This window comes from Pogoniulus pusillus, chromosome 37 (assembly GCF_015220805.1).
Source record: "Pogoniulus pusillus isolate bPogPus1 chromosome 37, bPogPus1.pri, whole genome shotgun sequence".
Taxonomy (NCBI): domain Eukaryota; kingdom Metazoa; phylum Chordata; class Aves; order Piciformes; family Lybiidae; genus Pogoniulus; species Pogoniulus pusillus.
In genome coordinates, this window is record NC_087300.1 from 6,270,961 (window position 1) to 6,411,976 (window position 141,016).

The window sequence follows — 141,016 nt, forward strand, 5'->3', positions numbered from 1 at the left end:
AACCAACCAGGCCTTGAACACCTCCAAAGAGTGGTGATCTACAGCCTCCCTGGTCAACCTCTTGTTCTCAAAGGTTAGGTCATTGCTGTTATTTATCATTCTGGGTATTGCTAATATTAGCAGTATCTATTCTGGGACATGATTTATGCCTTGAGTTTCTTTGCTAGTGGTAAGCAGAGTCTTCAGGATGGCAGGGATGAGTGACAGCCAAAGAAATCACTTTATAGAGGCTTCCTGACACAATATTTTGACAATCTCATTTTAAGTAAGGCACTGTGATTGTCAGTTCAGTTACAATATGGTTGTGGCTCCCTAGTGGAATAAAAAACCTCTATCTATATATCAGGAAATTGAAGGAAATCAAATTCCTTGCTAAGTGCTTTCTTACAGTAAAACAGTCAGGTCTTGCCCTTGCTTCTTGTTGCCTGTGTACAACATTGCCTGCTGCCTGGAATGCAGGAGGAGGCAGCAGGCAGCTAGCAAACGTTTGAGGAGCCAGAAGCACTTTGAATAAGCATCCAGGACATGTCAGGGAGTCATAGAATGGTTTAGGTTGGAAGGGAATGCAAGGCAGAACTTTGTTATGGTGGCAACCCCACTCAGGATCTTCCCAGACATGGCAGCACACAGGAACCAGAGAATGGGTTAGGTTGGAAGGGAGCTCAAAGCTCAGCCAGTTCCAACCCCATTGCCATAGGCAGGGACACCTCCCACTAGAGCAGGTTGCTCAAGGCTTCATCCAAACTGGTCCTGAGCACCTCCAGGGAGGTTGTGGAGCACAGAAGCACCCAATGGGATCAAAGATCCCATTGGGTGCTTCTGTGCTCCACAACCTCCCTGGGCAACCTGTGCCAGTGTCTCACCACCCTCAACATGTGCCAGGGTCTCAGCACCCTCAACCTGTGCCAGTCTCTCACCACCCTCACTGCAAACAACTTCTTCCTAACAGCCACTTTCAGTCTCCCCTCTCACACTTCAAACCCATTCCTCCTCCTCCTGGCATGACCAGACCTTGTCAAAACTCCCTTCTCAGCCCTCCTGGAGCCCCTTTCAGATCCTGCAAGGCCACTCCAAGCTCTCCTGGAAGCCTTCTCCTCTGCATGCTGCAGAGCCCCAACTCTCTCAGCCTGTCCTCAGAGCAGAGCTGCTGCAGTCATCACTCTCTGCAGGCTCTCAGCACTGCTTGGCCATTCCTGCCTCTGTTCTGCCTAATGCAATGCCCAGGATGAAACACAACAGTGCTGATTGAAATGCTTTTGGAGTGCAAGTGATGAGGATGGGGTAGGAGCAGGGGGAGATTTAGGTTGGACATCAGGAGGAAGTTCTGGACCATGAGAGTGGGGAATCATATAATGATAGAATGGTTTAGGTTGGAAGGGACTTCAAGGATCATCCAGTTGCAACCCCCTGCCATAGGCAGGGACACCTCCCACTAGAACAGGCTGCCCAAAGCCTCATCCAACCTGGCCTTGAACACCACAAGGGAGGTTGTGGAGCACAGAAGCACCCAATGGGATCAAAGATCATTCTCACTGAGTGGCAAGGGGAAAAGCAGGGCAGTGCCTACACAGAGCTCACTTGGATGCCATGGGTGTAGGGCAGGAAGAGTGCCAGGAAGAAATGATGTGGCACTGGTGGGGAATTGTTGGGCAGCTTGTGACTGGGTGAGGTTTAGGTTGGATGTTAGAAGGCACTGCCTCAGGTTCAGGTCAGATGTTAGGAAGAACTCCCTCAGGTCCAGGTTGGATGCTGGGAAGCATTTCCTCAGATCCAGGTTGGATGCTAGGAAGCACATCCTCAGGTTCAGACTGGATGTTGGAAGCACTTCCTCAGGTTCAGACTGGATGTTAGGAAGCACTTCCTCAGGGTTAGGCTGAATGTTGGGAAGCACTTCCTCAGGTTCAGACTGGTTGTTAGGTGGCACTTCCTCAGGGCTAGGTTGGATGCTAGGAAGCACTTCCTCAGACCCAGACTGGATGTTGGAAGCACTTCCTCAGGGTTAGGTTGAATGTTGGGAAGCACTTCCTCAGGGTTAGATTGGATGCTAGGAAGTACTTCCTCAGATCCAGACTGGATGTTAGGCATCACTTCCTCAGGGTTAGGTTGGATGTTGGAAGCACTTCCTCAGGGTTAGATTGGATGCTAGGAAGTACTTCCTCAGATCCAGACTGGATGTTAGGCAGCACTTCCTCAAGGTTAGGTTGGATGTTGGGAAGCACTTCCTCAGGGTTAGGTTGAATGTTGGAAGCACTTCCACAGATCTAGGTTGGATTCTAGGAAGCACTTCCTCCAGATCAGACCGGATGTTAGGAAGCACTTCCTCCAGTTCAGACTGGATGTTAGGAAGCACTTCCTCATGGGAAGGGCAATTAGAGGCTGGAATGGGCTGCCCAGGGAGGTGGTGGAGTCACCATCCCTGGAGGTGCTGGAGGCAAGCTTGGGTGTGGCACTCAGTGCCATGGTCTGGGCGATGCAGTGGGGTTGGGTCAGAGGCTGGACTGGATGAGCTCAGAGCTCTGGTCCAGCCTCAATGCTTCTGTGACCCAGGGAGTCTGTGGAATCTTTCCTTCTATGGCAGAAAGAGAAAGGCTTAGAGTGGAAACACTACAGGCCACGTTTTGATAGTTCTGCTGACCTCACAACAAGCACTTGGAGCAAACCCAAAGTGCTTTTGGCCTCCCCAGGTCTTAGGAGCAAAGGGAAGAGGTAAAGCTGGCTCTGGGGCCAGCAGTCTTAGATGGAGACTGGGGGAGAAAGCCCAAATCTTGAGTGTTCAGTGCAGGTCTGAGAGCTGAGCCCTGCTCAGCAACTCTCCCTGCCTCAGTTCCTCCATCCTCTGTTCAGAAGCTTTCCCTCCTGTCCAAACACATCACGAAAATGCATTTTAAAGCTGTAATTATATCTCTGAATGGAATTTGTGCTCTCTGGACAACTCTAAATTGCATGCCAGAAACCCAAAGGAGGGCTAGGATTAACTGGGGCAGGTCACTGGAGCATTTGGGAGAGTTATGGGATTGAATTAAGGCAAAATTCAGGCTGAATATCAGGAAAATCTTGTTGGCAATGAGCTTATTGTTGCTGTGATTTATAGAGCCATTACTGCCCAGGAGCTTACATCAGGGCCTCTCTCCAGATCTATAAATTAAAGAGTGGGGCCTCACTCTTAGCAGCACCCAATGGCTGAGAAGATCCAGAAGCTGCTGCTGGACAAATGTATCCTTAAAGGCAGAGCTAAGAACAAACAATTGGCACAGCAAACACACTGAGGCAGAAATGTTGGAGGAGGAGGAGGAAGAGCCCAAGGGAAAGGCCAGTGGTGATGCAGCACCTGATGGAGAGGCTGGGCTGGAATTCAGCCCTCTGCTGAGCAGCCTGCCCTGGAGCTACTGCATCTCAGTGCCTCCTCTTGTCCTCCTTTCTGGTGATGAGACTGAGAGCAGCCCTGCAGAAGGGGACTTGGGGTTGCTGGTGAGGGAGAATCATGGAATCAGAGAATGGGTTAGGTTGGAAGGGAGCTCAAAGCTCAGCCAGCTTCAACCCCCCTGCCACAGGCAGGGACACCTCCCACTAGAACAGGTCACTTAAGGCCTCATCCAACCTGGTCCTGAACACTTCCAGGGAGGTTGATTCTATAATCATAGAATGGTTTGAGTTGGAAAGGACCTCAAATCTCAGCCAGCTCCAACCCCCTGCCATAGGCAGGGACACCTCCCACTAGAACAGGTTGCTCAGGGTCTTACCCAACCTGGCCTTGAACACCTCCAGGGAGGGAGCAGCCACAGCCTCCCTGGGCAACCTGTGCCAGTGTCTCACCAGAAGAAGAAGCTGGGCATGAGCCAGCAATGGGCACTGGCAGCACAGAAGGCCAATGTCAGCCTGGGCTGCATCCAAAGCAGCATGGCCAGAGATGGAGAGAGGGGATCCTGCCCCTCTGCTCTGCTCTGCTCTGGAGAGACCTCACCTGCAGTGCTGTGCCCAGCTCTGGGCTCCCTAGCACAAGAAGGACCTGGACAAGCTGCAGCAGGTAAAGAAACTGTTCCTAATATCCAACCTAACCCTGCCCTGGCACAACTTCAGGCCATTCCCTCTTGTCCTATCATCTGATACTAAAGAGAAGAGCCCAACCTGGTTCAAATCTCCTTTCAGGGAGTTGTAGGCAGCAAGGAGGTCTCCTCTCAGCCTCCTCCAAAGCCCAGCTCCCTCAGCTGCTCCATCCCAGCCCTGTTCTCCAGACCCTTCCTCAGCTTTGCTGCCCTTCTCTGGACACACTCCAGCACCTCCATGTCCCTCCTGGAGTGAGGGAGAGATCTCCACTGGGGAGGGACTTTTGAGGCTGTGAGGGAGTGTCAGAAGTGGGGGGAATGGAGCAAAGGTGGAGGTGGGGAGAGTGAGGCTGGAGGTGAGGAGGAAGTTGTTGAGCAGGAGAGTGGTGAGAGGCTGGAATGGGTTGCCCAGGGAGGGGGTTGAGGCCCCATGGCTGGAGGTGTTTGAGGCCAGGCTGGCTGAGGCTGTGTGCAGCCTGCTCTAGGGTAGGGTGTCCCTGGGCATGGCAGGGGGGTTGGAACTGGCTGCTCCTTGTGGTCCCTTCCAACCCTGACTGATTCTATGGTTCTGTCTGCTCTCCTGAAGCCCCAGGGGATGATCTCCATGGCCTCCCCATGGCACACCTGGATGCATCCAACTGAGGCACCTCAGCCCCTCTGCTGCCAGGGCTGTGATTTCCACTTTTCTCCCCTCACCACTAACTCATTTGGGTCAATCCTGAGGATTCATTTCACTCATCAGCATGGGGCTGCTGGAGCTGGCTGATGAACTGCCTGGGATTACCACTCTGCAGTGGCAGCCCATTTGATTTGATACAAAGCAAGGTGGCTCCTCATCCTTCAGGCTCTCCAGGCTTAGGAGACTGAAGCCATTTGAACCCAGATGATATTTCTTCATGTGATAATGGCTGGCAAATGGAAGTGGAAGAATGGCTCCCTGATATTAGTGCACAGGAGGTGCTCTTTAATAATTAGAGTCAGGAGGAGGCTGGCTGTAGTTTAATCCCAAGATAAATCAGGTCCCAAATGGCCAGCAAAGCTCACAACTTGATGTGATTAGGAGACTTAGAGCCGTGGCAGGGCAAGTTAAAGCTCTCACTAATGATTTTCACTGGATTACAGAGGGATACAGAAGCCTTTCCATACCCTGGCAGCCCTTCCATACACCTGGTTGCTACATGCTGCAGGTGAGGCAGCCTGGATTCTTCCTTGGTGTTTCACAGGAAAGGTAAATCACACAACCCCAGCATGGAGGGGGCTTGGGAAGGGACCTCTGGAGAGCATCCAGTCCAACCCTCCTGCTAAAGCAGGGCACCCACAGCAGCTTGCCCAGGATCACAATGGCTGGGAGGGGTTGGAAGCTCTTCAGAGGAGACTGCACAAACTCTCTGGGCAGCCTGCTCCAGGTCTCCAGCATCCTCACATCAAAGTTTCTCCTCCTGGTCAGGTGGAACCTCCTGGCTGCCAGCTTGTGCCCATTGCTCCTCATCCTGTCTCTGGGCACCACTGACTAGAGCCTGGTCCCAGCCTCTTACCCCCACCCTAAGCATTGCTCAGACCCCCCCTGGGGCTGCTCTTCTCCAGGCTCACCACTCCCAGGGCTCTCAGCCTTTGTTCCTCACAGAGCTGCTCCAGGCCCCTCAGCAGCTTTGTTGCCTCTAATAGTCTCTCTCCAGCAGTTCCCTGTCTCTCTGGGGGAGCCCAGAGCTGGACTCAGTTCTACAGATGTGGCCTCACCAGGGCAGAGCAAAGGTGGAGGAGAACCTCCCTTGACCTGACTGCCACACTTTTCTGAATGCACCACAGGAGACCATGGGCCAGTTTGGCCATGAGGACACACTGCTGCCTCATGGGCAACTTCTCCCAGGCCCACAGGAGCAGCTCCTCTGATTTTCATCTTCCTTCAAAGTTGCAGGGTCGTTTAATCCTCCTCCAAAGACTTGAAGCATGGAAGACACCAGCAGGAGAAAACATACTGGAGTGGTTCAAAGAATCCTAAGTTAGGATCTCTCTCTCCTACCCTGTGTATGTGAAGAATCAGAATCACAGAACCAGGCAGGTTGGAAGAGAGCTCCAAGCTCAGCCAGCCCAACCTAGCACCCAGCCCTGCCCAACCAACCACACCATGGCACTAAGTGCCCCAGCCAGGCTTGGCTGCAACACCTCCAGCCACACAGACTCCACCACCTCCCTGGGCAGCCCATTCCAATGCCAATCACTCTCTCTGCAACAGCTTCCTAACAACATCCACCCTAGACCTGCCCTGGCACAGCTTGAGGCTGTGTCCCCTTGTTCTGCCTGGCAGCAGAGCCCAACCCCACCTGGCTACAGCCTCCCTGCAGGCAGCTGCAGGCAGCAATGAGCTCTGCCCTGAGCCTCCTCTGCTGCAGGCTGCACACCCCCAGCTCCCTCAGCCTCTCCTCACAGAGCTGTGCTCCAGGCCCCTCCCCAGCCTTGCTGCCCTTCTCCAAACACCTTCCAGCACCTCAACATCTCTCTGCAATTCAGGAGCTCAGAACTGGACACAGCACTCCAGGGGTGGCCTGAGCAGTGCTGAGCACAGGGACAGAAGAACCTCCCTTGTCCTGCTGCCCACACTGCTCCTGAGCCAGCCCAGGATGCCATTGGCTCTGCTGCCCACCTGGGCACTGCTGCCTCCTCTGCAGCTCCTCTCTCCCAGCACCCCCAGCTCCCTCTCTGCCTGGCTGCTCTCAGCCACTCTGGCCCCAGCCTGTAGCACTGCTGGGGGCAGCTGTGCACAGAGCAGCTCCTTAACCAAAGGGAGAAGTCAAGCACAAAGCTGTAGCTTGGGGTCAAATCTCTGCCATTTTCTCCATAGAGCAGTTTGGTTCTTTGCAGATCCTTTTCATTTACTTGGTTTTTTTTCACATCCTCCTCTCTGGTCAGCTTTAATCCAGGTGGAAAAGGAGGCAGAGTTTGGGTGGGGAGAAAGGGTTTTGGTGAGTGGGTTTGAGAGGCAGGTTTTTGGGTGGGTTTGGGAGGCAGGTTTTGGGTGGGTGATGTTTGGGAGGCAGGTTTTGGGTGGGGTTTGAGGTTGGGAGGCAGGTTTTGGGTGGGTGATGTTTGAGAGGCAGGGTTTTGGGTGGATGATGTTTGGGAGGGCAGGTTTTTGGGTGGATGATGTTTGGGAGGCAGGTTTTTGAGTGGGGTTTGGAGGCAGGTTTTTAGGTGGGTGTGGGAGGCAGGTTTTTAGGTGGATGATGTTTGGGAGGCAGGTTTTTAGGTGGATGATGTTTGGGAGGCAGGTTTTTAGGTGGATGATGTTTGGGAGGTAGGTTTTTAGGTGGGTTTGGGAGGCAGGTTTTTGGGTGGATGATGTTTGGGAGGTAGGTTTTAGGTGGGCTTGGGAGGCAGGTTTTTGGGTGGTTGGATTTTAGGTTTGTTGGGTTTTTTCTCCACTTATTTTTCATTTGAGAGGGGGGAAAGGGAAAAAAATAATCCCCAAAGCTGTCCATGTATTGGAGCTGTTTTGGAGCTAGAACCCACTTGTGCTCAAAGAGCTGCAAGCCAGCAGCTGCTCCTGTCTCTCTCTGCTCATCTGAATTTTTTCCTCCCCTTCTCCCCTCGTTAAATTCCCCCTTTCAACTGGGCCAGGTTCATTGTTGAGTGATGAACTTGCTGCTGCTGGAGCCATGACCTATTTAGCTACGTTCACAGGAGGAGGAGAATGGGCTTCTGTGCTGGCTGTCTCCTGGCCCAGACCACAGGCAGTGCCACAAGCTCTGCATTCATTTTCCACCTTTATTCCAACAAAAGTCCCATTGCTGGAGCCTCAGGACCCGTGTTCAGTGTGCTGTAAAACCAGGGGCTGCCCTTTGTTCTCCCCTCGGCGTTGTGCTGTTTTGAGAGCTTTTGGATGGGCCTCTCTGATGAATGAAGGTTGTCAGCAAATGCCTGCTCTTCCTTTTGGAGATGCTCACTGTGACAAAAGGGTTCATTGTTTGGAGGAAAAACGCAATCTTCCTTCCCTTCCCTCCTCCCTTTCCCTAAAGAATCCCAAGTGCAGAAGGGCTGAGCCCCTCCCCTACCTAAAAGTGTGGATTTGGAATGAGTTTGGGGTTGATTTGCTTTGTCTAAATAGGCTTCTGGAGAGGGAGGAAACAAATCTCATCTCTTTGTCCATCCCATACAAACCAAACAAAAGCAGACTGAAATTCATGGCAGAGCAACTCGTGAGCAGCAGGGACTGGAACAGGCATCTGGGCAAAGGGAGATTTGGGTCAGCACTGGGCTTTCCAGGCAGGTTAAGCAACCCTTGCTTGCAAGTGGGGGAGTACTGGCACTGCTGGCTGCAGCTGCCTGCAAGGAGGCTGTAGCCAGGTGGGGTTGGGCTCTGCTGCCAGGCAGCCAGCACCAGAAAAAGGGACACAGCCTGAAGCTGTGCCAGGGCAGGTTGAGGCTGGATGTTGTTAGGAAGTTGTTGTCAGAGAGAGTGATTGGCACTGGAATGGGCTGCCCAGGGAGGTGGTGGAGTTGCCATCACTGGAGCTCTTGAAGCCAAGCCTGGCTGGGGCACTTAGTGCCATGGTCTGGTTGGTTGGGCAGGGCTGGGTGCTAGGTTGGGCTGGCTGAGCTTGGAGCTCTCTTCCAACCTGCCTGATTCTGTGATTTCTAGAGAATCATGGAGTTGTTTGGGTTGGAAAGGGCCTCTAAGATCATCCAGTCCAACCAGCAACTCAGCACCACCATGGCCACTAAAACATGGCCCCAGGTGCCATGGCCACAGGCATCTTGAACCCCTCCAGGGGTGGGGACTCCACTACCTCCCTGAGTAGCCTGTTTCAATGCATGGCCACTCCTGCAGCAAAGGAATTGTTTCTGATATCCAATCTAATCCTCCCCTAGCACAATTATCTACCTATCTACTTATCCATCCATCCATCTATCTATCTATCCATATATCTATTCATCTACTTATCTATTTATCCATCATCTATCTACTTATCCATTCATCCATCCATCTATCTATCTGTATATCTATCCATCTACTTATCTATTTATCCACCTATCCATCTATCTACTTATCCATCCATCTATTTATCTATCTATCTATCTATCTATCTATCTATCTATCTATCTATCTATCTATCCATCCATCCATCCATCCATCTATCTATCCATCCATCCATATATCTATCCATCTGCTTATCTATTTATCCACCTATCCATCTGTTAATATCATCCAGTCTAAATCTGCTCTGTTCCTGCTTTGGCAGGAATGATCTCTAGAGGTCCCTTCCAGCCCCTACCATCCTATGATTCTGTGTAGACCAAGTCTGAAGCAGCTTTTTTTTCCCAGATATTAAGGTTGGGAAAAGGCCATCCAAAAAAATGCAGAACATCAACTGAAAACTCCTGCTGAACAAAAGGAATGTTGTGTTTTCAGCTCTACTTTTGTCCCTCTCTCTCTTGTTAGATCAAAGCACAGATAATTCTCTGGTGCCCAGGGTAGTACCAACCCTTAGATGTACTGGGGGAGTAGTGGTGTCCTGTTAGCCTGGTTTTGGACAGGTGGATGAGAAGCTCAACAGGAGCCAGCAGTGTGCACTTGCAGCCCAGAAAGCCAAGCAGAGCCTGGGCTGCAGCAGCAGAAGTGTGGCCAGCAGGGCCAGGGAGGGGATTCTCCCCCTCTGCTCTGCTCTGCTGAGACCCCACCTGGAGTCCTGCATCCAGCTCTGGAGCCCCTGGGACAAGAGGGCTGTGGAGATGCTGGAGAGTGTCCAGAGCAGGGCCAGGAGGATGCTCAGAGGCTGCAGCAGCTCTGCTGTGAGCACAGCCTGAAAGAGTTGGGGCTGTGCAGGCTGGAGCAGAGGAGGCTCCCAGGGGACCTTCTTGTGGCCTGCCAGGATCTGCAGGGGGCTACAGAAAAGCTGGGGAGGGACTTTTGAGGCTGTGAGGGAGTGTCAGGAGTGGGGGGGATGGAGCAAAGGTGGAGGTGGGGAGAGTGAGGCTGGAGGGGAGGAGGAAGTTGTTGAGCAGGAGAGTGGTGAGAGGCTGGAATGGGTTGCCCAGGGAGGGGGTTGAGGCCCCATGGCTGGAGGTGTTTGAGGCCAGGCTGGCTGAGGCTGTGTGCAGCCTGCTCTAGGGTAGGGTGTCCCTGGGCATGGCAGGGGGGTTGGAACTGGCTGCTCCTTGTGCTCCCTTCCAACCCTAAGTCATTCTATGATCCTACAGGTGGAAACCTCTTCAAACTGGGTCTTAAACTGGGCAGTGCTGCCTCTACCTCACCAAAGGCAGACTTATTTCTGCTTACACCAGTTGAGAATACAATCCCTGAACCTCTCCATTAACATAATCCTCTGCAACAGTGCTGGAAAAAGCTTCTTTTGCCTACTAAGAGAGCAAAAAAGGAGAGAGAGAGCTACAGAGGCAGCAACAGGCAGCTTATGCAAGCTGAGGATGCCTCTGTGGGTTAGAGCGGTGCAGGAAAAGGGCAGGAGGGGGTGGGGGTGGGAATTATCATCACAGTATCTGTTATCTTTTGAGAGCATTTGTAACCAAGCCCTGTCTGTGTGCTGAAGGTAGGGCTTTGTCCCAGAGGCTGCTTGGACTCTTCTAGCTTTGCCTTATTGAAGTCGGTTGTGTGCACAGCAGGGAGGCAGATAGGGCTGGGTGCGTGGCGAGGGAAGGCTTTCAGCAGCAGCTTGTCATTTCAGCTGTCAGCTGAGTTGCTTACACAGTTAAATAAACGAACCCCAGGCTCACTGCCTCTTATCTCTGCTACACACACAGCCAGTGGGAACAGGGTAGAGAGGCCTCTCCAAAAAACAGTGTTGTTTGCTGACTGCTGGGCGCTGGGTCAGGAGCGCAGGCTTGGTCCTAGCCTCTCTTGTCTCTTCTGGGTGCAGCTCTTCCTCTGCCTAGGAGCAGGCACAGGCTGAGGTGTTGGCTGGGTGGGTTTTCATGAAGTCACAGGGTGGGTTGGGTTTGGAAGGGACCTGAAAGATGATTCAGTTCCAAGCTCTCTGCCATGGGTTTGGAAGGGACCTGAAAGATCATTCAGTTCCAACCTCTCTGCCATGGGTTTGGAAGGGACCTGAATGATCATTCAGTTCCAAGCTCTCTGCCATGGGTTTGGAAGGGACCTGAATGATCATTCAGTTCCAAGCTCTCTGCCATGGGTTTGGAAGGGACCTGAAAGATCATTCAGTTCCAACCTCTCTGCCATGGCCAAGGACACCTCCTGACAGCCCAGGCTGGGCATCCAACCTGGTCCTGAAGACCTCCAGGGAGGTTGATTCTATAATCATAGAATCATAGAATGGTTTGAGTTGGAAAGGACCTCAAAGTTCAGCCAGTTCCAACCCTCTGCCATAGGCAGGGACACCTCCCACTAGAACAGGATGCTCAAGGCCTCATCCAACCTGGTTCTGAGCACCTCCAGGGAGGTTGTGGAGCACATATTTGATCACATTGGGTGCTTCTGTGCTCCACAACCTCCCTGGAGGTGTTCAGAACCATGCTGGGTGAGTCCTTGAGTGACCTGTTCTAGTGGGAGGAGTCGCTGCCTGTGGCAGGGGTTTGGAACTGGCTGAGCTCTCTTCTAACCGAAACCATCCTATGATCCTATGATCTCTGAGGTCCCTTCTAACCTAAACCATTCCATGATCCTATGATCTCTGAGGTCCCTTCTAACCTAAACCATTCCATGATCCTATGATCTCTGAGGTCCCTTCTAACCTAAACCATTCCATGATCCTATGATCTCTGAGGTCCCTTCTAACCTAAACCATTCCATGATCCTATGATCTCTGAGGTCCCTTCTAACCTAAACCATTCCATGATCCTACGATCTCTGAGGTCCCTTCTAACCTAAACCATTCTATGGATCCTATGATCTCTGAGGTCCTTTCTAACCTAAACCATTCTATGATCCTATGATCTCTGAGGTCCCTTCCAACCCAAACCATTCTATGATTCTCAGATCATCCCAAGTGAGCCAACAAAGCAGCACTGAGCTATGATCCCACCCTGCAACACCACAGGGACCTTCCTAAATTCACCCTCTGCTCATGGGCTGAGACTAATCTGAGCAGTGAAAATCCAAAAGGAGGGAGGGGTTAAAAAACTGGGCTGGAATTTCTCCTCCCTGGTGGTGCTGAGGAAGGCAGGAGGCAGTGGGGGAGAGGAGGAGGCTTTGGCTGCAGAGCCAAGCAGGATGGCTCAGCGTGTGCCGGTGTGCAGCGGGGGTTTGAGTTACTGCCCTGATGAGAGGAAGCTTCCACCTGAAGGGAGGATGCTGGGTGAAAAACACAACCTGCCTGCAGCAGGGTCAGCGAGTTCATCCCATCAATATCTTGTCAGCACCTAGAGATGGTTTCCAAAGCTCATTATTTCAGGGAAGGGCTCCACATGTGTGTGAAACTCATTACCTGCGAGGCTCGTTAGATGTTTCCTGGCTGCTGACAAAATGTGGGCACTGCTTTGGCTCCCTTAATTAATGCATGATTACAAACTGAAATGTTTCAGTTGTATTTAGATCTGTGTTTAGTTGCTGGAGCTGAAACCCATCTTTCAGAGGAGCCATCAAAGGCCAAGCAGCTGCAACAGACAGGGCAATTAAAGATGTTTTTTTGTTCCCCTCTTGGAGCAGAGAACTTAACCTCGAGGCTCCAGCAAGGCTTCAAGATCAGCTTTGCAAGTGCTGCTCTGTGGCTGTGCTCCTCTGCTCTGTGAGGTCCCATTTTAGCAGGAAGATGAGAGCAGCCTGCCCCACCATTTGCAGACAGCCTCCTAAGACCTTCTCTGGGTGAATCTTAGAATCACAGAATCAGGCAGCACTGTAAGGCACCACAAGGAGCAGCCAGTCCCAACCCCCCTGCCATGCCCAGGGACACCCTACCCTAGAGCAGGCTGCACACAGCCTCAGCCAGCCTGGCCTCAAACACCTCCAGCCATGGGGCCTCAACCACCTCCCTGGGCAACCCATTCCAGCCTCTCACCACTCTCCTGCTCAACAACTTCCTCCTCACCTCCAGCCTCACTCTCCCCACCTCCACCTTTGCTCCATTCCCCCCACTCCTGACACTCCCTCACAGCCTCAAAAGTCCCTCCCCAGCTCTTTTGTAGCCCCCTTCAGATCCTGGCAGGCCACAAGAAGGTCCCCTGGGAGCTTCCTCTGCTCCAGCCTGCACAGCCCCAACTCTTTCAGTCTGTGCTCACAGCAGAGCTGCTGCAGCCTCTGAGCATCCTTCTGGCCCTGCTCTGGACACTCTCCAGCATCTCCACATCCCTCTTGTCCCAGGGGCTCCAGAGCTGGATGCAGGACTCCAGGTGGGGTCTCAGCAGAGCAGAGTAGAGGGGGAGAATCCCCTCCCTGGCCCTGCTGGCCACATTGCAACTTCTCTGCAGTAGATCCCATCCTGTCCATGGCAATAATCCAGCCTAAATATTTCACTGTAGGTATCAACAGCAACTCTTTAGAGTGCCCTTGGCAGGCATCTGGGTTTCCTGGAGGTGAAGCTGAATTTGCCTGGGGATTACCCAACACCTTCCTGCTGTTACCCATATAAAAGGCTGAGAGGTCTGGGACTGCTGAGCCTGCAGAAGAGCAGCCCCAGAGGGGATCTGAGCAATGCTCAGCAAGATATAAACAGTGGGGGGCAAGAGGCTGGGGCCAGGCTCTTGTCAGTGGTGCCCAGGGTGAGGACAAGAGGCAATGGGCACAAACTGGAAGCCAGGAGGTTCCATCTGAACACAGAAGAAACTTTGGTGTGAGGGTGCTGGAGGCCTGGAGCAGGCTGCCCAGAGAGGCTGTGGAGTCTCCTTCTCTGGAGAGCATCAAACTCCCCCTGGCCACTGTGATCCTGGGCAAGCTGCTGTGGGTGCCCTGCTTGAGCAGGAGGGTTGGACTGGCTGATCCTCAGAGGTCCCTTCCCACCCCCACCATGCTGGGGCTCTGTGATACCCTTGCACTCCTGAGCCCTAACCAGCAGCGAGTGGTGAGGATGAAAACATCTCAGCTGGCAGCTTGGGCTCTTTCTCACCTCTTTGCTCTAACTGTGGCTGCAGTGGAAGGGATCCAACACATTCCCCTTGACAACAAAGCCCCAGGGAAGCTGTACCAGGACAGATGAGCAGCAGAGGAGGGAAGAGCTTGGAAGAGGTGATGAATTTGCCTGAGGGCACCTCCCGACCTGGTGGCAAGGCTGAGTAGAACCGAAGTGAGTAAAGCAGGTGTGCCATCAGCCAGAGGGTTGAGTTAGCATCACTGAAGGTGAGATTTACTGCTCCTAATTTGGTTATCTAAACCCAAGTTGAGCTGGACTGTCTGCACAGGCACCAGAGAGAGCCAGGCAGCCCTGAGAGCAGTTCATCTTCTCTCAGGACAGGTACTTTGGCTAGGCCAGATGGTTCACTTGATGCTTCTGGGTAGAATAAAGCTGAAATTTCCTCCCAGCACCTTAAATCAGCAATGTAATCACAGCTGATCTTGACCTGCTGGAATAAACAAGGGCTGGGGTGTGAAAAATGGACCTGGTGTTGAAAGCACTGTTTTGACTGGGAGCAAATGGCACAGAGCTGAAACTGCCAGAGCTGGGCAGGAGCTTTGGGGAGGGAGAGCTGCAGGTTGGCAACAGCAGCCCCACGACTGGGGTTTGGGTCACAGCTTTAGAGTCATAGAATCAGTCAGGGTTAGAAGGGACCACAAGGAGCAGCCAGTTCCAACCCCACTGCCATGCCCAGGGACACCCTACCCTAGAGCAGGCTGCACACAGCCTCAGCCAGCCTGGCCTCAAACACCTCCAGCCATGGGGCCTCAACCACCTCCCTGGGCAACCCATTCCAGCCTCTCACCACTCTCCTGCTCAACAGCCTCCAGCCTCACTCTCCACACTTCCACCTTTGCTCCATTCCCCCCACTCCTGACACTCCCTCACAGCCTCAAAAGTCCCTCCCAGCTTTTTTGTAGCCCCCTTCAGATGCTGGAAGGCCACAAGAAGGTCTCTGAGCCTCTTCTTTCCAGACTGAATAACAACTTCTTCCTAACAGCCACTTTCATTCTCCCCTCTCACACTTCAAACCCATTCCTCCTCCTCCTGTCATTCCAAGACCTTGTCAGTAGTCTCTCCCCAGCCCTCCTGCAGCCCCCTGCACATCCTGCAAGGCCACTCCAAGCTCTCCTGGAAGCCTTCTCCTCTGCAGGCTGCAGAGCCCCAACTCTCTCAGCCTGTGCTCAGAGCAGAGCTGCTGCAGCCCTCTCAGCATCTTGGTGGCCTCCTCTGGACTGGCTCTAAGATCATTGCTTGGTTATCCCTGTTGGTGGGGGGAGGGAATAAATAGGAACTGTGTATTTTGAGAGGGAGGAGAAAAACTCTTCTATTTCTTGACCCTGTGCAGAAAAGGTTGAGATGAATCAATCTTGGCAGCTGTCCTGTAACCACAGGCTGTAGTTCAACCCCCTGGCTGTAAGGCTGCTCCTGGGCCTGACTGATCCAACAGCTTCCCAAGCAGATGTTCTTCCTCTTCACAGACCTCTCTCAGCAGTCCATTAAAGCTTCCTTTTCACTAACAGCTGGTTTGGAAACTACAGAGGGGAGGTGCAGGACAAAGTGGCTCTTCCTGTGACTGGCTAGGGCTGGGGGATAGGTTGGACTGGATGACCTTGGAGGTCTCTTCCAACCTGCTCGATTCTCTGATTCTCTGATTCCTCTTGTGCCCAGGTGGGAGGTCACCTTATTGCCAAGCCTGCTGGAACATGGCCTGTCAAAGCTGCTCCAGAGGAGATGACTTCCTCCAGGAGCACAAAGCCAGCATGCAAATGCTTCTGATTTAGCTCCTCGAGTGTGTGTGGGGTCCTGGAAGCCTCCCTGTCACTCTCTAATCCCTTGTGCCATGCTGCTGAAGGACAGGAGAGCCTTTCCTGCCAGTGGAGCTTGTGGGCATGAATAAACCATGAGCCACGTGGCTGCACCAGCAGCCTGCTGAGCCTGATAGTGGATGGACAGCACCTGCCAAGCAAGCCTGGAGCTGCCACAGCTCAGGCAGGACTCCCAGCTCCAACACAACTGGCTCTTGGGATGCCCCAGGAGGGTATTGCAGGGATTAGTCCACAGCTGTGGAACTGTCTGGATGGAATAGATTGGAAGATTCAGACTGGATGTTAGGAAGAGGTTCTTCAGCATGAGGCTGGTGAGAGCCTGGAATAAGTTGCCCAGGGAGGTGGTGGAAGCCTCATTCCTGGAGGCTGGATGAGGCTCTGGGCAACCTGACCTAGTGTGAGGTGTCCCTGCCCATGGCAGAGGGGTTGGAACAGGCTATGGGCAGCCTGACCTAGTGTGAGGTGTCCCTGCCCATGGCAGAGGGCTTGGAACAGGCTCTGGGCAGCCTGAGCTAATGTGAGGTGTCCCTGCTCATGGCAGAGGGCTTGGAACAGGCTATGGGCAGCCTGACCTAGTGTGAGGTGTCCCTGCCCATGGCAGAGGGCTTGGAACAGGCTATGGGCAGCCTGACCTAGTGTGAGGTGTCCCTGCCCATGGCAGAGGGCTTGGAACAGGCTCTGGGCAGCCTGACCTAGTGTGAGGTGTCCCTGCCCATGGCAGAGGGCTTGGAACAGGCTCTGGGCAGCCTGACCTAGTGTGAGGTGTCCCTGCCCATGGCAGAGGGGTTGGAACTGGCTGATCCTTCTGGTCCCTTCCAAACCTGACTGATTCCATGAATTATAGAGTTCCAGAAGAGTTCTGGTTGGAAGAGACCTTTAAGATCAAGTCCAACCACTAAGCCAGCACTGCCAGGTCACCACTGAACCATGGCCCTCAGCACCACAGCTACAGGGCTTTAAAACCTCTCCAGGGATGGGGACTGCACTACTGCCCTGGGCAGCCTGCTCCAGGCCATAGTGGCCCTTTCTGTAGGTCACTCTGGAGAAAACATCTTGCCCAGAGATGGAAGGATGGAAGCCTTCTCTTCCTTCCCAAAAGGAAGAAACCAAACCCCCAAAGAAGCCAAGGAAAGGCTCACAGGGTGCAGAAGGGTTAAGCTGATTCTTTTCTTTCCTGATTGACATTATTCAGTGTTAGCAGAGAGCCTTCAAACCAACCATTCAAACAGGTCTCTGCTCTGGTCCCTCCCAAGCCCTAACACCCTGTGAGCCTCTGAGCTGTTTTCCTCTTCGCACTGCGTTGCCTTCCCAGCTACTGCAAGAGGTGGAGAAGAGACAGGAGGTGATGTGGGAGAAACAGCTCCACTGCCTGCTGCCTCCCTCTGCAGAGCTCTGTCAGGGCTAACAACCCCCTCGTTAGGCTAATTTACAGTAACTGTGTTTTAATGGATGTTGTGGGATCCTTAGCCTTAGTATGAAAATCCTCTTATGAGTAGCAGCTCCTTTAATAACCTGGGCTGCAGAAAGTGCTCATCTATTTACATCTATTTGCATGCATTTGCATGCAAGTTGCTAATATAAACATCTAAAAAGCTCTGATGAGTTCACATGTTGAAGCCTGCCCATAATCTGGAGGATTAGGAGAGCAGGATTTGGGGGTAAGCATCGTCCCAGTGCTCAGGAGGTGACAGGTTCTAATGCATCAGAGCAGAGCTTCTTGTCTGCACTGGACAACACTCAAAGGGTTGGAGTCTGGAAGGATCCCTAAGTGGATCCTTTGGACCCCCAGCCTTGTCCAAACAGGCATAGATTGATGGTTTGGGTGGAAGGGAGCTCAAAGCTCAGCCAGTACCAAGCCTCCTGCCACAGGCAGGGACACCTCCCACTAGAACAGGTTGCTCAAGGCCTCATCCAGCCTGGCCTTGAACACCTCCAGGGAGGTTGTGGAGCACAGAAGCACCCAATGTGATCCAAGATCCCATTCTGTGCTTCTGTGCTCCACAACCTCCCTGGGAAACCTGTGCCAGTGTCTCACCACCCTCAACCTGTGCCAGTCTCTCAGCACCCTCACTGCAAACTTCTTCCTAACAGCCACTTTCAGTCTCCCCTCTCACACTTCAAACCCATTCCTCCTCCTCCTGCCATTCCCAGACCTTCTCAACAGTCCCTCCCCAGCCCTCCTGCAGCCCCCTGCACATCCTGCAAGGCCACTCCAAGCTCTCCTGGAAGCCTTCTCCTCTGCAGGCTGCAGAGCCCAAACTCTCTCAGCCTGTGCTCAGAGCAGAGCTGCTGCAGCCCTCTCAGCATCTTGGTGGCCTCCTCTGCACTGCCTCCAACACTTCCATGTGCTGCTTGTGCTGGGGGCTGCAGACCTGCCCCCAGGACTGCAGGTGGGGTGTGAGGAGAGCAGAGCCAAGGGGCAGAGTCCCCTCCCTTGCCCTGTGCCCACACTGCTCTTGCTGCACCCAGCACAGGGTTGTGTCTGGGCTGCACTCACACTGCAGGCTCCTGTGGAGTTTTTCACCAGCCCAGACCCCCAGGTCCTGTTCTTCAGGGCTGCTCTCAGCCATTCCCCACCCAGCCTGGAGCTGTGCTTGGGATTGCACCCACCCAGGTGCAGGACCTTGCACTTGGCCTTGCTGAAGTTCCTGAGGTTGGCCTGGGCACAGCTCTGCAGCCTGCCCAGCTCCCTCTGGGTGGATCCCTGCCCTCTCTCTTGCAAGTGTTACTGAAGACCAGGTTGGATGAAGCTTTGAGCAGCCTGGTCTGGAGGAATATGTCTCTGCCCATGGCAGAGGGGTTGGGACAAGATGATCTTTAAGGTCCCTTCCAACCCAAACCATCCTGTGAGGTCAGGCACTGGAAGAGGCTGCCCAGGGAGGTGATGGAGTCCCCATCCCTGGAGGGGTTGAGGAAACCTGTGGCCATGGCACTGGGGGACATGGTTTAGAGGGCATGGTGGGCTTGGGTTGCTGGTTGGACTGGATGACCTTAGAGTTCTCCTCCAACCTTTATGAGTCTGCTCTATGACCATGTGTGTTGCATGGGGTTTTTGTTCAACCTTAACTCCATGATTTCCACTGTCTGGGAGATGTTGCCACTTCCCACTGGAACTTCTAGTCCAGGGAAAAGAGGAAAAGCCTGGATGCTAATAATGAAGACCCCAGCAGGAAGCAAAGCATCCCAGAACCTCAGGGGCAGGAAGGGGCATCAAAAGAATGCTGAACCCCTCCAGATTGGCCCTTTGCATGGGGGTTGGCTTCAGCACAGCCACATCAGCTCAGCTTGGATTCAGTAACTCCCAAACTTCTCCTTCTGATGGAAGAAAAAAAAATGTGGTGTAGATGATCCTAACCACTGTGCTATTAAATCTGAAGCATGAGGCAGTGTGAATTATGACCTCATAAAAGTGATCAAGCATAACAATAACACAGGGGGGTAGGGGTGGGGAGGGGGGAAATGCAGATTTACCATCTTGAAACAACAGATTGAAGACACCACTGAAACGAAACGAGATCACTGGAATGAAACAATTTGCCTTCCCCAGGAACCTGATGGCTGAATTGGTGGATTTGCAGAGTCTTTCAAGCCTGCAGGAGAGAACTCCAAGCCTGGCATCAATAATCAGGACCAAAAGGCTGTGCCCAGGACCTCCTGCAAACTCAGCACCTTGCACCTAGAATGGGAGCTGCCTGAACAACGGCGACAAGCTGCAGACCTGGGGAGGTCTCATCTGCTGCTCTGAGATGAGAAATCCCTCTCCCAAAAGCCTGGCAGGACAAAAACACTTCCCTGAAAACACAGGAACATGGAATCATGCAAAGGTTTGGGTTGGGAAGGGACCTTAAAGGTCAGCTAGTTCCAAACCCCCTGCCATGGGGTCTCACTAGAACACATTCAACCTGGCCTGGAACACCTCCAGGGTGGAGCCATCCATTGATGGTTTGAGCTTAAAGATCATCCAGTTCCAACCCTCCTGCCATGGAGCCTCACTAGACCACATTCATCTTGGGCTGGAACACCTCCAGGGTGGAGCCATCCATTGATGGTTTGGGTTGGGAGCTTGAAGATCATCCAGTTCCAACCCTCCTGCCATGGGGTCTCACTAGACCACGTTCAACCTGGCCTGGAACACCTCCAGGGTGGAGCCATCCTTTGATGGTTTGAGCTTGAAGATCATCCAGTTCCAACCCTCCTGCCCTGGGGTCTCACTAGACCACATTCATCTTGGGCTGGAACACCTCCAGGGTGGAGCCATCCATTGATTGTTTGGGTTGGGAGCTTGAAGATCATCCAGTTCCAACCCTCCTGCCATGGGGGGACACACCTCTCACTAGAACAGGTCCCTTCAGATGCAGGTAGCAGTGGCAGGAGGAGGGACTGGGAGCAGCAAATTCGGAGGCATGCAACTGCCAGCAAAGCTTCTCCTGAGCTTGTGTGCTTCTGGGAGTGGCTCCTGCTCTGGGGACATGCAGGAGCAGCACAGCTGAGCAGTGCATGAGCCACAGCAGTGTCACTGAGTTCTGGATTCAAGGAATGGGCTGGGTTGGAAGGGACCTTCGAGATCATCCAGTTGCAAGCCCCTGCCACAGGCAGGGACACCTCCCACTAGAAGAGGTCACTCAAGACCTCATCCAACCTGGCCTTGAACAACTCCAGGGAGGGAGCAGCCACAACCTCCCTGGGCAACCTGTGCCAGTGTCTCACCACCCTCACTGGAAGAGTTTCTTCCTGACCTACAGCCTAAATTTGCACTCCTCAAGCTCCAGTCCATTCCCTCTCATCCTGCCACTCACAGTCCTTGTCAAAAGCCCCTTCCCAGCTCTCCTGTAGACCCTTCAGGCAGCCTGTTTCAGTGTCTCACTACCATTATACTGAAGAACTTCTTCCTCAGCTCCAGTCTAACCCTGCTCTGCCTCAGCTTCAAACCATTCCCCCTTGGCCTGTCTCTAGACACCCTCATGCAAAGTCCTCCTGCAGCCTTCAGGATCCCTTCAGGCACTGCAAGGCAGCTCTAAGGTCTCCCCAGAGCCTTCTCTTCTCCAGGCTGATTAATCCCAACTCTGCCAGCCCATCCCTATAGGGGAGGTTCTGCAGCCCTCTGGTCATCTTCATGGCCTCCTCTGAACCCACTCTAACACTTCAGTGTCCTTCTTGTGGTGGGGAAATCCTCTGACCACTCTCCCATTCATGGCTGCATACTGCCTAACCCTGCCCTGCTGCAGCTTGAGACTCTCCCCTTATTCCGACACTGGTTGTGTGGGAGAAGAGACCAACCCCACCTGGCTACAATCATAGAACCAAGCAGGTTGGAAGAGAGCTCCAAGCTCAGCCAGCCCAACCTAGCACCCAGCCCTGCCCAACCAACCACACCATGGCACTAAGTGACCCAGCCAGGCTTGGCTTCAGCACCTCCAGCCACACAGACTCCACCACCTCCCTGGGCAGCCCATTCCAATGCCAATCACTCTCTCTGACAACAACTTCCTAACAACATCCAGCCTGAACCTGCCCTGCCACAGCTTCAGGCTGTGTCCCCTTCTTCTGCTGCTGCTTGCCTGGCAGCAGAGCCCAACCCCACCTGGCTACAGCCTCCCTGCAGGCAGCTGTAGACAGCAATGAGCTCTGCCCTGAGCCTCCTACCCCAGACCTGCATGCTCTGAAGGCTAACTGGGAACATCCTGCAGCATGCAGCCAACCTCATTTCCCCCATCCTTTTTCTGCCCCTTCCATCTCAACCACTGCTAATTTAGTGCTGATCTCATCAGCAGCTGAATCCATCTGCAGGATGGATTGGGAAGATTAAGATCCCTATTGATGAGCTCCTGGCCCAGGCTTTGCGCCTTCTCTCTCACCTCTCATCTGGGATCAGAAGAAGCAGATGAAGTGCAGAGGTTCTCCTAAGAAGGGCTCTTTCCTCTGAGATTTCCAGTCCTGGTTTCCAGAGTCAGGGAGTCTGAACAGCTCAGGGAAGCAGAGAACTCAGCAAAGTTCAGAGAGCTGGGCTGGGATTATCAGTGATCCAACAACCTTCACCTGGCTCTCAGACAGATCCCCAGCAGAGTCACTCCCTGCACCTGGCTCCTGCTGCCTTTTCCTGCAGGTGGACACTTTGTGAGCTAAGCTCAGCCCCAGGGAAATAAAGCAAATGAAAGAAAGGTGGTGATGTAAGAGGCAATAAGCACAAACCCAGGCAACTTACAAAGTGAAGTGTTAAAGGGTAGCTCCCCCAGAGCCAGCCTCTCACGGGCACCAGCGCTGATTCCATGCACTCCAAACCTTCCTGGCTGCCTCCAGAGTCCTCAGAGCTGCTGAAATATCCAGGAGAGCTGCAGAGATAACCAACAGAAGACTCTATCAGCTCCCTCAGATGCTCAGCCCAGCTGTACAGCTGCCCACATTGCCAGGCTTCTCTTTACAAAGGCTGCAAAGGTCCAGGCTCTTTTGCAATGGGAGCTGGCATTGTGTGTGCTGGCAGAGCTTGGCAGGGGGCTGAGGCTGGAGAGCCTGCTGCTGCTGGAGGTGAGCACAGCAGCCAAGGGTCCTCCAGGTAACAGATACACTTCTCCAGCAGTTGGTGATAGCAGAAATTGCCATCAGAAGGACAACTGTGGAATGAAATAAAAGCCCAACCCTCTGGAGGCTCTACCTCCAGATTCCAACTGGGACAGTGCAGAGCTGCTGTGGTGCTGCTGAGGTCTCTGGGAAAAGCAAGGTGAAATCATCTGGATCAGTTTAGATCATGTGGAGCCACCATCCCTGGAGGTGTTCAAGAGAAGACTGGGTGAGGCAGTTAGTGCCATGGTCTAGCTCACTAGCAGGACTGGGTGCTAGGTTGGTGTATAGGGTTAACACTCCTGGGGGAGTGACCCTGAACCTGACCCTAGGGGTCTTGGCCCCTCCTCAGGGGTGGGCCACACTCCAGGTGATGGTTAGCCCACTCCCCCCCACTTCCTGCGGTATAAAAGAGGAGCACTTCCTGCTCCTCACTCTCTTGCTCTTTTCTCCTTTACCTGCGTTCATGATCACACACACACTGATACTGCATACCAGCCACGAGGCAGAGACACCATCACTCTACTCGGGTTGTATCCATCCCTGTTTTGTATTTTGCTGTTTTCCCTTCCTTATCCTTTGTAAACTCCCCTACCTCCAATCCCTTTTTCTAAGTTATTGTTAAACTTTTCCTTTTTAACTTCCAAATCGAGTGAGATTGATTTATTGGGGTGTCCCTACCTTTATCTCTCTCTCCCTGTCTTTTGGGGAAAGGAGGGGGAGGAGGGGAGGGCACTCAATAAACTCTATAAATTCTATAAATTGTCATTGGGTCTACCAAATTTATAAGAGTCTCTGGGAACCTGCATTTGAACCCAAGACAGTTGGACTGGATGATCTTGGAGGTCTCTTCCAACCTCACTGATTCTATGATTCTATCACTGAGAGCTGGCTTGAGGACTTGGATACCTTAGGGACACAAAGATGCTGAGGGGCCTGGAGCATCTCTGTGAGGAAGGAAAGCTGAGAGACCTGAGGCTGGAGAGCCTGCTGCTGCTGGAGGTGAGCACAGCAGCCAAGGGTCCTCCAGGTAACAGATACACTTCTCCAGCAGTTGGTGATGGCAGAAATTGCCATCAGAAGGACAACTGTGGAATGAAATAAAAGCCCAACCCTCTGCCTCCAGATTCAGTTTGGGACAGTGCAGAGCTTCTGCTCTGGTGCTGCTGAGGTCTCTGGTAAAAGCAAGGTGAAAGCATCTGGATGATCACTGAGAGCTGGCTTGAGGATACCTTAGGGATACAAAGATGTCTGGAGCATCTCTGTGAGGCAGGAAAGCTGAGAGCAGAGCCCTGGGGGTGTTGAGCCTGGAGAAGAGCAGCCTAAGAGGGGATCTGATCAATGCTCAGCAAGAGATAAAGAAGCTGTGGGGGGCAAGAGGCTGGGGACAGACTCTTGTCAGAGGTGGCCTGAGAAAGGACAAGGGGCAAGGGGCACAAACGTGAACAAAGAAGGTTCCATCTGGAGAGAAGGAGAAAATCCTCTGGTGTGAGGGTGCTGAGCTCTGGAGCAGGCTGCCCAGAGAGGTTGTGGAGTCTCCTTCTCTGGAGAGATTCCAACCCCTCCTGGCCATTCTGATCCTGGGCAAGCTGTTGTGGGTGCCCTGCTTTAGCAGGAGGGTTGGACTGGGTGGTCCCCAGAGGTCCCTTTTCCAACTCCCCACTTTGTTTGGCTTCTGAGATTCCTCTTATGCTTCTGATACCCAGGATTCAGCCTCTGCCCCCTGCCAACCTTGCTGAGCCACGAGGCAGTCCCTGGGGCACCTCTGCCTCACCTCACCCTGCTTCTCTTGAGCCATCCCCCTGGCACCATCTGGGAATCTGATAAAAGCTGCTATCACTTTTCCTCCTCAACCCTCCTGAGCCAGCCCATCACAGCTTTGCTTTTGAGCATCTCACAGCCACAATATTATGTCCCCATCAATTACCACTATTAGGTTAGTGCCAGCAATCTAGTCCTTGGGGTGGCATCTTTAGTGCTATTAAGAAGCAGCAGCAGCAGCAGCAAGAGGGGCTCTGCTCATCTCCCCCTCCCTGCAAGTGAAAGCCTTTATTGGAGACTCCTTCCACTATTTCATTACTTCTCAGACACATGCTCTGGGAATGTCAAAATGTTAGGATCTCCTGGAACAAAGTGATAAACACAGCTGACATGGAATTAAACACTGGAGCACCTAGAGAGCCAAAGCTCTTTATTTGGGTGCCTGTTACTATAGCTGCAAGCTTGGCAGATCTACCTCCACCTCCCTGCCTCTCCCCAACAAAACCCAACAACAGCACAAAAAAAAACCCTGCCTCAAGCCCCAACAACAAAATCAAACAGAAATAAAGCTGATATATAATAATCATGGAATGGGTTAGGTTGGAAGGGAGCTCAAAGCTCAGCCAGTTCCAACTCCCTGCCATAGGCAGGGACACCTCCCACTAGAACAGGTTGCTCAAGGCCTCATCCAGCCTGGTCCTGAGCACCTCCAGGGAGGTTGTGGAGCACAGAAGCACAGAATGGGATCAAAGATCACATTGGGTGCTTCTGTGCTCCACAACCTCCCTGGGCAACCTGTGCCAGTCTCTCACCACCCTCAACCTGTGCCAGTCTCTCACCACCCTCACTGCAAACAACTTCTTCCTAACAGCCACTTTCACTCTCCCCTCTCACACTTCAAACCCATTCCTCCTCCTCCTCTCATCACAAGACCTTCTCAATAGTCCCTCCCCAGCCCTCCTGCAGTTCCCTGCACATCCTGCAAGGCCACTCCAAGCTCTCCTGGAAGCCTTCTCCTCTGCAGGCTGCACAGCCCAAACTCTCTCAGCCTGTGCTCAGAGCAGAGCTGCTGCAGCCCTCTCAGCATCTTGGTGGCCTCCTCTGCACTGGCTCCAACACTTCCATGTCCTGCTTGTGCTGGGGGCTGCAGAACTGCCCCCAGGACTGCAGGTGGGGTGTGAGGAGAGCAGAGCCAAGGGGCAGGATCCCCTCCCTTGCCCTGTGCCCACACTGCTCTTGCTGCACCCAGCACAGGGTTGTGTCTGGGCTGCACTCCCACTGCAGGCTCCTGTTGAGCTTTGCATCAGCCCAGACCCCCAGGTCCTGTTCCTCAGGGCTGCTCTCAGCCATTCCCCACCCAGCCTGGAGTTGTGCTTGGAAATGTGTGTGTGTGCTCTGTCTCTGCTCTGGGATGGATGTGCTTGGTGTGGGTGGCCAGCTGACTTCAGCTAATTAATTTTGGTGTTGGTATTTATTGGCTCTGATTAGTTATGCAACAAAGAGGCTGGGAGAACAAACCATGTCAGTGCAGCTAATTGGAGATAACACAAGAGCCAGCCAAAGCAGGCATTGTTGTGTTTGCTGCCTGAAAAGGAGACCTGCTGCTTGTAAATCAGCAAAATGCTGTTGAGGTCTCCAACCTGAGGATATCAAGCAAAGGCTGGAAAACAGCAGAGCCTGTGAGCTGCTTCTGGTTTGCTACAGGTTTTAGTGGAGTAATGATGGAGCTGGTGTGAGAACTGTGGTGGATCATAGGATGCAGTGAGTCAGAAGGGAACCTCTTGGGTCCAGCCTTCTTCATTTGGAAGGTCTCTTTGTGTACTGCCTCCTGCAGTCAGCAGGAACATAGAATCACAGAATCAAGCAGGTTGGCAGAGAGCTCCAAGCTCAGCCAGCCCAACCTAGCACCCAGCCCTGCCCAACCAACCACACCATGGCACTAAGTGCCCCAGCCAGGCTTGGCTTCAACACCTCCAGCCACACAGACTCCACCACCTCCCTGGGCAGCCCATTCCAATGCCAATCACTCTCTCTGACAACAACTTCCTAACAACATCCAGCCTAGACCTCCCCTGCCACAGCTTCAGCCTCTGTCCCCTTCTGCTGCTGGCTGCCTGGCAGAAGAGCCCAACCCCACCTGGCTACAGCCTCCCTGCAGGCAGCTGCAGGCAGCAATGAGCTCTGCCCTGAGCCTCCTCTGCTGCAGGCTGCACACCCCCAGCTCCCTCAGCCTCTGCTCACAGGGCTGTGCTCCAGGCCCCTCCCCAGCCTTGCTGCCCTTCTCCAAACACCTTCCAGCACCTCAACATCTCTCTGCAATTCAGGAGCCCAGAACTGGGCACAGCACTCAAGGTGTAGGTCAGGTTGCTCGGAGCCACATCGAGTTTGACACTGAATGTCTCCAGGCATGGAGCCTCCACCACATCCCTGGGCAACTTCTTCCAGTGTTTTGCCACCCTCATTGTGCAGAACTTCTTCCTGATGCCTAGCTTAAATCTCCCCTGCTCCACTTTCAAACCATTGCCCCTTGCCATATCCCCACAGGTCCTTCTGAACAGCCCCACCCCAACCTTTCTGTAGATCCCCCTCAGATCCTGCAATGCTGCTCTAGAGCTCCCTGAAGCCAGGGTGGATAGCCTCAATTCTCTCAGTCTGTTTCCACCAGAGAGGTTTTCCAGCCCTCTTTTCTCTCCAAACCCTCCAAGGCTCTGCTGCTCAGACCCCCCCAGCAACCCCAGCTTAGGCAAATCACAGTGCATAAACTGATCCCAGCTGGGCAGCCACCTCCTGCCACAGCTCCTGCCTTGCTTCTTGTCCTTTTAGGAGCCTGGGCAAGCATTTGCACCTGCCCCTCACATCCCCAGTGGCTTCATGCTCAGTCTCCCCCACCACACCAGCTCATAGCAGCAGCCCAGCTCTAGTCTAGCCCTGGGATTGTGCTGCCAACACATTTCACAGCCTCTGGTGTGCTCACATCCTGCATGAAGAAGGGCAGTGCTACTCTCACCACTTCCCAGTGAGGATCCAGCCTCTCGGAGCAGCATCTGATAAGGTCTGTCAGGGTGCTGAGGCACCTACAGATGCAAACAGATGCCTGCTGCTGCATCCTGGATGTCTAACGTGGCCAGGATGTCTTCTTGCCTACAGCTGGAGCTCCAGGGTCTCAAACAGCCCTTCAAACCAGAGCCTCAGGCTGAGAGTCACCTGGCATGTGGCAGGTGAGATGGCACCTCCCAGAGGCACTTCCCTGTCATCCAGGTGTGACAAACCCAACCTCTGCTGACTCTCTTCATGCTGGCAGCTCAGGTGCACCACTCAATGCTCTCACACATCCTACAGACTGCTGAGGCACTGAAGAGCTTTGGAGGCACTTCTCTGGCTGGGTTCCCTATCCTCTCTTCTCCCCACAGACACCACCAGCATTGGAATCCTCCTGCTTCCAACCACCAGCATTGGAACCCTCCTGCTTCCAACCACCAGCATTGGAATCCTCCTGCTTCCAACCACCAGCATTGGAACCCTCCTGCTTTCAACCACCAGCATTGGAACCCTCCTGCTTTCAGTCACCAGCATTGGAACCCTCCTGCTTTCAGCCACCAGCATTGGAACCCTCCTGCTTTCAGCCACCAGCATTGGAACCCTCCTGCTTCCAACCACCAGCATTGGAACCCTCCTGCTTCCAACCACCAGCATTGGCACCCTCCTGCTTCCAACCACCAGCATTGGAACACTCCTGCTTCCAACCACCAGCATTGGAATCCTCCTGCTTCCAACCACCAGCATTGGAACCCTCCTGCTTCCAACCACCAGCATTGGAACCCTCCTGCTTCCAACCACCAGCATTGGAACTCTCCTGCTTTCAGCCACCAGCATTGGAACCTTCCTGCTTTCAGCCACCAGCATTGGAACCTTCCTGCTTTCAGCCACCAGCATTGGAACCTTCCTGCTTTCAGCCACCAGCATTCTGTAGCCTCCTGATTTAAACCATCAATATTCTGCACCCTCTTGCTTTCAACCATCAACATTCTGCCCCCTCCTGCTTCCAACCACCAACATTCTGCACCTTCCTCCTTTCAGCCACCAACATTCTGCCCCATCCTGTTTCCAACCACTGACATTCTGCCCTCTCCTGCTTCCAACCACCGACATTCTGCCCCCTCCTGTTTCCAACCACTGACATTCTGCCCCCTCCTGCTTCCAACCACCAACATTCTGCCAGCAGTGAGCACGAAGCAGCCTGGCCTGCTGCTGCCCTTCACTCCCCACACTGTTTGTTTCTTCCTGGAGAACAGACCCTGCTAATTCATGTTAATTGGACTGGCACAGGTATTTTTCTCCCCTGCCATGTGCCCCCCACCTCCTGCTGTGAAATCAACCTGCCTTTGTCATCTCCTAGGGCTGCCTGCAGCCTGTTGGAGCAACTGGAGCTGTGGCATGCTGAGGAGTTGCCTTTTCCCCCTCCTTCTTTCTTTTTTCCTCCCCCTTTCCTGCAGGAGAAGCTTGCCTATTTGAGTAGATCTGAAGGCTCACTGAGCCACGATTGCAATTCCCTTTTGTTTAGTGATTTAGCCAGAAACCTCCATTTATGAGGCTGGCTGCCCCTGGGGGCACCAGAGCAGGCTTCTTTCCCTCCCCTTTTTGATGCCTTCCATACACTGTTCTGGGGAATAAAAAGCAGGAAGAGGCATTTGAGGTCCTCCTGCCTGTGCTCTGTGCACCATCTGTCATTAGGTTTGGGGTGTGGGTCTTGGCTGCAAGGGCAAGGGGTGGGAAGCAGTGGAGCTTTGCCTTTAGCTCCTGGGGGAGCAGGCTCTGACTGCTGCACAAGTGCAAAAGCTTTGCATGTCCTGCTCTTCTTTCCAGAGCAGACTTCAAGACAAAACCTTCCCATTAGGGATGCCTGTGGAGGAGCAGGCTGTGAACTGGGACTCAGACACTCCTCTCCCAAGCAGCCCCCATGGAAGGTGACAGCACCTGGGGAAGGGAGGCCCTCTGAGCTCCAGGGACACTCAAACTTTATGCTGCTTTAAGCAGTGCAGGGAAGTGAAATCAGAGAACCATAGAATGGTTTAGGTTGGAAGGGACCTCAAAAATTACAGCATCACAGCTCACAGGATGTCAGGGGTTGGAAGGGATGCAAAGAGATCATCCAGTCCAACCCCCCTGCCAGAGCAGGACCATGCAGTCTAGCTCAGGGCACACAGGAACACATCCAGACAGGCCTGCAAAGGCTCCACACAAGGAGACTCCACAGCCTCTCTGGGCAGCCTGTGCCAGGGCTCTGGGATCCTTCCAGGCAAGAAGTTGCCCTTGTGCTGAGCTGGAACCTCCTGTGCTGCAGCTTCCATCCATTGCTGCTTGTCCTATCCCAGGGAGCAGTGAGCAGAGCCTGTCCCCCCCTCCTGGCAGCTCTCAGATAGTTCTAGACACTGATTCAATCCCCTCTCAGTCTTCTCTTCTGCAGACTAAACAGCCCCAGGTCCCTCAGCCTCTCCTCACCAGGCAGTGCTCCAGTTCCCTCCTCATCCTTGTAGCCCTCTGCTGGACCCTCTCCAGCAGATCCCTGTCCCTCTTCAACTGGGGAGTCCAAAACTCAACTCAATACTCAAGATGAGTTCATCCAGTTCCAACTCCCTGCCATAGGCAAGGACACCTCCCACTAGAACAGGTTGCTCAAAGCCTCATCCAGCCTGGTCCTGAACACCTCCAGGGAGGTTGTGGAGCACAGAAGCACCCAATGTGATCAAAGATCACATTGGGTGCTTCTGTGCTCCACAACCTCCCCTGGGCAACCTGTGCCAGTGTCTCACCACCCTCAACCTATGCCAGTGTCTCACTGCCTTCACTCTAAAGAACTTCTTCCTCACATCCAGTTTCAATCTCTCCTCTGGCAGTTTAAATCCCAAGAGTTTTGGGAGGGGAAGCTTGGATTGCTCAGAGAGGTTTTAAAAGCTACCTTGTATGATGAGAGGATCTGTTTTACCCTGCAGACAACACAAGGGGTTGCTTTTATCTCCTGCAAAGAACTAACACAGATGCATATCACTGCCTTGCAGATCACAACCTGACCCTCAAATAGCTCATCAGCTTGAGAAGTTTACCTCTTTCATTTCTGTCCAAAGGACAGATGGAGAAGGACTGGAGGTGAGGAGGAAGCTGTTGAGCAGGAGAGTGGTGAGAGGCTGGAATGGGTTGCCCAGGGAGGTGGTTGAGGCCCCATGGCTGGAGGTGTTTGAGGCCAGGCTGGCTGAGGCTGTGTGCAGCCTGCTCTAGGGTAGGGTGTCCCTGGGCATGGCAGGGGGGTTGGGACTGGCTGCTCCTTGTGGTCCCTTCCAACCCTGCCTGATTCTATGATTCTGTATTTTCACTTGGGTGCTGTAGCCAGGTGGGAAGTGGCCTCTTCTCCCAGGCAACCACCAATAGAACAAGGGGACACAGCCTCAAGCTGTGCCAGGGGCAGTACAGGCTGGATGTGAGGAGGAAGTTCTTCACAGAGAGATTGATTGGCATTGGAATGGGCTGCCCAGGGAGGTGGTGGAGTCTGTGTGGCTGGAGGTGTTGCAGCCAAGCCTGGCTGGGGCACTTAGTGCCATGGTGTGGTTGGTTGGGCAGGGCTGGGTGCTAGGTTGGGCTGGCTGAGCTTGGAGCTCTCTTCCAACCTGCTTGATTCTATGATTCGATGATTCTATGATTAAAAAAACCATAACAGAAATAAACCCAACCACACCAAACCACCAACCCAACCAAAAGCCCAAAGCAGTCACTTTCTAGCAACCCAAAGCCTTTATCTCAGGTGTGACTTTTGCTTGCTTTGAGGAGTGGGGAAATGCCACAAGCCTGTGGCATCTGCACAGGCAGGGGAGGAAACAAAGAGTCGTCTGCCTCGGGTTTGATCTGTGTGCATCTGTTTCCTGGGAGAGAGGGGAGGTGGGATATTTACTGGGGTGGGTTTTACAAGGCAGATGCACTCCACTGTGAAGTAAAGAAAAAAAATGATGTTCAAACCAACTTTGCAAAAGGAGCTGGAGCTGGAGGTGGAGATGAAGCTTTCCATCAGCAAGCGGAGGCTCCGTTAACTGGAGCAGGAATCGTCTCGGCTCCAAAGTTGCTAAATGAAATGTCAGGCCCAGCAGAGATAAAAAACAAAGCTGCTTGCTTTTAATGAGGTTGGGATGTCCCTCTGAGCCTGAAAGGGCTCTGCTGCTGATCTTGCTGTTGGCTGTGGGTTGGGAGAAGGCCAGACACGGGTGGGCAGCTCGCAGCCCGGGCACACACAGATCAGTGTCTCTGGTCCTTGACAGACAGACACTTGCTGGCTGAGCAAAGACTTCAGAGGCAGCTCCAGCACCTCTGTGTCATGGGAAAACAACACTCAGGCCCTGGATGTGCAACCCATAGAATCACAATGGTTGGAGAAGACCTCTAAGGTCATCTAATCCAACCAGCAACCCAGACATGGGCAGGCAGCTCTCAGTCTGGGCACACACAGAGATCAGTGTCTCTGATCCTTTCCTTGACAGACACTTGCTGGCTGAGCAAAGACTTCAGAGGCAGCTCCAGCACCTCTGTGTCATGGGAAAACAACACTCAGGCCCTGAATGTGCAACCCATAGAACCACAGTGGCTGGAGAAGACCTCTAAGGTCATCCAGTCCAACCAGCAACCCAACCCTGCCATGGCCACTAAACCATGGCCACTAAACCATGGCCACAGGTTTCTTGAACACCTCCAGGGATGGGGACTCCACCACCTCCCTGGGCAGCCTCTGCCAATCCCTGACCACTCTTACAGCAAAGATTTTTTTCCTCATCTCCAACCTAATCTCCAACCTAAACCTTCCCTTGGTGCAGCTTGAGGCCCTTTCCTCTCACCCCATCACTTGCTACTTGGGAACAGAGACCAACCCCACCTCACTCCAGCCTCCTTGCAGGGACTTGTAGAGAGCTGAATGAAGTCTCCAGTGAAGCCATGACTTCAGAATGGACTTGAGTGTTGCTCCCAAGAGTGCAGTGTGATTTGATCCCCATCCAAAACAAGCTGCAGGAGCAGAATGGCCTCTCCAAGATGTGTATCTGGTGCTTGGAGCTCCCCAACCCCAGAGACTCCTTTCAGTAGCTCAGAGATAGGAGAGTGGGAGAAGAAACCAACACCTACATTACTCCAACCTCCTTTCAGGCAGTTGCAGAGAGCTGCCCTGAGCACACCCTTTAGATCAGAAACAGCAATGGCAAAGGGTGAGGGTGCAAAGAGCTCTCCCTAAGGTTCTCTGTGGCTGAAGCTGGGCACTGAATGATGTTTTCCTTGCCCAGAGGCCTCTATTTTCACACTGGTTTCATTCATTACCAAACAGAAAAGAGCACCCAAAGTGCTCTGCCTTCATTCTGCCTGAATGAAGTCCTCAGCAAGCCATGATTTCAGAGAGTCCTTGCACACTGCTACTAAGAGCAAAGTGTGAATTGATCCCCATCCAAAACAAGCTGCAAGAGCAGAATGGCCTCTCTCAGATGTGTGTCAGGTGCTTGGAGCTCCCCAACCCAGCAGACTGCTGTTGGCAGGCTCAAAGATGGGCATAAGAAGAATTGGAGGAGGAAATAAACAGCCATGGGTTGAGCAGGGAGGTCACTTATCATTACTGGGGGGGGGATGCTCCTGTTCTGCCACCTGGTGTCTCAGAGTCAGGACAGGATGTCTTGCTGAAAGGTACATCCAGCTCTGAGCACCTGCTGCTGGGCTCAGCAAAGGAATCACTCTGCAACACTGCACAGCAGGAAACCAGGTTGGATGGCTGCAATTGTGCCTCTACTTGCCCCTAAAATCTATTGATCTGTGCAGATAATTGCCACAGTTTACTGATTTCCCCACAAGCCTGATGGTAGGTAAGAAACATTCCTGTCTCCTGTGGCCCAAGCTGCCCTGAGAGAATTTCCTCTGTGCCTTGAGGAGGAATTAGAAGGGGAAAAAAAAAGTCCCCAGATGGATTCAGCAGAACCAAAGGAAAGTGTGAAATGGCTTCTGCTGACTTCTTTGATACAGCTTTTTTTTCCTGCACTTGCTTGATGGAATCCCAGCATCATCCCAGGGGTGGGCTTGGGAATGCAGGGAAACCTGGGCTTGTTCCTGGGTGAGGCCAGAGTGGCTGAGAGCAGGCAGGCAGAGAGGGAGCTGGGGGTGCTGGGAGAGAGGAGCTACAGAGGAAGCAGCAGTGCCCAGGTGGGCAGCAGAGCCAATGGCATCCTGGGCTGGCTCAGGAGCAGTGTGGGCAGCAGGACAAGGGAGGTTCTTCTGCCCCTGAGCTCAGCACTGCTCAGGCCACACCTGCAGTGCTGTGTCCAGTTCTGGCTCCTGAATTGCAGAGAGATGTTGAGGTGCTGGAAGGTGTTTGGAGCAGGACAGCAAGGCTGGGGAGGGGCCTGGAGCACAGCCCTGTGAGGAGAGGCTGAGGGAGCTGGGGGGGTGCAGCCTGCAGCAGAGGAGGCTCAGGGCAGAGCTCATTGCTGTCTACAACTACCTGAAGCTCATCACTAGGGATCTCCCTGGGCAGCCCATTCCAATGCCAATCACTCTTTGTGTGAAGGACTTCCTGACATCCAGCTTAACCCTGCCCTGTTGCAGCTGGAGACTGTGCCCCCTCATTCTGCCACTGGCTGGGAGGGACATGGGAGTGACTGATTGCCACTGCATGGGAGAAGAGACCAATCCCACCTGGCTACAATCTGCCTTCAGGTAGTTGCAGAGAGCAGTAAGGTCTCCCCTGAGCCTCCTGCCCCAGACCTGCATGTTCTGTCCTCCCAGTTACCACTGTGCAAACTCACACATGATATTAGTTTAATTAGCCATCAGCTGCTTTTAGGGAATGCAAATGCCCTATCTGACTAAATCCCCCTTCTGAAACTGGCAGATGCAAATTAAATCCTGTGCACTGAAGTGTAATTTGCCTTTGAACACTGGTAAAGGCCCTCAGTGACTCAGTGGGTGGAGGGGAATTAGTCCTAAGCTGCATTTGTTGCTTCCTCCTCCCTTAATTTGTTTATGGGAATGCCACTGGAGCAATGCTGGCTGCAGACAAAGTGCCAAGTGACACAGATGAGCCCAAGCCAAGGTTGCACTGTTAGTTTGTGGAGCTGGAAACAACACAGGTCCAATCTACCTGAAATAATGGTAAGTGAAGAGCCATCTGCCACTCCATGGCCTGTCCTCTTCTCAGTGACCAGCAGGCGTGGTGCAGCCAAGAGACCTCTCCTGCAGGCACACAGAGGCAGCACTGCTGACCTAAAGTGGTTCTGAGCACTCCAAGAGTTCATCTTTCAGTGAGGTACTTTCCTCTAGCTGCTGCATCCATGACCTGATGGGTTTGGAATGCTCAACCCATTTGGAGCACCCTAACCATGAGCTAAGGTGGTCCCTGTAGACATACAACAGAATCAACCAGGTTGGAAGAGAGCTCCGAGCTCATCCCACCCAACCTAGCACCCAGCCCTAGACAAGCAACCAGAGCATGGGTTGAGATCTCAGCACCTGATTGGGTTTGGCCCTGGGTTGCTGGGCCTGTGTCAGGCTCAATTAAAGGCAGAGCTGCAAATTGCATCTGGTAGGTCCAGAACTGGCCATGACCACTGGATGCTTCTCTCTGCCCTTTGCTGTTCTATCTGAGACACTGAGGGATGAAATCACACAGGACATTGCTCTCTCTCTCTCCTGCCTTCCTGGATGCCTTAGAGCAGAGCTCTGCCTATCCTGGAGGACTTCTGGCCTCTGTGGTGTGCCTCAAGGGCACCACATCCAGAATCACAGAATCACAGAACATGGCTGCTTGGAAGAGACCTTCAAGCTCACCCAGGCCAACCTTCAGCCCAGCACTGAAGGGGCACCACTGAACCATGCCCCTCAGCACCAGCTCTGCAGCAGCTTGGACACCCCCAGCGATGGGCACTGCAGCACTGCCCTGGGCAGACCATGCCCATGCTGGAGAAGCCTTCCAGTGAAGAAACAGTTCCTGACATCCAGCCTCAGCCTGCCCTGGGGCAGCTTGGAACCATCTCCTCTGCTCCTCTTGCTTGGCACCAAGGAGCAGAAGCTGCCCCCTCCTCACTCCAACCTCCCTTGGGGGAGTTGCAGAGAGCAAAGAGGTCTCCCCTCAGCCTCCTCTTCTCCAGGCTGAACATCCTCAGCTCCCTCAGATGCTCCTCACTGCCCAGCTGCTCCAGGCCCTCCACGAGCCTTTCAGCCCTGCTCTGCACAAGCTCCAGCCCCTCAATGTCCCTCCTGTAGTGAGGGGCCCAGAGCTGAGCACAGCACCCAACCTGTGGCCTCCCCAGCCTCACTTCTTGCCACAACTCAACAGATACTGCACGGAATGACTCCAGGGTAAGAGAAGGCAAATGACCCAGCTCCAGACACCACTGCCTTCCAAAAGCTGGGCACAGCCATGGAATCTATTTTCCCCCTTCTCCTCCCTGTCTCTGATGATTTACTCTTGGCCCTGAATTCCAAGTTCATCTCCCCAGCCCTTGCCTTGCAGCAGCACCAAACCGCTCGTGGCCCTCGCTCACCACATGGCTTGGATCCAGCACCTCCATGGCTCAGCTCTTGGTTTGGTTTGTTTCTGTAAGGAGTCATATTCACAGAATCATAGAATCACAGAATCATAGAATCATAGAATCAGGCAGGTTGGAAGAGACCTCCAAGATCATTCAGTCCAACCTAGCACCCAGCCCTAGCCAGTCAACCAGACCATGGCACTAAGTGCCCCAGCCAGGCTTGGCTTCAACACCTCCAGCCACACAGACTCCACCACCTCCCTGGGCAGCCCATTCCAATGCCAATCACTCTCTCTGACAACAACTTCCTAACAACATCCAGCCTAGACCTGCCCTGGTACAGCTTGAGACTGTGTCCCCTTCTTCTGTTGCTGGCTGCCTGGCAGCAGAGCCCAACCCCACCTGGCTACAGCCTCCCTGCAGGCAGCTGCAGGCAGCAATGAGCTCTGCCCTGAGCCTCCTCTGCTGCAGGCTGCACCCCCCCAGCTCCCTCAGCCTCTCCTCACAGGGCTGTGCTCCAGGCCCCTCCCCAGCCTTGCTACCCTTCTCCAAACACCTTCCAGCACCTCAACATCTCTCTGCAATGGAGTAGCCCAGAACTGGACACAGCACTGCAGGGGTGGCCTGAGCAGTGCTGAGCACAGGGGCACAAGAACCTCCCTTGTCCTGCTGCCCACACTGCTCCTCAGCCAGCCCAGGATGCCATTGGCTCTGCTGCCCACCTGGGCACTGCTGCCTCCTCTGCAGCTCCTCTCTGCCAGCACCCCCAGCTCCCTCTCTGCCTGGCTGCTCTCAGCCACTCTGGCCCCAGCCTGTAGTGCTGCTTGGGGTTGTTGTGGCTGAAGTGCAGAACCCTGCCCTTGGCCTAGCCTTCCATGTCCTGTTTTGGGGAAATGAAGCTGTAGGTACCAGGCACTTCAAATTCCTGCTCCTGGTTCTCTGCTGAAGACTTCTAACAGCCGAGCCAAGTGAGAGCCTTTCAAATCCATGCTTGTGGCAGCCACTCCCTGCTCATGTTTTATAACAATGATTTTGGATCAAGAGGTTTGCAGCTAAAGGGATAAACATTTAGCCCAGATAAGCAGATTTGGAGAAATTATTGTTATCCAGAGCTGGTTTGACTCATTAGGAACCAGCAGTGGACAGCTTCTGAAATCCATCAGGGATAAATTTATTCCCTCCCCCCCTCCAAGTGAAATCTGCCAAGGGATGAGTCTGAATTGTGTTATATTCATAACTGCATTTCCTTCTGCTATTTAATGGAGCCAAAATAACCATGGGAGAGAAATTATTTTCTCCACCAGGCTCCCTGACCTCCACTAAAATCTTCACCATGCTTGCAGGGAGAATTCTGGAGCCTCCCAGCAGAAGAAAGAGGCAGCAAAGGTTCAGAACCGAAGCTTAATGGGATCCTGGGCATTTATGGTGTGGGCTGCAGGGATGAGTACCTGCACCTGAGCCTTATGAACTCAGAGGGGATGCTGATCCTAAAGCTCTCCTATTCCCACTGCACTCTGGTAGCAGATCATAGAATCATAGAGTTAAGCAGGTTGGAAGAGAGCTCCAAGCTCAGCCAGCCCAACCTAGCACCCAGCCCTGCCCAAGCAACCAGACCATGGCACTAAGTGCCCCAGCCAGGCTTGGCTGCAACACCTCCAGCCACACAGACTCCACCACCTCCCTGGGCAGCCCATTCCAATGCCAATCACTCTCTCTGACAACAACTTCCTCCTCACATCCACCCTAGACCTGCCCTGGCACAGCTTCAGGCTGTGTCCCCTTCTTCTAACCCTGGCTACCTGGCAGCAGAGCCCAACCCCACCTGGCTACAGCCTCCCTGCAGGCAGCTGCAGGCAGCAATGAGCTCTGCCCTGAGCCTCCTCTGCTGCAGGCTGCACCCCCCCAGCTCCCTCAGCCTCTCCTCACAGGGCTGTGCTCCAGGCCCCTCCCCAGCCTTGCTGCCCTGCTCCAAACACCTTCCAGCACCTCAACATCTCTCTGCAATTCAGGAGCCCAGACCTCAACACAGCACTCGAGGTGTGGCCTGAGCAGTGCTGAGCACAGGGGCAGAAGCAGCTCCCTTGTCCTGCTGCCCACACTGCTCCTGAGCCAGCCCAGGATGCCATTGGCTCTGCTGCCCACCTGGGCACTGCTGCCTCCTCTGCAGCTCCTCTCTCCCAGCACCCCCAGCTCCCTCTCTGCCTGGCTGCTCTCAGCCACTCTGGCCCCAGCCTGTAGTGCTGCTTGGGGTTGTTGTGGCCAAAGTGCAGAACCCTGCACTTGGCTGTGTTCAGTCTCATCCCCTTGGCCTCTGCCCACCCATGCAGCCTGGCCAGGTCCCTCTGCAGGGCTCTGCTACCCTCCAACAACTCCACTGCTGCTCCTAGCTTGGTGTCATCTGCAAACTTACTGATGCTGGACTCAATCCCCTGCTCCAGATGATCAATAAAGATATTGAACAGGACTGTGCCCAGCACTGATCCCTGGGGCACACCACTGGTGCCAGCTGCCAGCTGGCTGTGGCACCATTCCCCACCACTCTCTGGGCCCAGCCCTCCAGCCAGTTCTTGATGTAACATTCTGATGCAACAGAAGCATCTTTGACCCTAGAGATGGACTCACCAGAGCTCCTTTGAAGACCTCTACCTTTACTGTTCCCATCTAGCAACTTGTTTATCTGTTGCTCCCTCGCTGTTTCTCGTAGTCTTCCTCTCCCCTCTACCTCCTTCCTTCTCTTCTGACAAGCAGGGCTTTTATTTCCCTAGAATCTTTTAGATTGGAAAAGATCTTCATGGTCATCCAGCCCAGCCATTCTCTAACTCTGTGCTAGTTTGGGCCTAGCTGGGGTGTTTTGGTGAGAAGAATTAGATGCTAGGCTGTGCAAAGGAAACAATAGTGCTGGCTGCTGCACTCATAGGCTTGCTGAGATGGATAAGGACAAGAACACAAACATAGATAACAAAGTCTCTCTCTGGGCTCTGGGCTGCATGAACTTCTCTTTAACTTAACTTGCCATGCTCTAGTTGACTGGCTAGGGCTGGGTGCTAGGTTGGACTGGATGAGCTTGGAGGTCTCTTCCAACCTGCTTGATCCTAACTTGCTGCCAGACTAATCCTTCTGCTCCCTAACCCCCCTGGCTGACCCTCCAAACTCACCTGGAACATAAGGCAAAGTCTGGGGTAAGGTAGAGGGGTAGGAAGAAGGTAGAGGGGTGGGAAGAAGGTGGAAGGGTGGTTGAGAGCCCCTCCTGGGCACTCAGGTTTCTGGCAGGGCTGCTGTGCTTCTATATTGCTTTTAACTTGTCTATGTCTGTCTAGAGCTGCATAGATTGGAACTATCTGCTTGTATCTTGTGCTCAGCTGTAAACAGAAAGCTTCTTTCTTTCATTCCCAGCTTGGCTGAGTCTAGTCTGGGTGATTTTCTTAAGTGTAGGGGGGCAGGGAACACCCAAACCATCACAAACTCTAACTGCAAACCCATGGACTTCAGCACCACATCTCTGCAGCTTTGAAACAGCTCCAGGGGTGGGGATCCTACCAGCTCCCTGGGCAGCCTGTGCCAGTGTTTGAGAACCCTCTCAGGGAAAAAAGTTTCTTCTAATGTCCAACCTAAACCTCCTCTGCTGCAACCTGAGGCCACTTCTCTTATTCTGTCACTTGATACCAGGCAGAAAAGAGCAGCCCTGACCTGGCTCCAGCCTCCTCTCAGGGAGCTGTAGAAAGCAATGAGGTCTCCCCTCAGCCTCCTTTCCTCCAGGCTGAACACTCCCAGCTCCCTCAGCTGCTCCTCACCAGACCTCTTCTCCAGACCCTTCACCAGCTGCTCCAGCACCTCAAAGTCCTTTCTGGAGTAACAGCCCCAAAACTGAACCCAGTACCCAAGGTGTGGCCTCACCAGTGCTGAGCACAGAGGGACAATCACTTCCCACCTCCTGCTGGCCACACCATTGCTGACCCAGGCTAGGATGATGCCCATGCAGGCACACTCTGGCTCACTTTCAGCTGGCTGTTGATCAGCACTCCCCAGGGCTTTCTCTGCTTGGTGCTTTCCAGACACCCTGCCCCAAGCCTGGAGCACTGCATGGAGCTGTTCTGCATAAGGGAACAAAGCTGGAAATGGGGAGCTTCAGATTGGATGTTAGGAAGAAGTTGTCCAGCATGAGGATGGTGAGAGCCTGGCAGGGGTTGCCCAGGGATGATGAAGCCTCATCCCTGGAGGTGTTTAAGGCCAGGCTGGTTGAGGCTGTGGGCAGCCTGCTCTAGTGTGAGGTGTCCCTGCCTATGGCAGGAGGGTTGGAACTGGCTGCTCCTTGTGGTCCCTTCCAACTCTGACTGGTTCTGTGACTCTGGGAGAGGGATGAGTTATTTGCCTGTCCTTCAGGAGGGTACCCAGCTCCTCGGGCAGCAAGTCCTTTTACACTCTGCTGTCCCCATCTTTTAATGGGCCAGGGAAGAAGGTCACTGAAGTAAAGCACAGACAAGGATGGGCAGCAAAGCATGTTCTTGTCAGGGAATTAGTGCCAGAAATACAGGGGTGATCCATCAAAGTTATGGGATGTTCTCCTTCTGCTTAGCTGATATATAATACCCCCAATCGATACCTCAAGAGAGGGCAGAGAAGAAAGGGATTTGATTTAATATTTGCCTAGGCTTGGTAGAAAAGCAAGATTGATTGCAACATAAAAAGAACACCCCTCCTCCCCCCCCCAAATTTAGCCTCTAACTTAATGGCCAATTGGTCCCTGTGATAGTGCTGGGATCATATTTACTGTGCATCCTAATACAAAGACATTAATATCCCTGTACCTGCTCAGCCATGTCCTGCTGGGTATTAGCCAGTGGGAAGCATACATCTGCTCTTGGCTTGTGAAGAGCTTGCTTAAGGAAACATTTCCTCTAGTGCATTTAACATTCTGCAGCAGCAAGAGGCTTGCAAACTACCACTGATATTAACAAAGAGATCTCAGCACCTGATTGGGTTTGGCCCTGGATTGCTGAGCCTGTGTCAGGCTCAATTAAAGGCAGAGCTGCAAATTGTATCTGGTAGGTCCAGAACTGGCCATGACCACTGGATGCTTCTCTCTGCCCTTTGCTGTTCTATCTGAGACACTGAGGGATGAAATCACACAGGACATTGCTCTCTCTCTCTCCTGCCTTCCTGGATGCCTTACAGCAGAGCTCTGCCTATTCTGGAGGACTTCTGGCCTCTGTGGTGTGCCTCAAGGGCACCACATCCAGAATCACAGAATCACAGAACATGGCTGCTTGGAAGAGACCTTCAAGCTCACCCAGGCCAACCTTCACCCCAGCACTGAAGGGGCACCACTGAACCATGCCCCTCAGCACCAGCTCTGCAGCAGCTTGGACACCCCCAGCGATGGGCACTGCAGCACTGCCCTGGGCAGACCATGCCCATGCTGGAGAAGCCTTCCAGTGAAGAAACAGTTCCTGACATCCAGCCTCAGCCTCCCCTGGGGCAGCTTGGAACCATCTCCTCTGCTCCTCTTGCTTGGCACCAAGGAGCAGAAGCTGCCCCCTCCTCACTCCAACCTCCCTTTGGGGAGTTGCAGAGAGCAAAGAGGTCTCCCCTCAGCCTCCTCTTCTCCAGGCTGAACATCCTCAGCTCCCTCAGATGCTCCTCACTGCCCAGCTGCTCCAGGCCCTCCACGAGCCTTTCAGCCCTGCTCTGCACAAGCTCCAGCCCCTCAATGTCCCTCCTGTAGTGAGGGGCCCAGAGCTGAGCACAACACCCAACATGTGGCCTCCCCAGCCTCACTTCTTGCCACAACTCAACAGATACTGCACGGAATGACTCCAGGGTAAGAGAAGGCAAATGACCCAGCTCCAGACACCACTGCCTTCCAAAAGCTGGGCACAGACATGCAGAAGATTCTTTTATGCTGAGCCTTTTTATGCCCCATCAACTTAGGCAGGGGGAAAACAAGCACAGCCTTTAGCTTTAGCCACTAATCCCTGTTCTTGGCCAAAAGAAAAGCCATGAAGACCTGTGAAGGGTAGAGAATGCAGAGCTTAGCTACAGCAAATGCTGGCAGAGGGCACAGTAACAGGTGCCTGGATGCTGATTTCAGCAGTTACAGTGGCTGGCCAGAAGCATCACTGCTCTCACAGTCCTGTTGGCTCTCAGAGCAGTGGGAGGCTATTCCAACACTTGTCCAAACTCAGATGCAGATTAGCTGAATCTGCAGCACTGGACCAGGCTGCACAGTTGTGAGCTTTTTGGTGCTCTTAAGTCCCAGTCAGGTCGAAGAGGAGGAGAAAGTGACAAGAATGAGAGTACTGCAAAGATTCTTCTCCACATCATAGAATTACAGAATCAGAGAACTGTCAGGCTTGGAAGGGAGCACAAGGAGCAGCCAGTTCCAACCCCCTGCCATGCCCAGGGACACCCTACCCTAGAGCAGGCTGCACACAGCCTCAGCCAGCCTGGCCTCAAACACCTCCAGCCATGGGGCCTCAACCCCCTCCCTGGGCAACCCATTCCAGCCTCTCATCACTCTCCTGCTCAGCAACTTCCTCCTCACCTCCAGCCTCACTCTCCCCACCTCCACCTTTGCTCCATTCCCCCCACTCCTGCCACTCCCTCACAGCCTCAAAAGTCCCTCCCCAGCTTTGTTGTAGCCCCCTTCAGATGCTGGAAGGCCACAAGAACATCCTCTGGGAGCCTCCTCTGCTCCAGCCTGCACAGCCCCAAGTCTTTCAGGCTGTGCTCACAGCAGAGCTGCTGCAGCTCCATCTCTGTTGGCTCTTTAAAAAGCCCACACCAACTATGTAAATTGCTCTCTTTTACTGAACAAATGATTCCTGCCTCACCAACTCAGGAGTCCCTGCATGCATCCTGCCAGAGATGTGGTGCTGGGGGCTGTGGATCAGCTCTAGGCTTGGCAGAGTTAGAGAATGGCTGGAATAGATGATTTTAAAGGTGTTTTCTGACCAGAATGATTCCATGGTGCTTAAAAGCCTCAGAATTATGGCACCTGCACTCAGTTCCCTCCTGTAAGATCCAAACACATCCTCCCTCCCTGCTCAGGACCCCAGGGTGACATCTGAATTCTGCCTTGCCTAGATGGGAAGATGAATGTCCTCTAGCTCAGGAATTCCTCCCTGTGTGACCTGGGCTGTGGAGGAAATCAGCTAAATAATTCCTGTGATGTCTCCTGGCTTTCAGCTCCACCACCCACATTATTCAGAGGCCTGAAATTTATGTCATCAATTTGCAGGGAGGTGAGTGCAGCCCAGCAGGGCTCTCGTTCAGCAGCTTCAGATTTAGGGTTGGGTTTTGGTTAAATTACAGATAAAAATGTGAAAATTAAAAGGAAAAAGAAAAAAGAAAGGAGAAAAAAAAAGGGGGGGAAAGAAAAGAGAAAAGGAAAAGAAAAAAAGGGGAAAAATAAATAAGAAAAAAAGGAGAAGAAATAAAAAGGGGAAAAATGAAAAGAAAAAAGAAAAAGACAAAAGGGGAAAAATAAATAAGAAAAAAAGGAGAAGAAATAAAAAGGGGAAAAATAAAAAGAGAAAAGGAAAAGAAAAAAGGGGAAAAATAAATAAGAAAAAAAGGAGAAGAAATAAAAAGGGAAAAAAAGAAAAGAGAAAAGGAAAAGAAAAAAGGGAAAAATAAATAAGAAAAAAAGGAGAAGAAATTAAAAGGGGAAAAAAGAAAAGAGAAAAGGAAAAGAAAAAAGGGAAAAATAAATAAGAAAAAAAGGAGAAGAAATTAAAAGGGGAAAAAAGAAAAGAGAAAAGGAAAAGAAAAAAGGGGGAAATAAATAAGAAAAAAAGGAGAAGAAATAAAAAGGGGAAAAATAAAAGAAAAAAAAGGGGAAAATAAATTAGAAAAAAAAGGAGAAGAAATAAAAAGGGGAAAAAATGAAAAGAAAAAAGAAAAATAAAAAAGGGGGGAAATAAATTAAAAAAAAGGAGAAGAAATAAAAAGGGGGAAAATGAAAAGAAAAAAAAAGAAAAAAAGGGAAAAATAAATAAGAAAAAAAGGAGAAAAAAAGGAGAAAAGAAAAAAAAAGGGGAAAAATAAAAAAAAAAGAAAGGAGAAAAAAGGGGGGAAAAAGAAAACAAAAGAAAAAAGGGGGGGGAAAGAGGGAAAAAGGGGGAAAAGAAAAGAGAAAAGAAAAAATAAAAAAGGGGGAAAATAAATATGGGGGAAAAAAGGAGAAGAAATAAAAAGGGGGGGAAATGAAAAGAAAAAAGAGGAAAAATAAAAAAAGAGAAAAAAGGAGAGAAAAAGAAGAAAAAAAAAGAATGGTGCCAGGGATGGGCATCTCCTACCTCTCTGGGCAACCTGGGCCAGGCTCTCACCACCCTCAGTCCCAAACGTTTCTCCCTTCTCTCCAGCCTGAATCTCTCTCTTTCAGTTCAAAGCACCTCTTGTCCTGGCACAAGAGGCCCTGCACAAAAGGCTGTCCCCAGCTTTCTGATGGGTCCCATTAAGCACTGCAAAGCCACCAGAAGGTCTCCCTGGAGCCTCCTCTTCCCCAGGCTGACCAAGCCCAACTCTCCCAGCCTGGCCTCACAGCAAAGCCCTTCCAGCCCTGCCAGCATTGCTGTGGCCTCCTCTCTCCCTGCTCCAACAGGTCCCTGTCTGTGCTGAGCACTCCAGAGCTGGACACATACTCCCTGAGCCTGCTCTGGAGGTGCTCAGCCCTTGGTAGCAGCCCCAAGATGGTCCCAATGCTCCTGTGCCCTCCATTCACCTGGCTGAGCCCTTCCATCCCCTCAGGAGAAAATCATCCCTCTCCCAGGGCCAGCACCAAACCTAAACCCTTCCTGGTCCTCAGAGACAGGCTGAAATAAGATTCCACTTCTGCTGAGTGCCTGCCACCCTCCCTAGGTTACTTTTTCAGCACATCTGTTGTTTTTAAGAAGCCAGACACAGAATCTGCTAGCGAGGGGGATGGAGGTGAACAGACCTGAGGGAGAAAGAGAGATTCAGACCAGCACCTTCCTGCCTGGCTCTGTGAGCAGGGTTTGGAACATGATGCTTTTTCCCAGCCTTAAGAACAGGACAACTGGTAGGGGTCCTTCTGTTTTAGGTAAGCTGAGAGTGCCACCTGGTCACAGGAATGGTTGGAAGGCAGCTTGGAGGAGAAGCTCAGCTGCTGGGAGAACTGCAACAGAGCAGAAATGGATGAGAGCAGCTTCAGGGGCCAGCAGGAGCAGGGAGGTGATGGTGTCTCCGGTACTCAGCTCTGGAGAGGCCACATCTCCACATGGGTTCAGTTTTGGGCTCCTCACTCCAAGAAGGACATTGAGGTGATGGAGCAGATCCAGAGCAGGGGAACTGAAGCTGGTGGAGGGTCTGGAGAACAGGGCTGGGGAGGAGCAGCTGAGGGAGTTGGGAGTGTGTAGCCTGGAGAAGAGGAGGCTGAGGAGAGACCTCATTGCTCTCTACAACCCACAGGATCACAGGCTCAGAGGATGTCAGGGGTTGAAAAAGACCCAAAGAGATCATCCAGCCCAACTACTCTGCCAGAGCAGGGCCACACAATCTAGCACAGATCACACAGGAACACATCCAGACAGGCCTGGAAAGGTTCCAGAGAAGGAGGCTCCACAACCTCTCTGGGCAGCCTGTGCCAGGGCTGTGGGACCCTTCCAGGCAAGAAGTTCCCCTTGTGTTGAGCTGGAACCTCCTGTAAAAGGAAGGTGGAGTCAGGTGGAGGGTGGCCTCTTCTCCCTGGTACCAAGCAACAGAATCATAGAATCCAGCAGGTTGGAAGAGAGCTCCAAGCTCAGCCAGCCCAACCTAGCACCCAGCCCTGCCCAACCAACCACACCATGGCACTAAGTGCCCCAGCCAGGCTTGGCTGCAACACCTCCAGCCACACAGACTCCACCACCTCCCTGGGCAGCCCATTCCAATGCCAATCACTCTCTCTGACAACAACTTCCTCCTAACATCCGGCTTAGACCTGCCCTGCCACAACTTGAGGCTGTGTCCCCTTCTTCTGTTGCTGCTTGCCTGGCAGAAGAGCCCAGCCCTGACCCAGCCATAGCCTCCATTCAGGGAGCTGTAACGAGAGGAACTGGGCTCAAGTTGCCCCAAGGGAGGTTTAGGTTGAAGGTGAGGAAATATTTCTTTGCTGCCAGAGTGGTCAGGGATTGGCAGAGACTGCCCAGAGAGGTGGTGGAGTCCCCATCCCTGGAGGTGTTGAAGACACCTGTGGCCATGGCACTTAGGGACATGGTTTAGTGACCATGGTGGTGGTGAGCAGATGTTTGGACTGGATGATCTGGGAGGTCTTTTCCAACAGAGACAATTCTGCTTCTCTGATTCTAATTGCAGACCAGGCTGAGGTATGAGAGAGGCAGCACAAGATGTTGCCAAAGGAGAGTTCTATTTTCATCATCTTAGAGAAGTGGCCTGATTCTGCCCTATTTCTGGAAGATGATGGGGCCCCTTGATTTATAAATTGGCCATTGTGTCTGTAGGAGTTGATGATCCTTTCTAGAGATAATTGTGGCCAAAAATGGCCAGCAAAACAAAAAAAAGAAGGATGAGGGAAAAAATAAAGGGAGGGGGAAAAAAAGGGATTTTGCTTCGGGAATTCAGAGAGACAAAACAAACAGAAACCCAAGAAATCATCTCATGAAAGGGATCAATCAGGAATAATTACAGCCTGGGAGAGGAGAACTTTGGGAAACAATGGAGGTGTGAAAAGAGGAAATTGGAAAGACTTTTTGGAGCTCTCCATTTGGTCAGGAAAATCTCCTCTAATAAACATCAGAACAATTTGTCTCTTTGTAAGGGGTGAGAATTATCCACTGCTGCTGTGTGCTGTGGGTTCCCTTCGTGGCCAACAGGCAGCAGAGAGTCAGGGAATGGTTTAGGTTGGAAGGGATCTCAAGGACCAGCCAGTTCCAACCCTCTGCCATAGGCAGAGACACCTCCAACTAGAACAGGTTGCTCAAAGCCTCATCCAGCCTGGTCCTGAACACCTCCAGGGAGGTTGTGGAGCACAGAAGCACTCAATGTGATCAAAGATCACATTGGGTGCTTCTGTGCTCCACAACCTCCCCTGGGCAACCTGTGTCTGTGTCTCACCACCCTCAACCTGTGCCAGTGTCTCACCCCCTTCAACCTGTGCCAGTGTCTCACCACCCTCAACCTGTGCCAGTGTCTCACCATCCTCAACCTGTGCCAGTCTCTAACCACCCTCACTGCAAAGAACTCTTTCCTAACATCAAGTTTAAGTCTCCTCTCTTCAAGTTTAAACCCATTACTCCTTGTCCTGTCACTACAAGATCAGAAGGGGGCTGCAGGAGGGCTAGGGATGGACTATTGACAAGGTCTGGTAATGACAGGAGGAGGAGGAATGGGTTTGAAGTGTCAGAGGGGAGATTGAAAGTGGCTATTAGGAAGAAGTTGTTTGCAGTGAGGGTGGTGAGAGACTGGCACAGGTTGAGGGAGGTGAGACACTGGCACAGTTTGCCCAGGGAGGTTGTGGAGTCTCCTTCTCTGAAGAGACTCCAAACCCATCTGGATGTGTTCCGCTGTGACATGGCCTGGGCAATCAGGCACCCAGGGACAGAACAAGAGGACACAGCCTGAAGCTGTGCCAGGGCAGGTTCAGGCTGGATTTTAGGAAGAAGTTCTTCACACAAAGAGTGATTGGCATTGGAATGGGCTGCCCAGGGAGGTGTTTAAGAGGAGGCTGCATGAGGCACTTAGTGCCATGGGTTAGTTGATGAGAAGGTGTTAGGTGAGAGGTTGGACTCAACCATCTCAAAGGTCTTTTCCAACCTGCTTCATTCTGTGGTTCTGTGAAGGAGCAGGCTCAGTGCAGAGGAGGAGAGCAGCTCACCCCTGGATGTGCCAAATGCAAAGTGCCAGGAGAAGCTGTGTTTCAGAGGAGCCTGCATCAGGCACTTAGTGCCATGGGCTAGTTAATTACAAGGCTTAGGGACTGGGCTGGAGTCGATGATCTCAGGGATCTTTTCCAACCTGGGTAATTCTGTGCTCCTGTGACCCTGCTCTGGATGATCTTCTGAGGTCCCTTCCAACCCCTACCATGCCATGATTCAGGGAGCTCTGAGGGTGCTGTGGGTTGTCACTCCTAACAAAACCTGCCTGGATGCCTTCTTGTGCAACCTGCCCTGCATGATCCAGCTCTGGAGGTCCCTTCCACCTCCTTCCACTGTGTGATTTGGGTCATCCTGTGATGCTGAGGCTGCTGCAGAAAAGCTCTTTGGACTTTGCTGAGTTCCATGCAGATGTTCCACGTTTCTCCCTTGTTCCTACCATTTACAAGAGGGAAACTACCAAGAGGTGATTTTTCCTCCCCCCCCCCCCTTCCTCCTTTTCTTTTCTTAATTACTTTATTTATTTAATTGGCATTTTCATGTTTTAAATATAAACATCATCTGGTTCACATTACACAGCCAACCACACAGGAGATGGTAATAACTTGTGTTGATATTCTTTTTCTCCCAGGGATTAACAAGGATAATATTGATATCTATGTCTGAAGAGATTGGTGCATACCCTCAGGCAGCAGCAAACAGGCTAAGAAACAGCAGCAGGATCCAAACAAGCTGCAGGTGCCTGGCTGCTGGCTGGGCCCTGGTGGTATGGCAGCACCAAGGGCACAGAAAGGACATTGCTTTGGATGCTGGCACTGGGATACTCCTAGCTAAATCATAGAGCCATAGAATCATAGAGTCATAGAGTCACTGAATCACAGAGCCATAGAATCATAGAGCCATAGAGTCACTGAATCACAGAGCCATAGAATCATAGAGCCATAGAGTCACTGAATCACAGAGCCATGGAATCATAGAGCCATTGAATCACAGAGCCATAGAATCATAGAGTCATAGAATCATAGAGCCATTGAATCACAGAGTCATAGAATCATAGAGTCATAGAATCATAGAGCCATTGAATCACAGAGTCATTGAATCACAGAGTCATAGAATCATAGAGCCATTGAATCACAGAATCATAGAATCATAGAGCCATAGAATCATAGAGTCACTGAATCACAGAGTCATAGAATCATAGAGTCATTGAATCACAGAATCATAGAATCATAGAGCCATAGAATCATAGAGTCACTGAATCACAGAGTCATAGAATCATAGAGTCATTGAATCACTGAGTCACAGAGCCATAGAATCATAGAGCTATAGAACCATAGAGTCGTTGAATCATAGAGTCACAGAGTCAGGCAGGTTGGAAGAGAGCTCCAAGCTCAGCCAGTCCAACCTAGCACCCAGCCCTGCCCAACCAACCAGACCATGGCACTAAGTGCCCCAGCCAGGCTTGGCTGCAACACCTCCAGCCACACAGACTCCACCACCTCCCTGGGCAGCCCATTCCAATGCCAATCACTCTCTCTCACAACAACTTCCTAACAACATCCAGCCTCAACCTGCCCTGGCACAGCTTCAGGCTGTGTCTCCTTCTTCTGCTGCTGGCTGCCTGGCAGCAGAGCCCAATCCCACCTGGCTACAGCCTCCCTGCAGGCAGCTGCAGACAGCAATGAGCTCTGCCCTGAGCCTCCTCTGCTGCAGGCTGCACACCCCCAGCTCCCTCAGCCTCTCCTCACAGGGCTGTGCTCCAGGCCCCTCCCCAGCCTTGGTGCCCTTCTCCAAACACCTTCCAGCACCTCAACATCTCTCTGCAATGGAGGTGCCCAGAACTGGACACAGCACTGCAGGGGTGGCCTGAGCAGTGCTGAGCACAGGGGCAGAAGAACCTCCCTTGTCCTGCTGCCCACACTGCTCCTGAGCCAGCCCAGGATGCCATTGGCTCTGCTGCCCCCCTGGGCACTGCTGCCTCCTCTGCAGCTCCTCTCTCCCAGCACCCCCAGCTCCCTCTCTGCCTGGCTGCTCTCAGCCACTCAGTCCCCAGCCTGTAGTGCTGCTTGGGGTTGTTGTGGCCAAAGTGTAGAACCCTGCACTTGGCCTTGTTCAGTCTCATCCCCTTGGCCTCTGCCCACCCATCCAGCCTGGCCAGGTCCCTCTGCAGGTATCTCCTACCCTCCAACAGCTCCACAGATGCTCCTAGCTTGGTGTCATCTGCAAACTTACTGATGCTGGACTCAATCCCCTGCTCCAGATCATCAATGAAGATAATGAACAGGACTGGACCCAGCACTGATCCCTGGGGCACACCACTGGTGCCAGCTGCCAGCTGGCTGTGGCACCATTCACCACCACTCTCTGGGCCCAGCCCTCCAGCCAGTTCTTGACCCATCTCAGAGTGAATCTGTCCAAGCCAGGAGCTGCCAGCTTGGCCAAGAGCTGCTTGTGGCAGATGGTGCCAAAGGCTTTGCTGCAGTCCATAGGATCACAGAATCCCTTTGGTTGGAAAAGGCTTTTAAGATCTCTGAGTCCAGCCATTCCCTCCCTCTGCCAATGCTGGGGCTAAACCATGGCCCTCACCATGCAGAGATCTCTGCCTCTTTGAAACACCTCCAAGGATGGACATTCAATCAGATCCCCACCCTCCCCTGAGCAGCCTGTGCCAGTGTTTGAGAACCCTTTCACAGAATCACAGGACCTTAGAGGTTGGAAGGGACCTCCAGAGCTCATCCAGTCCAACCCCCATGCCAAGCAGCATCACTCAGGGTAGTTCACACAGGAATGCATTCAGCAGGGTTCTGAAAGCCTCCAGAGAAGGAGTCTGCACAACCTCTCTGGGCAGCCTGCTCCAGGCCTTCAGCATCCTCACACCAAAGAAGTTTCTCCTCATGTTGAGGTGGAACCTTCTCTGTTCCAGTTTGTAGCTGTTCCTCCTTGGCTTATTGCTGTGCACCACTGACAAGAGATTGGCCCCAGCCACTTGGGAATTTCTTCTAATGCCCAACCTAAACCTCTCCTGCTGCAACCTGAGGCCAGTTCCTCTTCTTCTATCACCTGATATCAGGGAGAAGAGGCCACCCCCACCTGGCTCCAAGCTCCTTTCAGGGACTTGCAGAGAGCAATGAGGTCATCCTCTGAACCTGTGATCCTGTGAGTTGTAGAGAGCAGTAAGGTCTCCTCTCAGCCTCCTCTTCTCCAGGCTGCACACCCCCAGCTCCCTCAACTGCTCCTCCCCAGACCCTTCCCCAGCTATGCTGCCCTTCCCTGGACCTGCTCCAGCCCCTCAATGCCCTTCTCAGAGTGAAACCTTGCTCTGTGTTGCTCTTTCCTTGCAACTCCTCTACAGGCAACAGCCTCTTTACCCTGGATCTGTGTAGGAGGGAGAGCAGTGAAGGACAGAAACCTCCTGGCATTAGAGCTGGGAGGGAAAAGGCAAGCTGTGAGTGATGCCTGTAATCCCCTCCACACAAATCACAGAGCTCAGTGAAATGCCTATAATTTAAGGGAGGAATGAGAAGTGCAGCATCATGCCCATGTCACAGATGCTGGCTCTTGGAACAAGGCAAACACTCTGCAATCAGTTTAGACAGCAGGACCCAGCAGAGAGGCCACACACTGAGCTTATAAACCCTGTGGCCACTGCATTGACCGTTCCCAGGGGCTGGGTGCCCAAATCTGACAGCGCTGATCTGAACCAGGCTGCAGCATCTACTGCAGGAGCCTGCTTGGAGAACACCAGAGACAGCAAAGCAATGAGCTCACTGCTCCCTGAGCTGACTGCTTCCCATTCTTCCTGTGCAAAGAGTTTTGTCTGAGCCAAACAACTTTCAGGTCAAGAGGACAGAAACCTTGTGACTGGCTTTAATGAGATTTTGTTCATGCTCTGAGGAGTAAAGCCTGCACTGAGTGAAGCTTGAATGCTCCTAATACCCATTTACTCAGACTTCTGCAAATGTAGGTCTAGCCCCTTGAGAGGACTTGCTGACCCTGGGCTCAGTAGCTCCCTGGCCAGAGAAATTGTGGATAGAAAAGGGTAAAACTGTCCTGGCCCCAGCTGTAGGGCCTGGATGGCCAAGTGCCTCCCAGACAAGGTCCTGCAGGAGGAGAAATGCTGCATTTGGAACTCCTGCTAGACCTAAACCCAAGTTTTGCTGCTTTTCTCACTAGCATCTCAAAGCATTTCAGCAGAGTATTGTTGCCTCTCCCATACTATATGCAAAGAGGAGCTTCCCACAAATGCAGCATCTAGGAGGCAGGTATAGGATCAGCTTTGCCTCTTCACTCACTACCAGAAGGACACAAGCACTGCTCAGGCCACACCTTGAGTGCTGTGTCCAGTTCTGGGCCCCTCAATTCAAGAGAGATGTTGAGGTGCTGGAAGGTGTCCAGAGAAGGGCAGCAAGGCTGGGGAGGGGCCTGGAGCAGAGCCCTGTGAGGAGAGGCTGAGGGAGCTGGGGGGGTGCAGCCTGCAGCAGAGGAGGCTCAGGGCAGAGCTCATTGCTGTCTGCAGCTGCCTGCAGGGAGGCTGTAGCCAGGTGGGGTTGGGCTCTGCTGCCAGGCAGCCAGCAACAGAAGAAGGGGACCCAGCCTGAAGCTGTGGCAGGGCAGGTTGAGGCTGGATGTTGTTAGGAAGTTGTTGTCAGAGAGAGTGATTGGCATTGGAATGGGCTGCCCAGGGAGGTGGTGGAGTCTGTGTGGCTGGAGGTGTTGCAGCCAAGCCTGGCTGGGGCACTTAGTGCCATGGTCTGGTTGGTTGGGCAGGGCTGGGTGCTAGGTTGGGCTGGCTGAGCTTGGAGCTCTCTGCCAACCTGCTTGGTTCTGTGATTCTATGACACTGAGGGGCTGGAGCAGGTCTCAAGAAGAGCAACAAGGTGGTGATGAATCTAGAGCATAGCTCATGTGAGGAGCAGCTGAGGGAACTGGGGTTGTTCTGCCTGGGGAAAAGGAGGCTGAGGGGAGACCTTCTGGCTCTCTACACATCCCTGAAAGAGGTCTGAGCCAGCTGGGGCTTGGCCTCTTCTCCCACGTGTCAGAGGAAACAGCTTCAAGTTGCACCAGGGGAGGTTTAGGTTGGACATGAGGAACAATTTCTTCCCCAAAAGGGTTGTTAAAGCCTGTCCCAAGCTGCCCAGGGCAGTGGTGGAGTCCCCATCCCTGGAGGGGATTCAAAGCAGTGTAGATATGGCACTGAGGGCCATGGTTTAGTGATGGTCTGGCAGTGCTGCCTCAATGGTCAGACTCAAAGACCTTCCACCTCTCTTGCATCCAAACCAATTCTAAGATTCTATGGTTCTTCCAGAGCAGGAGAGGAGGCCCTGAGATACTTCCAGAGCAGGAGAGGAGGCCCTGAGATAACCTGGGAAACCTTTTCATGGCTCCAGATTGGGGTGCAGGGAGGCAGAGGTAGGAAGAGCACTGCACAGGCTGCCCAGGGGGGTTGTGGAGTCTCCCTCTCTGGAGACACTGAAGAAGCACCTGAATGCATTCCAGTCTGCTCTGCTTTATGTGCTCCTGCTCTGGCAGGGGGCTGGGCCAGATGATCTTTTGAGGTCCCTTCCAGCCCCTGACATTCTATGAAGAGCAGTCACTGTCCCAAGGCAGAGGGGAGTGATGCTGCTGGGCAGATCCCCTGGTGCTCAGCAGAGGAGGTGGAGCTGAGCTCTCCCTGTTCCCTCCTTGCCCCATGCCACCCTTGTCTGGGCAGGTGCAAGGGCACCTGGACCAGCTCTCAGTGATGGAGCTGCAGAGTGAGAGCAGGAACTGCCTTGCAGAGTGCAGCTGGAAGGAGCAGGACGTGGGAATGGCTGCATGAGGGCCTTGGGGCTCAGCTGTTGGATCTGTTAATAATTTCATAACAACCTTTGGGGTCAAAAGAGTAAGAAAATAATGGAGGGCAAGCCCAGGCTGCCCCTTTGCAATTTCCACCTTTCCAGTCCCTCTTATCCTTCCTTCCCACCAAATCAGCTGGCTCTGGCCTGACCTTGGAACATGACAGCTCTGTTCAGCCTGGCAAAATTAAGATGATTTGTCCCCTTCCACGTTACTGCATTTGCTCTCACTCTGCTCCTCCAATCTGTTTGCTTCCAGCTCAGGGCTCCCTAATTGTATTTCAGTGGAGACAAAAGCTCATGCTGAAAGCTCAGGCCTGAGCCCATCCAGGCTTCAGCATTGGGGGCCACGGAACTGCAAGCTCACTCCTTTGGGGGATGTCCTTTGGGGGATCTGCTTTTGGGGTGCAACAGAGGCACCCCTCTTCCCCTGACCCCCCCCCCCCAACCTGCTCCTCCTTCTCTCCCTCCTCCCTCTCCCTGGTAATTCCCTCATCTCTTAAAACCACTCAGTGAGGCTCCAGCAAAGTGAATATTGAGACTTGTGTTATTGTTGCCAGGGGTGACATTAGATGAGAATTATATGAAACAATAAGGGCACTGGAGTGTAATCCATTTGACATTTGCAACGTGCTCCCAGTGCTCTCTGCTCCTCAAAACATCCCCTCAACAGAGCTGTCTTCATTCTCATCACAGGATTTGTGTGCACCAGTAGGTTTACCTCCCTTGTGGTTTCTGGGTTGGTTGTTCTCTGCAAGGCCAATGGAAAGAAAGGCCTCCCTGCTGGGGCTGCTGCCCTGGCCAAGGATCATCTGTGTTTGTTTAGGTTCAGAGGGCAAAGGGGGATGAGTGTTGATGTGCTGGAGGGTGGGAAGCTCTGCAGAGACCTCCAAGCTTGGCCAGCCTAACCTAGCACCCAGCCCTGGCCAATCAACCTGATCATAGGATCATAGAATCACAGAATCCAGCAGGTTGGAAGAGAGCTCCAAGCTCAGCCAGCCCAACCTAGCACCCAGCCCTGCCCAACCAACCAGACCATAAAATCATAGAGTCATAGAATCAAGCAATTTGGAAGAGAGCTCCAAGCTCAGCCAGCTCAACCTAGCACCCAGCCCTGCCCAACCAACCAGACCATGGCACTAAGTGCCCCAGCCAGGCTTGGCTTCAACACCTCCAGGGACAGCAACTCCATCACCTCCCTGGGCAGCCCATTCCAATGGCAGATCTGCTTCCCTTCCCTCCTCCCCAGCAGAGGGAAGGTGTGCCAGGGTGTGCTAGGGTGTGCCAGGGTGTGCTAGGGTGTGCTAGATTGAAGCTAGCTGGAATGCTTTGTGAGAAGAGCTAGACAACAGGCTGTGAAAGAGAAACAAGGGGGATGTCTGCTTCACTCATAGGCTTGCTGAGATGTGCAAGAACAAGAATCCAAACACAGCTAAGGGAGTCACTCTTTGTCCAGGCTGTGGGCATTTTTCTCTCTAACCTCACTCTCCATCTCTCTGATTAATCCACTTTGCTCCCTAACCCCCCTGGCTGACTTCCATTCTTCCTTGGGGCACAAGGCAATGTCTGGGGTAAGGCCAAGGGGGTGGAGAAGGTGGAAGGGTGGTTGGGAGCCCCTCCTGGGCACTCAGGTTTCTGGGAGGGCTGCTGTGTGTCTGTATCACCTTTTAGCTTGTCTATTTCTGCCCCTAGCTGCATATACTGCAAATATCTGCTTGTCTGCTGTGCTAAGCTGTCAATATAAGCTTCAATCAATTCCCAGAGCTGGCTGAGTCTAGTCTGGGTGATCTCCAAAGTGTGGAGGGGGGCAGGGAACACCCAAACCATCCCAGAAGGGGACAGTGGGATCATGTCTGGGGAAGCCAGGAGATGTATCTTGCACAACATGTGGCCAGCAGGACCTGGGCAGTGTTTTTCCCATGCACTCAGGCCACACCTTTGAGTCCTGGGTTCAGTTTTGGGCCACTCACTCCAAGAGAAACCTTCAGGTGCTGGAGCAGGTTCAGATAAGAGCAACAGAGCTGGGGAAGGGTCTGGAGAAGAGGGCTGCAGCTGAGGGAGCTGGAGGTGTCCAGCCTGGAGCAAAGGCAGCTGAGAGAAGACTTCATTGCTCTCTACAACTCCCTGACAGGAGGCTGGAGCCAGGTGAGGGTTGGTCTCTTCTCCCAAGGAACAAGTGACAGGGAGAGAGGAAATAGCCTCAAGTTGCTCCAGGGAAGGTTTAGGTTGGACATTAGAAGAAACTTCTTCCCTGAAAGGGTTCTCAAAGCCTGGCACAGGCTGCCCAGGGAGGTGGTTGAATGCCCATCCCTGGAGGGGCTTCCAAGAGGCAGAGCTGCAGTGCTGAGGGCCATGGGTTAGCTCCAGCCTGGGTGGAGTTACAGAACGATTGGGCTGGCTGATCTTAAAGGTCTTTTCCAACCCAAACGATTCTGACTCTAGGATGCAGTAGATTGCCCTCAGCATAAGGCTGGTGCAGGCAGCAGAGCAGTGCTGGCTGCTCCTGTGCCAAGCCATCAAGCTCCAACCATTCCACTGCTGGGCCTGAAGGTGCTGTTCCAAGGGCTGAGGTTTTAGGACACTTTAGCAGCCCCTGTGAGGCAGTTTGAGTTCTGAGCTGCAGCAGAATGGCAGAGGCTGACAAGTGTTCAGGACAGCTTGGCTCCCCTTCTCCTTCCTCTGGCAACCTGCCATGCAGGAGTTGATGTTGGGTGCCAGTGCATGAATAGAGAAGGTACCTACAAAGCTGACCTCCTGCTACCATGGCCTCATGCTGCCAGGGCACTGAGCCCAGCTGCTGAACAGCTCAGTGCCAGCTCGGGCACAGCATGGCACAAACACAGTGCTGAGGCTTTTCCCTCTCCAGAGCACAAACAGGTTTTGCTCCTCCCCCCCACCCCAGGCTGTGCCACACAAACTCACAAAGTCAAATCTGAATCCTGCTGAAATTCCACAGGCTTCAGAAAAGGTTTTCAATGCCATGGCCAGAGCAGAGCTCAGAGTCCCATCTGCACCCCTGTCACCCCAGCAGCCAGAGCAGGTCGTGAGCCCTGATGCCACTGGCTGATGGAGATGTGGGCACTTAGCCTTGCTCCTACCTAAGGTCCTCCCACATTCCTCCACAGAGTCTTTCCCTGCATTCACAGAGTCATGGAATGGGTTGGGTTGGAAGGGACCTTAAAGATCACCCAATTCCCACCCCCCTGCCATGGGCAGGGACACCTCCCACCAGCCCATGTTGCTCATCAAGGCCCCATCCTACCTGGCCTTGAGCACCTCCAGGGAGGGAGCAGCCACAGCCTCCCTGGGCCTCCTGTGCCAGTGTCTCCCCACCCTCATTGTAATGAATTTCTTCCTAATCTCCAGTCTAAAGCTGCTCTCTTCCAGCTCAAAGCCATTGCCCCTTGCCCTGTCACTCCCAGTCCATGTCAAAAGTCCCTCCCCAGCAGCCCTATACCCCCTTCAGGTACTGGAAGGCTGCTCAAAGCTCTCCCCAAAGCCTTCTCCAGGCTGACCAGCCCCAACTCTCCCAGCCTGTCCCACAGGGGAGGTGCTCCAGCTACTTCTCCAATGTTACAAGCAAAGTCTGACATTTGCAGGAGTGGAAGCTTGGCCTCCTCAGGAGCATCACCAAGGAGTTCAGCTGGTCCCAATCTGCAGCACTGAGTCAGCTCAGCTCCTGGCTGATCATAGAATCAGAGTGGCAGGGACTGGAAGGGACCTCCAAAGCTCAGCCAGACCAAGCCCCCTGCCAGAGCAGCAGCACCCAGAGCAGACCACACAGCACCACAGCCAGGCAGATCTTTAATGTCCCCAGAGAGGGAGACTCCACAGCCCCCCTGGGCAGCCTGTGCCAGGCTCTGGCACCCTCACAGGGAAAAATTCCTCCTCATGTTTCCATGGAGCTTCCTCTGCCTCAGCTTCCACCACTGCCCCTGGTGCTGGCACTGGCATCCCCCAGCAGAGCCTGGCTCAGCCTCCTGCCACTCACCTGCACACATTTATAAGCACTACTGAGGTCACCTCTCAGCTCCTCCTCTCCAAGCCCCCAGCCCCAGCTCCCTCAGCCTCTCCTCACAGGGCTGTGTTCCAGACCCCTCAGCAGCTTCCTTGCCCTTCTCCAAACACCTTCCAGCATCTCAACATCTCTCTTGAATGGAGGAGCCCAGAACTGGACACAGCACTCCAGGGGTGGCCTGAGCAGTGCTGAGCACAGGGGCACAAGAACCTCCCTTGTCCTGCAGCAGAGGAGGCTCAGGGCAGAGCTCATTGCTGTCTACAACTACCTGAAGGGACATTGTAGCCAGGTGGGGTTGGGCTCTTCTCCCAGGCAAGCAGCAACAGAACAAGGGGACATAGCCTCAAGCTGTGCCGGGGGGAAGTACAGGCAGGATGTTAGGAGGAAGTTCTGCACAGAGAGAGTGATTGGCATTGGAATGGGCTGCCCAGGGAGGTGGTGGAGTCCCCATCCCTGGAGATGTTCAAGCAAAGCCTGGATGAGGCACTTAGTGCCATGGTCTGGTTGACTGGATAGGGCTGGGGGATAGGTTGGACTGGCTCAGCTTGGAGCTCTCTTCCAACCTGCTTGATTCTATGATTCTATGATTAAGCACCACGTGCAGCAGCAGCAGCTGGGTTGTGTGGAGGTTTGAAAGCACTTGGGGTTAATTTTGGAGAGAAGTGGAGGCTTTGCTGCTTGTTATGTTGGAGAGAGAGAGAGAGATGCGCTGAAAGGCAGAACGGTCAGAGCAGAGGAATTCACATTCCGAGGTCACAACAGCAAAATCTTCAGCACAGCAGCACTAAAAGAGGTGTTTATGCTGTGTAGTAGCTGTGCTTTGTGTTGTTTTCACTTTACAAAGCACCATCCTGCCCTGCCAGCTGCATGTTGTGAGGGAGCTCCTGGGAGAACTCTGCCCTCAGCCTGCAGATTCCAGCTCAGGTTCATTTAAAGTTTCTTCAGGGTTCACCAACTTGGATTTGAGTGCCTGGGCTGATGTGAGCACAGGTGAGAACCACTGGCCTCTGCTTGAGATTCTGGCCTTGCTCTTGCTCAAATCTCTGAGCAGGGGTTACAGAACATGAACCTGCCTAAACTGCCAATGAATCACAGCTTCAGCTTCAGAGAAGTTGCTGCAGGAGATCTCACAGAGCCTGGCCCTGTGCTGATGCTGCTTCCAACCTGGAAGACAGCAGTGGAAATGATCTTGCTGCAAAGCCACCCCTGCAGTGCTGTGTCCAGTTCTGGGCTCCTCAGTTCAAGAGAGATGTTGAGGTGCTGGAAGGTGTTTGGAGAAGGGCAGCAAGGCTGGGGAGGGGCCTGGAGCACAGCCCTGTGAGGAGAGGCTGAGGGAGCTGGGGGGGTGCAGCCTGCAGCAGAGGAGGCTCAGGGCAGAGCTCATTGCTGCCTGCAGCTGCCTGCAGGGATCTGCTGCCAGGCAGCCAGCAACAGAAGAAGGGGACACAGCCTCAAGTTGTGGCAGGGCAGGTTGAGGCTGGATGTTGTTAGGAAGTTGTTGTCAGAGAGAGTGATTGGCATTGGAATGGGCTGCCCAGGGAGGTGGTGGAGTCACTGTCCCTGGAGGTGTTTAACAGGAGGCTGCATGAGGCACTCAGTGCCATGGGTTAGTTAATGAGGAGGTGTTAGGTGAGAGGTTGGACTCGATCTCAGAGGTCTTTTCCAGCCTGGGCAATTCTCTGGTTCTGTGATCAATCCACCACCACCATGGCCACTAAACCATGGCCCCTGGTGCCATGCCTACAGGCATCCTGATCACCTCCAGGGATGGGGACTCCACCACCTCCCTGGGCAGCCTCTGCCAATCCCTGACCACTCTTGCAGCAAAGATATTTTCCCTCATCTCCAACCTAACCCTCCCCTGGCACAATTTCATAGACTCATAGAATCAACCAGGTTGGAAGAGACCTCCAAGATCAGCCACTCCAACCAGATGCCCTATTTCAGGCCAGTTGTGCCAGGGATATTAGGAGGAAGTTCTTCCCAGAGAGAGTGATTGGCATTGGAATGGGCTGCCCAGGGAGGTGGTGGAGCCTGTGTGGCTGGAGGTGTTGAAGCCAAGCCTGGCTGGGGCACTTAGTGCCATGCTCTGGTTGAATGTCTAGTACTGGGTGCTAGGTTGGACTGGCTGAGCTTGGAGGTCTCTTCCAACCTGCTTGATTCTCTGATTCAGAAAGTGACTGGCTGAGGCACTTAGTGCCATGGTCTGGTTGATTGGATAGGGCTGGGGATAAGTTGGACTGGATGAGCTTGGAGCTCTCTTCCAACCTGGTTGGTTCTATGATTCTATGATTTTCTCTCCTTCTATCATCATATATGAGGCAGAAGAGACCAACCCAACCTCACTCCTCTCAGGGAGCTGCAGAGATCTCCCCTCAGCCTCTTTTTCTTCAGACTCCCTCAGCTGTTCCTCACAGTCATGGAAGTGACTCCATGGAATAAAGCAGAGATTGGCACTCCAGGGTGAGATGTGCAGGAGCAGCAACCAGCCCTGCCAGCCCTTAACACAGGCTCCTGGTTCTGACCCCTTTGTAAGTGTCCTTTTAACTAAGTATGAAGATAATTACATTTTGCAGCCTGGTTACACCTCAGTAAATACTGTCTGGGGGGGTGAGGGGAGGGAATCAATTGGCATTTACTATACCTAATGTATAATAACCATTCCCATAAATCTAAATGATCCTGCTGAATCTAAATTAAATGCCCAGGTTTAAATGTGGTTAGGACATTTAATTAATCAAGTCTTACCAAATCACCATTGCTAATCTGTTTACTTCAAGCCTGCTTTCCATTTCCAAAGGATTTATTTCTCAGCCTGTGTGGGAGGCTGCAAGTGGAAGTGTGTGAAAAGAAGGGGGGGGGGGGGGGGGGGGGGAAAAAGCTGCTGCAGGTACCAGAAATATGCAGAGATTGATGAGGAAATTCCATCAGCTTTTCCCACATGGAGCAGTGCAGATGTGCTGGAAGCAGAGGGGAAAGTCTGGTTTGACTTTTCTGTAACTTGGAAGTGTTCAAGAACCTCTCCTAAGAGGACAGACCCAAAGAGTTGGGGCTGTGCAGGCTGGAGCAGAGGAGGCTCCCAGGGGACATTCTTGTGGCCTTCCAGCATCTGAAGGGGGCTACAAAAAAGCTGGGGAGGGACTTTTGAGACTGCCAGAGAGTGCCAGGAGTGGGGGGAATGGAGCAAAGCTGGAGATGGGCAGGTAGAGCCTGGACATGAGGAGGAAGTTGTTGAGCAGGAGAGTGGTGAGAGGCTGGAATGGGTTGCCCAGGGAGGTGGTTGAGGCCCCATGGCTGGAGGTGTTTGAGACCAGGCTGGCTGAGGCTGTGTGCAGCCTGCTCTAGGGTAGGGTGTCCCTGGGCATGGCAGGGGGGTTGGAACTGCCTGCTCCTTGTGGTCCCTTCCAACCCTGACTCATTCTATGATTCTATGAAGTTATGAGGTCTGAAACAAGCAAAAGGTTTTGAAGTCTGAAAACACCAAAACGTTTTAAGGTCTGAAACAGCCAAAAAGTTTTGAAGTCTGAAGCAAGAAAAAGGTTTTTAGTTCTAAAACAACCAAAAAAGTTTTTAGGTCTAAAACAACCAAAAAAGTTTTTAGGTCTGCAACAACAAAGAAGTTTGAGATCTGCAATAACCAAAATATTTTGAAGTCTGAAGCAACAAAAAGGTTTTGAGGTCAGAAGCAAGAAAAAAGTTTTTGAGGTGTGCAACAATCAAAATGTTTTGAGGTCTGCAACAACCAAAATGTGCTTAGGTCTGAAACAACAGAAAAGTTTTGAGGTCTGAAGGAACTAAAAGGTTTTGAGGTCTGTAACAACCAAAAGGTTTTGAGGTCTGAAGCAACTAAAAGGTTTTAAGGTCTGAAGCAAGCAAAAGGTTTTGAGGTCTGAAGGAACCAAAAGGTTTTAAGGTCAGAAGCAACCAAAAGGTTTTGAGGTCTGCAACAACCAAAAAACTTTTTAGGTCTGAAGGAACCAAAAAGTTTTGAGGTCTGAAGCAAGCAAAAGGTTTTGAGATCTACAACAACCAAAAGGTTTTGAGATCTGGAGCAAGCAAAAGGTTCTGAGGTCTGCAACAACCAAAAGGTTTTGAGGTCTGAAGCAACCAAAAGGTTTTGAGTTCTGAAGCAACCAAAAGGTTCTGAGGTCTGCAACAACCAAAAGGTTTTGAGGTCTGAAGCAGCAAAAAAGTTTTTAGGTCTGAACAACCAAAATATTTTGAGGTCTAAAACAACCAAAAGGATTTGAGGTCAGAAGCAACCAAAATGTTTTGGGGTCTGAATCAACCAAAAAAGTGTTGAGGTCTGGAGCAACAAAAAATGTTTTAGGTCTGAAAACAACAACAACAAGAAGAAGAAGTTTCTAGGTCTGAAACAACAAAGTGGTTTGAGCTCTGAGACAACCAAAAAGTGCTGAGGTTTGAAGCATTCCCTTTTGCCTTTCCCCTGATTAAAAGCTGTGGCTTTGGTTGGGTTTGGTTTCTTCATTTTGCCCAGGCTGGTTTTCTAATTAAAAATGTAACTTAAGCAGACAGAAGACAATTAAGGAGGAAAAGGCCAAAATGCCAAGGAGATGATGTGAGATAAAACCTTTAGCTCAGCCATAACCACTCTGTGAAAATAAACCTAATAGATTTTGATTGGTTTTTCCCTGCCCCTTGCCCTTGCTTGAGGTCTGAGCTCCATCAAGGAGCCTGTGACAGGTGAGGATTTGAGGTCACCTCCCCCAAGCACAGCTGAGCTCAGCTGGTTTATGTTGAAAAAGCCCAGGTTCTGGTAAAGCCCAGAAGAGGTCATGAGCTAGTGGTGAGTTCATTCACTTCAGCCTGCTGCTCCCCTTCCCCTGCTTCCAATTCCCTTATCCAAACATTGGGATGGTTTGTTTTGGAGTGGGACTTTATTGCTCAGCGTCCTCCTAGATGATGCAAGAGGAGAGACTTCACCATCTGTTCAAGGCAGGATTGGATGTGGCACTTGGTGCCATGGTCTGGCCTTGAGCTCTGTGCTAAAGGGTTGGACTTGATGATCTGTGAGGTCTCTTCCAGCCCTGATGATACTGTGACACTGTGATACTGTGATCTAGGTGAAGGACCTGGGGGTCCTAGTGGATGGGAGGGTGAGCATGAGCCAGCAGTGTGCTCAGGGGGCCAGGAGGGGCAATGCCAGTCTGGGCTGTGGTTGGTAGCTTGAGAGAGGTTCTCCTGCCCCTCTGCTCTGCCCTGCTGAGGCTGCATCTGGAGCACTGTGTCCAGTTCTGGGACCCCCAGTTCAAGAGAGACACAGAACTGCTGGAGGGAGTCCAGCACAGAGCCACAGAGGTGCTGAAGGGAATGGAAGAGCTCTGTTAGGAGCAGAGCCTGAGGGAGCTGGGGCTGGGAGCTGGGAGAAGAGGAGCTGAGAGGTGACCTCAGCAATGGTTCTCAATGTGTGCAGGCAAGTGGCAGGAGGCTGAGCCAGGCTCTGCTGGGGGATGCCAGTGCCAGCACAAGGGGCAGTGGTGGAAGCTGAGGCAGAGGAAGCTCCATGGAAACATGAGGAGGAATTTTTCCCCTGTGAGGGTGCCAGAGCCTGGCACAGGCTGCCCAGGGGGGCTGTGGAGTCTCCCTCTCTGGGGACATTCAAGAGCTGCCTGGCTGTGTTGCTGTGTGATCTGCTCTGGGTGCTGCTGCTCTGGCATGGGGCTTGGACTGGCTGAGCTCTGGAGGTCCCTTCCAGCCCCTGCCACTCTGTGATCCTGTGACCTCCCCCAAAGCTAGGAAATGCCCAGGCCAGAACAATTCCTTGTTCAGTTTTCCACTGCTACAAAGCTGCAGAAAACTCAATCCCTATCAACTCAGCTCGCAGATGTTCTGCAACAGCCACCAAGTGCAAGAGCCAAAGCAGCTCTGCTCCACAGCACCCAGCTGGACCTTCACCAGAGGCTGCTCCTTTCCTCCCACCATAATTAACAGCCACAGACGTAGCTCACACAAAGCCAGCAGGTCAGATGCTGGGAGTGCAGCACGATGTGAGTTTGTGGAGCCAAATACCAGACCTAATCCAGTCATTAATTTAGCTAAAAACATATAATTATGGGCAATAAAGAAATTATTTCTGCTGCTGCAGGAAACTGGCTGAGGCTGTTGCCCTGTAGCAACACCTGCCAGCACCTAGGTGTAGCAGCAACCCTAGCCCAGGCCAAATTGATTTCAATCCTAGCTCTTAAACCTGCTCAGGGCTCTGTAAGGTGGAAATGGCTGCTCCCAGCCATTAAGAGGAGATCTGAGTAGCAGGGTGAGCTGTGGGTGCCCTTCTTGGGTCAGCTAACAGTCTTGGCTGCTTCAAGGAGCAGTGCACCAACTGCTGGAAGCCACTGGCTGGGAGGCCAGGCTGAGAGAGTTGGGGTTGTTCAGCCTGGAGAAGAGAAGGCTTCATGGAGCACAGGATGGCAGGGGTTGGAAGGGACCCAAAGGGATCATCCAGTCCAACCCCCCTGCCAGAGCAGGACCACACAATCCAGCTCAGGGCACACAGGAACACATCCAGACAGGCCTGCAAAGGCTCCACAGAAGGAGACTCCACAACCTCTCTGGGCAGGCTGTGCCAGGGCTCTGGGATCCTTCCAGGCAAGAAGTTGCCTCTTGTGCTGAGCTGGAACCTCCTGTGCTGCAGCTTCCATCCATTGCTCCCTGTCCTATCCCAGAGAGCAGTGAGCAGAGCCTGTCCCCCAGCCCTCAGATAGTTCTAGACATTGATTCAATCCCCTCTCAGCCTTCTCTTCTGCAGACTAAGCAGCCCCAGGGCCCTCAGCCTCTCCTCACCAGGCTCCTTACAGCCCTCCCTTGGACTCTCTCCAGCAGTTCCTGTCCCTCTTCAACTGGGGAGCCCAAAACTGAAGGCAGTGCTCAAGATCAGGTCTCACCAGAGCAGAGTAGAAGCAGAAGAGAACCTCCCTTGATCTGCTGGACACACTCTGCTTAATGCCCCCCAGGATCCCATTGGCCTCTTGGCCCCCAGGGCACATTGCTGTGCCATGGATGTTCTCCCCCAGCACCCCCAGGTCCCTCTCCTTGGGGCTGCTCTCCAGCAGTCACCTCCCAGCCTGTCCTGCTGCAGTTTCTTATCCCTCCCCAGGTGCAGGACTCTGCACTTGTCCTTGTTGAACCTCATTTGGTTCCTCTGTGCCCAGCTCTGCCCAGGGCTCTCTGGATGGCAGCACAGCCTGCAGCTGCATCAGCCAAGCCTCCCAGTTTGGTGTCAGTTCTGGAGACCTTCTGGTGGCCTTTCAGGACATAAAAGTGCCAAATAGAAAGCTGGAGACAGATGTTTGAGCTGGGCCTGTTGTGACAGGGCAAGGGGTGATGGTTTCAGACTGGAGAGAAGAGAGAAATGTTTGACAGTGAGGGTGGTGGGAGCCTGCCCCAGGTTGCCCAGAGAGGTGGGAGATGCCCATCCCTGCAGCCATCCAAGGTGAGGTTATTTGGGGCTCTGAGCAGCCTGCTCTAGTTGCAGATGTCTCTGCTGACTGCAGGGGATTGGATTGGATGAGCTTCAAAGGTCCTTTGCAACCCACAGCAGTCTGTGCCTGTGGTTTCAATCAGCTCCTCTCTTGCAGCAGTTGGTTGACTGTGACTCATCCCAGGTGCACCCTCAGTGTCTTGCCTTGCAGAGAGCAACTCTGCTCTTGGGCAGAGACACCTCAACAGCCACAGACCCTTCCCACACCCCACAGCACCATCTCAGTCTCCACCCTAGCTCTCTGCAACACACACCAAGGTCACCTTTGGTATCTTCTTCCACACTAAGTCTCAGGTCAGAGCAGTTCAACAGCCCCCAGTCCCACACCACCTTTTGCTGAGATATAAGTAGGGGCCTGGAGCACAGCCCTGTGAGGAGAGGCTGAGGGAGCTGGGGGGGTGCAGCCTGCAGCAGAGGAGGCTCAGGGCAGAGCTCATTGCTGCCTGCAGCTGCCTGCAGGGAGGCTGTAGCCAGGTGGGGTTGGGCTCTGCTGCCAGACAGCCAGCACCAGAACAAGGGGACACAGCCTCAAGCTGTGCCAGGGGAGGTCCAGGATGGATGTTAGGAGGAAGTTGTTGTCAGAGAGAGTGATTGGCATTGGAATGGGCTGCCCAGGGAGGTGGTGGAGTCTGTGTGGCTGGAGGTGATGAAGCCAAGCCTGGCTGGGGCACTTAGTGCCATGGTCTGGTTGGTTGGGCAGGGCTGGGTGCTAGGTTGGGATGGATGAGCTTGGAGCTCTCTTCCAGCCTGCTTGATTCTATGATTCTATGACCTCAGGGTCATAGAATGGCAGGGGTTGGAACTGACCTCTGTAGACTATCAAGTCCAACCCCCTGCCAAAGCAGGTTCACCTAGAGCTGGCCACCCAGGAATGCATCCAGCTGGGTTTGGAACCTCTCCAGAGAAGGAGACTCCACAACCTCTCTGGGCAGCCTGCTCCAGAGCCCCATGGATGTTCAGCTCCCAGAGGGGATTTCTGAGCCACTGTTAAATTCCCTACGGAAGGAAGACCCAAGGAAACACCTCCTAAGCTGCTGAGCTACTTCCTAGGCTGTCTATCTGTTCCCACTTGATCCAGCCTGAGCCTGGCAGATGGAAACAAGCCCATTCCTAAAGAGAGAAAGAGGCTGAGACAAGACTTTGCAAGGCAGCCTGGCATCTCTGCCTCCACGACTGCTCATCTCCTGGGGTGACATTTGACTTCATCTGTCTAACGAGTCTGACAGCCTCTCAGTGGCTTCTCTTCTGATTGGGGTAATGTATTTGTTTTCATACTCAGTCTTATTGCTTATTGATTTCCCAAGCCATCCTGAACTGATGTCAGTTTCGATCTGCTCCAAGTAACAGCAATCCTCCTGCCCAACACATGCTGTGGAAAACCTGACTGCCAGCCAGGCTAAAAGCCCAAGCACTGTTAATTACCCTGATTACCATCCCCTGGGATGACAAATTCACACCCATTGTCCCTTCACCACAGCTCCCACTGTAAAGAATTCATCTGCTCCACACACCAGGCTGGAGGAGTGAGTAAACTGCACGCTGAGGGTGAGGAGCACTCAGGCTGTCACCTCTAGAAAGTTCAGTGCCTTAGGCTGGGCCAGGAGTCCTCTCCTCAAACATGGCAAAGTGTCCATGCCATGGCCCTGCTCAGGCTGCTCCAGCATGAGTTTGTAAGGATTTGTGGCCAGCAGGAGCAGGGAGGTGATTGGCCTCTTGGACTGGGCTCTGGTGAGGCCACACCTTGAGTGTTGTGTTCAGTTTGGGGCACTGCAATACAGGAGAGATGTGGAGGTGCTGGAGTGGGTCCAGAGGAGAGCAAGGAAGCTGGGGAAGGGCCTGGAGAATAAACCACCCTACCATGCTCTCAACTAGGCTTGGCTGTTCAAGGTCTCACCCAACCTAGCCACTCTGTTCTTCACTTCTCCTTTGTACCAAACCAGAGGATGTAGAAGGGCAGGGAGAGAAAGGCTATGGAGTAGGGATGGAGTATGTGAGAGAGCAGAGGGAGGCATGGGCATAGAATGGCTTAGATTGGGAGGGACCTTGGAGATCATCTATTGCAACCTCCCTGCCATGGGCAAGGACACCTCTCAACTAGGCTTGGCTGCTCAAGGATTCATCCATCCTGGCCTTGAACACCCCCAGGGAGGAGGCAGCCACTGCCTCTCTGAGAAAGCCCTTTCAGAGTCTCACCACCCTTGTACTGAACAACTTCTTCCCCAGCTCCAGTCTAACCCTGCTCTCCCTCAGCTTCAAACCATTCCCTCTTGTCCTGGCTCCAGACACCCTCCTGTGTTGTGTTCAGTTTGGGGCACTGCAACACAGGCGAGATGTGGAGGTGCTGGAGGAGGTCCAGAGGAGGGCAACAAAGCTGGGGAGAGACTGAGGGAGCTGGGGATGGGTAGCGTGAGGAAGAGGAGGCTGAGGGCAGACCTCATTGCTGTCTACTGCTACCTGAAGGGACATTGTGGAGAGGCTGCTGCTGGGCTCTGCTCACAGGGAATTGGAGACAGAACAAGGGGGAATGGCCTCAAGCTGAGGCTGGGGAAGTTTAGATTGGGATGGTCTCAAGCTGAGGCTGGGGAGGTTTAGATTGGAATGGCCTCAAGCTGAGGCTGGGGAGGTTTAGATTGGAATGGCCTCAAGCTGAGGCTGGGGAGATTGAGTTGGGCATTAGGAAGTTTTTCTTGGAGAGAGTGGTCAGGGACTGGAATGAGCTGCCCAGGGAAGTGGTGGAGACCCCCAGCCTGGCTGTGTTCCAGGGTGGTTTGGATGTGGTGCTTAGGGCTATGGTTTCAGGTGACTCTTGCAGAGCAGGGTTCTAGGTTGGGCTTGGTGCTCCTGAGGGGCTTTGCCAGCCTGCATGGCTCTGTGATTTGCTATTATTTCAGTCTGATTTGGATCAGGATAAGGAACCAAACAACAACTCTTAGTGTAGTGAGGAGAGTGAGGAGGTCCTTTGTGGGCTGTTTCCCACAGCTCCATAGCATTCCTGGCTTTCTAGCACCAGGTCTGGTGACTTCCAAATGAGAAATGCTTCTGATGACTTCCAACCAACCTGCTCTGGGAGCTCTCCACCTCACCTGGTTTCTGCTGGAGTCTCAGCTGAGATGTGACTCTCAGCTGAACACGAAACCAGACCATGACAGAGCTGCTTCTGGCCACAAACTGAACCATGCAGTGGTCACTGGCCAGAGGGCATGGCCTCCTCCTGCTGTTTGCTTACCAGCAGCCAAGTGAAGGCACAGGCCACAGGTTTCCTTTCTGTATCTAGTTCTGGCTGTTCACCAAGGTTTAAGGTCTGTTCACTCTTCCAGCTGCTGGGGCTCAGCATGATCCTCCAAGCTTCCACCACCCCTTTGGAGAGATCTCTCCTTTCATTAGAGAGTCATAGAATTGTTTGGGTTGGGAAAGACCTCTAGGACCACCACATCCAACTGTCACTGACCTAACACCACCATGCCCAAAAGTGCCATGGCCACAGGTGTCTTTAACTCCTCTAGGGATGGGGACTCCAACACCTCCCTGGGCAGCCTCTGCCAATCTCTGACCACTCTTGAAGCAAAGAAATTTTCCCTCCTCTCCAACCTAACCCTCCCCTGGCACCATTTCAGGCCATTTCCTCTCCTTCTCTCATCTGATATCAGGGAGAAGAAGCCAACCTCCCTCACTGCAACCTCCTTTCAGGGAGCTGTAGAGAGCAATGAGGTCTGCCCTCAGCCTCCTCTTCTCCAGACTAAGCAATCTGCTACAGGAGCTTCAACTTCAACTCTTGGTCCAGATGAACTAAACCCACAAAGATCTCCTGTCCAGTGCCACTCTGTTCTGTCTTGGCTTAATGGAGTGAGTCAATATTTACACAAGCAGCTGTGCCAGAGGATGGAACAGCTCTGCCCTCCTGCCCAGGGTGTGGGTGAGGACAGCATCCCTGTAGCTGGGAACAGGGCAGAGATCAAGGGTGCAGGACAAGAGCTCCAGGCTGGTCAGTGCTGATCCCCTTGAAGATGACAGCAGGAGACAGAAGTAGCAAAGAACTCTTAGTGGTTACTCCTCCATCTCCTCCCTGCTCTCCATTTTCTTTCTCCCTCAGCTGGAGATGCAGGTCCTACACTGAGCTCAAAACCCTGCCTGGCACCAAGCATCTCACCCAGGCTGGGAAGTGCTGAGGCTGCACCATGGTGAATGGCAGAGTTTGTGTGGGGGGAAGGAGGAAGGAAGAAGAAGGAGGGGAGCAAAGAGAGGAGGGGAAGCATTTCTCAATTTAGAAAGAAATAATGCAGCTTAATTGTACCAGCAGCTGGCAGAGGCAGGCAGAGTGAGGTGAGGCCTAATTATTGCACTTGGCAGCTGTCTACTCTACTGAGCATGTTGATGGGAGAAGAGAAGATGCCTTCCAAGAGACAGGTTGGGAGAGGGAAGGGTGAGGGACACTGTCTTCACCCCCATGGGGTGGCTGAGGATGGAGAAGGGAGGCACATGTTGCTCCAGAGCAGCAGGTGGGACCTTACCTCCAAACAGAGAGACAGCTCTCCTCAAGGAAGCAGGGGCTAAAGGAGGCAGGAAAAGCAGCAGATCTCTGAAGAGAGGTCAGACCAAACCCTGTAAGAAAGGTGAGGAGTTGGTGGGGAGGTGAGACCTGCCAACCACATCCCAGATGGAGGTTTCTGACCTTCCTGCAGTCCTTACACCTGCAGTCAGCGTCTCCTCCCAGCAGCTCATGCTTCCAACTCCCAAGGTTGTCCAAGCTACCTTCTGGCTGCTGAAGGCCCCTGATGGGCTATGACCTTGGGGGGATTCTGCTCAGCAAAGACTAACAGACAGAGTTTCACTTGCAGAGCCTTGCCTCCCTTGCAGCTTTTATCCTTCCTCCAACACCTCGCAGGGGGGAGGGCACAGTTTGCGTTGCCTCGAGAAGAACCGAGCTCAGTTTTCATCAGCACTAAGACCCCATTCCACCATTTATGATGGGGAAAAGGTCCTGAAAATCATTTACATCTCTTTAAAAATCCCTTCAAGCTGTCAGAGGGACGTAAAAGAGTTCCCACACCAGAGCAAAGGAAGCCCTTCCTTCCCCCAATTCCCAGCTCCCCAGCAGCACCGGCGCTGGGCTCGCTGACATCCAACACTTCCACCTTCCAAGCCTCTCATTTATTTCTTGGGCAGAGAACTACCACCACGTGGGACTGGGTTTTTTTTTCCCCCATGATTATTATTATTTTACAGATCCAGCTTCTGAAATGACTTAAAAAGCTTTCCATCAAAGGTGTACAGTGGTGCTGACAGAAGACAGAAGAGTTTTCGCTGGGGAAAGCCATCATTAATTATCAGGCCGTGAGCAGCACTGATAGTGCAAGCATCTGATTTTGATTTAATGTCTAAATAAGCTGGCTCACAATGGCAAAGTGCTTCTTGTTTAATTGAAAAGCACTAAGTTTTCCAGCTCCCCTTCTCACTTCTCAGTCTGGCCACGATCCAGGTGTAGAAAGAGAAAGGAACATGAACAGAATGCAGAAAGTCAGAGTGAAAAAGCATGGGAGCCGCAGGAGCCTGCTGAGCCTTCTGCCAGCACCACTGCTGAGTTGTCTGGACCATCTTGGCTCTTCAAGGCTGCCCTTGCCCTTCAGCTTTCCTGCTCAGAGCATTTCCATTCAAGCATCCATTCACACAAGCATAAGATCATAAAAAGGCTGAGGTTGGGAAAGGCCTCTAAGGTCACCAAGTCCAACCGCCTGCACCCCTTGCTGTGCTGAGCAAAGGGCTGAGCTCCTCCTCTCCCTTGGGCATTTCAGGTCAGGTCATTTCTCCTCAACCTGCTCACCCCTGCTTCACAGCTGCACCTCTTAATTTTGTTCTGGGATATCAAATTCTACTCCTTTTGTTTTCACCCTGTCTTCCTTTCTTCCACCCATCCACTCATGCATCCATCCATCCATCCATCCCCTTATCCATCCATCCATCCCCCCATCCATCAATCCATTCATCCCCTCATCCATTCATCTATCCATCCCTCATTCATCCATCCATCCAACCCTTTATCCATCCATCCTTCCATCCATCAATCCATTCATCCCCTTATCCATCCCTCCATCCATCCACTGACTCATCCATCCATTTATCCCCTCACCATCCATTCATCCCCCATCCATCATCTCATCTGTCCATTCATCTATCCCTCCATCCATCTATCCATCCCCCCATCCATCCATTCATCTATCCATCCCTCATTCATCCATCCATCCAACCCTTTATCCATCCATCCTTCTATCCATCCCTCCATCCATCAATCCATTCATCCCCTTATCCATCCCTCCATCCACCCACTGACCCATCCATTTATCCCCTCACCATCCATTCATGCCCCCATCCATCATCTCATCCGTCCATTCATCTATGCCTCCATCCATCTACCCATCCCCCCATCCATCCATTCATCTATCCATCCATCCCTCATTCATCCATCCATCCAACCCTTTATCCATCCATCCTTCCATCCATCCATCCCTCCATCCATCTGTCCATTCATCCCCCCATCCATCCCCTTATCCATCCATTCCTCCATCCCTCCATCCATCTATCCATTAATCCCATCATCCATCCCTACCTCCCTCCCCTCTCCTTTTCTCCCTCTCCTCTTACACCAGACTTTCTGAAGCTACCTCACCCTGAGTCCCTCCCTTGCTCCCCCAAAAGTGGCTCTGCAGCTTGAACAGAGCTTCCCCCACAGAGAGCTGCACTGCTGTAGCTGAGAGCCAGCCCTGCAGCAGCGGAGAGGAGCGGCAGCGCAGAGCCTGGCACACCCTGTGTCTGTGAGGGTGACCAGGGGGAGTGCAGACAGCACACACACCCCCTGGTGTCCCAGACAGCAGCAGCTGTATTTTTAGTGCTCCCAGACACTCCCTACCTGCCAAGGTCACTGTGAGACAGCAGCGATGCTGAGCTGGCCTGGCAGCGCCATGCACTACCCCAGCCCCAGCCAGCATGGCTAAGAGGCCAGGGACAGACACCAACTGCCAAGGCATGACTGCTGCCTCTGCCCTGTGTGCTCTGCTTGGCCTCCTGGCATGGCAGGTCCCTGCATATGCTGCCTGCAGAGGAGCAGGAGCTGCTGAGCCACTCATGCTGCTGAGGTCTGGGATCTGTGGGATGTCATAGAATGAGAGAATGGTTTAGGGTGGAAGGAAGCTCAAAGCTCAGCCAGTTCCAACCTCCTGCCATAGACACCTCCCACTAGAATAGGTGGCTCAAGGCCTCATCCAACCTAGTCCTGAACACCTCCCTGGGAAACCTGTGCCAGTGTCTCACCATCCTCAACCTGTGCCAGTCTCTCACCACCCTCACTGCAAACAACTTCTTCCTAACAGCCACTTTCAATCTCCCCTCTCACACTTCAAACCCATTCCTCCTCCTCCTGCCATTCCCAGACCTTGTCAGTAGTCCCTCCCCAGCCCTCCTGCAGCCCCCTGCACATCCTGCAAGGCCACTCCAAGCTCTCCTGGAAGCCTTCTCCTCTGCAGGCTGCACAGCCCCAACTCTCTCAGCCTGTGCTCAGAGCAGAGCTGCTGCAGCCCTCTCAGCATCTTGGTGGCCTCACCAGCCTACTTGATTAAAATAAGTGCAAAGGAGAGGAGAGGAGTTAATGTCAACTGTTTGTGGATGTCCCAGGCTCACAGCATGTCAGGTGTTGGAAGGGACTCAAAGAGAGATCATCCAGTCCAACCCCCTGCCAGAGCAGGACCACACAATCTAGCTCAGGGCACACAGGAACACATCCAGACAGGCCTGCAAAGGCTCCACACAAGGAGACTCCACAACCTCTCTGGGCAGCCTGTGCCAGGACTCTGGGACCCTTCCAGGCAAGGAATTCCCCCTTGTGCTGAGCTGGAACCTCCTGTGCTGTAGCTTCCATCCACTGCTTCTTGTCCTATCCCAGGGAGCAGTGAGCAGAGCCTGTCCCCCCCTCCTGACCCCCAGCCCTCAGATAGTTCTAGACATTGATTCAATCCCTTCTCAGTCTTCTCTTCTGCAGACGAAGCAGCCCCAGATCCCTCAGCCTCTCCTCACCAGGCAGTGCTCCAGTCCCCTCCTCATCCTCACAGCCCTCCGTTGGACTCTCTCCAGCAGCTCCCTGTCCCACTTCAACTGGGGAGCCAAAACCTGAAGGCAGTACTCAAGATGAGGTCTCACCAGGGCAGACTACAGGGGCAGGAGAACCTCCCTTGGTCTGCTGGACACACTCTGCTTAATGCCCCCCAGGATCCCAATGTCCATCTTGGCCCCCAGGGCACATTGCTGTGCCATGGATGTTCTCCCCCAGCACTCCCAGGGCCCTCTCCTTGGGGCTGCTCTCCAGCAGTCACCTCCCAGCCTGTCCTGCTGCAGTTTCTTATCCCTCCTCAGGTGCAGGACTCTGCACTTGTCCTTGTTGAACCTCATTTGGTTCCTCTGTGCCCAGGGCTCTCTCTCCAAATCTCTCCTCCTGCTCAGGCCCAAGCCATATGCTTTGGCCACCAGGCCAGACTCTTTTGTTATAGTCAATTATTTATCTGATCCCTTTCATGAGCCACCTCCTGCTGGCCTCTCCCTCTGCCTGGTTAGGCAGATAAAAAGCTGCCTGCAGCTGTAGAACCAGCCCAGGTGATGCTGGGCAGCTCAGGCTGGCAGCTCCATCCATGCCCACGCTCAGACAGTGCAAATGGCAAAGTCCAAATGGAGGTGACAGGTTCCTGGGAAGCAGTGAATTGGTGTGACAGCTTCTCTGCACTGCTCAAACGTCACACTCATAAATGATTTTCCACTTCAGGTGCCTTCTACAAGTGTTAATGAACTAACCCTGATGATAACTCTCTGCAGCAGGGGCACTGAGCACAGGGAGAGGCTTTGTCTTGAGCTGCCAGCAGAAGTCTCCACCAGAGCAGGGCTCCAGGTCAGCACAGCCACATGCATCTCCCTCTGCTGATGTGCATTTGCTGTTCATGTGGAAAGGTCTCCATGGCTCAAAGAGCTGCTAAGAATTCATAGAATCATTTGGTTGGGAAAGAACCTTTACAGGTCATCTATTCCAAGTCCCCTGCACCCAGCAGGGACATCAGCAACTACAGCAGGCTGCTCAGAGCCCCAAACAACCTGACCTGGAAGGGTTGCAGGGACGGGCATCTCCCACCTCTCTGGGTAACTTGGGACAGGGCCTGATCACCCTCAGTGTCAAACACTTCTCCCTTCTCTCCAGTCTGAGAGAGTCCCTTTTTCAGTTCAAACCATCACTCCCTGTCCTGTCACAACAGGCCTTGCCCAGAAGTCTGTCCCCAGCTTGCTGCTCAGCTCCTTGAAGCCCTGAAAGGTCACCAGAAGATCTCCTTGGAGCCTTCTCTTCTCCAGGTTGAACTCTAATTCTCTCAGCCTCTCCTCACAGCAGCAGTTGGTACAGGGCCACTTGAGACAGCCAAGCTGAGAAGAAAATCCCATCTCTTCCACTTGAAGAAGAGATCAGCAGGCAAGAAAGGGAAACCGAGGCACAGCTTCATCACATGAAGACCCTAAAGCCTGAAGTGTCAGCCCAGGAAAGCTGAAATCAAGTGGCACAGAGCAGACAGCTCCATCCAGCTGCAGACTAATGCCTCTGCTGAGTGGCTGGGAAGCAAATGAGATGTGACAGGCAGAGCTCAGGCTGCTGGGGGCTGCAGGGCAGGTGGCGACAGGGATGGCTCCCGAGAAACAAACCTCGGCAGGACCCGGTGCCACCCGCAGCAAAGGTGGCTCTGGGTGGGAAGGGATGCAAGAGCAGAGGGGAACTGCAGCCTTGTCACCAAAGAAAGGCTGGGCTGGCTCCTGAGGAAGAGATCAGGCAGCTGGTGTGGCCAGCCAGGGGTTGTGGTGGCTGAGAAAATGAGATTTGAGATACTGAGAAAGTTAGCAGGGGGAGGTGAGAGGAGGAGCTCCTACCTCAGCTGTCCTCTGCTGCTTAGCCTGGCTGTGCTGTCTGCCATGCAGCAAAGCTCTGCAGGCCCTGGAGAGAACAGGCTGCCCAGGGAGGGGGTTGAGGCCCCATGGCTGGAGGTGGTTGAGGCCAGGCTGGCTGAGGCTGTGTGCAGCCTGCTCTAGGGTAGGGTGTCCCTGGGCATGGCAGGGGGTTGAGACTGGCTGCTCCTTGTGGTCCCTTCCAACCCTGATTCTATGTCCCTGCTGACTGCAGGAGAGCTGAACTGGATGAGCTTCAGAGCTGCCCTCCAACCCAGACCATTCTGAGATTCTATGAGATGTGCTTAGTCAAGAAGAGTTAGTTTGGATCACAGAATCAGGCAGGGTTGGAAGGGACCACAAGGAGCAGCCAGTTCCAACCCCCCTGCCATGCCCAGGGACACCCTACCCTAGAGCAGGCTGCACACAGCCTCAGCCAGCCTGGCCTCAAACACCTCCAGCCAAGGGGCCTCAACCACCTCCCTGGGCAACCCATTCCAGCCTCTCACCACTCTCCTGCTCAACAACTTCCTCCTCCCCTCCAGCCTCACTCTCCCCACCTCCACCTTTGCTCCATTCCCCCCACTCCTGCCACTCCCTCACACCCTCAAAAGTCCCTCCCCAGGTCTTTTGTAGCCCACTTCAGATCCTGGCAGGCCACAAGAAGGTCCCCTGGGAGCCTCCTCTGCTCCAGCCTGCACAGCCCCAACTCTTCCAGTCTGTGCTCACAGCAGAGCTGCTGCAGCCTCTGAGCATCCTCCTGGCCCTGCTCTGGACACTCTCCAGCATCTCCACATCCCTCTTGTCCCAGGGGCTCCAGCACTGGATGCAGGACTCCAGGTGGGGTCTCAGCAGAGTGGAGTAGAGGGGGAGAATCCCCTCCCTGGCCCTGCTGGCCACACTGCTGCTGCTGCAGCCCAGGCTCTGGTAGGCTCTGTGGTTGCTAATCAATAACCCCAGTGGAGACAATGACTGCCCAGTTTCATAGATTCATGGGATGGTTTGGATTGGAAGGAACCTTAGAGATCATTCAGTTGCAACCTCCCTGCCATGGGCAGAGTCACCTTCCACTACACCAGGTTGCTCAAGGTCTTGTCCCACCTGGCTTTAAACACCTCCACAACCTCCCTGGGCAGCCTGTTCCAGTGTCTCCTCACCTTCACTGTGTAGAACATTCCTTCCTAATCTCCAGTCTAAAATCTGCCCTCCTCAAGCTTCAATCCATTCCCTCTTGTTCTATCACTACAAGCCCTTGTAAAGTCTTTCTCTAAGTCCATCTGAATGGCAAAGGGGAAAAGTTCAGGCCAAGAACTAAATGAGCCTGTGGATAAAGGATGAGGGAGAGTGCTGAACACTCACAGAATGGCAGGGGTTGGAAGAGACACAAAGAGATCATCCAGTCCAAGCCCCCTGGCAGAGCAGGACCACACAATCTAGCTCAGGGCACACAGCAACACATCCAGACAGGCCTGCAAAGGCTCCACAGAAGGAGACTCCACAACCTCTCTGGGCAGCCTGTGCCAGGGCTCTGGGAACCTTGAATTAATACCAGCCTGGCAGATCCTCACACCTAAACCAGGAAGGCAACAAATGAGGCTTCTGCAAGCACAGGTCAGATGTTGAGATGGACCTGGAGTAGGCAAAGGTGGCAGAACCTTTCTGGCAGCTTACAGATTACCTACCCAAAACTCACACAGGCTCCCACAGGCAAACCCAGGAGCTGACAGGCAGAGCCTTGGGCTCCCTGCTGCCCACCTCCATGGGATGTGTTTGCTCTGCCAACCAGCTTGAGCATTGCAGCAACACCGAGGAGGAGAGCAGCTGTTACCAGCGCTCTGCAAAGCAGCTTTGGAAGCCTGAGCTGATGCTGACTCCTGCAATCCTGCTTACTCATCTCTCTGTCACTGGATATTTATTGATTGAGGTGGGGAGCTGTAACCATCTGCCATAAACCCCTTTTTCTCCAGGCAAACAGGCATCCATCACCAACCCTCCTGCAGGGATGGGGATGGAAGGGAGCTGAGCGGCAGCAGTGGGTCCCCAGGCCAGATGGACTGCATGAGGAGCAGAGCAGAGCAAGCCAAGCAGCAGCACATGAAGACCTAAGCAGGGGGCTCCCAAGGGCTGCTCTCACTCAGGGTACCCAACACACTGACTCCTCTGCACAGAACAATTCCTAAGTGCTGGGCAAGCAGGGAGAGAAAAAGGTGAGAGACAGCCAGCAAATGGCAACCACAGCAGAAGTGGTGGCTGGGGCTGCAGCTGGGTGGGTGATCTGCTCAAAACCTGGATCAGCAAGACCTAATTAATGAGGAGGCTGATGGAAAGCTGAATCAGACCTTGCTGCTCTGACTCTACAACCTGTAGAGGAATGAAGCTCTAAGGTCCCCTTCAGAGACTTCTGCTCTGCAGGCTGCACACCCCCAGCTCCCTCACCTGTCCTCACAGCAGAGCTGCTCCAGCCTCTGGCTCATCTTTGTGGCCTCCTCTGGATTCCCTCCAGCAGCTCTGTGCTCTTCTTGCGCTGGGGACACCAGAACTGGAGGCAGGATTGGAGATGAGGTCTCAGCAGGGCAGAAGGGGCAGAGTCCCTTCTCCTGCCCTGCTGCTCACACTCCTCTGGCCCAGCTTTCTGCATGAGTGCACTGAAGGCTCCTGGGGAGCTTCTCACCAGTCCATACACCCAGGTCTCTTTCTTCAGAGCTACTCCCATTGCCACAGGAATGGGCTGCCCAGGGAGGTGGTGGAGTCTTGCTCCTGCTTGATTCTATGATTCCCAACCCTCTCTGCATCCAGCCTGGATTGGTGCCTGGGATTAGCTTGACCCATCTGCAGAGTCTTGCACTTTGACTGCTTGAACCTCATGCAGTTGTCACTGGACCACTTCTTAAGCCTGTCCAGATCTTTCTGGATGTCATCCCTGCCCTCAGGTGAGTTCCCTGCAGCACACGGCTTGATCACAGAATCATAGAACTAAGCAGGCTGGAAGAGAGCTCCAAGCTCAGCCAGCCCAACCTAGCACCCAGCCCTGCCCAACCAACCAGACCATGGCACTAAGTGCCCCAGCCAGGCTTGGCCTCAACACCTCCAGCCACACAGACTCCACCACCTCCCTGGGCAGCCCATTCCAGTGCCAATCACTCTCTCTGACAACAACTTCCTAACAACATCCAGACTAGACCTGCCCTGCCACAGCTTCAGCCTGGGTCCCCTTCTTCTGTTGCTGGCTGCCTGGCAGAAGAGCCCAACCCCACCTGGCTACAGCCTCCCTGCAGGCAGCTGCAGGCAGCAATGAGCTCTGCCCTGAGCCTCCTCTGCTGCAGGCTGCACCCCCCCAGCTCCCTCAGCCTCTCCTCACAGGGCTCTGCTCCAGGCCCCTCCCCAGCCTTGCTGCCCTTCTCTGGACACCTTCCAGCACCTCAGCATCTCTCTGCAATGCAGGAGCCCAGAACTGGACACAGCACCCAAGCTGTGGTCTGAGTGGTTCAGCTGGGTCTGATCTGCTTGGGGGTGCTGCAGACCAAGCCTGCCTTTCCCAGCTACACCCTGTGAGTTGCTGCCAAACCCATTCCCCTGTGGGACAGGAGGGGAATTCTGTGCTCAGCTAGAAAGGGCAGGACACAGGCCCAGAGAGGAAGCAGGCAGCTTTTCTGGGGCATCTTCCTCCTCCTTAATGCAATGTAAAACACAGTGTCATTATTTTCCTTTAATAAAGTGGAACAAACTTAAGATGCTTAAACGTTGATTAAAGGCTTTGATCTCTCCGAGCACGATTAGTGTCCTTCTGTCGAGGAAAGTCACTCTGAGGAATGGAGATGCTGATTCTGCATAATCCCTCCACTAATTCTGTGTCAGATTCTCTGTTTACTGGAAGCACAGATCAGCCTTTTCTTCCTCCTGCTTTCTTTTTCCCTACCTCTCCCCCCAAACTCTCCTTCTTCAGTCACAGAATAGTTTCAGTTGGAAAAGACTTTTAAGATCGCAGAGTCCAAGGGCTGGAGAACCTCTCCTTTGAGGACAGGCTGAGAGAGCTGGGTTGGTGAGCCTGGAGAAAGCTCCAGGAGGACCTTAGAGCTGCATTTCAATATCTGAAGGGGATGTACAGGAAGGCTGGGCAGGGATGTTTAGAAGAGCCTGTGGGGATAGGGCAAGGGGCAGTGGTTTGAAACTGGAGCGGAGGAGATTGAGGTTGGACATCAGGAGGAAGTTCTGCACAGTGAGTGCTGAAATACTGGAACAGGTTGCTCAGGGATGTGGTTGAGGCCTCAGCCCTGGAAACATTTAAGATCAGCCTTGCTGTGGCCCTGGGCAACCTGTTCAATATCTTTACTGATGATCTGGAGGAGTGGATTGAATCCAGCATCAGTGAGTTTGCAGATGACACCAAGCTAGGAGCGGCTGTGGAGCTGTTGGAGGGTAGGAGAGCCCTGCAGAGGGACCTGGCCAGGCTGGATGGGTGGGCAGAGGCCAAGGGGATGAGACTGAACAAGGCCAAGTGCAGGGTTCTGCACTTGGGCCACAACAACCCCAAGCAGCACTACAGGCTGGGGCCAGAGTGGCTGAGAGCAGCCAGGCAGAGAGGGAGCTGGGGGTGCTGGGAGAGAGGAGCTCAAGATGAGGCAGCAGTGTGCCCCAGCCAGGCTTGGCTTCAACACTTCCAGCCACACAGACTCCACCACCTCCCTGGGCAGCCCATTCCAATGCCAATCACTCTCTCTGACAACAACTTCCTCCTAACATCTAGCCTAGACCTGCCCTGCCACAACTTGAGGCTGTGACCTCTTGTTCTGTGCCTGGGTGCCTGGCAGAGTAGACCAACTTAAACACCTCCAGGGATGGGGATGTGTTTTGTGTGCTGCAAGTGAAAGCTGCCTCTCCCTTCCCCAGTGAGGTGTTTTGGGGGGATCACTTCTGAAATAATCCAAGGGTTTGAACTTCCTTTCCAGCACATTAACCCCAGCATAGCTGCCTGTGGGTTAGAAGGAGCTATGAATTCTTTTACTGCTGCACAGAATTCACAGACTGCATGGGATTGGAAGGGACTCTCAAAGGTCATCTTGTCCAACCTCCCTGCAGTCAGCAAGGACACCTCCAACTACATCAAGCTGCCCAGGGTCAAATCAAGGCTCCTCAATTCAAGAGAGATGCTGGAAGCTGCCCAGAGAAGGGCACAAGGCTGGGGAGGGGCCTGGAGCACAGCCCTGTGAGGAGAGGCTGAGGGAGCTGGGGGGGGTGCAGCCTGCAGCAGAGGAGGCTCAGGGCAGAGCTCATTGCTGCCTGCAGGGAGGCTGTAGCCAGGTGGGGTTGGGCTCTGCTGCCAGGCAGCCAGCAACAGAAGAAGGGGACCCAGCCTCAAGCTGTGCCAGGGCAGGTTCAGGCTGGCTGTTGTTAGGAAGTTGTTGTCAGAGAGAGTGATTGGCACTGGAATGGGCTGCCCAGGGAGGTGGTGGAGTCTGTGTGGCTGGAGGTGTTGAAGCCAAGCCTGGCTGGGGCACTTAGTGCCATGGTCTGGTTGGTTGGGCAGGGCTGGGTGCTAGGTTGGGCTGGCTGAGCTTGGAGCTCTCTTCCAACCTGGTTGATTCTATGATTCTAAACATCTCTGCCTGCCTCCCTTCAGCCTGGAGTGATGCCTTTCTGCACATCTTCTGCTGCTCTTGAGAGACTAATGAGGAAATTTTCCCATGATTGCCTCACTCACACACACACACACACACACACACACACACACACTCTCTCTCTCTCTCTCCACACACTGAGTAGCTAATGGTATGAAGATTTAATAGTGTGATATCACTTTAATGTGAAGAGCATAAATAAAGCTCTTATAACTCTGTAATTACGTCTGCATTGCACCTATTAACCATTCATCTGCATGCAGGGCTCTGAGCAGTGGCAGGGGGATTGCAAAGGTTGCTCCATGTCACCAACTCAGATGTTGGTTAGGAATAGGGGAGGGAAAAGGAAGGGAGAGACAAAAGAAGGGAGGTTTGAAACTCTGGCTCTAGACCTCAACATCTCTATCCATCATCAGAGGGACACAGAGCTGCTGGAGGGAGTCCAGAGGAGGGCCAAAAGGATGAGCCAAGGGCTGGAGCAGCTCTGCTGTGAGGACAGGTGAGGGAGCTGGAGGTGTGCAGCCTGCAGAGCAGAAGTCTCTGGCAGGGGACCTTAGAGCTTCATTCCTCTACATGAAGGGATCCTACAGGAAGGCTGCAGAGGCACTGTTCATGGGGGTGTCTAGAGACAGGACAAAGGGAATGGCTTGAAGCTGAGGCAGAGAAGGGTTAGACTGAAGCTGAGGAAGAAGTTCTTCAGTACCAGAGTGGTGACACTCTGAAATAGGCTACCCAGGGAGGCTGTGGCTGCTTCCTCCCTGGGGGTGTTCAAGGCCAGGTTGGATGAGGCCCTGAGCAGCCAAGTCTAGCTGAGAGGTGTCGCTGCCCATGGCAGGAGGGCTGCAGTAGATGATCTCTGAGGTCCCTTCCAACCTGAGCCCTTCCATGATTCTGTGATCTATGAGGATGCTTTGCAGTGCATAATGCAGACCCACCCCTCTGACCCTGGGATGCTGCAGTTCAGAGCCTCCTGGTGCCTGGCATGTTATCTTGGGAAATAAGGCATGAAAGGCTCCATCTCCTCTCACTGCCTGTGGCACAGCTTGGAGGGCAAGCCTGGCTTCTCAGAAGCTGAAGCTCAAGCAAAGCCATAGACCAGCTTCAGTACTGGACACACAGGGAGCACAACCAGCACCATCCAGTCTGCAGAGTGCTCTGAGCTCAGCTCCTGTCTCTGTCTCACTTAAAAGCAGCAAGAGTTTGAGCCATGTAACTCTCTGTGTGTTCAAGAGCACAGGCAACATGGAATCCTTTGGGATGGAAAAGGCCTCTTAAACCATCCAGTACAACCAGCAACCCACACCACCATGGCCACAAGTGCCATGGCCACAAGTGCCATGGCCACAGGTTTCTCGAACACCTCCAGGGATGGGGACTCCACCACCTCCCTGGGCAGCCTCTGCCAATCCCTGACCACTCTTGCAGCAAACAAATTTCTCCTCATCTCCAAACTTCCCTTGGTGCAGCTTGAGGCCCTTTCCTCTCACCCCATCACTTGCTACTTGGGAACAGAGACCAACCCCACCTCACTCCAGCCTCCTTGCAGGGACTTGTAGAGAGCTGAATGAAGTCTCCAGTGAAGCCATGACTTCAGAATGGATTTGAGTGTTGCTCCCAAGAGTGCAGTGTGATTTGATGCCCATCCAAAACAAGCTGCAGGAGCAGAATGGCCTCTCTCAGATGTGTGTCTGGTGCTTGGAGCTCCCCAACCCAGCAGACTCCTTTCAGTAGCTCAGAGATAGGTATTGGAGAGTGGGAGAAGGACCCAACACCTGCCTCCCCCCAACCTCGTTTCAGGCAGTTGCAGAGAGCTGCCCTGAGCACACCCTTTAGATCAGAAACAGCAGTGGCAAAGGGTGAGGGTGCAAAGAGCTCTCCCTAAGGTTCTCTGTGGCTGAAGCTGGGCAGTGAATGATGTTTTCTTTGCCCAGAGGTCTCTGTTTTCACGCTGGTCTTGTTTGTTTTCAGTGAGAAAAGAGCACCCAAAGTGCTGACATGCTGCCTGCAGAGAGTGGGGCCTTGGAGCTGACTTCTGGATGATGTAATGTGTTAGCACTTGCCAAGCAAAAATAACCCTTCTGAATGGAAGGTGGGGTGGAAAGGAGAACAGTGAGATGCTGTGCTCAAAAATACCAGAGCTCAACTTGCACTGAACTCTGCTCCAGTTCCCTGCAGCCACAAAGCCCTGGGAAACCCAGAGAACTGGGAAGCAACACTGCAGGAAAGGCAGGGAAGGGCTAGGCTGGGTCCAGGGCAACAAGGCTGCTGGAGGGCTTGGAGAACAGGGCTGGGGAGGAGCAGCTGAGGGTGTTCAGCCTGGAGGAGGCAGAGGGAAGACCTCATTGCTCTCTAGTGCTCTCTGAAAGGAGGTTGCAGTGAGGTGGGGTTGGGCTCTTCTCTCTGGTATCAGGTGATAGATGCATGGAGGCAGAAATTAAGGCTACTCAAGTTGAGTCTTCATGGGTGAGAATTCAGGGGAAGGCCAACAAGACTGATATCCTGCTTGGAGTCTGCTACAGATCACCCAACCAGGAAGATGAGGTTGCTTTATTACTCTTTAAACAACTGGAGGCTGCCTCAAGATCACCTCCCCTTGTGCTTGTGGGTGACTTTAACCTACCAGACACCTGCTGGGACTTTAATACTGCAGAGAAGCAGCAGCCTAGGAGGTTTTTTGAGTGTGTGGAGGACAACTTCTTATCCCAGCTGTTACATGAGCCTACCAGGGGGGCAGCCCTGCTTGACCTGCTGCTCACAAATAGAGAGGGGCTGGTAGGGGATGTGGTGGTCAGAGGCTGCCTGGGGTCCAATTATAGAAGGACAGGGAATGGCCTGAAATTGTGCCAGGGGAGGTTTAGGTTGGACATTGGTCTAGTTGGCTGGATAGGGCTAGGTTGGACTGGATGATCTTGGAGGTCTCTTCCAACCTGCTTGATTCTATGATTAGGGAAAAATTTCTTTGCTGCAGAAGTGGTCAGGGATTGGTAGAGGCTGCCCAGGGAGGTGGTGGAGTGCCCACCCCTGGAGGTGTTCAAGAGGTGTGTGGCTGTGGCACTTGGGGACATGGTTTGATGGCCATGGTGGTGCTGAGTTGGTAAATGGACTCAATAACCTTAGAGGTCTTTTCCAACCCAGTCTCTTAAGTGCAAAGTGAACCTGATCAGAGCTGCTCTGAGCCACCTCTGGAAGTTTGTTTTGTTTAAAGGTTATTAAAAGCTTGAGAACAAACCAAGCTCCTGCGAGCAAAATAGGGAAAGCAGCCTTTGGTCTTTGGGGATAATTATGCTGCATAATGCATGGCATGATGGAAAACTCCTCCTCACAGCTCCCTGCAGCAGGAAAAGCCTCCTCTTGCTGCTGGCAGCCTTAGGCCGAGTTTCTGCCGTGGTGCAACAGCTGCTCCCATCCGCTGCTGCCGCAGGGAAACGCAGAGCGTGGCTGGGAGGGAGAGGCTGCTGCAGACAGGCAGAGTACAAGAGCTCAGAGCCCAGAGGGTCATTTTGCTGTTTGGGATACACCAGCTATGGGAAACAGCTATGGAGCTCTCTCATGTGCAAAATGCTTCCCCAGCTGCTCCTCTGCATGCTGCCACTGTGGTGTGGTGCTCACAGAATGGGTTAGGTTGGAAGGGACCTCAAGGAGCAGGGACACCTCCCACTAGAACAGGTTGCTCAAGGCCTCATTCAACCTGGTCCTGAACACCCCCAGGGAGGTTGTGCAGCACAGAAGCACCCAATGGGATCTTTGATCCCATTGGGTGCTTCTGTGCTGCACAACCTCCCTGGGAAACCTGTCCCAGTGTCTCACCACCCTCAACCTGTGCCAGTCTCTCACCACCCTCACTGCAAACAACTTCTTCCTAACATCTACTTTCAGTCTCCCCTTTGCCACTATAAACCTATTCCTCTTCATGTTGTCAAGACAAGACCTTGTCAGTAGTCCCTCCCCAGCCCTCCTGGAGCCCCCTGCAGATCCTGCAAGGCCACTCCAAGCTCTCCTGGAAGCCCCAGAGAGGATCTCAATAATGCTCAGCAGGGGTGGGGGGGCAAGAGGATGGGGCCAGACTCTTGGCAGTGGTGCTCAGAGACAGGACAAGGAGCAGTGAGTGCACACTGGAAGCCAGGAGGTTCTATCTGAGCAGAAGGAGAACCACGTTTGGTGTGAGGGTGCTGGAGGCCTGGAGCAGGCTGTTGAGAGCTTCCCAGCCCAGCTGGGCATTGTGATGCTGGACAAGCTGCTGTGGGTGCCCTCCTTTAGCAGGGAGGTTGGACTGGATAAGCCAAGAAGGCCAATGACATCCTGGCTTGGATTAAAAACACTGAGGCCAGCAGGAGCAGGGAGGGATTGTCCCCTTGGACACTGCTCTGGTGAGACCACTCCTCCAGTGCTGTGTTCAGTTTGGGGCACTGCAACACAGGAGAGCTGTGGAGGTGCTGGAGCAGGTCCAGAGGAGGGCAGCAAAGCTGGGGAAGGGCCTGGAGAATAAATCTGATGAGGAGAGACTGAGGGAGCTGGAGGTGGTTGGTGTGAGGAAGAGGAGGCTGAGGGGAGACCTCATTGCTGTCTACAGCCACCTGAAGGGGCATTGTGGAGAGGCTGCTGCTGGGTTCTCACAGGGGATTTGAGACAGAACAAGGGGGAATGGTCCCAAGCTGAGCCTGGAGAGGTTTAGATTGGACATTAGGAAGAAGTTTTTCCTGGAGAGAGTGGTCAGGGACTGGAATGAGCTGCCCAGGGAGGTGCTGGAGTCATCCACCCTGGCTGTGTTTCACGATGGTTTGGATGTGGTGCTCAGGGCTATGGTTTAAGGGTTCTAGGTTGGGCTTGGTGCTCCTGAGGGGCTTTGCCAACCTGCATGGCTCTGTGATCTCCAGAGGTCTCTTCCAACCTCTACCATGGTGGGATGCTGGGATTCAGTGAGTGATGCAAACAGAGCTGGAGGTTACAGATGGTGATGTTTCTATCTTTTATGTTAAATCCTCTGATTTGGAAGGGCAAACAAAGCTGAAGAGAACAAACCTCACACCCAAGCTGCAGCAAAGAGTGAATTACACCAAAGGTTGTGATGCTCAGTAAACAATTAGGACCCAAGTTCCATCTTAACTACCACCACTGAAGCTAGCTGCAGCTAATTTCCAACCCCAGGAAAATGGGAGATGGAAAGGGAATGGGGGGAAATAAAAAGAAGAAAGGGATTCTATGCACACAGCCAACAAAATTAAGCTAAGAATTCATTTCATCCATTATAACTGATGGCTGTAAATTCAAACTAGAAGGAAATAATTGGTAGCATGTAGCTTTTAGTGTTTGATACAGATTAGGGGAATTAGATTGTTTTATTAGGAGCACTAAACTCATCTGCCATGCTCTTGTGTCTTTAGCAATAGGCATTTCTCCTAATTACAGCATCCAGCCTGTTGGCACAGTGGGGTTTGTGGCCATGAGCGTTTGCTTCATTAAGACCTAAATCCTCAGCCACTCCTGCACTCTGGGGAGCTGAGCTGGGGTCTGAACCAGCTCTCCAGCCAGCAGGGCAAGGGAGATGTTTTCTGCTGCTGTGGCAGCTTCTCAGCCATATCATTATCTCAGCTCTGCTCCCTCCAAGCTGGGGCCAAGATACCTGCTCTGCTGCTGCAGATGTTCAGCATCTCCAAAGACACTCCACTAGCCAGGAAAGCAAACTGCCTTTTGCCTGGAGAGGGGGAAGAGCTCCTTGAACTTTCTTTTCTGCAGTGGGGACTACTAGGAAGCTGGGATAATCATGCTGGCCTGCTCTAATTGCTTCTGCTTGGTACCTGCTGCAGAGCCAGACAGGCTTCTGCTAAGCCTGCATGGAGCAGAGAGAGCTAGGTGGTGAATCCATCCTGTTAATCCAGCTTCTCTTGCCAAACATCCTTCAGGTTTGGTTTCCCCCTACTGGATTTGCACAACAGACTGGTTTAGGTGGGGAGGGATCTTTTAAGCTCACCTAGCCTAAACCCCTGCAGTCAGACTTTAAAGCTCATCCAACCCAACCATCCCCAAGTCTGCAGGAACAGTTCCTACTAGAGCAGCTTGCTCAGAGCCCCAAATGACCTGACTTGTTATGGTTCCAGGAGTGAGGCATCTCCCACCTCTCTGGGCAACACGGGACAGGGTCTACACCCTCAGTGTAGAACCAAGCTGCTGCCTTCACCTTTCTGGGGCTGCTGCTTAGCCTGCTCTGGTCCTCTCAGGTGTTGGACCAGCGATGGCTGTGCAGTCAGCATTGGTCTCAGGAAGCTTGTTGCTACCTCTTGATAAACCACATCTCACCCAGGTGGCCAGAGGTATGCTGGCCTGGCTCAAGAGCAGTGTGGTCAGTATGACAGGGGAGGTTGTTCTTCCCCTGTGCTCAGCACTGGTTGGGCCACACCTTGAGTGCTGTGCCCAGTTCTGAGCTCCTCCATTCAAGAGAGATGTTGAGGTGCTGGAAGGTGTTGAGAGAAGGGCAGCAAGGCTGGGGAGGGGCCTGGAGCACAGCCCTGTGAGGAGAGGCTGAGGGAGCTGGGGGGGTGCAGCCTGCAGCAGAGGAGGCTCAGGGCAGAGCTCATTGCTGTCTGCAGCTGCCTGCAGGGAGGCTGTAGCCAGGTGGGGTTGGGCTCTGCTGCCAGGCAGCCAGCAGCAGCAGAAGGGGACACAGCCTGAAGCTGTGGCAGGGCAGGTCTAGGCTGGATGTTGTTAGGAAGTTGTTGTCAGAGAGAGTGATTGGCATTGGAATGGGCTGCCCAGGGAGGTGGAGTTGCCATCCCTGGAGGTGTTGCAGCCAAGCCTGGCTGGGGCACTCAGTGCCATGGTCTGGTTGGTTGGGCAGGGCGCTAGGTTGGGCTGCCTGAGTTTGGAGCTCTCTTCCAACCTGATTGAGTCTATGAAATGGTAAAGCAGCACTTGGCAGGAGTGCAGAGCTGGTTCCCATTGTCCAGCTCCGGGCACAGCACCCTGCAGGGCTGGGGCTCCCTGGGCTGTGCCTTTATCCATGATCCTATACATTCTCCAGGTACTTACTCAGAGAAGGAAGCTGCCACCCTAATGTGCAAAGAGCCCAGAGCCTTAGGGGTTAAACCTTCTTCTGTGCCCAAAGAGACTTGCTCAGAAGGTGAAAAGCCCCAGAAAGACCTGGCTTTGTGCTGGAGGAGACTGTAGAGAGTGGCAGGAAATTAAGTTATATGCCAGCATTTTTTTCCCCCCTCCCTCCCCTTTCTGAGTGGTTATTTTTATGCACTTATTTAATTAATTCCTTTGCCTTATGTAAGGCTACCAGGATCTTCCATGTCTGTAGTGCTGCCTCTCCCAAGGAGCCCAACAGCATCTTGCAGAAGCAGGAAGAGGCAGAGCAGAGGTAAGAAGAAGAGCCCTGAGTGGCAACCACCTAGCACCAAACATCAGCCCCTGGCACCCTCCCCAAGACCACCACTGCCAACTAAACCCGTGGGGGAGGATGCAGCAAAGAGCTCAGCTCAGGTAACTACAGGCAGAGACCTGCTGTAGCCTCGAGTTTTACACCTCGGGGGGGGGGTTGGGCTGGTTGTAGGGTTTTTTGCAGTGGATGCTGGATGAGCTCAGCAGTTCAAGGAGCTCCTTTCCCAGCACTCGGCAGAGGCAGCAGCACCTTCAGGAAGGCAAAATCCTTCTGGCAGAGCAAAAAAAAACTCCTCCTCTTGGCAGAGCTGCCACCACCGAGCAGACCAAGAGCATGGAGTGCCACCTACTGAAGCATCAACACTTGGCTGCCTTTGAACGTTGCTGCACGAACTAAAATAGCAACTTCTTGTTTTGTAGTTGGAAATATAAAGGAAAGGGAAGAAACGAAGGGAAGGAGGTGGCTGGGGGTGGGGGGGTGGGGGGGAGAACGGGACAGAAGCAACCTAAAAAAAGGCATTTGCTGAATGGCTTTTTGTGCCAGCCCTGTGCTTATAAATAGCCAAAGTGACACTGCTCTGTGCACCATCAAGTCCTGAATATTTCTGATCAGCAAAGAGTTCAAAGCTGCAAATAACAACAAATGGAAGGGAGGGGAAGGGGGGGATGGGGAATGTATATAAATAAGAGGCATTGAAAACCCCCTTTCTGTGTGGGATCAGCGTCACATCTTGAAGCTCCCATCAAAGGGACTCAATTAGCAGCCACGTTTTCTAATTACATGTTCTAATTCCCAGCAAATCTGGGCCTCTAATGAAGCTTTGATTATTGGTGCAGATGGTAAGGATTGGACCTGCTACTCCGTGGCACGCAGCAGCGGCTCGCTGCAAGCGCTGAAGGAGCCTGCTTGGTGCTCAGGCTTCAGCTTCCCCTCCCTGTCTGCCCAGACACTTGCAGCTTTTTCCAGCTACCCACAGTCTCAGGCACAAATCCAGGCTGGGTTGGTGGCCAGTCACTAGTGGTGTCCCTCAGGGATCAGTGCTGGGCCCCATCCTCTTTAACAGCTTCATAGATGATCTGGATGAGGGCATGGAGTCAGTCATCAGCAAGTGTGCAGATGACACCAAGCTGGGGGCAGATGTGGCTGGGCTGGAGGGCAGAAGGGCTCTGCAGCGGGACCTTGACCGCCTGGACAGATGGGCAGAGTCCAAGGGGATGGAGTTCAATAGCTCCAAGTGCAGGGTGCTGCACTTTGGCCACAGCAACCCCATGCAGAGATACAGGCTGGGGTCAGAGTGGCTGAGAGCAGCCAGACAGAGAGGGATCTGGGGGTGCTGATTGATACCCACCTGAACATGAGCCAGCAGTGTGCCCAGGTGGCCAAGAGAGCCAGTGGCATCCTGGCCTGCATCAGGAATGGTGTGGCCAGCAGGAGCAGGGAGGTCATTCTGCCCCTGTACTCTGCACTGGTTAGACCACACCTTGAGTGCTGTGTTCAGTTCTGGGCCCCCCAGTTTAGGAGGGACATTGAGATGCTTGAGCGTGTCCAGAGAAGGGCAATGAGGCTGGGGAGAGGCCTTGAGCACAGCCCTACGAGGAGAGGCTGAGGGAGCTGGGATTGGTTAGCCTGGAGAAGAGGAGGCTCAGGGCAGACCTTATTGCTGTCTGCAACTACCTGAGGGGAGGTTGTGGCCAGGAGGAGGTTGCTCTCTTCTCTCAGGTGGCCAGCACCAGAACAAGAGGACACAGCCTCAGGCTGTGCCAGGGGAGATTTAGGCTGGAGGTGAGGAGAAAGTTCTTCCCTGAGAGAGTCATTGGACACTGGAATGGGCTGCCCGGGGAGGTGGTGGAGTCGCCGTCCCTGGAGCTGTTCAAGGCAGGAGTGGACGTGGCACTTGGTGCCATGGTCTGGCCTTGAGCTCTGTGCTAAAGGGTTGGACTTGGTGATCTGTGAGGTCTCTTCCAACCTTGGTGATACTGGGATACAGAGTAGCTCTGAAGAAGGAAAGCAAGCCTTGGGGGTGTAGGTTGCTGAGAAGCTCCCCAGGAGCCAGCAGTGCAGCTGGGCACTGGCTGCGGCCAGAGGAGTGTGGGCAGCAGGGCTAAGAGAAGGGATTCTGCCCCTTGGCTCTGCTCAGACCTCATTTCCAATCCTGCCTCCAGTTCTGGTGTCCTCATCACAAGAAGGACGCAGAGCTGCTGGAGTGAGTCCACAAAGGTGATCCAAGGGCTGGAGCACCTCTGCTATGAGGACAGGCTGAGGGTGTTCAGCATAGAGAAGACTCCAATGGGATCTTAGAGCTGTTTTCAGTACCTGAAGGGATCCTGCAGGAAGGCTGCAGAAGGACTTTGCATGCTGTCTGAAGACAGGACGAGGGAGAATGGTTTGAAGCTGAGGCAGAGCAGGATTAGACTGGAGCTGAAGTAGTTCTTCAGTACAAGGGTGGAGAGGCTCTGAAGGGGTTGCCCAGAGAAGCTGTGGACGGCCTAGGGGGGCCACATCCTACCCTGAGGGAGGGTCACAGGATGTTAGGGGCTGGAAGAGACTGAAGGAGATCATCAAGTCCAACCCCTCTGCTAGAGCAGGGCCATACTATCAAACACAAATCACAGAGCAACACATCCAGACAGGCCTTGAAAGTGTCCAGGGAAGGAGACTCCACAACCTCTCTGGGCAGCCTGTGCCAGGGCTCTGGGACCCTTCCAGGCAAGAAGTTGCCCCTTGTGTTGAGCAGGAACCTCCTGTGCTGCAACTTACACCCAAAGCCAGGTGAGATGAAGCAACCAAGTCTAGCCAAGAGGTCCATGGCAGGGAGATTGGAACAGATGATCCCTAAGGCCCCTTCCAACCTGATCCATCCTAGGATTCTGTTATTCCTCAGCAATTTCTTCCCCTAAGCAGCCCAAACCTACCCGAGTGAGCAACTGCTAAAAGCCAACACAGACAACTGCTACTGCAGAAGCAATCAGCAGCTGAAGCACCTCCCCAGCCACTGCCTTGTAATATTTCCCCTTTCCAGCCTCAATTTGCAGCTGCAGGGACTGGGAGTGGTGATTCCTGTAAGGGAACCCCCAGGCAGGGTTTTTAATTACAGGAAAAAAAGTGTTCCCTGTAAACTGCCCCTGGGGGTTGCTGCTAGTGGGTAGCATTAATCACTGCAAATGAAATCAACACGGAGCCATTGGGTTCCCCTCCTAGCTGGTGCCTGGGATACAGCTCAGAGGGAAGCAAAGAGCCCTTGCCAGGAAGAAATGCACCTGAAGGGGGTCTGCAAGGAAGCCAGGAAGGGATTTCTTACAAGGGCTTGGTGGAATAGAGAGGGAATGGATTGAAGCTTGAGGAGGGGAGATTCAGATGGGGAAGAAATTCTTTCCAGTGAGGGTGGTGAGACCCTGGCACAGGTTGAAGGTGGTGAGACACTGGCACAGGTTGCCCAGGGAGGTTGTGGAGCACAGAAGCACCCAATGTGATCTTTGATCACATTGGGTGCTTCTGTGCTCCACAACCTCCCTGGAGATGTTCAAGGCCAGGTTGGATGAAGCTTTAAGCAACCTGTTCTAGTGGGAGGTGTCTTGCCCATGGCAAGGGTTTGGAATTAGATGATCTTTTAAGTTCCCTTCCAAGCCAAACCATTCTTACTCTATGAAATGAGTGGGGAGCCAGGACAGCCTTAGAACCACCCAGATCTCAAATGAACCTCCGAAAGCAGAGGCTGAGAGGGAGCAGAAGTCAACTATAAGCCATGGTTTTTGTTCTCCGTGTCATGCTGTGGCTGCAGAGGGACATTTAGAAGCAAAGTGGCAGCTGCCACCTGCACTTGCAAGGTCCTGGCTGTAAAACTGCACTCTGTGGTGGGAGGCATGAGTGGGAAACCCTCAGTGCTGCAGCCAAGCTGACAGAAGCAGGCATGAACAGCTCTTGGCTGAATCACAGAACCATTTCAGGTCAAAAAGACCTTACAGATCTTTGAGTTCTCTCACTCCACTAAGGCTGGGGCTAACCCATGGCCCTCAGCACCACACCTCTGCCTCTTCAAAACACCTCTGGGGATGGGGACTCAGCCAGCTCCCAGGATGGGGACTCAGCCAGCTCCCAGGATGGGGACTCAGCTCCCTGGGCAGCCTTTGCCAGGCTTTGAGAACCTTTTCAGCTAAGAAGTTTCTTTCTAATGTCCAACCTAAGCCTTCCCTGGAGCAACTTGAGGCCATTTCCTCTTGTCCTATCACTTGCCCTCCCCAGCCTCCTGACGACACTGTCTCCCTCTTGGCCATAGAAATGCCTGATGGATCCAATTCCTGAGCCACCTGCATGCCCACAGCAAGATCAGGGCAGCCTTGCAGGAGACCTTCTCTGCCCTGGAGATCTTTCAGCCAAAGCACTGGAGGAAGAGGGGACCCAAAGCCTGGAGAGGCAGCAGACAGCCTGACAACAGCAACAAAAGGTATTTGCCTTCTGTCCTGCTGCAAAGGAGAGAAAATACTTCCCTGCAGGAGCAGTTTCTCTTCCTCTAAGGTGCTGCTATGGCAGTAATTAGTCCTACCTAACCAGGGGGCCACCAGGCCCCCCAGCCTTTAGATCCCCTCCACCAGTCACCCAGTGTGCACCATGGGCACTCACCCGTGATGCCAGGAGGAGGATCCCTCTGCCCAGTTGGGCAAGCTTGGGGCTTCTGCCCTTCCTGGGGCTGCTTATAAAGGGGAGTGAGCAGGGAAGGCAAAGTGGCCACACCTGGGCTGGGAGGAGACTCCAACAGCACTCAGGTGCTGTGGGTTTGGGGAATTAAAGGAGAAAAGGAGGCAGGTGGAGTGGGAGTGCTGTGGGTGTGGTGTGACCTGGCAGAGGTTACCCTGCCCTGGCAGGGGGGTTGGACTGGATGAGCTTTTGAGGTCTCTTGCAGGCTCTAAGGTTCTGTGACTCACAGCTGGGCAGCTGTGTGCTGTCTTGGGTCTAGCTCCTGAATCCTGTCAGCTTTGAAAACTGCTAAATTGAAGGTGCAGCTCACAGCTCAACCTCCCCAGCACATCAGCAGGGTCTGCAGACCCAGAGCAGGTCTCCATCCTCGGAGCTGGCCTCATGCTTCAGCTGTCCAAGGTTCACAGCCAGGACTGAGCCCCCTGAGCCCCTTTCCAACATACCAACATTAGACCTGTGTGGCTTTTATTCTCATACTCTGCAGGCAGAGCTCCACAGGAGTAGACTGCACTGACAGAAGAGCTCCACTTCAGTTCACAGATGAGTCCAGGAGGTCTGGACTGACTTGAAGGCAAGAAGCACCTGCAAGACTCTTCTTCTAACATCCTAACCCCTCCAAGAGCCTTTGTGCTTCTGTTACTGTCTTTTAAGCACGGAAGCACAGAACTGTTTTGCTTGCAGAAGACCTTTCAGATCACCAAGCCCAATTATTAACCCATCACTGCCAGGTCACCACTAAACCATGTCCCTCAGCACCACATCTACACAGCTTTGAAACCCTTCCAGGGGGAGGTGTCCCTGCCTATGGCAGGGGACTTGGAACTAGATGATCTTTGAGGTCCCTTCCAACCTAACCCATTCTATGGAGACCCCACTGCTGCCCTGGGCAGCCTGTTCCAGGGCTTGGCAACCTTTTTGGGGAAGGAATTGTTCCTCATGTCCAACCTAAACCTCCCCTGGCTCAACTTGAGGCCACAGCAACACAGTCCTAAAACAGCACAGAGTTGTGGGATAGACCTGGAGAGAATAAAACAGGGAAGGAGGAACTGCTGAGCAGATCTTTGGCTGCTGAATCCCCTTCCTTTGGTCCTGCTGCACAGCCAGGCAGCTGACTCTGCATCAGAGATTCACAGAATCAAGCAGGTTGGAAGAGAGCTCCAAGCTCAGCCAGCCCAACCTAGCACCCAGCCCTGCCCAACCAACCAGACCATGGCACTAAGTGCCCCAGCCAGGCTTGGCTTCAACACCTCCAGCCACACAGACTCCACCACCTCCCTGGGCAGCCCATTCCAATGCCAATCACTCTCTCTGACAACAACTTCCTAACAACATCCAGCCTCAACCTGCCCTGGCACAGCTTCAGGCTGTGTCCCCTTCTTCTGTCGCTGGGTGCCTGGCAGCAGAGCCCAACCCCACCTGGCTACAGCCTCCCTGCAGGCAGCTGCAGACAGCAATGAGCTCTGCCCTGAGCCTCCTCTGCTGCAGCCTGCACACCCCCAGCTCCCTCAGCTTCTCCTCACAGGGTTTGTGTTCCAGAACTTTCACCATGTTGTCTAATATTGCTGCTTGACTTGAAAACAGCTCCAAGGGAAATTTCTCTCCAGCATCAGCCTCAGTTGGACTAAAGCAATGCTCCCAAAGAAAAAAAAAAAGCCCTGCCAGTCTAAGCTTAATTTTAAATTGAAGTGGCAAGTCTAACCCCATCAGCAGGACTTCCATCAGCTCTCATTGCCCTCCAAGACAGGAGAGATTTCTAAGGCAGGTGGATCAGGCTGTGCTTGTTTCTCTCTACAGTCTATAAAGGGCTTAGGCTAGATACTTAACTTCTGCAAGATGCAGTTAAGTAGGATGAAGTGCTGGCTGCATAAAGCTGCAGGAAATAAAGGTCAAGTGAAAAGGAGCTGCAAATGCTGGTGAGCATTGAAGCTTCCAAACAAATCCTGGCACTGCCCAGAACCTGGCTTTAACTTGGGCAAGCTGAATGACACCTACACATCTCTCACAGAATCACAGAATGGGTTGGGTAGGAAGGGAGCTCAAAGCTCAGCCAGTTCCACCCTCCCTGCCATGGGCAGGGACACCTCCCACTAGAACAGGTTGCTCAAGGCCTCATCCAGCCTGGCCTTGAACACCTTCAGGGAGGTTGTGGAGCACAGAAGCACCCAATGTGATCTTTGATCACATTGGGTGCTTCTGTGCTCCACAACCTCCCTGGGAAACCTGTGCCAGTGTCTCACCACCCTCAAGCTGTGCCAGTCTCTCACCACCCTCAACCTGCGCCAGTCTCTCACCACCCTCACTGCAAACAATTTCTTCCTCATCTCCAGTCTCAGTCTCCCCTAGAATCCATTGTCCCTCATCCTGTCACTCCCAGCCCTTGTCAGAAGTCTCTTCCCTACAGCTCTCCTGCTGCTGTCCTCTCTGCTTTGTTCTCTGGCTGCCTGCATTCTCCACCACTTGTTGCTGCCAGGACTCTAACAAATGCAACAACACACTTTGGATTGAAGCAGCTGCTCTTTACTCCAGGCCAGTGCAAGTAGAATCATAGAATGAATCAGGTTGGAAGAGAGCTCCAAGCTCATTCAGCCCAACCTAGCACTCAGCCTTTCCAACCAACCAGACCATGGCACTAAGTGCCTCAGCCAGGCTTGGCTGCAACACCTCCAGCCACAGACTCCACCACCTCCCTGGGCAGCCCATTCCAGTGCCAATCATTTGAGGCTGTGTCCCCTTCTTCTGGCCCTGGCTGCCTGGCAGCAGAGCCCAACCCCACCTGGCTGCAGCCTCCCTGCAGGCAGCTGCAGGCAGCAATGAGCTCTGCCCTGAGCCTCCTCTGCTGCAGGCTGCACCCCCCCAGCTCCCTCAGCCTCTCCTCACAGGGCTGTGCTCCAGGCCCCTCCCCAGCCTTGCTGCCCTTCTCCAAACACCTTCCAGCACCTCAACATCTCTCTTCAATTCAGGAGCCCAGAACTGGACACAGCACTCAAGGTGTGGCCTGAGCAGTGCTGAGCACAGGGGCAGAAGAACCTCCCTTGTCCTGCTGCCCACACTGCTCCTGAGCCAGCCCAGGATGCCATTGGCTCTGCTGCCCACCTGGGCACTGCTGCCTCCTCTTCATCTACTATCAACCATCACCCCCAGGTCCTACCTGGCTGCTCTCAGCCACTCTGTCCCCAGCCTGTAGTGCTGCTTGGGGTTGTTATGGCTCAAGTGCAGAACCTGGCACTTGGACTTGCTAACACTGCTGACATTGGGCTGTGCCCATCTGTGCAGCCTGTCCAGGTCCCTCTGCAGAGCCCTCCTGCCCTCTAACAGATCCACACTTGCTCCTAACTTGATGTCATCTGCAAGCTTACTGATGCTGGACTCAATCCCCTCATCCAGATCATCAATGAAGATACTGAACTGGTCTGTGCCCAGCACTGATCCCTGGGGCACACCATAAGATCTCTGCCTTTACTGCTCCAAGAAGTGAGGACAGAGCTTGGTGCACATCCTGAGCCAGAGCTGCCCACTCTCTGAAGTCCCCTGGCAAGGGGACAAATATCAAGCAGGACAGGCTGGAGTGTGTTTAGCATCCATCTTGCCCTTGTCCTGTGCTTATCTTGTTGTTCTTTGGAGTCTTTTATCTTTAAATATGACTCATTACCTATACCACAAATAAACAAATGAATCAAACTCTTCTCTTCAAAGCTACCACACCATGATTCAGAGTGGGCAATGAAGCTACTTAGAAACCTCAGCCTCTCCATCAGTGTCTGATCTCTTCTTTCCCCATCAATCCTCTTTAATCCACCCCTGGCTCCTAGGGTTTCCAATTAGTGGCCATTCAATACTTTCCTCATTTCCAAAGAAGCAAAGGCTCTTCTCTCCAAAGAATCCTCCTCCTGACTGACAGTGCAAGCTGTAGCCCTGGCTCACATAACAGAGCTTAGATCTCAGGTTATGGGAGAGGAGGGAACAATTGTTAGGTTGAGGGAAATACTTTGCTGGCAGTTCATCAAACTGCTGGACTAGGTCCAGAGCAGGCCACAAAGGTGATCAGAGGGCTGCAGCAGCTCTCCTATGGGGACAGGCTGAGGGAGTTTGGGCAGCCCAGCCTGGAGAGGAGAAGGCTCCAAGGAGACCTTGGAGCAGCCTTGCAGTACCTGAAGGGGCTACAGTGTAGGAATCCAAGGTAAGAGAGAATAGTAACAAGCAGTGTATAAGCATCTGACCTTCAGGATGCCTCCCATGGGGGAGGAAAGATAGTGGGACACCTGGCCCAGGGGAAAGACAAGCCATGAGGCATGTTAAAGACTGGGCTGTACTCACCTAAAGGGTGCTAATGTGTTGCTTGTATGACAGGATAAAAGGAGTCACTGTGAGGTGACAGAGCCCTTTTGGTCTTTTGCTTTTAGCCCTCTGTCCTGCATGGGTCTTGCTCTGTGTGCAGTTCTGGGCCCCTCAATTCAGGAGAGATGTTGAAATATTGGAAGGTGTCCAGAGAAGGGCAACGAAGCTATAGAGGGGCCTGGAGCACAGCCCTGTGAGGAGAGGCTGAGGGAGCTGGGGGTGTGCAGCCTGCAGCAGAAGAGGCTCAGGGCAGAGCTCATTGCTGTCTACAATGAAGGGAGGTTGTAGCCAGGTGGGGTTGAACTCTTCTGCCAGGCAAGCAGCAACAGAACAAGAGGATACAGCCTCAAGATGTGCCAAGGCAGGTTCAAGCTGGATGTTAGGAAGGAGTTATTCACAGAAAGAGTGATTGGCATTGGAATGGGCTGCCCAGGGAGGTGGTGGAGTCACCATCCCTGGAGGTATTTAAAAGGAGGCTGGATCCATTCAGAGGGAGCTGGACAGGCTGCAGAGCTGTGCCCAGGCCAACCTCAGGAACTTCAACAAGGCCAAGTCACACCTTGCACCACTGCACCTGGGTAGGTGCAGTCCCAAGCACAGCTCCAGGCTGGGTGGGGAATGGCTGAGAGCAGCCCTGAGGAACAGGACCTGGGGGTCTGGGCTGATGCAAAGCTCCACAGGAGCCTGCAGTGGGAGTGCAGCCCAGACACAACCCTGTGCTGGGTGCAGCAAGAGCAGTATGGGCACAGGGTAAGGGAGGGGATTCTGCCCCTTGGCTCTGCTCTCCTCACACCCCACCTGCAGTCCTGGGGGCAGTGCTGGAGCCCCCAGCACAAGCAGGACATGGAAGTGTTGGAGGCAGTGCAGAGGAGGCCACCAAGATGCTGAGAGGGCTGCAGCAGCTCTGCTCTGAGCACAGGCTAAGAGAGTTGGGGCTGTGCAGCCTGCAGAGGAGAAGGCTTCCAGGAGAGCTTGGAGTGGCCTTGCAGGATGTGCAGAGGGCTGCAGGAGGGCTGGGGAGGGACTATTGACAGGGGCTTGTAATGATAGGAAGAGTAGGAATGGGTTTGAAGTGTGAGAGGGGAGATTGAAAGTGACAACTAGGAGAAGTTGTTTGTAGTGGGGGTGGTGAGACACTGGCACAGGCTGCCCAGGGAGGTTGTGGAGCACAGAAGCACAGAAGGTGATCAAAAATGTGCTTTTGTGTTCCACAACCTCCCTGGACATGTTCAAGGCCAGGTTGGATGAGGCCTTGAGCAACCTGTTCTAGTGGGAGGTGTCCCTGCCTGTGGCAAGGGGTTGGAACTGACTGAGCTTTGAGGTCCCTTCCACCCTAACCCATTCTGTGACTCTATGATCATCCAGTCCAACCATCAACCCAACACCACCATGGCCACCAAAGTGCCATGTCCCCAGGTTTCTTGAACACCTCCAGGGATGAGGACTCCACCACCTCCTTGGGTAGCCTGTTCCAATCCCTGACCACTCTTGCAACCTCAGCCACTTCAGCCACACCTGGACCACTCAAGGACTGCAGTGCTATAGAGGACATCCTGCTGTCCTTCCAGCTTCCCAGATGGGACCTGGAGCCTGGCCTGAGCCCAGACTGAGTGATTAAGTGCAGCTGACAAAAGAAACTCCATGTACAATATTGAATTTAATTTATTGCCCTAATTGCTTTGGAGGCTAAGAGGGAGTCACTGCTGGGAAATGCATCTCGGAGTGGGATCCAGGCTACCCCAAGAGGGAACATCAACAGTCACAGCTACAAGGGGAAAATGCACCCTGCAGTAATGTCCAGGCAAGTTCAGCCTGGTGAGAGGTGGAGAGTGGAAGCAGAGGCCAGCACAAGGCAGAGCAGGAGAAGAATGTAGGTATGGGGGACAGAAGAAGGTCATTCCAAGTCAAACTTGGTGGGGCTCTGAGGAACCTGCACGAGTTGGAGGTGTCCCTGCTCAGTGCAGGGGGTTTGGACAAGAAGACCTTCAAGGCTCCCTTCCAACCCAGTGCATCCTGTGACTCCAGGAGATGATGGCTTCTGTCTCTGTCTCTCTCCCTGCTGTGTCTGGGTTTCTGGTTTTGGGCTCTCCAGTTGAAGAGGGACAGGGATCTGCTGGAGAGGGTCCAGGGGGTACCTATGAGGATACTGAGGGGACTGGAGCCTGCCTGGTGAGGAGAGGCTGAGGGACCTGGGGCTGCTTAGTCTGCAGAAGAGAAGACTGAGAGGGGATTGAATCAATGTTTTTAAACACCTGAGGGCTGGGGTTCAGGAGAGGGGGGGACAGGCTCTGCTCACTGCTCCCTGGCATAGGACAAGCAGCAATGGATGGAAGCTGCAGCACAGGAGGTTCAGCTCAGCACAAGGGCAACTTCTTGCCTGGAAGGGTCCCAGAGCCCTGGCACAGGCTGCCCAGAGAGGTTGTGGAGTCTCCTTGTGTGGATCCTTTGCAGGCCTGTCTGGATGTGTTCCTGTGTGCCCTGAGCTGGATTGGATGTCCCTGCTCTGGCAGGGAGGTTGGACTCAATGATTTCCTTGGGTGCCTTCCAACCCCTAACATCCTGATCAGGCCTGTGAAACCAGAAGACTTTGGATCTCCTGTGCTCTCTGCCAGGGCAGCACTGCCCCAGAGAGGGACTGACCTAGCCAAGGAGCTCTAGATTGGACACCCATGATGGGATGCTCTCTGAGGAAGAGGAAGGGTGCACAAGTGGGAGAGTGGCTGGTCCTCCACTCCCTGCTGTAGACACAGACCTCACCCATCGCACCTCTGGTTCTCTCCTGCCTGGCCCATTCTGGCTCTGGTATTTGGGAGCAGAGGCCAACAGAAGTGCTAATTAGTGCCAACTGTTGTGCAGCTTTTCATCTTCCAGGAGCTGGGCTGAGAACATAAACTAATTTCCCTTAGATCTTCCTCCAGCTGCTGACAGGGCTTGGATTTAAACCCAGGGAATTAGATTTGAAAAGCTCCAGATCTCGTTAATAATCTGCCAAGCCATTAAGTGCACTCAGCAGAGGTTTTACCACCATCTTTTAGCCATTGCAGGAGAGAATTCCATGACCTTCTCCTTCCCAGCCTTGGGAGGTAATGGTACAGGTGGCTTTTCCCTGCAGTTAGCTAAGGAAACAGCCAGGGATCCCACGCCAAGGGCATCACTTAAGAAACAATTATGGGAGAGTAGATGAGAAACCTTTTCTCTCTTTGGGCTTGATTGCATTTTAAACCTGATGCCTCTTCCCTCCCATCCCTTCATTTACATAGCAAAATAATTGCCTGCTAAACTCAACAGCTTGCTGGAGCTGTGCAGGTGATTTGCCTTTCAGAAGCTGCTCACAGGATCACCAAACGGTAGGGGTTGGAAGGGACCCCTGGAGATCATCCAGTCCAACCCTCCCCTGCCAAGGCAGGGTCACCTAGAGAAGGGGCACACAGGAACACGTCCAGGTGGGGGTTAAAAGGCTCCAGAAATGGAGACTCCATCACACCTGCTGGGCAGCTTGCTCCAGTCCTCTGTGACCCTTCAATTAAAGCAGCTTCTCCTTATGTGTGGGCAGCAGGTGGAGGGAAGTGGTCCTACCCCTCTGCTCTGCACTGGTGAGACCTCACCTGGAGTACTGCAGCCAGTTCTGGAGCCTCTGGGACAGGAGGGATGTGGATGTGCTGAAAGGTGCCCAGAGGGTGAGCTGGAGCTGGAGCTACTCTGCTATGAGGACAGACTGAAGGAGTTTGGGCTGATCAGTCTGGAGAGGAGAAGGCTCCCAGGTGACCTTCTTGTGAACTTTCAGTATCTGAAGGGGGCTACAAGAAGGCTGGGGAGGGAGTTTTCAGGCTGTCAGGTAGGGATAGGACTGGGGGGAATGGAACAAAGCTGGAAATGGGGAGATTCAGACTGGATGTTAGGAAGAAATTCTTCAGCATGAGGGTGGTGAAAGCCTGGAAAGGATTGCCCAAGGATGTGGTGGAAGCCTCATCCCTGGAGGTGTTTAAGGCCAGGCTGGATGAGGCTGTGTGCAGCCTGATCTAGTGTGAGGTGTCCCTGGGCATGGCAGGGGGGTTGGAACTGGCTGATCCTTGTGGTCCCTTCCAGCCCATACTGATTCTGTGATTCTATGTTTAGATGGAACTTATGCTCATGCCTGTGCCCATTACCCCTTTCCCTGTCACTGGATGAGACCTGAGCACAGTGAACTCCCTGATAGACAGAGAAATGCTTCAGCAAAGCCCATGATGAGGAAATATTTCTGCTGAGAAGCTGACAGTGAAATGTCATTCCCAGAGTGACACCAAACCCTACAATATTCCTTTCTTTTTATCACACTGGATCAATAGAGGGGAAAAAAACTATCCCCAAATCAAACCCAGCTTCTTCCTTTATTCTGGAATGAAAGTCTGGGTTTGATGTGCTGCATTTTGGTTTGTCACAGCAAAGTGAAAAGTTTGACTTCAGCTTTGCCTCCCCAGCTCCTGAGACTCGTGGTTGATGTGGTTTGCATCTCCATCCCTCAATGCCTGCCTCTCAACAGAGCCGCACAGCCTGCGAGCCAGAGGGCAAGGAGAGAGGCTTCAATCCCACGTGGAGAATCAGTTAGGAGTCAACAGCATTTCACTTCAAACTTCTTTTTCCACTCTGTTCTTCACTTCTCCTTTGTACCAAACCAGAGGATGTAGAAGGGCAGGGAGAGAAAGGCTATGGAGTGGGGATGGAGTATGTGAGAGAGCAGAGGGAGGCATGGGCATAGAATGGCTTAGATTGGGAGGGACCTTGGAGATCATCTATTGCAACCTCCCTGCCATGGGCAAGGACACCTCTCAACTAGGCTTGGCTGCTCAAGGATTCATCCATCCTGGCCTTGAACACCCCCAGGGAGGAGGCAGCCACTACCTCTCTGAGAAAGCCCTTTCAGAGTCTCACCACCCTTGTACTGAACAACTTCTTCCCCAGCTCCAGTCTAACCCTGCTCTCCCTCAGCTTCAAACCATTCCCTCTTGTCCTGGCTCCAGACACCCTCCTGTGTTGTGTTCAGTTTGGGGCACTGCAACACAGGAGAGATGTGGAGGTGCTGGAGGAGGTCCAGAGGTGGGCAACAAAGCTGGGGAAGGGCCTGGAGAATAAATCTGATGAGGAGAAACTGAGGGAGCTAGAGGTGGTTGGTGTGAGGAAGAGGAGGCTGAGGGAAGACCTCATTGCTGTCTACAGCTACCTGAAGGGACATTGTGGAGAGGCTGCTGCTGGGACTGGAGATAGAACAAGGGGGAATGGCCTCAAGCTGAGGCTGGGGAGGTTTAGATTGGACATTAGAAAGAAGTTTTTCCTGGAGAGAGTGGTCAGGGACTGGAATGAGCTGCCCAGGGAGGTGATGGAGTCTCCAACCCTGGCTGTGTGGTTCGGATGTGGTGCTCAGGGAGATGATTTAAGGTGACTCTTGCAAGGTAAGGTTCTAGGTGGGACTTGGTGCTCCTGAGTAGCTTTCCCCACCTGGCTGTTTCTGTGTTTTCTGTGACAAGTCCCTCTGCAGCCTTCCTGTAGGATCCTTTCAACACTTGCCACTTCCCTATGGTTTGGGCCAGTTTTCCACAAGGACTGACAAGAGCTGAGGAGAATCATAGAATCAGGCAGGGTTGGAAGGGAGCACAAGGAGCAGCCAGTCCCAACCCCCCTGCCATGCCCAGGGACACCCTACCCTAGAGCAGGCTGCACACAGCCTCAGCCAGCCTGGCCTCAAACACCTCCAGCCATGGGGCCTCAACCACCTCCCTGGGCAACCCATTCCAGCCTCTCACCACTCTCCTGCTCAACAACTTCCTCCTCACCTCCAGCCTCACTCTCCCCACCTCCACCTTTGCTCCATTCCCCCCACTCCTGCCACTCCCTCACAGCCTCAAAAGTCCCTCCCCAGCGTTTTTGTAGCCCCCTTCAGATGCTGGAAGGCCACAAGAAGGTCCCCTGGGAGCCTCTGAGATGCTCAAGCTTTGGCCTAACACAGCCTCTGTGTCTTTTATCCCTAAAGCAAGAAAGAGCAATAACAGTTTGTGTCTTCTGGGGCTGCTGAGGATACACTACAGGACCTGCAGACAAAGTGCTCAGGTTCTACTCATCCCCTGAAGAGAAACTCATGAGAGGTCAGCTCTTCTCCATCCTTTTGCCTGCCATGGGCTTCTAAAGCTTAGCAGCTAATAAAATCCCCTTGCACTGCCTTGTTTGTTCAGGCAGCTGCTGCTGTGCCAGCCCTCTGTGGCATTCCAGGAGCCAGGGACAGATCTTGCCCAGCTAAGAAGATCTCCATCAGTATAAACTCAAATAAAAGATTTTGATCTGTTTTCCCTTCCAGGAGAAGAAAAAAACAAACCAAAAGAGATCTGCAACCCTTAGGACAGAGCTTGGGATGGTTCAGCTAATGCACACTCACCTCTCCTCCTCTCCAGTGGTGCTGCTGTGGGACTGACAGGGAGAGAGATGACCCAAGTGACAGATTTCCCTTGATAGCAAAAGCTCCTGTAATAAAATGAAGAGCAGAGAAATAAATCTCTCTATTCATTTTTAACACTGTTTCCCCTCCCTCCCCATGGGCTCTGGGAGACAAATTGAAGCTAAGGCACATACTCGATGGCTCCTCATGCCAACCTTGCCATCCATCACAGCCCTGCAAGGTGTCACCTGCAGCCCTGCCTGCTGAGGGAGTCACTGACCTTTACTGCCTGTCACAGGCTCACAGCATGTCAGGGGTTGGATGGGACACAAAGAGATCATCCAGTTCAACCCCCCTGCCAGAGCAGGGACATCCAATCCAGCTCAGGGCACACAGGAACACAGCCAGACAGGCCTGCAAAGGCTCCACAGAAGGAGACTCCACAACCTCTCTGGGCAGCCTGTGCCAGGGCTCTGGGACCCTTCCAGGCAAGAAGTTGCCCTTGTGCTGAGCTGAACCTCCTGTGCTGCAGCTTCCATCCATTGCTGCTTGTCCTATGCCAGGGAGCAGTGAGCAGAGCCTGTCCCCCCCATGCTGACCCCCAGCCCTCAGAGAGTTCTAGACATTGATTCAATCCCCTCTCAGTCTTCTCTTCTGCAGACTAACCAGCCCCAGGGCCCTCAGCCTCTCCTCACCAGGCAGTGCTGCAGTCCCCTTCTCATCCTCCCTTGGACCCTCTCCAGCAGATCCCTGTCCCTCTTCAACTGTCCCTATGCTGGGGGTCACTGCAGCCTTGCTCCCCATCCAAGAGTCTTCACCTGGTTAAAGATCAGGATGCTGCCATCAGCAGCACACAATCAGTCACACAATCCCAGCCTGGTGGGGTTTGGAAGGGACCTTTGGAGGTCAGCCAGTCCTTGCCCACTGTTAAAGCAGGGCACCCACAGCAGCTTGCCCAGGATCACAATGCTCAGCTGGGTTTGGAAGCTCTGCAGAGAAGGAGACTCCACAGCCTCTCTGGGCAGTCTGCTCCAGGCCTCCAGCACCCTCACACTAAAGAAGCTTCTCCTGCTCTACAGATGGAACCTTTGTGCCCATTGCCCCTTGTCCTGTCCCTGGGCACCACTGACAAAACTCTGGACCCAGCTTCTTGCTCTCCACCCTTTATCTCTTGCTGAGCATTGCTCAGATCCCCTCTGGGGCTGCTCTTCTTCAGGCTCACCAGCCCCAGGGCTCTCAGCCTTTGCTCCTCACAGAGCTGCTCCAGGCCCCTCAGCATTTTGCAGCCTCCCCTGGACTCTCCCCAGTACCTCCCTGTCCCTGAACTGGACACAGTACTCCAGACTTGCCTTCAGCAGGGCAGAGCAGATGGAGAGGAGAACCTCCCTTGACCTGCAGGCCAACATACTGATGGAACTGAACAGCAAGTTAGCTGCTCCATAGCCCTGTGAGCCCTGAGAGGAGAAGAGGAGGCTCCCAGGTGACCTTATTGTGACCTCTCAGTATCTGAAGGGAGCCTACAAGAAAGCTGGGGAGGGACTTTTTAGGCTGCCAGGTAGTGACAGGACTGGGGGGAACTTAACAGACTTGCTAATGCAGCCATGCACCAAAGGAGCCTACAGCACAGGACACATGTCCCAGCCATGCACAGAGTGCCCTGGGTGAGGCCAGACCCCAGCCCTGAGCAGCCACTCCACAGACATTATCCATAGCACAGTCCTTTGGGAAGGACTGAGGCAGCAGCTCTTGGCTAAGGGGATGCTAACAGTAAAGCTGGGGAGGGACTTTTTAGGCTGTCAGGTAGGGATAGGACTGGGGGGAATGGAGCAAAGCTGGAAATGGGGAGATTCAGAGTGGAGGTGAGGAAGAAGTTGTTCAGCAGGAGAGTGGTGAGAGCCTGGAATGGGTTGCCCAGGGAGGTGGTGGAAGCCTCATCCCTGGAGGTGTTTGAGGCCAGGCTGGCTGAGGCTGTGTGCAGCCTGCTCTAGGGTAGGGTGTCCCTGGGCATGGCAGGGGGGTTGGAAGTGAATGAGCTTTGAGATCCCTTCCAACCTAAACCATTCTATGACTCTAACACAGTTCTCTGATTAGACAAAACTCCTCTTCAGGTGGAACCTGTGGCCACTCTAAGAGCTGACTCCCCTGCTTTCCAGGTGACTTAACCAACACACACTGCACCACTGCCCATTTCTCCATCTGGAGAGGCACACAGCAGCAGCCCCAGCCAGAAGAGCTCTGCTTCTCTCTCGGATAAGCTGAACACCAGCAGCAAAAGCAGCAGCCCTAAGTTGCAGAGCTGACTACAAACAGCTCAGACTCAGGCAGCAGCTTTTCCTTCCAGCTGTCACCCAGCCAAGCCACTTGCGTCTGAAGGACCTGTGACTACATGTGGTAGAATGTGATGGAAAATAATCCCACGACCTCTTAGAGGCAGGGAAGCTGAAGGTCTCACAGGTCACCAAGTAAATGTGAGGCAGAGCTATGGATATAATCATTTAAGACCCAAAAATGAAAGTAATGGATGAACACTGGATTTCAATTATCCTTAGATAATTCAAATGACTTTAAATAGATAGCTGACCTACTAAAAACTGCCTGCTCTCCAGCCTTGCATTTGCTGCCCACTTCAGATAATGACTATTTGATCCCATTCCTCTCCTCCTTTTTTTTTCTTCTCCCCCCCCCCCCTCCCAACCCCTTTCTTCGTGGAACAGTAAAACTGTTAATAGCAGGGAAGGGTTTCTTTTTGAGCTGAACTTGCAGTAACCTGCTGCTCCTCACTTCCCCCTGTTAAATTCAGTTGTTACAGCAGTGACATTTTGCAACTTGGGATGTTCATAGAGCCAGAGATTGAAGCAGGCTGGAAGAGAGCTCCAAGCTCAGCCAGCCCAACCTAGCACCCAGCCCTCCCTAATCCACCAGAGCATGGCATTAAGTGCCCCAGCCAGGCTTGGCTTCAACACCCCCAGGGCTCATCCATCCCAACCTAGCACCCAGCCCTGCCCAACCAACCAGACCATGGCACTAAGTGCCCCAGCCAGGCTTGGCTTCAACACCTCCAGGCACACAGACTCCGCCACCTCCCTGGGCAGCCCATTCCAATGCCAATCACTCTCTCCAGGAAAAACTTTTTCCTAATGTCCAATCTAAACCTCCCAAGCCTCAGCTTGAGGCCATTCCCCCTTGTTCTGTCTCCAATTCCCTGTGAGCAGAGCCCAGCAGCAGCCTCTCCACAAGGTCCCTTTGGGTAGTCACAGACAGCAGTGAGGTCACTGAGGCTCTCCAGATGTCTCATCAATGCACACAACCACAAAATGGGAACACCAAGATCCATGCACCCTGACTCCTTCCCCCACAGCCACTAAAGCTGGCATCACTTCTGCCTCTGGGTTTCCTTCAGGGTTTGGAATTTCCCTACCCACTGCAGAGTGAGCTCAGCAGCCCAGCTACACAGAGCACAGCACTCAGAGCCAAAGGGCACAGACTGCATTTCTCTCTCATACCAGGGACCATAGAATCATAGAATCATAGAATCAACCAGGTTGGAAGAGACCTCCAAGCTCATCCAGTCCAACCTAGCACCCAGCCCTAACCAACCAACCAGACCATGGCACCAAGTGCCCCATCCAGTCTTTTCTTGAACACCCCCAGGCACGGTGCCTCCACCACCTCCCTGGGCAGCCCATTCCAATGCCAATCACTCTCTCTGGGAAGAACTTCTTCCTAACATCCAGCCTAGACCTGCCCTGGCACAGCTTGAGACTGTGTCCCCTTGTTCTATTGCTGGTTGCCTGGGAGAAGAGGCCACCCCTACCTGGCTACAATGTCCCTTCAGGTAGTTGTAGACAGTAATAAGATCCCCCCTGAGCCTCCTCTTCTCCAGGCTAAACACCCCCAGCTCCCTCAGCCTCTCCTCATAGGATTTGTGCTCCAGGCCCCTCACCAGCTTTGTTGCCCTTCTCTGGACACTTTCCAGCACCTCAACATCTCTCTTGAATTGAGGGGCCCATATGGAGCCCTGCAAGCTAGCCAGAGCCCACATGGGCTACCAAGGCTTAGCTGTGCTGGAACCTGCATTCCAAAATCTCCCAGCCTCTTTGCAGTGGATGCCTGGAGCCCAGAGGGAGCACACACCTGCACTGGAGCTGCAGCATCCCAGCACATCATCAGGCTGAGCACTTAGGAAGGAGAAGATGGGATGCACCTGCTGATGACTCTTCCAGCTACACTGCAGCCTCCATCTGCTTCTCTGGTAAATGTCCCAACAATTTGCTAACAGAGGATTGATTTGAGCAGTTCCAGAGTCAGGGGAGATGTGTGGAGATGAGAAGTGCCTTTGCTGACTTTATTCATCACTCCTAATTGCTCAGCAAACGATGAGCAGAAACCCATCCTCTGTCTTCACTCCCTCTTGTGAGCAACTGCTACCTAAAGTTAGACATTTGATTGGCTGGGGAAGGGCAGGTGGTGGGAAGCAAAGACTCAAACTGAAGGAAACACTGAGGCTGGAATTGCAGCCTGGGCTGTGCAGAAAGCAGCAGGGCCAACAGAGGTGATTCTGCCACTCTGCTCTGCTGAGACCTCACCTGCAGAGCTATGTCCAGCTCTAGGTCCTCAACACAGGAGGGACATGGACATGATGGAGCAGGTCCAGAGGAGGCCACAAGATGGTCAGAGGGCTGCAGAATGCTCTGCTATGAAGACAGGCTGAAAGAATAGGGGCTCTTCAGCATGGAGAAGAAGTCTCCTTAGAGACCTTAGAGCAGCAGTTCAGTGTCTGGAGGGGGCCTACAGGAAGGCTGGGGAGGGACTGCTCAGCAGAGCCTGTGGTGATGGGACAAGGGGCAATGGTTTGAGACTGGAGCAGGGGAGATTCAGGTTGGACATCAGGAGGAAGTTCTTTACTGTGAGGGTGGTGAAACATTGCAACAGTGTGCTGGTTTGAGGCTAACTGGAATACTTTAGTCAGAAGAATTAGCTGCTAGGCTGTGAACAGGAAACAAAGGTGATGTCTACTGCACTCATAGGCTTGCTGAGATGTATAGAAACAAGAACACAGACAAGGCAGAGTGTGTGTGTGTCTGTCTGTCTGTCAGAGTCTGTGCTTCTCCCTGGGCTTTTGCTGTGTATCCCAACTCATTCTGCTTCTAACCCCCTTGCCAGCCCCCCAAACCCACCTGGTACATAAGGCAAAGTCTGGAGGAAGGTAGAGGGGTGGAAAGAAGGTGCAAGGGTGGTTGGGAGCCCCTCCTGGGGACTGACTTCTGGGAGGGCTGCTGTGTGTCTGTATGACTTCTAACTTGCATATTTGTGTCTAGAGCTGTACCCCCTTGTGAATCTGCTGTAAACCTCTGCTTGTGTACTGTGCTAAGCTGAGAACATAAAGCTGCATTTCGAGCCAGCTGAGTCCAGTCTGGGTGGTTTCATACGAGTCTGGGGGGCAGGGAACTCCCAAACCATCACAGACAGATTGCCCAGGGATGTGGCTGACAGTCAAGATCAGACTCGATGTGGCCTTGGGCAACCTGCTCTAGTTGGAGGTGTCCTTGCTGACTGCAGGGGGGGTTGGCCAAGATGACCTACGAGTACAGGCCCTATGAGGAGAGGCTGAGGGAGCTGGGATTGGTTAGCCTGGAGAAGAGGAGGCTCAGGGGAGACCTTATTGCTGTCTACAACTACCTGAGGGGAGGCTGTGGCCAGGAGGAGGTTGCTCTCTTCTCTCAGGTGGCCAGCACCAGAACAAGAGGACACAGCCTCAGGCTGTGCCAGGGGAGATTTAGGCTGGAGGTGAGGAGAAAGTTCTTCCCTGAGAGAGTCATTGGACACTGGAATGGGCTGCCCGGGGAGGTGGTGGAGTCGCCGTCCCTGGAGCTGTTCAAGGCAGGACTGGACGTGGCACTTGGTGCCATGGTCTGGCCTTGAGCTCTGTGCTAAAGGGTTGGACTTGATGATCTGTGAGGTCTCTTCCAACCTTGGTGATACTGTGATACTGTGATACCTCTGAAGGTCCCTTCCAGCCAGTTGCAATCTGTGACTGTTGTCAATGCTGTAAGTGCAGCACTAAAGCTCAGCCAAGCCAGAGCCAGCTTGGTCTAAGCACATCACTTTTCAGTGAGAGCATAAAAAAAGGCTTCCCAGAGTGAAACAAATTCCCTTCTAAAACCACCAAAAACCTTCCCACATTCTGCTGCTTATATTAAGATGTGGATTAATCTAATTGCATTGTTGCTAATCTCAACCTTTGCATGCCTAAGGAGACAGCTGACAAGCTTTTCAATTAGAGACACCACATTAAGTTGGTTGAGTCCCAGAGTTTGCTTTATCCTGACCTTGGTTATCCCAATTTAACCATATTTTAAGAGGGAAAAGGCTGGGTGGGGAATGGCTGAGAGCAGCCCTGAGGGACAGGACCTGGGGGTCTGGGCTGATGAAAAGCTCCACAGGAGCCTGCAGTGGGAGTGCAGCCCAGACACAACCCTGTGCTGGGTGCAGCAAGAGCAGTGTGGGCAGCAGGGCAAGGGAGGGGGTTCTGCCCCTTGGCTCTGCTCTCCTCACACCCCACCTGCAGTCCTGGGGGCAGTTCTGCAGCCCCCAGCACAAGCAGGACATGGAAGTGTTGGAGGCAGTGCAGAGGAGGCCACCAAGATGCTGAGAGGGCTGCAGCAGCTCTGCTCTGAGCACAGGCTGAGAGAGTTGGGGCTGTGCAGCCTGCAGAGGAGAAGGCTTCCAGGAGAGCTTGGAGTGGCCTTGCAGGATGTGCAGGGGGCTGCAGGAGGGCTGGGGAGGGACTACTGACAAGGTCTGGGAATAACAGGAGGAGGAGGAGGAATGGGTTTGAAGTGTGAGAGGGGAGATTGAAAGTGGCTGTTAGGAAGAAGTTTGCAGTGAGGGTGGTGAGAGACTGGCACAGGTTGCCCAGGGAGGTTGTGCAGCACAGAAGCACAGAATGGGATCCACAACCTCCCTGGAGATATTCAGGACCAGGTTGGATGAGTCCTTGAGCAACCTGTTCCAGTGGGAGGTGTCCCTGCCTACGTCAGGGAGTTGGAACTGGCTGAGCTTTGAGGTCCCTTCCAACTTAAACCATTCCATGACTCTGTGAGTCCAAGGCCTGGCTGTGTGACTCTGGTATCTGTTTCCCATGCAGCCCACATTAACCACAAGGGCTTGAGCTGGGTCTTTAACCAGTCCACATCTGGAGTGCTCATCTGGAGTGCTCATCTGGAGCTGCAGAACAGATCCCTGCTACTGCAGTGAGTGAGCAAGCACAGAACAGAACAGAAAACCTCCCTGGCATTTAAAAGAGAGGGGAAAAAAGAGCATTACAGCAGAACCTTCCTGATTTACCAGCTAAGGTCTGACCCTTTGACCAACAGGGTCATTGTAAAGCAAAAAGCAGTGTTGCCATTTCCAGTAAGGCAAGAAAAGCTTTTTGGGGAGGAGCCTCACAGTACCCGAGCACATCTGCCCCAGAAATTATATGGACTTATTAAAAGCTACCCAAAAAACCACCCCCCACACCCTTATGGTCTGCTCTTTCCATCTGCACAGCAAGTCTGGGCTCTTCCTGAAGCTCTCCATCTCACCCCAGCCCCTGAGCATCCTGCCTGCCCCTACCAACCAGCTCTTGGGTTCAATCCCACACCAGCCAACACCCAGTTTCCAAACCCCCCCTCCAAAACCAGAAAATGCAGTTAGATGCTGAAAGCAAGTTATGCTTTAATTAACCACTTCTAATTACCCTACAAATGGTTCTAAAATTGCATCTAATCATTTAAAAGCCAACCCACCAGTAGATGCTCTGGGTACTGAGTCTGTGAGCATCTGGTGCCCTTTGGAAGATGATGAAGAGGACCATTTTCTCCTGCTCATCTCTTTGTTAAGAAGAGAACCTTCCAGGCTTGTGCTGGTTAATATTGATAGTGGGGTTCTGTGTTAATTGACTAAGAAAAAGAGGAATGAAATTCATCTTGCAAGAGAGAAAACAATTCTCAAGGCTTCCACTGGGATATCTTCTGCATGGCTGCACCCATTAGGTTAGGAAGATTTTGAAGTTAGGCAGGGTTTTATTGAACAACTCATCCTAGGCAACATTAAATCCACTGACTCCATAAATGCCTCCTGAATCCAGCTGCAAACCTGCCTGGAGTTTTTCTTTCTTTCTGTGGACTCTAAGAGTCATTCTGGTACAGCTCCAGGAAGTTCTCATCCTTTCTCATGCCCTCAGAAGCAACAGCTCATGGATTTAGCACTCCTGTGGCAAGATGAAGGGGATAGGAGCAGCAGAGGAGGCTGCAGGTGTTACTGGCTTCATGGCACAATGCTGCAGTGAAACAGCAAATGGCAAAGAGAAGCAGGGAGGCAGCTGAGATGTGGTTAAACTAAGACTTTGGTTACCTGAACTCTACTCCTTGGCTTCTCATAGAATGATAGAATGGCCTAGGTTGGAAGGGAGCTCAAAGCTCAGCCAGTTCCAATGCCCTGCCATAGACAGGGACAGCTCCTACTAGGAGAGGTTGCTCAAAGCCTCATCCAACCTGGTCCTGAACATCTCCAGGGAGGTTGTGGAGCACAGAAGCACCCAATGTGATCAAAGATCACATTGGGTGCTTCTGTGCTCCACAACCTCCCTGAGCAACCTGTGCCAGTGTGTCAGCACCCTCAACCTGTGCCAGTGTCTCACCACCCTCAACCTGTGCCAGTCTCTCACCACCCTCAACCTGCAAACAACTTCTTCCTAACATCCACTTTCAACCTCCCCTGGGATGGATTGGATGATGGAACGTGAAGATTGGATGATGGAACATGTGGCTGACCACGAGGGAGTGCAGGCAGCTCTGTGGCTGTATCATAGAATCACAGAATTGGTTTGGTTGAAAAGAACCTTTCAGATCATCCATTCCAACCATTCTCTAACTCTACCAGGGCTGGGGTTAAACCATGGCACTCAGCACCACATCTCTGCAGGGATGGAGAATCCAACCACCTCCCTGGGCAGCCTGTGCCAGTGTTCCAGAACCTTTTAGGATGTAAGGTTCTTTTAACCTAATTCTCCCCTGGTGCAACCTGATGCTCTTCCCTCTTGTACTATTACTTGTTCCTTGGGAGAGACCAACCCCTACCTGGCTCCAGCCCCCTTTCAGGGAGCTCTAGAGAGCAATGAGGTCCCCCCTCAGCCTCTTCTTCTCCAGATTAAACACCCCCAGCTCCCTCAGCTGCTCCTCCCCAGCCCTGTTCTCCAGACCCTCCACCAGCTTTGTTGCCTTTCTCTGGACCTGCTCCAGCCCTTCAATGTCCTTCTTGTAATGAAGGTCTCAAAACTGAAGCCACTACTCAAAGGTGTGACCTCACCAGTGCTGAATACAGGGGGACAAACTCTCTCTGGTAGTAAGGCAAACTGCTGGCAGCACAGTGGCAGCCAGCCCCTGCTACATGGTGCTAAGCCACTCTAGCCCTCAAGGCTCTGCTGAGGCCAAACCCTTGTTGTTTGCTCATCTGACTCACTCCCAGACCCTGCAACAGAAGGAGAAGAGCAAGAGTTAAACCTGCCTGGCAGGATTTATGCCCTACCAGGACAGTGACCTGAGAGCAGGTGTAGGACTCTGCCCTTGACACATCCTCCTGTAGCCATCCAGAGGAGGAGGGGGAGGACCCCCAGCTGGAAGGATTCTGTTGATGTGGCTATTTTTTGGGTGACCTTTGCAAAGGGCCTTATTCACTTCCCATTTTCACAGAGCAATTAAACAGGAGGAAGCATGAATCTTTCACAGCTCGCTGACCTCAGGAGCCATCCCCTCTCTGAGCTGTCAGGACACACATGGGCTCTCAGCAGCCAGCTCCACCAGCTTTCCAGAGGCTATTTCAATCCTGGGCTTGCATTTCACACAGAGCTACCTCAGAGCTGGCTGCATCTTCACTTCCAGATTGCAGTGGTCACACACACCTCCCACAGACACCCTCACCTTGCAGATTTTCCCTTGGAGCAGCTACACCTAAGGCAGCTGGGGAGCATCACAACCCTCTGAGGGGGTGGAGGATGCTCAGATGCTGGAGAAAAATAGCCTGACTGTAGCCCTGGAACCCTGAGTTAGAAAGTGGTTGGACTGAGTGATCTTAAAGCTCTCTTCCACCTGAAATTACTCTGTGATTCCACGATCACAGCATCACAGCATCACGCAGGTTGGCAAAGCCCTTCAGGATCACCAAGTCCAACCTAGAACCCTAATCTACAAGATTCACCTTAAACCACATCCCTAAGCACCACATCCAAAGCACCCTGAAACAGATAGAGAACCAACCAGAAAAAGGCAGAACACCTCAGTACTGCTAGGAGACAGACACAAGGCACACTGAGCTCTTTAGCTGCAAGCTGCTCCTCTGTTGACTCCTCCTTGGCTGCCTCAGCTTTCATTGTCACCAGCAAAACATGTCAAGTCCCCTGACAACAATCTAATCTTATTCCCAGATGCATCAGCTCAAGCACTCTCCTTTTGCAGAAGAATGTTTCTTCCAAGGAAAAGCAATTTGGTTTCAGCTGCTGTATCAAGCTGCTGCCTCTGATATTAGTGCTGAGCTCCTCAGGAACTTTCTCAGCTAGAAGGTTTCTGCTCTGGCAGATCGTATCAGAGAGGAGACAACATGATGCCTGCATGCCTGTGTCTTGGCTGCTGTGAATAAAGACACAGGCAGGGAAAGAGAGAGAGAAATCACAAGATGCAGATATAAACCAAACAAACATGCAGCAATAGGCCATGGGTTCTGAAGGGATGGATAAAGAAGTGTCTCCTGGCTGAGTGTCCCCCGTGGAAGAAGGGCAAGGAATTACTGCAGAGGACCATGAGGATGCTGAGGAGCTGTGAAGAGCAAAGGCAGAGAGCCCTGGAGGTGGTGAGTCTGGAAAGGAGCAGCCCCAGAGGGGATCTGAGTAATGCTCAGCAAGAGATAAAGGGTGGGGGGCAAGAGGATGGGGCAGACTCTTGTCAGTGGTGCCCAGGGACTGGACAAGGGACAATGGGCACAGACTGGAAGCCAGGAGGTTCTATCTGAGCAGAAGGAGAGCCATGTTTGGTGTGAGGGTGCTGGAGGCCTGGAGCAGGCTGCCCAGAGAGGTTGTGGAGAGCTTCCCAGCCCATCTGGGCATTGTGACCCTGGACAAGCTGCTGTGGGTGCCCTGTGGGTGGACTGGATGAGCCAAGAAGGCCAATGGCATCCTGCCTTGGATTAAAAACGCTGAGGCCAGCAGGAGCAGGGAGGGATTGTCCCCTTGGACACTGCTCTGGTGAGACCACTCCTCCAGTGTTGTGTTCAGTTTGGGGCATTGCAACACAGGAGAGCTGTGGAGGTGCTGGAGCAGGTCCAGGGGAGATCAACAAAGCTGGGGAAGGGCCTGAGAATAAATCTGATCAGGATAGCCAGGAGAAACTCGTTTGGTGTGAGGGTGCTGGAGGTCTGGAGCAGGCTGCCCAGAGAGGTTGTGGAGTCTCCTTGTCTGGAGAGCTGTCAAACCCTCTGGCCACTGTGATCCTGGGCAAGCCCTGCTTTAGCAGGGGGGTTGGACTGGATTGTCTCCAGATGTCCCTTCCAACACCATCCTATGAATCTGAGACTCCACAGAGGTTAGGGCTCAATCTCAGGGTCCACCTTTCCCCTTGTGTTATTTCTCTTCCCCCCGGAGCTGGTGGCAGCTTTTCCAGCTGGCAGTGACCTGGCTGCTTTGTGGGGAATGAGATGGGTGGGCAGAGGGAATGTGGCACAACCAGGATGGAGACAGGGCCAGGAGGCTGAGCAAAATGCAGAAGTGACCTGGAAACCTGAGGGGAAGGAAGGCAGAAACAGAACTTCTTCTCTGTTAAAGAGTCAAGAGCCTGTGGGTATCAATCATAGCTGAGCTCTGCCTGCTGATGGATGACTTCTGCCTGTCTGCCTGGCTACAAGAAAGCTGGAGAGGAACTTTTTAGGCTGTCAAGTAGTGATAGGACTGAGGGGAATGAAATAAAGCTGGAAATGGGGAGATTCAGAGTGGAGGTTAGGAAGAAGTTGCTCAGCATGAGAGTGGTGAGAGGCTGGAATGGGTTGCCCAGGGAGGTGGTGGAAGCCTCATCCCTGGAGGTGTTTAAGGACAGGCTGGCTGAGGCTGTGGGCAGCCTCATCTAGTGTGAGGTGTCCCTGGGCATGGCAGGGGTGTTGGAACTGCCTGATCCTTGAGGTCCCTTCCAGCCCTGACTGATTCTTTGATTCTAAGGAGAGACAGAGAGCACAGGATCATAGGATATTAGAGGTTGGAAGGGACCCAAAGAGATCATCCAGTCCAAGCCCCTGCCACAGAAGGACCACACAGGAACACATCCAGACAGGCCTGCAAAGGCTCCACAGAAGGAGACTCCACAACCTCTCTGGGCAGCCTGTGCCAGGGCTCTGGGACCCTTCCAGGCAAGAAGCTGCCCCTTGTGCTGAGCTGGCACCTCCTGTGCTGCAGCTTCCATCCATTGCTGCTTGTCCTGTCCCAGGGAGCAGTGAGCAGAACCTGTCCCCCCCTGCTGACCCCCAGCCCTCAGAGAGTTCTAGACATTGATTCCATCCCCTCTCAGGCTTCTCTTCTGCAGACTAAGCAGCCCCAGGGCCCTCAGCCTCTCCTCATCAAGCAGTGCTCATCCCCTCCTCATCCTCGGGATGAGCAAGGTAAGGGTTTAGCTGCTCTGCTGGAGGCAAAGGAGGGTCCTGCACACTGGCAGAAACCAAAGCACACTGCTCTGAGATGGCTCCAGAGATTGAGCCATCATTTATTAGATACTTTCTTAATTAATTTGGGGAAAACAGCACAGCTGATTGCTGGAAGGAGGTTATCTGTCAGCAGTGGGTTCCTGTTGCGGGAACAAGACTCAGTGCAGGGAAAGCTGCAGGCTGAGCACTTCCTAAGGTCCAGGAAAGACTTTGATCCAGGCTCTCTAATAGCCCTGTTCTGGCCCCTTTCCCAAGAGCAGTCATGGTCCAGGTTGAAAACCTCTTATTTCATAGAATCTTCATAGACTCCTCATAGAATCTTCATAGAACCACAGAACCAAGCAGGTTGGAAGAGAGCTCCAAGCTCATCCAGCCCAACCTAGCACCCAGCCCTGCCCAACCAACCAGACCATGGCACTAAGTGCCCCAGCCAGGCTTGGCTTCAACACCTCCAGCCACACAGACTCCACCACCTCCCTGGGCAGCCCATTCCAGTGCCAATCACTCTCTCTGACAACAACTTCCTAACAACATCCAGCCTAGACCTCTCCTGGAATAACTTGAGGCTGTGTGCCCTTGTTCTGTTGCTGCTTGCCTGGCAGCAGAGCCCAACCCCACCTGGCTACAGCCTCCCTGCAGGCAGCTGCAGGCAGCAATGAGCTCTGCCCTGAGCCTCCTCTGCTGCAGGCTGCACCCCCCCAGCTCCCTCAGCCTCTCCTCACAGGGCTGTGCTCCAGGCCCCTCCATAGCCTTGCTGCCCTTCTCCAAACACCTTCCAGCACCTCAACATCTCTCCTGAACTGAGGTGCCCAGAACTGGACACAGCACTGCAGGTGTGTCCTGAGCAGTGCTGAGCACAGGGGCAGAAGTACCTCCCTTGTCCTGCTGCCCACACTGCTCCTGAGCCAGCCCAGGATGCCATTGGCTCTGCTGCCCACCTGGGCACTTCGCTGGCTCATGAATGCTTTGGGTTGGAAGCAACCTTAAAGTTTATCTAGTTCCAACCCCACTGCCTGAGAAGATTCCCAGCAGGAGCACACAGAGCCCTCAGAACAAGATACCTACACTTGAGTGATCAGAAAGTGTCATTTTGTATTGAAAAATGTCTCTTTATCAGCTCATGTCTGAACCTAAAGCTGAAGGCCACAGCAATACACCTGCTTGTTTAGTGAAGAAACACATATCCAACCCCCAGCCCCCAAACCAAGAACAGATCTCTGACTGAAAAGCATTAAAGAAAGCTTTGGAGGACTTTGTTGTTCTAACAGCATAAAACAAGGGGGGGAGAGAAATGTCCTTCCCTCCCTCCTTTATCCACACTCTTTGATTTATCTGAGTTCATGGCAGCAGTTGGGAATCCTCCCAGAGGGACTTTCCCATCAAATGGATCAGGACCTGCAGTAAAAGCCAATTTCCTTACTTTGAGTCTGTTTTGAGATCCTCATTCAAATCCTCTTTCTTCTGGGCCAAATCAAGTGCTAACAGTAGAGCCCCAGGGAGGACTCAGCCACCACAGCTTCCCTGGTTGTATGCCCTGAGAGCACAAACAGTGAGTGGTAGGGACTGGAAGGGACCTCCAGAGATCCAACCCCCCTGCCAAAGAAGGATCACCCAGGACAGGAGCATATCCAGATAGATCTTGAAAGTCTCCAGAGAAGAAGACTCCACAACCACTCTGGGCAGCCTGCTCCAGGGCTCCAGCACCCTCATGATAAAGAAGTTTGTCCTGATGTTGAGGTGGAACCTCCTGTGCTCCAGTTTCTGTCTAGTTGACTCTCATCCTATCAGAGGGCACCACTGCAAAGAGCCTGGCACCTTCTTCTTGCCCCCCACCCTTCAGGTATGTGCAAACATTGATGAGATGCTCTCTCAGGCTGCTCTTTCTCAGAGTAATCAGCCTCAGGTCTCCAAATCTCCAGAGATCTCCAGAGCAGGGCCAGGAGGATGCTCAGAGGCTGCAGCAGCTCTGCTGTGAGCACAGACTGAAAGAGTTGAGGTTGTGCAGGCTGGAGCAGAGGAGGCTCCCAGGGGACCTTCTTATGGCCTGCCAGCATCTGAAGGGGGCTACAAAAACGCTGGGGAGGGACTTTTGAGGCTGTGAGGGAGTGGCAGGAGTGGGGGGAATGGAGCAAAGGTGGAGGTGGGGAGAGTGAGGCTGGAGGTGAGGAGGAAGTTGTTGAGCAGGAGAGTGGTGAGAGGCTGGAATGGGTTGCCCAGGGAGGTGGCTGAGGCCCCATGGCTGGAGGTGTTTGAGGCCAGGCTGGCTGAGGCTGTGTGCAGCCTGCTCTAGGGTAGGGTGTCCCTGGGCATGGCAGGGGGGTTGGAACTGGCTTCTCCTTGTGGTCCCTTCCAATCCTGCCTGATTCTATGTTCCTATGAATGGGTTGCTCAGGTTGGTGGTGGAGTCCTCATCCCTGGAGGTGTTTAAGGCCAGGCTGGATGAGGCTGCGTGCAGCCTGATCTAGTGTGAGGTGTCCCTGCCCATGGCAGTGGGGATGGACCTGGCTGATCCTTGTGGTCCCTTCCAACCCTGCCTGATTCTGTGATTCTATGAACTCAGCCCCACAGACCTGTCCTGGCTGAGGTTCTCAGCAGATCCTGCCTCCAGGATTTAGATTCTCACTTCACACAAGCAGAAACCAATTTCTCTGCTTCAGATTGAAAGCTCTGTGGTGACTTCTGGAAGGTGAATTTCTAACCTTCACTATCCAAAGCGAAATACTAACCCCTTTTCTCCAGTGCTGGGATGGAGGTGCCTGTTAAATGAGGGTTGCTCTGAGCTGAGTTGTGTTTTGAGGAGTATAATGTTTAGGCTTTTTCCCCTTGTCAGTGCAAAATCTCTTTGCTGCTCTAACTTGGTCACTCAAGGCCATATCTCCCCCACCCAGGGCTGCCATCTGCCTGAAAGACTCACAGCTAATTTCCTAGGAACAGCCAAGAAGGATGGCCAGGAGATGGAGAACCTAAGAAGGATGGAGCCTGGAGAAGAATTTAGATTCCACCACGACGTAATGTCTGGAGTTCAGATCAATGGCTGGAGAGAAGAGAAATGCAGAGGTCTACAGTGAATAAAACAAACTAATCTGGGATAATTCTTCCTAATCACTTCAGAGGGAGCAGGTCTGATTGCAAGTGCAGCTCTGCTGAAATGGATGGGGCTGGCTGGCCCCTGCTGACAGCCTCAGGCACAGCTGCCTCAGCCCTCTGCCCGATGGGGAAGGCTGGCTGGATGTGAGAGGGGAAAGTGGCTCACAGCTCCCTCTGGTCAGATTTTGTTTAGCAGAAAGCTAAATATAATTTGCCCCTGCCCCAAAGCAAACTGGAGAAGGATTAGCAGCACCTGCATGGATGTGGAGAAGTGGCAGGCTGGGACAGACCCGGGATAGGAAGTCGCAGCAGGGCAGGTTTAGGTTGGAAATGAGGAGCTTGAGCCACAGAGAACCTTAGGGAGAGCTCTTTGCACCCTCACCCTTTGCCACTGCTGTTTCTGATCTAAAGGGTGTGCTCAGGGCAGCTCTCTGCAACTGCCTGAAAGGAGGTTGGGGGGAGGTAGGTGTTGGTTTCTTCTCCCAGTCTCAAACTCCTATCTCTGAGCTACTAAGAGGAGTCTGCTGGGTTGGGGAGCTCCAAGCATCAGATACACATCTGAGAGAGGCCATTCTGCTCCTGCAGCTTGTTTTGCATGGGGATCAAATCACACTGCACTCTTGGGAGCAACACTCAAATCCATTCTGAAGTCATGGCTTCAATGGAGACTTCATTCAGCTCTCTACAAGTCCCTGCAAGGAGGCTGGAGTGAGGTGGGGTTGGTCTCTGTTCCCAAGTAGCAAGTGATGGGGTGAGAGGAAAGGGCCTCAAGCTACACCAAGGGAAGGTTTAGAACCACAGAATCAGAATCACAGAATCAGTCAGGGTTGGAAGGGACCACAAGGAGCAGCCAGTTCCAACCCCCCTGCCATGCCCAGGGACACCCTACCCTAGAGCAGGCTGCACACAGCCTCAGCCAGCCTGGCCTCAAACACCTCCAGCCATGGGGCCTCAACCACCTCCCTGGGCAACCCATTCCAGCCTCTCACCACCCTCATGCTCAACAACTTCCTCCTCATGTCCAGTCTGAATCATAGTGTCAGGGGCTGGAAGGGACCTCAAAAAATAATCTGGTCCAGCCCCCCTGCCAGGGCAGGATCACCCACAGCAGATCACTCTGGGGCACATCCAGACAGTTCTTGAATAGGTTTAGGTTGGAGATAAGGAACAATTTCTTTGCTACAAGAGTAGTCAGGGATTGGCAGAGGCTGCCCAGGGAGGTGGTGGAGTCCCCATCCCTGGAGATGTTCAAGACATGTGTGGATGTGGCACCTTGGGATATGGTTTAATGGCCATGGTGGTGTTGGGTTGCTGGCTGGACTGGATGACCTTAGAGGCCTTTTCTACCTGAGACAAATCCATGAGAAAAAAACCTGGAGAAGAGGAGGCTCAGGGCAGAGCTCATTGCTCTCTACATCTACCTACCCGAAGGGAGGCTGTAGCCAGGTGGGGTTGGGCTCTGCTGCCAGGCAGCCAGCAATACAACAAGGGGACACAGTCTGAAGCTGTACTGGGGGAGCTTCAGGATGGATGTTAGGAGGAAGTTGTTGTCAGAGAGAGTGATTGGCATTGGAATGGGCTGCCCAGGGAGGTGGTGGAGTCTGTGTGGCTGGAGGTGTTGCAGCCAAGCCTGGCTGGGGCACTTAGTGCCATGGTCTGGTTGGTTGGGCAGGGCTGGGTGCTAGGCTGGGCTGGCTGAGCTTGGAGCTCTCTTCCAACCTGCTTGGTTCTGTGATTCTCTGACAAATCCCAGTACCCTGCTCAACCTCTCCTCCAATCTCTTTGAATTTCTCCCTGTCCTCTTCCTCCACCCTCTCTCCCCCAAGGGCCAGGCTGGTTGATGACTCAGGCCCTGCCACCACAGTCCATTACCCTTCCCAAACACACTCCCAGCCCTTCAGCGGCTGCCTCGCTCCTGCGGACACCACAGGAGGATGACTGACATTGAACAATTTTCTCTCAGAGGAAAATTGCCTGTTCCTCCCCAGAATGAACCTGCAATTTCTGCAGAGCAGAGGCCACAGTTCAGGTGTTTCCATTCAAGAGAGAGAGGACAGAATTGTTTACTCTGCAGCGGAGGCGCAGAGCGCGGCAGAGGATGCGCTGCTGACAGGTTGTCCCTTCTGCAGCAGAGGTTGGAAGTTGTTTTTAATCAGTGTTTGCCCTCTTTTCTTGTTTCATTTTTAGCTGCTCAAGGCAAGAGCTAAAGTCAATTTACTGTACATATAGATTCCCTGCTGCTTCAGTGCTGCAGAGGGTAACTGATGGGAAAGGTCTCAGGTAGTGATGAAAGGTGAGAGCAAGGAGGATTACCAGCAGCAGCAGCTTGCTCTGGGTTAGTGGCTGGAGATACTCTCCCTGGGAGAGGAGGCTGAGGGAGCTGGGGGGGTGCAGGCTGCAGCAGAGGAGGCTCAGGGCAGAGCTCATTGCTGTCTACAACTACCTGAAGGGAGGTTGTAGCCAGGTGGGGTTGGGCTCTTCTGCCAGGCAAGCAGCCACAGAAAAAGGTGACACAGTCTCAAGTTGTACCAGGGCAGGTCTAGGCTGGATGTTGTTAGGAAGTTGTTGTCAGAGAGAGTGATTGGCATTGGAATGGGCTGCCCAGGGAGGTGGTGGAGTCTGTGTGCCTGGAGGTGTTGAAGCCAAGCCTGGCTGGGGCACTTAGTGCCATGGTGTGGTTGATTGGCCAGGGCTGGGTGCTAGGTTGGACTGGATGAGCTTGGAGGTCTCTGCCAACCTGCTTGGTTCTATGATGCTATGAGACAAGAGCTGGGTCTCACACAGCTGCTGTTGCAAAGGCTAATGGCAAGTGATGCACAAAGGGGTTTAAGCATTGAGACAAAGCTTGGAACATGATGAAGGCTCTTCAGGTGAGCAAGGGGAAATCCTGGGCAGCTGTGGGCAGGGACTCACCTAACCCACTCCATCTCCAGACCTCTGCAGAGGTGCTGGAGGTACTTCAATGAAAGCTTTGGGAGCTGGTTTTGAATCTCCCATGAGATGAAGGCAGGATCCTGCTTTCTGGACTCTGGATGTAGGCCTAATATTCTCCACTTGCTCCACATCCTCCCAAGGGATTCCTGTCCTTGGCATTTCCTTAGAACAGGACAGTGCAAGACCAGGACAGTGCTGTGACCAGAACAGTGCTGTGACCAGAACAGTGCTGAGCCCAGAACAGTGCTGAGATCAGAACAGTGCTGAGACCAACAGTGCTGAGACCAGAACAGTGCTGAGACCAGAACAGTGCTGAGACCAACAGTGCTGTGACCAGAACAGTGATGAGACCAACAGTGCTGAGACCAGAACAGTGCTGAGACCAGAACAGTGATGAGACCAACAGTGCTGTGACCAGAACAGTGCTGAGACCAACAGTGCTGTGACCAGAACAGTGATGAGACCAGAACAGTGCTGAGACCAACAGTGCTGAGACCAGAACAGTGCTGAGACCAACAGTGCTGAGACCAGAACAGTGCTGAGACCAGAACAGTGCTGAGACCAACAGTGCTGAGACCAACAGTGCTGTGACCAGAACAGTGCTGAGACCAGAACAGTGCTGTGACCAGAACAGTGCTGAGACCAGAACAGTGCTGAGACCAGAACAGTGCTGAGACCAACAGTGCTGAGACCAACAGTGCTGTGACCAGAACAGTGCTGAGACCAGAACAGTGCTGTGACCAGAACAGTGCTGAGACCAACAGTGCTGTGACCAACAGTGCTGAGGCCAGGAGAGTGCTAAGACCAGGACAGTGCTGCAACCAGGATAGTGTTGAAACAAGGACAGTGCTGAGCCTAGGACAGTGCTGAGACCAGGACAGTGCTGAGACCAGAACAGTGTTGAGCCCAGGACAGTGCTGTGATCAGAACAGTGCTGTGACCAGAACAGTGCTGAGCCCAGGACAGTGCTGAGACCAGAACAGTGCTGAGATCAGAACAGTGCTGTGACCAGAACAGTGCTGTGACCAGGACAGTGCTGTGACCAGGACAGTGCTGTGACCAGGACAGTGCTGTGACCAAAACTGTCTCCAGCTAATTACAAGTATGGGAAGGTCTCTTTACCAAAGCTCTCCACTAACACAGCAACAAGACCCCCATAAGTCAGATCCTGCCTCCAGTTCCTGGCTCCTTTGCCATACTTTGTGGCAGATTGATCTCCTCTGGGACCTCTGAAGCAGCTGGACATTCCCCTCTGCTCCTTCCCCTGTGTGAGCAGCCATAGGGAAGACCCTTTTGCCTCCCTGCATCCAGCTGCTTGGCAAGAGGCATGTAAGAGAATCATAAAATGGTTGGGTGGGAAGGTACCTTTAAAGGTCACCTAATCTAGCCCCCCCTGCACTCAGCAAGGACATCTGCAACTGCTCAGAGCCACAGACAGCCTGGCCTGGAATAGAGATGTAACTCTGAGTCAGTCACTCTTTGGGTGCCTCCAGTTACTGAGGTGAGGAGATAAAAGCATCTGAGGATGCCAGTTAGGCTCATCCAGGAGAGGTGTCTAAAGCCTCTGGAGGCTCTTTGCTGTGCAGGACAGGACTCAGAGTGGGTTTTGTTGCTGTTGGTTGGTTGATTGGTTTGGTTTGTTTCCTCAAAGCATTACTTGAGCACTGTGAATTTTGATTTACTCCTCCAAGAGCTTTTCAATCCCCTCACAGCTGCATCTGATCTGCAAGTGTGCAGGTTCCCTTCTTCCACCAAGGACACTGAGGAAATTATCACTGTGATCACAGTGGTAGAATGGGTTGGGGAGGGCCTTAGAGACCACCCAGTGCCAACCCCCTGCCACCAGTACAGGTTGCTCAAAGACTCATCCAGCCTGGCCCTGAACACCTCCAGAGAAGGGACATCCACACCCTCCCTGGGCAGCCTGTGTCAGTGTCTCACCACCCTCACCCTCAAGAATTTCTTCCTCATCTCCCACCTCTCTGGGCAGCCTGGGACAGGAACTCACCACCCTCAGCTAAAAAGGTCTTCTCTCCAGCCTAAACCTCCCTCTTTTAGTTCAAGCCATCACTCCTTGTCCTGCCACAACAGGCTCTGCTCCAAAGTCTGCCCCCAGCTTTCTTCTCGCTCCCTTTAAGGCCACCAGAAGGTCTCTTTGGACCTTTCTCTTCTCCAGGATGAACAACCTCAACTCTCCAAGCCTGGCCTCACAGCAGTTTCCCCATCACACAGCTTCCCCATCACTTCCTTCAGCTCCCCCATCACTGCTACCACCTCCTCTGGCCTCACTCCAACAGGTCTCTGTCTGTGCTGAGCTGCAGACTCCAGAGCCTAGCACTGCAGAGTGGAGCAGAGAGGCAGAATCCCCTCCCTGCCCCTGCTGCCCACACTCTGGGAATCAGCCCAGAAGAGCTGCTGAGCAGAGCAGAGCAGGCTCTGATGTGTCACCGCACTGCTGCTGGGGTTGCTGGAGGCAGCCTGCTGCTCCCAGCAAAGCCTGACATGCCAAGAGAAAGGTTTCCACAGGTCTGGAGAAACAAAGGGGCTGTGAAGTCCCTGTGAGCTGCTTACAGCCAAAAGCTCTCAGAGAAAAAAGCATATACAAAAGGAGTGAAAGGAGTGAAAGGAATAAACAGGAGCTGAGAGGCTCCTTTGTTGCATTCCCCACCTCTGCAGCGGGTTGCAGCCCTTCTCAGACTGCAGCTCTCTGAACACTCAGCAGCAGAAGTGCTGGGTGCTGGATTTCAGGCTCCAGACACTTCCCATGTCCCCTCTGCTTTCTCAGAAGTGGCTCCAGGAACCCCAAGGCCCCACTGATGGCTTTGCTGTGACACCACTGCTGGCTGCATGTGGGGCTGGGCTGCCTGGGATGTGGAGCTGCCACCCACAGCACTGCAGTGCAGAGAAGCTCTCCTGGGCTGAGACACTGGGTGATAAATTGGGATGCCCAGGGGGATAGAGGCAAGAAGTCCTTGGATCAGACTGCAGCCAGTCCACACAGACTGATTTCTACCCATTAAAAGCTAAGAGTGGACCAGGGTGAGCACAAGAAGGTGCCCATGTTTCTCTAAGCATGGTGAGAAGCTGCTGAGCAGGCTCCCATCCCTCCTGCTGCCTGCAGACCTGGCCCCATGGGAGCCTAGGGAGCAGCTAGGGACCAGCTGGGAGGAGATGAAGATGCTTCAGAGCCACGTGTGGAAAGAACAGCAGCAGTTTCCCTCACCCTTTTCCATTCCTCCACAGATAGATCCTGCATCCTGCAAGCCACTCCTGTGGCACTGCCCTCCCCTTGCTAGCAGCTGCTGCATCACTCAGATGAGCTCTCCAGCACATCCCTGGATTTCAGCTAAAGACTCTCACCTCCCATTCACTTTCAGTTTTCAATATTTGCATTTTCTCCAACTCCTTTCCCCCAGCTGAAGAGCAAAATCCCTCTGCTCACACGAGGCAGGACCCACCACACTCACCAGCAGCTGCTTGCAAGCCACAGCAGCGTCTGCAGTGCTTTCACCTCATCGTTTAAATCACCTCAGTCAATGGGAATTTCCTTTCTTCCCTCTCTCCCTGTTTCATTTTAGGCAAGTTCATAGTGCTGGAACCTCAGCCAAGCAGCAGCAGAGGCAGAGCACCACAGCCAGGTTGCTCCCGTGATGGATTTGGCCTCAGAAGTGACTCAGGAGCTTCAGCATCCCACCCGCGGTGGAGCTTAAGGGCTCGGGAGGAGGATGAAGCAGCAGCACCTCGGCTGAATTCCCAATTCTCCAGCTTCATCCACAGCCTTCTCCTCCTTCCCCCTTCCTCACCAAGACTGGCACCTTTAGCTGAGCTCAACTCCTCGCCCTCACTCCCTGCCTGCTCCCAAGCTCTCTGCTGCTGTCCGACTGTCAGCTCCTATCCCGGTGGAGATGCCGACAGCGAGGATGGGGCTTGTGAGATGCTGCAGTGCCATCTTCAGACGGGAGGGCAGCAACCGCACTCGGGATGCGCCTGAGCGCAAGTAGGAGGGGAAAAAGAAGCAAACCAAAAGCTCTCCCGGATCCAGATCCGTGCACCCGAGGCTGGGAAATGCTTGCAGCCAGAGTCACGGGAACCAAGCAGCACAGCTTCTCCCACGCTCCTGCCACCCGTGGACCTCGCTGTGCGCAGCAAAGAGCAGCTGATTGACCTCTGCGCAGCCCACGGAAGGCTCAAAGCCTTCACTCGGAGCTAAAGCTTGCAGATCATGGGATGGAACTGCAGCAAACAGCTCGGGGGGGTTATGAAACACAAACCTCTCCACGGGCTGGAATGTTGTCATCAACACCTCAACACCTTCCTCCTCTCCCTCCCTTCTAGAGAGTGGAAGAAGGCTGGGTTGGCATAGAATCAAACAACGGTTTGGTTTGGGAAGGACCTTAAAGACCACTCAGTTCCAACCCCCCTGCCATGGGCAGGGACATCTCCCACTAGCCCAGCTTGCTTGAGGTCCTGTCCAACCTCTCCCTCCAAGGAGAAGGCATCCTCAGCCTCCCAGGGCAACCTGTGCCAGTCTCACCACCCCTAGAGAACTGATTTCTGATTTCCAGTCTGCAGCTCCCCTCCTCCATCTTCAATCCATTCCCTCTCCTCCTATCACTACAAACACTTGTAAAAAGTCCCTTCTTGGCTTTCCTGTAGGCCTCTTTCAGGTACTGGAGGGTTGCTCTAAGGTCTCCCCATCTTAAGGTCTTAATCTTGTACCAGCAAACAAAACAGAGCAGAGACCTCCTCTCCTCCACTCTGAGATCCCACAGCACTGCACAGCCTTTGCCCATGGGGGCTTCTACCACATCATCACCAATGCCACTCTAGGAACAGCCTCTTCTGCCTCCTGAAATGGGCTTTGGTATCTTCTTGGGGAGAGAAGCAATGGCAAGGAGCAGCAAAGGTGTTCAGAGGACTGGGAGAGCTGGGGATGTCACTGGGGTCTGCAGCCAGCTTCGTTCAGCAGCACATTAGTGACAACCAAGAGCAGTGGATTGACCCTGCAGGTCAGCAGTGCAGGTGGGGTTGGTGTGGAGACTGTGCTCAGTGCTGCTCAGGCCACACCTGGAGTGCTGTGCCCAGTTCTGGGCTCCTGAATTGAAGAGAGATGTTGAGGTGCTGGAAGGTGTTTGGAGAAGGGCAGCAAGGCTGGGGAGGGGCCTGGAGCACAGCCCTGTGAGGAGAGGCTGAGGGAGCTGGGGGGGTGCAGCCTGCAGCAGAGGAGGCTCAGGGCAGAGCTCATTGCTGCCTGCAGCTGCCTGCAGGGAGGCTGTAGCCAGGTGGGGTTGGGCTCTGCTGCCCAACCCAGGGACAGAAGAAGGGGACACAGCCTCAAGCTGTGCCAGGGCAGGTCTAGGCTGGATGTTGTTAGGAAGTTGTTGTCAGAGAGTGTGATTGGCATTGGAATGGGCTGCCCAGGGAGGTGGTGGAGTCTGTGTGGCTGGAGGTGTTGAAGCCAAGCCTGGCTGGGGCACTTAGTGCCATGGTGTGGTTGGCTGGGCAGGGCTGGGTGCTAGGTTGGGCTGGCTGAGCTTGGAGCTCTCTTCCACCCTGCTTGATTCGCTGATTCTATGAGCCATTGTCATTGACCCTCTGACAATCAGGGCCTTTCAGAAGTCTCCTCCTGGTAACATTTGGTTATTTGGGCCAGCTTTTAGCAATGTAGTTAATTCTGGCCTGCTTGCACAGGGTGCTGCTGCCAGAAGCCTCTAGGATCACAGCTCACAGGATGTCAGGGGTTGGAAAGGATCCAAAAAGATCGAGTGCAGCCCCTTTGCCAGAGCAGGACCATACAGCCTAGCTCAGGTCATAGGAGAGGGCAGCCCTGCACTGCCCTGGGATGTTTGGGAGAAGAAAAAGGGAATGTTCCTCACTGGGATGCTGAGATTTACCCCCCACATCTTTCCAGTAAGGAGGAGCCTCTCCACCAGAGCCTCCAAGCAGAAGTGCACATCACAGAGCACATCTGCCATGGCTTGTCTGGAACAAACTGGAACCACTCAAACCATGACAACATCTGAGGAGGGTGGATTCAGTGAGCTAAGGAAAGGATTTTCCCTATTATAGGAGGGCTATGGATGTGTTGGAAGGTGTCCAGAGAAGGGCCATGAGGATGAGCAGAGGGCTGGAGCTGCTCTGCTGTGAGGAGACTGTGGGAGTTGGGGCTGCTCAGTCTGGAGAGGAGAAGGCTCCCAGGTGACCTTGTTCTGACCTTTCAGTATCTGAAGGGGGCTACAAGAAAGCTGGGGAGGGATTTTTTAGGCTGTCAGGTAGTGATAGGACCCGGGGGGAGTGGAGTAAAGCTGGAAATGGGGAGATTCAGATTGGATGTTAGGAAGAAGTTGTTCATCAAGAGGGTGGTGAGAGCCTGGAATGGGTTGCCCAGGTTGGTGGTGGAAGCCTCATCCCTGGAGGTGTTTAAGGCCAGGCTGGATGAAGCTCTGGACAGCCTGATCTAGTGTGAGGTGTCCTTGCCCATGGCAGGGGGCTTGGAACTGGCTGATCCTTGTGGTGCCTTTCAGCCCTGACTGATTCTTTGATTCTATGACTCCACTTCTGCCCCAGCTCTGAGCAATGGAGCTGTTCCTCAGCAGCAAAGTCACGAAGCTCCTCCTGGGCTCCTGCTGGGCAGATATTCGCCTTCCCTGCTCTAGGGTACATTAAAGTTTGATTTTTAAGAGCAAGGTAGTTAAGGTGCTTCTCTGCAGCTAATGGAGAGAAATAAGGACGGCTGGAGGGCAGCTCTTCTGACCTGCTCTTAATGCTTGTCTTAACACCAGAGGAATTGCCCTCTGGAGAGGGCTGTCTCGCCTCTGATGATTAGTTCAAGCTCCAAAGTCCAACTTGTCAACAAATCTCATCTGAAGTGCTGGACTGACAGCAGTCTGCTCCCCAGGCATGCTGCCTTGCTCCATCCACTGTGTGCGGAGCTGGGTGGCAGGACAGCAGTGCCCTTCCACCTCCACAAACCATCAGGAGCCATCCACCTCTTTGTCACAGAATCATTTTGGTTGAAAAGGACCTTTAAGATCATCCAGTCCATTCTCTACCTCTGCCAAGGCTGAGGCTAAACCTTGCCCAGGGAAGGGTTTAAAAGAGGCAGAGATGTGGTGCTGAGGCCTGTGGTTTAGCCCCAGCCTTGGACCTATGAGTGCTGGGGGAGAACATCCATGGCACAGCAATGTGCCCTGGGGGCCAAGAGGGCCAGTGGGGTCCTGGGGGGCATTAAGCAGAGTGTGTCCAGCAGATCCAGGGAGGTTCTCCTGCCCCTCTACTTTGCCCTGCTGAGACCTCATCTTTAGCACTGCCTTCAGTTTTGGGCTCCCCAGTTGAAGAGGGACAGGGATCTGCTGGAGAGAGTCTAGGGGTGAGCTGTGAGGATGAGGAGGGGATTGAAGCACTGCCTGGTGAGGAGAGGCTGAGGGCCCTGGGATTGCTTAGTCTGCAGAAGAGGAGACTGAGAGGGGATTGAATCAATGTCTAGAACTCTCTAAGGGCTGGGGGTCAGGAGGGGGGACAGGCTCTGCTCACTGCTCCCTGGCACAGGACAAGCAGCAATGGATGGAAGCTGCAGCACAGGAGGTTCCAGCTCAGCACAAGAGGCAACTTCTTGCCTGGAAGGGTCCCAGAGCCCTGGCACAGGCTGCCCAGAGAGGCTGTGGAGTCTCCTTCTCTGGAGCCTTCCCAGGCCTGTCTGGATGTGTTCCTGTGTGCCCTGAGCTGGATTGTGTGGTCCTGCTCTGGCAGGGGGGTTGGACTGGATGATCTCTTTGTGACCCTTCCAACTCCTGACATCTGTGAGCTGTGATGCTGTGAGCCTGTGACACCTACATCTGAAGCCTGTTCACTGGACACACACATCTGAAACTTGCTCACTGCTCTGCTGCAACCATTACAAAGCTGTCCCAGCTCTGCTAGGTGAGAGTCAAGGAGCAGCAATCCCACACATCAGACTGGAAAAGCAACTCAGCTCCCCAAACCATCTTTATTGTGCCACCATGGCAACTTCCATCAGCCTCCACTGCTTCCTACTTTAACACCCAAGGAGAAAAAGAACAAACCTCTTCCACTACTGTATTATTAACACTCATTAAACCCAAACCAAATCACAGCCAAGCAGAGTTTGCTGTCTGTGTGTATTTGCAGCTTGCATTTTGGCCCTAACCCCTGAGATCCTTCTCTGCTCTTTCAGCAGCTGTTAAGAAAGACCTGGGCATTGTTTTGCTCGTGGCTCCACTCTCCCCAGGCTCTCTCCTTGCAGGTCAAACTGGAACAATCACCTCTCCAGACTGCACACAAGCCAGCCAGGAACAGACAGCACTGAAATGTCTCTCTCCTGGCACATCTTTTCTCCTGGAAACTCTGAGAATCACAGATTGCTTTGGGGAGGAAGAGACTCTCAAAGGTCATCTTGTCCAACCCCCCTGCAGTCAGCAGGGGCATCCTCAACCTGATCAGGTTGCTCAAGGCCACATCAAGTTCAACCTTGAGCATCTTCAGGGACGAGGCCTCCACCACCTCCCTGGGCAATGTGTTCCAGTGTTTCACCACCCTCACTGTGCAGAACTGCTGCCTGATGTCCTGTCTAAATCTCCCCTGCTTTGGTTTTGAACCAGTGCCCCTTGTCCTGTTCCTACAAGCCCCTTCCCAGCCTTCTGATCGCCCCCCCTTCAGATCCTGAACCACAGGGGACTGCTCCAAGGTGCACAGCCCTCCCCACATCTGCATCCACAGATAAGAAGCATCACAGCACAGAATCTGGCCATGGTGTGGTCACCAACAGGTTGTGACCAAATCACAGAGTCACAGAATGGCAGGGGCTGGAAAGGACCTCCAAAGCTCATCCAGTCCAACCCCCCCCTTGCCACAGCAAGATCACCTAGAGCAGATCACACAGGAACACATCCAGGCATCCAAACAAGAGATCAGAGTTGAGCAGAGCCATCCCCTGCCCCTCAGCTGGCAGATGATCATTCTGTTGCATGTTGGTATCTGGACTGGCACAGCAGGATTTCAGCCCAGGACTACAGCTTCTGGATCTTAACACAGTACAAATGGTGCAATGACTTAATTATGATCCTGAACTCCAGGAGTGTGTGTGCAGCACTGCAGGTGTGCAGGCCTGGGGTTTGTTAGTCACACACTCACACAATCACAGAGTGGCAGGGACTGGAAGGGACCTCCAAAGCTCAGCCAGTCCAACCCCCCTGTCAGAGCAGCAGCACCCAGAGCAGATCACACAGCAACACATCTGGGTGGGTTTTGAACATCTCCAGTGAGGGAGACTCCACAGCTCCCCTGGGCAGCCTGTGCCAGGCTCTGGCAGCCTCACAGGGGAAAAATTCCTCCTCATGTTTAAATGAAACTTCCTCTGCCTCAGCTTCCACCACTGCCCCTTGTGCTGGCACTGGCATCCCCCAGCAGAGCCTGGCTCAGCCTCCTGCCACTCACCTGCACACATTGAGAACCATTGCTGAGGTCACCTCTCAGCTCCTCTGCTTCCAGCTCCCTCAGGCTCTGCTCCTAACAGAGCTGTTCCATTCCCTTCAGCATCTCTGTGGCTCTGTGCTGAACTCTCTCCAGCAGTTCTATGTCCCTCTTGAACTGGGGGCCCAGAACTGGCCACACTACTCCATCTTCCTCATTTCCAATTGCAGCTGAGGTCAAAGGGGCTGAACTGGTGTGGTGTGCCCCAGGGCCATGCTCAGGCAGAGGAAAAAATGGTCTCATCTCCTCCAATCTAGCAGTTGACCTGGTGGAAACATCAGGGTGTTTGTAGGTGCAGCTGAGAGGTACAAGCTCCCAGTCCAGAGCTTCCCATGCTGCATTGTGAGCTGCTGGAAGACCTCCTGGACTGGAGTTAAGGTTACAGCAGCAGCATCACAGCTCAGCTGGGAACTCCATGGAATTGCACTGAGTCTGAAATCCATCCAAGGTGAGCTGAAGGTCAAATTTACCCTCATGGCACCTTCCCTTGCCATGAAACAAGGACTCTGGGGCTGGAGCAGACCTGTCTCTCCTCCTTCCCCTTGCCAGCAGCTCATTTCTGCACCCTGGGCAAAGCCTTTTCTTCTCCCCAGCCCCTCCAAGCAATAAAAGCAGTGACCTGCTGCTGCACCACTCTCACCTGCAGGAGTAGCAATAAAACTCCACAAGATTTTACACTCTGCTCCCTATTCATTAAGGTTTGCTAAACACAATAAAGCTGCCAGTGGACGAGGCACTCTTGGAAGCACTCAACTCGTGCCGGGGGGGGGAGGGGGGGACTGACAGGAGGAGGAAAAAAACAACTCTAATTCTATTGCAGAGAGGTTTGCAAACAGCCCCAGACTTGTTTATTACAAACCTCACTCTTTAAAATCCAATCAGATTAATTTTATGTGCAACTCAAACTGCTGCTGCTGCTAATTTTAGGTAATGTGCTTGATGGATGGTTTGGTTTGGTTTGGTTTTTTTACTCTCTGCTGGCAGGTAATGGGATAAAGCAGAGTGCAGGGAGCTGCCAGAGGCCTCACAGCCATGCACCCCCAGTTTGAAGGCTTGGAGGGATGCAGTGGAACATGGGTGAGCCACCCTGCTCTGCCCTAGTGAGGCCACAGCTGTAGTTTTGGGTTCCCCAGTTCAAGGGAGACAAAGAATTGCTGGTGAGAGAGTCCAGGGGAGGCTACAAAGATGCTGAGCAGCTCTGTGAGGAGCAAAGGTTGAGAGCCCTGGGGCTGGAGAGCCTGCAGAAGAGCAGCACCAGAGGGGATGTGAGGGATGCTCAGCAAGAGATAAAAGGTGGGGAGCAAGAGGCTGGGGCCAGGCTCTTGTCAGTGGTGCCCACAGACAGGACAAAAGGCAGTGAGCACAAACTGGAAGCCAGGAGGTTCCATCTGGGGAAAGGCAGAGTGCAGGGAGCTGCCAGAGGCCTCACAGCCATGCACCCCCAGTTTGAAGGCCTGGAGGGATGCAGTGGAACATGGGTGAGCAACCCTGCTCTGCCCTAGTGAGGCCACAGCTGCAGTGCTGGGACCAGTTCTGGGTACCCCAGTTCAGGGGAGACAGAGAACTGCTGGAGAGAGTCCAGGGGAGGCTACAAAGATGCTGAGCAGCTCTGTGAGGAGCAAAGGTTGAGAGCCCTGGGGCTGGAGAGCCTGCAGAAGAGCAGCCCCAGAGGGGATGTGAGGGATGCTCAGCAAGAGATAAAAGGTGAGGGGCAAGAGGCTGGGGCCAGGCTCTTGTCAGTGGTGCCCACAGACAGGACAAGGGGCAGTGAGCACAAACTGGAAGCCAGGAGGTTCCATCTGAATAGGAGGAGAAAATTCTTTGGTGTGAGGGTGCTGAGCCCTGGAGCAGGCTGCCCAGAGAGGTTGTGGAGTCTCCTTGTCTGGAGAGCTTCCAACCCCTCCTGGCCTTTATGACCCTAGGTAAGCCTTGCTTTAGGACAGAGACTGGACTGGATGATCTCCAGAGATCCCTTCCAACCCCCTGCTCAACTGGAAGCTCTCCTCAGTTTCCTCCTTGCCAGGAACTTGCTGCTGGTTTTGCTGCAGTGTGTGGGAGACAATTTGGGCTGATTCAAGCCCAACAGTTTTGTGCCCCTAGCAGATACTCAGCTGTGGCCTCTCAGTTCAGAGACTGAGGAGGTTGGGATGCAAAAAGTGCTTTCAACAAGCAAAGGCAAGGGGGGAGGGGGCTGAATCCCTAAGTGCCTTTGGGCTTCCCCTTCAGCACAAGGCCTTTTATTTATTTATTTTGGTAAAGGTGAGGGGAGGAAGAAGGAAGATTAAGTGAATTTAGCAAGAAGTTGGTCAATCCTTTAATACCAAGAGGTCAGAGCCATCCCACATGGATAATCAGTTTGCTTTCAATTTCTCCTTGGTGGGTTGCTGCTTTGAAAAATCTCATTTCAAGACACAAAAAGTCAGGTCAAGGAAGTCACAGCTCCTAATTATGTGAAATGAAGTGGGACACAGAGGATTTGAAGCAATCTTGGCTGCAAGCATCTGTAGGGAAGCTTCCCAAACCCACTTTTAAAGTGAGGACTGGACAATATCTAACCTAAAGGGGCTCGAGGGTGGCTCTGAGATCAGAGAAACCTCCATTCCCTCCACACACCAGGGGCAAAACCTGCTCCAGCCTGTAAGTATCTGTCTCAGGAAAGCAGAAATTGTTCTGCAGCATCCTGGGGTGGCTCAGCTTGGAGGAAAACAGGCTGAGGGGAGACCTTCTGGTTCTCTGCAACTCTGCCACAGCCATTGGAGAAGACCTTTAAGACCTTCTGGCTCTCTGCAACTCTGCCACAGCCATTGGAGAAGACCTTTAAGACCTTCTGGCTCTCTGCAACTCTGCCACAGTCATTGGAGAAGACCTTTAAGACCTTCTGGTTCTCTGCAACTCTGCCACAGCCATTGGAGAAGACCTTTAAGATCTTCTGGCTCTCTGCAACTCTGCCACAGCCATTGGAGAAGACCTTTAAGATCTTCTGGCTCTCTGCAACTCTGCCACAGCCATTGGAGAAGACCTTTAAGACCTTCTGGCTCTCTGCAACTCTGCCACAGCCATTGGAGAAGACCTTTAAGACCTTCTGGCTCTCTGCAACTCTGCCACAGCCATTGGAGAAGACCTTTAAGACCTTCTGGTTCTCTGCAACTCTGCCACAGCCATTGGAGAAGACCTTTAAGATCTTCTGGCTCTCTGCAACTCTGCCACAGCCATTGGAGAAGACCTTTAAGATCTTCTGGCTCTCTGCAACTCTGCCACAGCCATTGGAGAAGACCTTTAAGACCTTCTGGCTCTCTGCAACTCTGCCACAGCCATTGGAGAAGATCTTTAAGGTCTTCTGGCTCTCTGCAACTCTCTAAAAGGAGGTTGGAGCCAGGAAGGGGTTGGTCTCTTCTCGTTAGTCAGAAGAGATAAGATTCATTACTCTGCTTTGTAAGAAGTGAACTGGCATCACTTTGCACCAAGGGAGGATAGGAGAAGAAATTTCTTCACTCAAAGGGTTCTCAAAGACTGGCACAGGCTGCTCAGGTAGAGGTCTAAAAGAGGCAGAGATGTGGTGCTGAGGGCCATGGTTTAGCCCCAGCCTTGGACCTATGAGTGCTGGGGGAGAACATCCATGGCATAGCAGTGTGCTCTGGGGGCAAGAGGGCCAGTGGGGTCCTGGGGGGCATTAAGCAGAGTGTGTCCAGCAGATCCAGGGAGGTTCTCCTGCCCCTCTACTCTGCTCTGCTGACACCTCATCTCGAGTCCTGCATTCAGTTTTGGGCTCCCCAGCTGAAGAGGGACAGGAACTGCTAGAGAGAGTCCAAGGGAGAGCTATGAGGGTGAGGAGGGGACTGGAGCACTGCCTGGTGAGGAGAGGCTGAGGGACCTGGGATTGCTTAGTCTGCAGAAGAGAAGACTGAGAGGGGATTTGATAAATGTTTGTAAGTATCTGAGAGCTGCCAGGAGGGGGGCACAGGCTCTGCTCACTGCTCCCTGGCATAGGACAAGCAGCAGTGGATGGAAGCTGCAGCACAGGAGGTTCCAGCTCAACACAAGGGGCAACTTCTTGCCTGGAAGGGTCCCAGAGCCCTGGCACAGGCTGCCCAGAGAGGTTGTGGAGTCTCCTTCTGTGGAGCCTTTGCAGGCCTGTCTGGATGTGTTCCTGTGTGCCCTGAGCTGGATTGTGTGGTCCTGCTCTGGCAGGGGGGTTGGACTGGATGATCTCTTTGTGTCCCTTCCAATCCCTGACATCTGTGAGCTGTGATCTTAAAGGTCTTTTCCAATGGCTTTGAAACTTGCAGATAAAGCTCAGCAGAAGAAAAGCAGCAGTCAGCTGGGCCTGGCACATTTACCTATAAGAATGGAAGGGTGAAGGAAGACTGAGCTCTGGAGAAGGCTTTGGATCACAAGACAGAGAAGAGCCTTGCTTGCCTGGAGAGCTTTCAGCAGCAGGCCAGGAAAGGGTTCCTAGGCCTGGGCTCTGCAATTTACACTTTTTAATTACATTTTTACCCTTCTCCACCCAAAAAAAAGGAGCCCAGGGGCAACAGCTACCTTGAGGTCCACAGCCCCAAATATTCTTGACCTCCATGGCTGCTTATCATAGACTCATAGCATCAAGCAGGTTGGAAGAGACCTCCAAGCTCAGCCAGTCCAACCCAGCACCCAGCCCTGGCCAAGCAACCAGACCATGGCTTTCTTCCTAATAAGTTATCCTCCATCAGCAACAAGCAAATGTAACTCAAGAGGGAAACCTGGCAGCATTTGCAGTTACAGTGGGAAAGGTGCTCCATGCTTGGTCTTTAGCTTCTTACCATGAAAGTGCAGCCCAGAAGCTTGCTAATGGCTTCTCTAAGTAGCTTCTCCTTATTCAAGAACCCAAACTTACACCCCACAGGCTGGCAAACATCCCACAGGCTGGCAAACAGTTCAGGAACAGTGTGGCCAGTAGGACAAGGGAGGTTCTTCTTCCCCTGTGCTCAGCACTGCTCAGGCCACACCTGCAGTGCTGTGTCCAGTTCTGGGCTCCTCCATTGCAGAGAGCTGTTGAGGTGCTGGAAGGTGTTTGGAGAAGGGCAGCAAGGCTGGGGAGGGGCCTGGAGCACAGCCCTGTGAGGAGAGGCTGAGGGAGCTGGGGGGGTGCAGCCTGCAGCAGAGGAGGCTCAGGGCAGAGCTCATTGCTGTCTACAACTACTTGAAGGAAGGCTATAGCCAGGTGGGGTTGGCCTCTTCTCCCAGGCAACCAGCAACAGAAGAAGGGGACACAGCCTCAAGTTGTGCTGGGGTAGGTCTAGGCTGGATGTTAGGAGGAAGTTGTTGGCAGAGAGAGTGATTGGCATTGGAATGGGCTGCCCAGGGAGGTGGTGGAGGCACTGTCCCTGGAGGAGTTCAAGAAAAGCATGGATGAGGCACTTGGTGCCATGGTCTGGTTGACTGGATAGGGCTGGGTGCTAGGTTGGACTGGATGATCTTGGAGGTCTCTTCCAACCTGCTTGATTCTATGATTCTATGATTCTTTGAAATGAAGAGGTCTGGGATGGTTGCCAGCCAGAACTTGCAGCCAGGACATGGTTAGGAAGTGGGAAATTGGAGATTTTGTGGCGTGTGTTTAGGGCTGGAAGTGGGAGCTGTGATGTCTCCTACCAGCTCCCCTCAGTCACCTGCATAGCTGCCACCCAGGCTGGGGTGATGCACAGAGAGAGGTTTGCCTCTGAGCTTGCTTTAGACCCAGAAATGCTACCACTTCATTTAGCTTGAAGGAGAAACTTAAAACTCCCCAAATCCACTAAACAGCCTACAGCAGTTTCAAACAAGACTTGACAGCATCACAAACCCAACCAACCTCTCCCCAACCTTTTTTTCCCCATCAGATACAGCACTCTAGACAAGGGAAGCTCCAAGCCTGAGCTTTTAAGCACCTTAAACATTTAAATGAATTAGAAGTGTCAATTCAAAGTTCCTCAGACTGCATTAAGGCACTTTCTTATTCAGATTCAGACCAGCACTAATTTGATTGAGTTTAATTGATGCTGAAGCTAGAGATAGAAGGAATGAGACTGCTCTGAAGATGCAATCCTGCCTGACCCCAAAGCAGGCAATTGAGGCCAGGCATAATGGACTTGCCTTGAGCCATGGCCTCAGGTGCCAAAGCCTGAAGATGGCTTCACGTGAGCAGTGAGATGCAAACACACTGCTGGGAACCACACCACAAAGAGGTGGTGTAAGAGCATCCTGAAGACCCTTTGAGGTCACCAAGTCCAACTGCTCTCTAACTCCACAAAGTGTTGCTACACCATGGCCCTCAGCACCACATCTCTGCCTCTCTGAAACACCTCCAGGGATGGGCATTCAGCCACCTGCCTGGGCAGCCTGTGCCAGGCTTTGTGAAGTCTTCCAGTCAAGAAGCATAAATTGCAGAGCCCAGTCCTAGGAACCCTTTCCTGGCTTGCTGCTGAAGGCTCTCCAGTCAAGGAAGACTCTTCTCTGTCTTATGATCAGCAATTTAGTTAGATCCAAAGCCTTTTCCACAGCTCAAAGTCTTCCTTCACCCTTCCATTCTTACAGGCAAATGCATCAGGTCCTGCAGTTTCTTCTGCTGTGCTTTATCTGCAGGTTTCAAAGCTATTGGAAAAGGCCTTTAAGATCCAGACTAAGCATTCTTTAACTCTACCAAGGCTGGGGATAAACCATGTCCCTCAGCACCACATAGAACCATAGGATCAAGAAGGTTGGAAGAGAGCTCCAAGCTCAGCCAGCCCAACCTAGCACCCAGCTCTAGACAACCAACCAGACCATGGCACTAAGTGCCCCAGCCAGGCTTGGCTGCAACACCTCCAGCCACACAGACTCCACCACCTCCCTGGGCAGCCCATTCCAGTGCCAATCACTCTCTCTGACAACAACTTCCTAACAACATCCAGCCTAGACCTCTCCTGGAATAACTTGAGGCTGTGTGCCCTTGATCTGTCCCTGTCTGCCTGGCAGCAGAGCCCAACCCCACCTGGCTACAGCCTCCCTGCAGGCAGCTGCAGGCAGCAATGAGCTCTGCCCTGAGCCTCCTCTGCTGCAGGCTGCACACCCTCAGCTCCCTCAGCCTCTCCTCACAGGGCTGTGCTCCAGGCCCCTCCCCAGCTTCATCACCCATCTCTACCTCATTGAAGCCCCAGGCATGGGGATTCAGCCACCTCCTTGAGCAGCCTGTGCCAGTCTGTGAGAACCCTTTCAGTGAAGAAGCTGCTTTTGACATCCAACCTAAACCTCCCTGGTGCAACTTGAGGCCATTTCCTCTTGATCTATCACATCATATTAGGGAGAAGAGAATGACCTCTACCTGTCTCCCACCTCCTTTCAGGGAGACACAGCAACTGAAAGGGTCTCACCTCAGCCTCCACTTTCAGCCTCCCAGTTCCAATTCACCTCTGCATTTCCCAGTTGCCAAAGCCTCCTCAGCCTGCACTCAGGGCTCTGCCTCTTCCTGAGCAAGCCTGGCTTGAAATGAGCATTTTGCTGCCCACCACCACCACTCTTGCACAACTCTTCATGGCCCAGGTTCATCCTGCACCTGATTACAGCCTTCCTCATCTCCTCCTGGGGCCAGAGGAAAGGTCTCTCCAGGTAGCACAGACTGTGCCAAGAGGAGGGGGAAGGCTGTGGAGCAGCAGCAGTAATTTTCACTTTTAATAAGGCAGATCAGAAGAAGTCCAGAGGTTTTCCTTTATGAGGGAGATGCTGAGGTCAGGAGGGGCTGCAGTTGCTTGCAAAGCTGGGCTGGAACAGAGGATGTAAATATTTAATATCTGTTAAAATAGATTGGATATATCTTGTGCTTAACAGTGATGAGAGGCTGGGTGAGAGACACCAGCACAAGGTAGGTGTTAGATCCCAGCTGGCTTAGCAGGGATATTAACAGATCAAAGATAACTATGAAATTCCAGAAGCAAAAAAGAAGCTCCCAAACCATTTCTTTTAACAACAGGATGGAGAAGCCCCCCCAGGTTGCAGCAGCCTCAGTGTGAGCCCTGCCTCTCCCCACCTGGCTGGTAGGAGGGGGCTGCACCCCCCTCCTTTGAATCCAGGTGAACACCAGAAGAGCACAAAAGTCACTGCTGTACAGCAATCCCCAAATCCCAGCGTGGTGAGGGTTGGAAAGGACCTCTGGAGCTCATCCAGTCCAATCCCCCTGCTAAAGCAGGGCACCCACAGCAGCTTGCCAGGATCACAATGGCCAGGGGGGGTTGGAATCCCTCCAGAGAAGGAGACTCCACAACCTCTCTGGGCAGCCTGCTCCAGGCCTCCAGCATCCTCACACCAAAGTTTCTCCTGTGTTCAGATGGAACCTCCTGGCTTCCAGTTTGTGCCCATTGCCTCTTGTCCTATCCCTGGGCACCACTGCAAGAGCCTGGCCCCAGCCTCTTGCCCCCCACCCTTTATCTCTTGCTGAGCATTGCTCAGATCCCCTCTGGTGCTGCTCTTCTCCAGACTCACCAGCCCCAGGGCTCTCAACCTTTCCTCATCACAGAGATGCTCCAGGACCTTCAGCATCTTTGCAGGCTCCGTTGGACTCTCCCCAGCAGTTCCCTGTCTCTTGAACTGGGCAATCCTCACCCACAACAGGACAGGATTTCCCAACCTGCTACCTCCAACAGCTTAACATAGCCAGAAGAGTCACCAGGAGGACTATCCCCCCATGCACCAGAGAAAGCCAAGGAGGAGAGGAAATCCAAACCCTCTGCCAAGAGCTTGCTGGGAACTGCATTTAGGCAGAGTAACAAATTGCAGCTCAGCCACCAGAGCAGCAGTTACCAGCTGGGATGATAAACGACCAAGTTAACTAAGAGCTTCACTCTCTTTTCTTTGCTTCTTCCTTTGTTTTTCTTTTAATTCTGCTCACTGGAGCAGTGCAGTGCTGAAAAGTTGCATTTAAATTAAAACAATCCTCCAGCCTGCAGAAGGGAAACACAACAGAGCCATCCATTTGCAGCAGAAAACCAGGGTGGGGAATCCAACCAAGATTGATACAGTTATTCCTCTCTAATTATCCAGAAGAGTGAAGTTGCCCACGGGTCAGTGCTGGCCCATCCATTACCTCCCAGCTGCCATCTCAGCCTTTCACTTTGCTTAATGGTTTTGCAATCCCCTGCCCACGTCCCATGGAACAGCAACCTGCTGGGACATCATCCTGCCTCTGTACTCAGCGCTGGTGAGGACACAACTTGAGTGCTGCATCCAGTTCTGGGCTCCTCAGGTTAAGAAAGGTGTTGAGGTGCTTGAATGTGTCCAGAGAAGGGCATGAGGAGGGGCCTGGAGCACAGCCCTGTGAGGAGAGGCTGAGGGAGCTGGGGGGGTGCAGCCTGGAGAATCACAGAACCATAGAATCGAGCAGGTTGGAAGAGAGCTCCAAGCTCAGCGAGTCCAACCTAGCACCCAGCTCTGCCCAACCAACCAGACCATGGCACTAAGTGCCCCAGCCAGGCTTGGCTGCAACACCTCCAGCCACACAGAC

The 141,016-nt window shown here is 53.1% G+C and overlaps 2 long non-coding RNA genes across 2 annotated transcripts; one reads left to right on the top strand and one right to left on the bottom strand.

Annotated features, from left to right (window-relative positions):
• Positions 1-7,704: 7,704 nt before the first annotated feature.
• Positions 7,705-69,510, bottom strand: LOC135190849 (uncharacterized). Its single transcript, XR_010308654.1, has 4 exons — positions 69,428-69,510; positions 22,088-22,214; positions 21,741-21,982; positions 7,705-7,983 (listed from the first exon to the last, which is right to left on the bottom strand). It is a non-coding gene; the product is annotated as an uncharacterized LOC135190849 (long non-coding RNA).
• An 18,260-nt stretch (positions 69,511-87,770) lies between these two features.
• LOC135190851 (uncharacterized) lies at positions 87,771-93,352 on the top strand. Its single transcript, XR_010308656.1, has 3 exons — positions 87,771-87,967; positions 92,140-92,307; positions 93,043-93,352. It is a non-coding gene; the product is annotated as an uncharacterized LOC135190851 (long non-coding RNA).
• Positions 93,353-141,016: the final 47,664 nt, after the last annotated feature.